Source organism: Vigna umbellata, chromosome 2 (genome assembly GCF_029865625.1).
Source record: "Vigna umbellata cultivar VRB3 chromosome 2, Vumbellata_1.0, whole genome shotgun sequence".
Lineage (NCBI taxonomy): Eukaryota > Viridiplantae > Streptophyta > Magnoliopsida > Fabales > Fabaceae > Vigna > Vigna umbellata.
Window position 1 is genome coordinate 1,407,199 of NC_142166.1, and position 144,179 is coordinate 1,551,377.

The 144,179-nt window shown below is 31.1% G+C and overlaps 7 protein-coding genes and 2 pseudogenes across 11 annotated transcripts; 2 read left to right on the forward strand and 7 right to left on the reverse strand.

Annotated features, from left to right (window-relative positions):
* Positions 1 to 10,709: 10,709 nt before the first annotated feature.
* On the reverse strand, positions 10,710 to 19,786 carry LOC148203143 (uncharacterized; annotated as a pseudogene).
* A 7,504-nt stretch (positions 19,787 to 27,290) lies between these two features.
* On the reverse strand, positions 27,291 to 42,754 carry LOC148203144 (uncharacterized). The gene is made up of 12 exons (XM_088106893.1): positions 39,901 to 42,754; positions 38,323 to 38,577; positions 37,597 to 38,073; positions 37,068 to 37,150; positions 31,821 to 33,874; positions 31,480 to 31,730; positions 30,508 to 30,686; positions 29,628 to 30,303; positions 29,069 to 29,181; positions 28,528 to 28,809; positions 27,825 to 28,128; positions 27,291 to 27,745 (listed from the first exon to the last, which is right to left on the reverse strand). Exons 1-12 carry the CDS (start codon positions 42,752 to 42,754, stop codon positions 27,291 to 27,293), a joined length of 7,983 nt encoding a protein of 2,660 aa, XP_087963019.1.
* Positions 42,755 to 49,718: 6,964 nt separating this feature from the next.
* On the reverse strand, positions 49,719 to 64,753 carry LOC148203145 (uncharacterized). Its single transcript, XM_088106894.1, has 11 exons — positions 62,047 to 64,753; positions 60,751 to 61,329; positions 58,365 to 59,420; positions 57,815 to 57,927; positions 57,301 to 57,555; positions 56,598 to 56,901; positions 56,099 to 56,529; positions 54,671 to 54,766; positions 51,363 to 51,447; positions 50,783 to 51,001; positions 49,719 to 50,257 (listed from the first exon to the last, which is right to left on the reverse strand). Exons 1-11 carry the CDS (start codon positions 64,751 to 64,753, stop codon positions 49,719 to 49,721), a joined length of 6,384 nt encoding a protein of 2,127 aa, XP_087963020.1.
* An 8,024-nt stretch (positions 64,754 to 72,777) lies between these two features.
* LOC148203146 (uncharacterized) lies at positions 72,778 to 80,482 on the reverse strand. The gene is made up of 6 exons (XM_088106895.1): positions 77,803 to 80,482; positions 75,370 to 76,350; positions 74,811 to 74,923; positions 74,016 to 74,297; positions 73,313 to 73,616; positions 72,778 to 73,232 (listed from the first exon to the last, which is right to left on the reverse strand). Exons 1-6 carry the CDS (start codon positions 80,480 to 80,482, stop codon positions 72,778 to 72,780), a joined length of 4,815 nt encoding a protein of 1,604 aa, XP_087963021.1.
* A 10,277-nt stretch (positions 80,483 to 90,759) lies between these two features.
* On the forward strand, positions 90,760 to 91,891 carry LOC148203147 (uncharacterized). Its single transcript, XM_088107980.1, has 2 exons — positions 90,760 to 90,934; positions 91,501 to 91,891. The coding sequence occupies exons 1-2, from the start codon at positions 90,767 to 90,769 to the stop codon at positions 91,669 to 91,671; spliced, it is 339 nt and encodes a 112-aa protein (XP_087964106.1). The 5' UTR covers positions 90,760 to 90,766; the 3' UTR covers positions 91,672 to 91,891.
* Positions 91,892 to 94,008: 2,117 nt separating this feature from the next.
* LOC148203148 (uncharacterized) lies at positions 94,009 to 102,455 on the reverse strand. The gene is made up of 8 exons (XM_088106897.1): positions 99,641 to 102,455; positions 98,301 to 98,894; positions 96,252 to 97,241; positions 95,818 to 95,930; positions 95,279 to 95,560; positions 95,070 to 95,150; positions 94,576 to 94,879; positions 94,009 to 94,496 (listed from the first exon to the last, which is right to left on the reverse strand). Exons 1-8 carry the CDS (start codon positions 102,453 to 102,455, stop codon positions 94,042 to 94,044), a joined length of 5,634 nt encoding a protein of 1,877 aa, XP_087963023.1. The 3' UTR covers positions 94,009 to 94,041.
* Positions 102,456 to 112,131: 9,676 nt separating this feature from the next.
* Positions 112,132 to 115,475, reverse strand: LOC124821906 (uncharacterized). Of its 2 annotated transcripts, none has more exons than XM_088105686.1 (2): positions 115,074 to 115,475; positions 112,132 to 114,560 (listed from the first exon to the last, which is right to left on the reverse strand). In XM_088105686.1, exon 2 carries the CDS (start codon positions 114,461 to 114,463, stop codon positions 112,343 to 112,345), a length of 2,121 nt encoding a protein of 706 aa, XP_087961812.1. In that variant the 5' UTR covers positions 114,464 to 114,560; positions 115,074 to 115,475; the 3' UTR covers positions 112,132 to 112,342. The 2 variants fall into 2 exon arrangements, with proteins under 2 accessions (XP_087961812.1, XP_087961813.1); XM_088105687.1 differs by having other exon boundaries at positions 112,132 to 114,563.
* A 2,628-nt stretch (positions 115,476 to 118,103) lies between these two features.
* On the reverse strand, positions 118,104 to 118,902 carry LOC148203149 (F-box protein SNE pseudogene; annotated as a pseudogene).
* A 12,620-nt stretch (positions 118,903 to 131,522) lies between these two features.
* On the forward strand, positions 131,523 to 143,580 carry LOC148203150 (phytochromobilin:ferredoxin oxidoreductase, chloroplastic-like). 4 transcript variants are annotated; one of them, XM_088105863.1, is made up of 10 exons: positions 131,766 to 131,839; positions 132,631 to 132,693; positions 133,140 to 133,256; positions 135,758 to 135,852; positions 141,185 to 141,278; positions 141,568 to 141,699; positions 141,836 to 141,940; positions 142,341 to 142,391; positions 142,465 to 142,633; positions 143,287 to 143,580. In XM_088105863.1, exons 3-10 carry the CDS (start codon positions 133,155 to 133,157, stop codon positions 143,292 to 143,294), a joined length of 756 nt encoding a protein of 251 aa, XP_087961989.1. In that variant the 5' UTR covers positions 131,766 to 131,839; positions 132,631 to 132,693; positions 133,140 to 133,154; the 3' UTR covers positions 143,295 to 143,580. The 4 variants fall into 4 exon arrangements, with proteins under 4 accessions (XP_087961986.1, XP_087961987.1, XP_087961989.1 ...); XM_088105860.1 differs by lacking the exon at positions 132,631 to 132,693 and having other exon boundaries at positions 131,523 to 131,839; XM_088105862.1 differs by lacking the exon at positions 131,766 to 131,839 and having other exon boundaries at positions 132,631 to 132,769.
* The last annotated feature ends 599 nt before the right edge of the window (positions 143,581 to 144,179 follow it).

Here is a 144,179-nt window from a genome sequence, read left to right on the forward strand (position 1 = left end):
CCATAACATGTTCAGATGCATAAATTCAAATGCAGTATAATAAAATGCAATTATCACAATTATAATTCATAATTCCATATCTACCACAAAAATGAATTCATCAGACATTTCCATTCCAACAAGATATATTGCACAATATTTTAATAGTACAAAATCTGTTCAATAGGATTTAAGTTAAAAACTTGTCGAGTAGACTTCCAGGAAAGAGAGGTGCGTCACAATGGACAACTTAAGTACCAAATCTTTCCTTAGCCAAAGCGTTCCTCAACTAGTTTTTAACAAATTTCTTATTTACAGATTTAAAACAACAACATATAATATTAACACCGAAATTTAATATAGATATCAAAAAAATAGAAATTAAGCAATATTAAGATCCCTGAGAAGATACGAAATTAATATCTCTAAATCTGTAACTCCGATTTCAAATCTGATTGGTCACAATAATTCACTATTTGTTATAAACTACATATTAAAATTTCAGGTTGATCCAACGGTTAACTAGATAGATATTGAGGTTTTACCGAGGTAACTCAAGTGCAGAATTTTAAGTGGTTTTCGGTTATACTCAAAATGCGAAACTAATTTCCCTAATCACAGACATTTAATTACAAATCTGAACGGTCAAAATGACTTAATATGTCTTATGAATTACATACTAAATTTTGGGCTCAATCTAACGGTAGATGAAATATATATGAAATTTGTACCATGATAGCTTAAGAACAACAATACAGTGTTCATCCGATTGTTTCACACTTTCGAAATTTCTTTCTCTAAACATAGACCTTCAATTACAAATCCGATCGGTCAAATTGTATTAATATGTCCTAAGAATCATATATCAAATTTTGAGGTTGATCTAACGGTTAAATAGGTCAAAATCTATATTTTTACCGAGACAACTTAGTAACAGAACTATAGGGTGACTAATTTACTCAAACTTGCAGTATTTATTTCTCCAAGTACAGACTTCTATTTTCAAATCCGAACGGTCAAAGTTTAGTAATAGGTCTTAGGATTCACATACTAAAATTTTAGCTAAATCCAACGGTGAAAACAATTAATAGAAAATTTTCACAACAGTAACTCGAAAATAAGAAATTATAATAATGAAAACTAAATTTATATAAGTGAATAGATAACTACCATTACCAAAATTTTAACATACTCATAACTCATATTCATTATCATAACATGGATAAAAAAATCATAAACAAGAAGGATTAGCTCCCCTACCTCTATTCCAGACTTAATCTCCTGCTCCGAATTTGTTTCCCCGAAACCCTTCAGAACCTCTACTCTTCTTGCAACTAAAAATTTCTCCCTAACTCTTTCTTCTCTATTTCTCAAGCTCTCACTTGATTCCTCTTTTCTTGGTGCAAAATACCCTTCCCTCCCATGGCTATTTATAGTAAAAAAAATTTACTATTCATTAATATTTTAATATTATTTATTATTTTAATATTATTTAAAAATAATATTTCAATCATTTTCTCACCAAATCTGATCCTAATTTCTACCTACTACTTTCTTCCATGCTAAGGAATCTAAATGCTGAAAATTTATTTTTACTATTTACTTTTTACTATTTACTATTCACTTTTTACTATTTACTATTCACTTTTTACTATTCACTATTCATTTTTTACTATTCGATTTTCTTAAAAAAAATACTAAATAAGTTATCAAAAATTTTAACCTCTCCTTCTAAAATTACTATAATTTTATATTCAAAATATATATTTTTCTATCCATTAAAATTATTATTACTAATAAAATGCTAAAATTTACTATTATAAATATTTTTTTTTTTTCATGGGTCTTACAGGAAGTATATCTTCCATTTAGATCAGATTTTATTATTCAATTTTTTTTAGCACTTGCCTTTGTCTTTAATTTTTTTTGTTATTTATTCAAGAGCCGAAGTAATTATCCTTTATGAAATAATTATAATTATGAACATTTTATTGTTCTATTTTATTAATTGTATTTTAATTGGCACTTTGTCACTATTTCATTAATGCAAGTATAGATGCTTTTATATTTTATCATAAACAAAATGACTTAAATATGTATTAATTTCAATCCATTTTTGGTTCCCAAAATTAAAAAGGCAAGAACTTTTAATGTTTATTAAAAAAGGGAAAAAAACCAGTTTTTCTAAAGATAAAATTGTAATGTATAATTTTTATTATGGAAGGCAAAACTGTTGGCAATTTCATGTTTATAATTTATAATTTTCATGTTTATATCTTTTAGTTTTAATATTTAATGTTTTAAATGTTGTATTTCATTGTGATTTATTATTTTCACTGTAAAAAAATTTAATTTTGGTTCATTATTTTATATAATGAATAATTAATTATAATAAAATCATAAAAAAATAAATTATTTTTATTACCGGCGATTTTTAAAAAACCTCTGCAAATGTCAGCGGTTTATAAAAAATATCTGCAACCGACTGTTTTCTAAAATCTCCGAAATTATCAATGGTTTTTGAAAATCTCTGAAATTATCGGTGCTTTTTGAAAACTTTCGTAAGTAACGGCGGTTTACATGAAACCTCCAGAAATTATTTATCGACAGCTGTTTTTCCTGCCGCAGATAAAGTATTTACAAGGGATTAAAACCGCCGATACGCCAAAAAGAAAACGCCTGGTAAAATTCTTAATTTTTGTAGTGAGTCTTTATTTATTACAATATTTTTCATAAATAATAGGATTAAAAAATAAAAGATATTATTTATCAAAATATAAATAACTCAATTATTATTTAAAAATCATTATAAATTAATTTAAACTTAATCACATATTTATAAAGTCATTACTTTCACTTATTATCTTTTTGAAATATCTTTTAAAGTAACTAATTTTAAATAAAAATAATAGTCATAGATCTAATGATATTATTATTGTATTTACACGTTTCTAAATTATCTAATAATAAAAAATGCTTCTAAAATATTGAATATTCAAATAAATGATATTATAAATTTAAATCACGCCCAAAAAAAAATCTTCAAGTTTCCTTTTCTTTAAAATTTAACTTTTACAATATATATATATAATTATAAACATAAGAAAAAAAAGTTAAGGATATGAAAACTTATATAATATTAAAATTTAGATTTAATTATCACACCATACTTAAATCTTAACATAATTTCACCCTAGAGAAGGGATAAATTTGAACAACTAATCCTTGACTGGTGATAAATTATGGAAAATTAAAATTTAAAAAATGAGAAAGCTTTAATCACGTACCTCTTTGTTTAGAATATTGATGCTATATGTAATGTACAATAATGGGTGATTTGGTCAGAAAGAGGCTTCAAAGTCTGCTACAGGAAACAGTATCATTGATTTAAAACATTGAATATATGAAATAAAGAAACTAGGATTTGAGCAAAAATATGAAACCTTATGTCTTTAAAATAGTGTCGCTAAGACTTCTGAATTATATATTTGTATGATTTTATGATCCAAATGTTGAGTACAGTTGCTGCGGTGAAATGAAGAACAATTAGGACATGAACATGAGAAGGATATCATGCAAAAATAACCTTGTATTCGAACAAAAATGTTTCAGATTCTTTGATTGCAAGGAAAGAAAATTAAATTGAAAAAAAAATCAAATTGATGTATTAAAAATGAAACAATTGATTAATGTTGAGTTTAGTGAAGATATTATTAATCAGGGAAGTGTTAATCAAGAGACAAAAGTGATTAAAAAAAATCAGAGATTCTCTATAGACATTATTGCAATCGAGCTTGAACAACAAAAGGAAGAGTTTGGTAATCCCTTGTTTGAAGTTATCTCTAAAGTGTTTGCAATAATTTGTAACAATTTCAAAGTTTAAACTTTGAAAGGGAAAATTAAACCAAAATGGCTTAGTTTATGAATAAAAAGTATAATTAATCTATTTTAAACTTAATGACATATTTATAAAGTCATTACTTTCATTTATAAACTTATAGTTTTTTAATGTATCAATATTTTGTACAAGTATTCTGTTACTTTCTTGCTTGACGAGAAAAATATAGTTTTAGATTTCATTATCCACGTTATTTTTTAAAGAAAATATCTATTCAATTAAAAATAATAAATATATTTTTCAATTTCAAAGTAGTAGTATTTAATATGCTACTAAATAATTTTTAAGTTTAATTATATATAATATCTATTAAATAAAAATATAAAGTTAATGAACTAATGCATTGGTTGAGTTTTTCATCCAGTAGACTATAATAAAAACATAATATTTTCCATTTATTGATTGCATTGTTTAGAATATTGATGGGTGACTTGGTCAGAAAGAGACTTCAAAGTCTGCTACAAGAATATCTGATCTAAAGAAATTTGCAACAAGGATTTTGAGCAAAAATATGAAACCTTACCTCTTAAAAATATTGTCGCTACAGAAGATTCAAGAACTTCTGAATTATATATTTGTGAAGATTGGTGAGTTTATGATCCGAATGTTGAGTACTATATGAGTTGCTATGGTGAAATGAAGAACAATTATAGGACACGGACATGCAAATGAAGAAAAAATGAAGATAGATCGTCTTTTATTCTTTTCCAAAATGTTTCATATTCTTTGAGTGCAAGGAAAGAAAAATCAATTATTGAAGTATTAAAATTGAAACTGTTAAAAAGCAGAGATTCTATGTAGACATTATTGAAGAATGAAAGGAAGAATTTGGCAATCCCTAGTTTGAAGTTATGCCTAAAGTGTTTGCAATAACTTGTGTGATCCTCCATTAATTTCTGAAAATTGTTCAGAATCCACGAATTTTGCAAATGAAAGGCAACTTGGATTCTCAGAAAAGTTCCTTCACTTGTAACCATGGAAGAACAAACGTCACAATAAATGAAAATGTCTAAGTTTATCCAAGCAAGGTATCTTAAAGGCACACAAACCGAAAATAATTTTACGATGTTAAACTAAATGTTTACACATTAATTATGATCTTTATAATTGATTATCCATAGTAAATTTTGATAGCTACAACTCTACATTTATCATGGAAGCAAGATAAACAAGATATAACTTCTCGTAAGGTCTCAAGATTGTTTCTTCACAATGGTTACGTTTAGTTTATTATGTTATAATAAGATACTATATAATAACTTCATGCTGATTATTGCACTTATAAATAATCTCGTACCAAGTACTCTTAATTTATTTTCAGTTTGAAATGATTTATTTGTTAAGACAAAATTGTCTATAAAATTTATATGTTTAAACACTCTTATATATGTTTTGAAATTTATCCAAATAATATTAAACGAAATGAAAATATGAAGATGATATATCTATAATAGAATAAGCAAAAACCTAAGTTTAAGATCAAAATCCACAGTCATCTAGCAACATAGGAAAATCTTAGGAAAATTCTTAGGCATATATGCAACATAAAACAACCTAAGTTAATACATCAAGACGACTAAACAACTCTCAAGTTAAAACATCTATGAGAGTTATGCTAAACGCGTCAAAAAGATGCTCAGTTTCTGCTTTCTTTTTAACTTCCATTGCTAATGTGGTTTTACCACAACCCCCCATCCCGTATAACCCAATCATCTCTCAGTGCTTCTATTAGTTGATCAGAAGCATGTTTTCTACTTTCAAAATTCATACATTCTTCTGTGAGATATGAAAAGTGTTTGAAAAAAGACTAGCAATGCGGTCCAGTGGTACATACTTTTTTCCCTCTTGGATGAACTTTTTAAGGTCTCCAATTTTCTTTGTTAACTTCTTTCCTTAATGGTATCCCGAAATCCAATTTGGACAGTGTTTCGGCTGAGTCCGGGCGGACCCAGTACAAACACACAAACTTACTGTCGAAGACGGACGGGCGGGCGGCGAAGATATATGGACCGAGCGGACACTGCTGAATCCTACGAACCGGAGCTAGTTGCATGGACGGGCGGCACCAAGATGGACGATCGCTGTTCCATGGCGCTTCAAACCGGGCGGACGTCCTCCAATCCGGGCGCTCCCTCTTTGCTCCAAGACGGGCGGACGTCCTCCAATCCGGACGCTCGCTCCACGCTCCAAACCGGGCGGACGTCCTCCTCTCCTGACGCTCCCTCTTTGGACGAACGCTGTTCCTGGATGGGCATCCTCCCTCTCCTAGCGCTGCTCCACACTCCCAGTTGGGGAGGGGCCGGGTACCTGCTAAAGGCACTCCGACGCTCAAGTCAGTATTATGACAGAGCGATTGTAAAGCGTGTATGCATCGTTATTCAAGTTCGTGGCGTTCATACCTGAGACCTTTATTTATAGCGAATTGTAATGGGCTTTTACCTTTTGGGGGCCTGGGGACGGCCCAATAATACCTTAATCTTCGTTAAGGACTTTAATGTGTCATTAGCATTTAACCGTGTACTCAGCAACGTGCGTCGGTTGGGAATGATGGTCGGTCAGGGATGTTATCCTAGGTGGGCGTCCTGCTCTCGGGCGGACGTCCAATCCTTGGGCAGACGTCCAGCCCTTGGGCGGACGCCCAGCTCTTGGGCGGTCGTCCACTCCTTGGGCGGTCGTCCACTCCTTGGGCGGACGCCCAGCTCTTGGGCGGTCGTCCACTCCTTGGGCGGACGCCCAGCTCTTGGGCGGACGTACAATCCTTGGGCGGGCGTCCGGCTCGTGAATACGCCCGGATTATTGGGCGGACACGCCAACTTAGGCGGACGTCCACTTCTTGGGCGGACGTCCAGCTCTTGGGCGGACGTACAATCTTTGGGCGGGCGTCCGGCTCGTGAATGCGTATCAGATTATTGGGCGGACTGGCAGATGACGGACGTCCTTGGACGGACGTCCGGTTCCTAAGGACGCTCGGTCTAGACTGTTTGGCGGACGTCCGGATTATTGGGCGGACACGCCAACTAAGGCGGACGTCCACTTCTTGGGCGGACGTCCTGCTCTTGGGCGGTCGTCCACTCTTTGGGCGGACGTCCAGCTCTTGGACGGACGTTCTACTTTGGGTAGACGTCCTCTATCGGTACATATGGCGCCGTCTATGTGGGCGTCCTTCCGTACGGCATCCGGCACCTCTGGTACAGACAGTATCCAAAACAACAACTATTTTTTCTTCTTGCTTCTTTCAACAACTGATTCACATTTTGTATGTCAATGTTAGAATCTTGTAGCCACTTCTCGACAACTTCACTGGTCTTTCTCGTTTGTTTATGGGTCTGTACAGCAAATTTTTGGACACTTGCTCTTGTGGCAACAAAATTTCCCTCTTCTTTCTCGAGCTCTTCAATGAAATTGTTAAAACAACAAGGATAACGTAATTGATTTAACGCTCCACACACTAAATCTCTTGAAATAGAAGATGCAGAACCATATAGACATTCCATCAATTTCTTCTACTAAATGCAACTTTCTTTATCCTGAACAAGAGAAACGAACATATTATAAAAAATAATTTAGATATAATAGGAAAAAAAAACTTAAAGATCATTATTATGCTTACAACTTTACAATGTCCATAACTGGCTTTTATGGTAAAATCACAATAACAGAGTTATTAGTAGTTATAAGTTCTACATTTTTATACTAAAAATATTAAATTATTGGATACACGATGGAAAGAATACAATTAAAAATAATCTAACTTTTAATCATTATTTTAATTTTACGTACTATATGATTTCTATAATTTTGTTAAATATTTTTTTTAGAAAACATTTTTTTTTAGTTTCGTCATCCCTCTACCCAAAAATATATTGAAACACAACCATATCTAGCCTCTCTAGGAGAATAAGTTCAATCAACTTCTCTGAGAAAATGAATTATCAAAGCAGAAAAAAGGTATATACAAAATGTGACAGTTTTATACAAAATATTTTAAAATAGTTATTACTTTTAAAAATCAATTCACAAATATATTTTAAAAAAAAATCAGTTAATAGTTATATTATAAAAGATAAAATGAGAATAAAAATTGTGTATACAAAAAAATATCCTCGTTATATATATATATATATATATATATATATATATGTGTGTGTGTGTGGGTCTAGATAAGTTAATATATAACAGAAAAATATGGGAATAATAAAAAGTACCTAAATGTTAAGGTAGAAATTACAAATATAATAAAGAAAAGAAAAAGAAATATAATAAAGAAAAAAAATATATATGACAGTTTTATTTAAAATTACTTCTCAAAAATCAGTTAACAAATTATATTATAAGTTAATAATATTTTTTGAATATTTGTATTACATTATATTTTAATTATATATGTAAATTGATTAATTAAATATATAAGAGAAAAATAATGAAAATAATAAAAAGTAACCGTGGATATTACAAATATAATAAAAACATGGAGAACAATATAATAAAGAAAAAAAAAAGAAACATGTGTCAGTTTTATAAAATAGTCGTTATTTCTAAAAGATCAATTAATAATATTATTTTTTTTAAAAATAAATTAATAATTATATTATAAAAGAGTAAAGTGGAAATAAAAATTGTGTACAAGAAGTATCTTTTTCTATATAGGTATAAATATACAAAATTAGGCTAACTATATTTTTTGTATAATAACTTTATTTAATATTTATTTTAATTCACATTATTATCTTTTAATTAAAATATATAAATAGTATAAACTTTACTGCTAATTTTCTAAGATTAAATTAGAATTAAAATTTACTGTCAGTTTTTTAAGATTAAGTTAAAATTAAAATCTATTTATTAATTAAATTGAGTATTTCCTCTCATACTAAGAATTCACTTCATAATTGTGACACAATCCCTTTTAGTTATTAAGGGTAATAATAGATTTGATTATGATATAGCTCACCTGATTTTTTACCGTAGAACATCCACTTCGAAATGCATTCTTATTTTGTATATGCTTCAAAAGAAAATATTATTATCTATTGTTTATTAACTAAATAAATTTATACCCGACACAGTTAAAATAAAAATGACACCAACGTTCTGTCTAATACTAATGATTTCTCTTTTATAAGATCATAGTCCTTGAATAAATTTTATAATATAATATACAACTTTTATTCTAAAGTATAGATTTTAAAAGAATAATAATTGGAAACATGACACTGGACCAAGTCAAGTTTCTTTTATTTTTCCTATAGAGGAATTTTAATTTTCTTATTATTTCTGATATATTCTCTGTTATAACTAAGTTTTATACAAATTATAAAATCACGAATAGAAAATATTAAATAAGAAATAAGACAGTACATATTTGTTTCTTATTTCTGATACATTTTAATTAATGATAAATAATTTCAGAAAATATTTAAAAAAAGTGTTTTAAAAAAAACATTGTCTTCATTTTTCTTTACCGGAAAAATAAATTGAAAATGAAATTACTGATGTTTATATGTTTAAATATATTTAGAATCCATAAAAAAATGATTTGATTTCAATATAAATATTTGTTTCAAAGAAGGAGAAAGAGGATTGTGAAGAACAGAGAATATGTGACCAAAAGAATTGGAAATAGAAAATAAGCAGAAATGGGTAAGCTGACCTCCTCTTCTTTCAAATACTGTCGTTGATAACTGTAGAAGATTCCAGCATTTGATGTTAATTTTTCATTTACACCCACAGCTTCACATTCTGAGTTAGACAGAGATCCTTGAGAATTCCCAGAGCTATGTTTGGAGAAGAAATGTCTTGAAAATTTTGCTTCATCGTTTCCAGGTTCGATGACAGTTGAAAAGATCGTTATAAATATGGTCATTTTCAACTGTCTTTTCCTTTTTTATCTGTTTTGACTCTTAGATGAGTTACTATGTGATTCAAAATAATTACTTATACATTTCTTTATTGATACTATATTTTTAAAATTTATTCAGGCGAATACTAACTTATACATCTCTTTATATATAATATAAATTTACTATACTGTACTTACAATACTATATTACGTTGAGTTTTACTATATTATATTGTTTCATATTGTATTATGTTGTTTTTGTATTATGTTATTATTCAAAGTTATTAATTTTTTTTAAAAATAACTTATACTAATACTCCGTGAAGTTTTCTCCAATTACACTAATAATCTATCTTCTTTTTCAATTCTACACGACCTTCTATTTTTTTTTTTAAATATTACAAGTCTCCTGAGTCTCAAAAGTATTATGCTTATATTCCTAATAAGCAAGACTTTGTAATGAAAAATAAATAAATATTTTTTTTAAAAAAAGTCACCATATATAAATATTTCATAATAACCCATTTTTTTTCTTGAAGAAATAAAAGTATTATGTTTTCATCAGTTTATTAAAAGCATATTTTAACTAAAATAAATAGCATTTGAGTAAATTTTGCAGAGCATAAAACCACTATTTTCTGTCAGTGGAATGATATGTTTATTATTTTACACCTCTTAAATAGCTTTTTCACATGACTGGAATGATATTGACATTACTTATGTCAAATTTTAACGCCATTAAATTTAAATAAATGATACGTTTGTTGATATATTAGTCCTTTTATGAAATTCTCTGCATTAAAATTGTGTAATGGGCGAAATAAAACTCCTAAATATTTTAATGATATATCGTGTTATTAATATGAAATGTTTTAATATTAAACGAAATAACAGTATACCTGACGCTTAGAAGTATGACAGACAAAGCCAAATGTATTTATAAAGAGAAATAGAAAAAACGTAAAATAAAAGTGTTTGAGTAGAACTTGAAAATCACAAAAAGTCGAAACATTTTGTAGGAACATCAAAATAGTCATGCAGACTCACAAGTTCTATCTTCATATTGTGTAGTTCTTGAGTTAAATTGTGTAGTTCTTGAGTTAAATGAGTGTGTCTCTTAAGAAGATCACCAATTCTCGTCTTAGCATGGTCCAACTTAGAATCCCTTCCCACAACACGTTGACGCATTTCATCAACCCACGACTTCTTAAATCCGAGTTGAACAGCTTCATCACATAGTTTAAGGAACTCTTTTTCTTTATCAGGATCAACACTACCAACACTTTCACTTCGAAGAAACAACAACATATCTGTCAATGTTTTCAACATCAAAGCTTGAAAGCGATCGCTAAACTTCTCACAAGCTTTCCAAAGATGTGGATATGCTGATATTGCCTCCACTAACAAAGAAATTTGTGAATCATTGAGATCGGCAAAATGCTTACACTCTTCCAATCTTGTACGAATATCTGTAGAAGCTGTAAAAAGTTTGAGAAGTAGGTGACAAATATATATAAGATGGAGAGGAGACAAGAAAAGAGCTATAACCTGGAGTAACCACAACGTCATTATTGGAAACAATTCCTATTCCCTCTGTTTTATCCAACAAGTTCAACCCTTCTTGGATTTTGATATTTTGATATGGTGCTATTTCTGTCTTGTCTTCATTCATCTCACTATCTTGTTTAACAACCTGGGAATCTTGTATAAGTATATTTGCACCGCTTGACTTGTGAATAGTAACACCACTAACCAAGCTAATGTTATCTCCACCAATTGGCAAGGTTTTAATTGTAGCTCCCTCTGTTGCAGCTCCACCTCTGCTCCTTTCTCTTCCTATTTCCTCAATATTCTATTCATCACCAATGGAAAAGTAACGTTTGTGTATATTTAAAGTTATAACTTTTAAAAACATTTGTTTCATAATGTATATCATGTGTTGGTACCACAATAATTTGACCAATTTTAACGGTTACCATATTTACAAGTAAAAGTATTTTATGCAAAGGAGTTACCATACAAGTTTGAGACGAACTTCTTACCTCTGAAACAGAAGTTGGTATTGCAGGTTTATCCGATGTCGTAGTTTTTCCCAAGTTGTCTGTCTCTATTTCATCAGTACGCTTTTCAACGCCAAAAGTTATGTTGATTGATTAGTAAGTAAAGTTTGGTTGTGGTTGTTTTAATTTCTTCCATCATGTAGTTGAATAATGTATCATTTTCAGAAGATTAAAAGAAAATATGCAAATACCTCATTCATGTTTGGAGATGAAATGTCTGGAAAGTTTTGCTCCATAGCTTCTGGGTCTGATGTCATTTCACTTTTTCTGTCTATTTTTTGGAACTCTTCTATTTCCGACACTGGCGCTTTGGTTTCAATTTTGTTATGTTGACCCACCATTTCAACTTTGCTCTCCAACATAGATTGATTGTTATGATTGACTTGTGAAGAAAATGGTTTAATTTGAGATATAGATGGATCTTCACGGTTCATTTGGAGGGGAGAAGTGTTTTTTGGCGTAGGATCCAAATCCTGCCGAAAACAATTGATCGTAAAAAGTTAGGACTACATTTTGTGATTGATAGCCTCCAGACTAATTTATTTCCTTGAGTTGTTGTAGTATATAAATCAACCATTCATTTTTTGTAAATTTTTTAAAAAAATGAGAATATTTAGTTTGTGTAACGTTACTTTCCTGGGAATATGTTTCACGATTAGATTTTCCATCCACCTCTGCATTTATTGAAGTTGCAGGAGCCACTTCCTTTGAACGATAATCTTTCTCAGTGACATTCTTATCTGATTTTTCATTGATCTAATAAACGATAAAGTATATAGAAAAGGAGCATCTCAATAAGTCATTTCTTTTAGAATAATAATAGCTATAAATGAAAAGACTGTTTTTCAAATAATGAATTGAGTCTCAGTAAAATTTGTCGAATTTTAGTTAAGCAATCAGTGGTATATACTAAAGTTTAATGTCATTATTATTATGTATTGAATTTCACTTGGTTAACTTGAATAGGTTGGCGGGTTCTGACCTGTAAAGAAGGCAACTCAGTAGAATTGTTGCTCCTAGAAACTTCATCTAATTTCTTTATTTCCTCCACCAGTGACCGAATTTGCCAGTCAGGAATTGTAGAATTTTCCAAACCTGTAGTTCAAGCATATAGTTAAGGACTTCGTTTAACAATGAAACAAAGAAAACACAGAAATCAACGCACCCTCAACATTCCATGAATGATCATTATATCGTCACAACTAAAAACAATTAAATGGAAAAGAAAATAACATGCAGACAATTATAAATACAAGTGATTATTTGTACAAATATTTGGTTCAAAATTTGAATGAAACATGTATTTTCTTCCTATTTTATTGTGGAAGAAAGAAACATAAATCATTTGGTTATTAAGGGTAGTTATTTGAAATGTAGTTGTGCTCTAATTCTATAAGGAAATAAAGATGTTGGCTGAAGATTTCAGATTTCACAGCTACATTGAACACATTTAGCGAAATCACCATTAGTCGTTTATATATAAAGCTTCCATCGTAAGATGTAATGTTTGCAACAACATGTCCATTTCATAGTATTTACCTTCCAAACGAAGATTTTGTTGGAGCTCCTGAGGTGGAGTTGTTGAAGTTAAAGAGAGTTTTGGACAATTGCGAATAATGCGATGCTTCAAATTTAAAAATATACTCTCTTGTTGAAAATTTAAAAGATGCATAAATATTATAACTTTCAGTTGTGGAAGTTCAACTTTGGTCTTTCCTGTCTCATCGTATTCGCATGCAATAAACTCTTGTAGTTCAGTGGCTTCCTTTATGATTAGAAGCTTCAAGTTGGAAAGATCATTGGATGCAAATAGAGAGGTGAAACATTTCAACTTATGGCATTGTTGAATAAACAATTATTCTAGTTTGGGGAAGCATGGTTGAATAAACCTTTTATCCTCCAAATCCTCTTCAATTATCTGTCTTAATTCCTCGCATTCACTTACTTTTAGATAATTCAACTCTGGTAGACATCTCAACATAGACTGAGGAAATATTACTTCTAATTTTTCACACCCTATTACTGTTAATGAGTTGAGATGTTGAGATGTTGAATAAACTTCAAATCTTCTAACTTTAAACTGACTTGTTGTCCCATCATCCAATCTCCATTGTTGGCATTGCTCATGCTTAGAGTTTGTTGGGTGGGAAAATGGTTTTGAATATTCACCACGCCTCCAACAAAAGGTGTTGCGAATATATCTTGCAATGAATTACAATCCAAAATAGTTACGCTTTTCAAACTTGAGAACATTGAAAGATGACTTTTAAATTCATGCTCATCTTCAACCATGTTTTCCTTTTTATTTCTTTTGACTCTTGCAGGAGTTACTATATGTTTCAAACCATCACAGTTAGATATTGTCAATACTTCTAATGAAGTCAAGGTCTTAGCTACAGATGTCGTAAACAACGAGTCCAACATTGGACATGAATCTATATTAAGATATGTCAGGCTAGATAGAGAAAACGATCCTGAAAATCAATTATAAATAAAAATGTTATTCAATTAGGACTCTCATTCTTATTTTCAATACATTGATCTCGATGAACTAAAACCACAAACTCAAACATCCAATAATCAATTCACAATTTTATTATCTCACTTCACATTTTCATCATCCTATTACTTTTAATAATTTTATATTCAATTACTTTTTTAATCTCTATATTTACACCAACTTCGTCTTAATTTTAGTTCCTATCTCTAAAATTGTATCATTTTTCATATGTAAAATTGTATCTTTTTTCAGATGTAAAGATACTATTTGTGATTTATTTTATTCGTAAGATTATATACATATTATGTTGTTATATTAGATTATATTATGTCTTATTTCTGGAGTTTAATGGAAAGAATCGATTAAACGATCTTCAAAAGTTAAATTTAGTCATTATATATATGTTATTTCTGGAGTTTAATAGAAAGAATGACTTCAAAAAATTAAACGGTTTCAAAAGTTGAATTTAGTAATTTCTTTTTCATGTTTTATTATATTTGTATTCTGTTTTAACAAAAAGTTTCTCCTCTCCAGAATTTTTTCACTTAATAACTAGAGTAAACTATTTAATGTTAACTATACTTTTTTAATAAATTATACTTATATTTTTATTTTTCAAAATAATAATACATATTTATATTTGTGATATATATTTACATTTATGTGATATATATTATAAAAATGAAATGATCATAAAAAATAATTTTTTATATTTTAAAAGAAAAAGTAAAGAAAAGAAAAAATAATATTAAATGAGTTTAAAAACTTTATACATGTCAAACTATATTTTTTTATATGTAATAATATACGTTTTCTAGATTCTACATAAACCTTTCATTTATTAAGGAAAAAAAAGTTTTTTACACCGCAATTCATATATAACATACATTCTACATATTTATTTTTTAATTACACTTTATATTTTAATAAAACATTAATTTATTTGAGTTTTGAGTGAAAGTGTAAAGAATATGGATGTCAGCATATTAATACTCTTAAGAATATTATATTGTCAGTTTTTTAAAATATTATAATTATATATCTAATAATGAGATTATTGCAATTATGAAAAAATATAAGAAAAAAATATAATTTAAGAATAAGAGGAATAATAATTATTGTGAACGGTTTTTGGAAATAATAATTAGTTGCTTTTTCATTTTTCTTACAGTTAAATAAACTTTTATCCTTTTATTGACTTCAAACTGTTGAATACTAAAACATCCGCGAATCTATAATTTTGTAGTTTTTTGAAAATATACACCTTAATAAAAATATTTTACAATATGATTTTTTCCTAAAAACGAATTAGATATTTATGCATAAGGATTCCATATGGATTTATTTAATTATCTTGAGCATAAATTTAATTGAATTTGAAAAACAAAATAAGATGCTTATAATGTAATATGGGAAACGTACCTGAGCTATTGCTCACAATTTCGTTTGTTTCTTCGCAGTGTGCAGGTGGAAGAACTTCCTCAATTATTTGTTCCAGCGTATAGCAATTTGAAATCTCAAGTGTTTTCAATTGAGTTAAGTCTCTTCTGATATTGGCTGAGAATACATGTTTTAATTCTTTACATGTATCTATCTCCACTTTTTGAAGATTTTGAAAATTTTTGGATTGTATCGAACGCCCATTTGTGAATTGATCTTCACTTTTCTTTAATTTTTCAAAAGACCCATTGACAGGTGTTGCAAATATATCTTGCATCGAGTCACAATTCCAAATAAATATACTTTTCAAATTTGAGAACATTGAAAGATCACTTTCAAATTCATGCTCATCTTCAACCATGTTTTTCTTTCTTTTCACTCTTTCAGAAGTTATTATATGCTTCAAACCATCACAGTTATATATTTCCAATTCTTCCAATGAAGTCAAGGTCTTAGCTACAGATGTTGTAAACAATGAACCCAACATTGAACATGAATATATTTCAAGAAATTCAAGGTTAGACAGAGAAAACGATCCTGAAAAACAATTATAAATAACAAAAATATTAGTTAATTGAAAATTCCTTTCTTATTTTCAATACATTGATCTCCACCAACTAATATCACAAATCCAAACATCAAATAATCAGTTAATAATAACGATGAAACCACTGCACATTTTCACCATCCTTTTTTCTTTTAATAATTTCATATTTAATTACTTTTTTAATCTCTATTTACAATAATTCCATCTTAATTTCCTGTATTCTAATATAGTATATTTTTTAATCTGTAAAGATACCATTTGTATTTTATTTTACTCATCAAGGTAATATATATAAACTGAAAGATATGTTCTTAAATAGATAGATTAAAAGAGAAAATTTTCTAACCAAAGCGATCGATTGAGTAAATAGTTTATAATTTTATATGGAAAATTAATATTTAAAATTCGAATTCAAATATATTTCTCTTTTCTCTTACTACGTCACAAATATCATATATAATGTTTTAACAATTAATTTTCTTATATTTTTCATATACGACAATGTATTCATAATATTAATGGAAGAAAACCCAAAACTTATCCCACAAATTTATGTAAACGACTACATTAAAATATAACTGTAAGGTAAGAAACATACTTATTCGATAAATTTCAAACAAAAATCTTAATTGAATTCTTAAGGAATGGAGCCAGTTTTAATTGGTTAATAGATTCAGGGAATTAATTGATAAAATTAAATTATAAATAGCTATTACCAAAACTTTTATTGAATTTGAAGAAAAGAATAAGATTCTTATGAGATATGTAATATGGAAAAAGTACCTGAGGAGTTACTCTGCACATCTTCTTCTACAATTTCATTTGTTTCTTCGCATTGTGCTGGTGGAAGAATTTCCTCAATTATTTGTTCTAACATATTGCAATTTCCAATTTCAAGTATTTTCAATTGAGTTAGGCCTCCTGTGATATTGGCTGAGAATACATGTTTTAATTCTTTACATCCAAATATCCTCACTTCTTGAAGATTCTGGAAAATTTTAGATTGCATGGAATGCCCAATTGTAAATTCATCTTCATTTTCCTTTGTTTTGTCAATTGTGAAGAGACATGTTAATTGTTTGCAATCTGCTATATATAAATTCTCTAATTTTTCAAAAGACCCATTGGCAGGTAGACAACCATGTCATAAAGTTTTTAGATGTTTCATGTAGAAGATCTCCATATAACGTAACTTGGAGAAAATATTTTCCATCTTACTCAAATGATTGCTAGTGTCAATCAAACACTCTATTTCTTCACAATCACCTATCCTCAGTTCTTTCAACTCATTCATACCTTCTTCAATTTCAAATATATCAGGCATCATATTTTTTGCACCTTCCTTAATATTTGCTACAAATAGCTCTTTTGCTTTTTTGGCCAAACCTTTAATAACCTCATTTGATATGTCAAAATAATTAATTCCTAAAGTTCTCTCATAAGAGAAAAACTCTTGAAATCTATAATAAGTATAAAAAGTATATTCTAATATAATTCCATACCTTTGCAGCTTTTGGGGGACACTAAATGAGTTAGAGAATTTAACACTTTCTTCCTTTCGATCAATCAAGGGGTCTTTATAAATATACAATTCTTCTAGAAATGGGATTCTTTTGATCTCTTCAAAAATATTGCTTTCAATGTCACAACTTTTAAACTCTAACAACTTCAAGTTTGTAAGTGTTGTGAGTGCAACATCAGTTTGCAAGTCAAGGAACGAAGGCAATGAACAAAAATGAAACGAAAGACTTTGCAGTTTCTTCATATCTCTCACAAATGAAATGTCTCTCAAATTCCATTGTTGAAGGATCAGACAATGGAGATTTGTTAATGATTTGAAAGACGTTGTTGACAACTCCAACCTATATTCGTTTTTATTGGTAATAATCAAAACTCTAAGTTTTCCCATTCTTTCAAAAATTCCATCGGATACTTCCAATTTTGTTTTTATAGTTAAGAACTCAAGATTGGAACAATCCATATCATCTGGAAACTTCTCGCACCATAAATATCTTATTGAACCTTCCTCCAAAGTTACATCCTTTTCCAATTCACATTTGATCATCTTATTTTCGTTCTTTGATATCCAATGGGCTACATCACGAACCAAGTCATGCATTTTGACACATTCATCATCCGCCTCCATCATCAAACAAGAACTTACAAGCTTGATTTTGGCTGTAGTCACTTCAGTCCTTGCCTCTTCATATGTTTTAACTTCTCCAGCCACACCTAACCCTATTGCACATCTTATTAAACATTCCACTGGAATCTCATAATCTTCGGGGAATACAGAACACAATAGAAAAAGTGATCTAGCTTCTTCAGTATCTAGATTATCGTAGCTCAACTTTAGACACATATAGGGATCTTGCAAACCCCTACTGATATTGACCGGCTTAGAACTTTTCAATTTATTCAACGCATTACGCCATATCGCCTCTTGTTTTCCCTTCAAGCTACTAGCAACAGCTACAATGGCAACAGGCAATCCTTTACATTCATTTGATATTGATTTTGCCAAATGCTTTATGTTTTCAGGAGTGTCTTTCGACATAAGTGCTTTCTCTTGGAAGAGAGTCCATGCTTCTTCATCACTTAAGATCGGTAGATAAATTTTTTTTTGACAATCCATTGAAATACAAACTTCTTCAGATCGAGTGGTAATGAGAATTTTGCGGCCTTTATGGTATTCAGAGAGGGGAATCCCTATGCGACCAAAATCAAGTTTTTCCCACACATCATCTAGAATCATAAGAATCTTTATTTCCTGGGTTAATCTCGTGCACAAGCGTTGGGCTCTTTCTATTTCTTGGCTTTCTGGAAATGGAAATGTATACTGTAATGAACTTGCAATTTTGTCTTGAATCCTTGAAACTTCTACTGTACTAGACACAGGAACAAAAATAACTGTGTCAAAAAGGTGCTCAGCTTCTGCTATCTTCTTAACTTCCATTGCTAATGTGGTTTTACCACAGCCCCCCATCCCGTATAACCCAATCATTGTAACCCCATCATCTTTCAGTGCTTCCATAAGTTGATCAGAAGCATGTTTTCTACTATCAAAATTCATACATTCTTCTGTGAGAATATCAGAAGTGTTTGAAGGAATTGAGGCAATGCGTTCAAGTTGTATATATTGTTTACCTTCTTGAATGATCTTTTGAAGGTCTGCTTTTTTAATTGCCAACTTTTTTCCTAAACGGTATCGCCAAATCCAATTTGGACAGTATCCAAAAAAACAACTCTTTTTGGCATTTGTCTCTTTAAGCAAACGATTCACATATTCTGAATCAATGTTTGCATTCTTCAACCATTTATCAATAACATCAGTCTTTAAAGTTTGCCTTCGAGCATGTATGACACGATCATCTACACTATTTATCGTTTCGACCAAGTTGTCTTCTTCTTTTTGAAGCTCTTTAGCAAAACTATTAAAGCAAAAGGAGTATTGTAATTGATTAATAGCCCCACACGCCACATCTTTTAAAACTCCAGACAAAAATCCATTCAGAATGTCCATCTATTCACTTTACTGGATTCAACTTAAATAACCTGATAATACAAATATAAGATCAAATAAACATAATGAGTTTTGTACCCAATTAAGAATCAACTTTAGATTAAAGATTAATTTTGTTTTTCAAATTGTCCAAAAGCAATCTTATAGTAAAATTTTAAAAAATTGTAAATGAAAAAACATTTTGTTCTTGTTTATTTCTCTTTTTTTAAAAAAAAAAAATTCCCCTCCTCCACGCAAAAATTCAAATTCAAATGTGAGTATACTTAAATGGCAAACAAATTTTCAGCCATTCTCAAAATTATACGTAAAACTTAGCAATATAATTATCAATATAAGGATCATTTTTTTAAGTTTTGAAGCAATTCGTTGAAGACTATACAATTTAGGTAATGAAATATAACCTAATTCAATAAAATAAGATTCATATGGAATCGCTGAGTTTAAAGGAATCTAATTAGACGTAAAAAATCAGATTTTATATGGAAATTGAGGCTAGCATGATAAACTTCGAGTTGAATATGTTATTGGTTTATAAATATGTGACGGAATGAGTCTTGATTTATTACAATCTTTTTTCCATAAATAATATCTTAAAGATGGGATTAAAAATTAAAATATATTATTTATCAGAATATAAATACATTTTATTTATAATTCAAATACTCAATTATTAATTAAAAATCATTATAAATTAATTCAAATTTAGTCACATATTTATAAAGTCATTACTTTAACTTATTATTTTTTTGAAATATCTTTTAAAGTAACTAACTTTAAATAAAAATAATAATCATAGATCTAATGATATTATTATTGTATTTACACATTTATAAATTATCTAATAATAAAAAAACACTAGGAAAATAATGTATAATGGAGCTTTATTTTCGACGGTTTTTAATAAAACTGCAGTGAATTTAGTCTTTTTCTTTTAAATTATATTTTTGGTGGTTTTGTGCTAAACCGCCCATAATATGTTAAAATATATTCCCCATATCCTAGGTTCCTCTATTTCTTCTTCCTCTCCTGTTTCCTTCTTCACTCTGCATTCACGATTTACCATCTCAAGGCTTCCCTCTATTTCTTCTTCCTCATTTCCCATTTTCCTCTTCACTTTGCCTTCACAATTAATCATTTTCTTCTACACCAGTTGTCCAATTGATATTTTGCTCTCCACCTCGCATTCATCGTTCAAGATTTTCTTCTTCACTCCACTTTTCAACTTATGGATTTGTGCTTCTTCTTCACGATTTGACGGTTTGCAGTTTGAAGCTCGCACCAAAGATATTGTGGAGGCCGATGTTCGGGGATTCAAAGGTTTGCAGCATGCTTTCCTATTTGCTTTCTTCTTCATTTTGCTGTCTTCGCTTACGAGAAAACGAATAGTGGGAAGACTTACACGATGAGAGGCTCGAAAGCTAAACCTGGAGTCATTCCTCTCGCTGCTAAGGATTTGTTTTGAATCATTCAACAAGTAACCACTCCTTACTTTCATTTTTTTGTGTGACAAAACCAGTAACAAGAGTTGAAAAGTGACACAAAGCCATTGAAATTGAATTCTAATTGATATAAACAATGTTTGGATACAGTTCTTTATACAATTCAAGCTAGAAGAGCTTTGGGGCTTCTGTGTTCCGAGCAAACTCTTAAGTTAAATCGGGCAACTTCATAAAAGTTAAGTGCAGAAGTTCAATTCACTTATTTTTTTGTGTCTTGTATAGATATAGATATTTATATAGAAGTTTATTTAAACTAGGCCAAAAAGATAGAACTTTAGACCTTATAGACTCTGCTATTATATTATATTATATTATATGTGTGTTTATATATTAATGAGATAGATATAAAACAGTGACAAAGGCATAATCCCAAAACCCCAAAGGAAGAGAGGGATGATGTAACAAAGTAAGGCCTAATTCAACAATATGTCTATGTTTCCGTTCAATGCACAAGTGTATGAGATTCAGGACAAAATTAAGCAATACAGTTGCACTTCTCATCCTGGCTTCTTTGTTAGCGTTCGTTCTGTGGATGGTTTTCAAGGAGGCGAAGAAGATATCATAATAATTTCAACTGTAAGGTTTAATAAGAGTGTTTTTAATGCAGATATTGCCTTTGGGTAGTAGGAAATGCAGCTACTTTAGTGAGCAGTGACTCTGTATGGAGAAAGCTTGTTCTGGATGCAAACTTTAAGAATCTGATTCACGCTTTAACTCAGTTAAGAAGTTTTGAGAAGAACAAAATGAAAAATTAGAGTTTGATCAATGGTTGTGTAGGGCATCTCAATGACCTGGTTGGTAAATAACTGATAGGGTGTATATCTTCTACTGTTATGGTAATTGTCATGTTCTTAGGTGTATGGACTAGTAATGTCTAAAGTTAGGATAGCCAGAACTGTTTAGCTAGACTATGGTATGCATGCTACTAATCTCTCTTGAATAAGAATCAAAATAAAATAATCTCAGTCTCTAAGAGCTAATTTACAGTAACGTGAACTTTGACAGTTAAAGAAAAAGGCATAATCGTGAAACTAATTTGATCATAATCTCATTTTATTATAATCAAAAACTAAAAGAAAAATAATTTGTACATATTTCCGATGATTTTTACAAACTTGGTTGGTTCTGACAGTTTTCTCAAAACCTCTACAAATATTGACGGTTTTTGAAGAACTCTCACTAATATTGTGATTTTTCCAAACCTCCGGTTTTTGTTAAACCTTCACTAATATCGGAGGTTTCTGCTAAACTCCGTTAATACCAATGGTTTTCTCAAAACCTTTAAAAATTGTGACGATTTTTCAAAAAATTATCAGTAGTTATTTAGCGACTCAACTTTTTCCAGAAGTTTTCCAAACCGTGGATAATGTATCTTCCAAAGGTTAAAACCGTCGAAAACAAAAAAAATAACCCTCAAAAAGATTGTAGATTTTTGTAGTAAATACTTCTAAAATATTTAATTTTCAAATAAATGATATTATGAAATTTAAATTTTGACCACGCCCAACAAAAAATCGTCAAGTTTCCTTTTCTTTAAAATTTAACTTTTACAATGTATATATAATTATAAACATAAGAAAAAAAGTTAAGGATATGTAAACATATATAATATTAAAATTTAGATTTAATTTTCATAACATACTTAAATCTTAACAATAGTTTCACTCTAGAGAAGGCATAAATTTGAGCAAGTAATCACGGGTGAGAAATTATGGAAAATTAAAATTTAAGAAATGAGAAAGCTTGAATCACTTACCTCTTTGTTTAGAATATTGATGCTATATGTAATGTAGAATAATGGGTGATTTGGTTAGAAAGAGGCTTCAAAGTCTGCTACAAGAAACAGTATCATTGATTTAGAACATTGAATATATGAAATAAAGAAACTAGGATTTCAGCAAAAATATGAAACCTTACCTCTTTATAATATTATCGCTAAGACTTCTGAATTATATATTTGTATATGATCCAAATGTTGAGTACAGTTGCTGCGGTGAAATGAAGAACAATTAGGACATGAACGTGTGAAGGATATCATGCAAAGGTAACCTTGTATTCGAACAAAAATGAAGACAGATCATCTTTTATTCTTTTCCAAAATGTTTGAAGAAATAGATAATGAAGGGTAAAATAAGATATGTTCGATAGCAAACCTTTTCATCGTTTTTTACCATGAGATAAATTTATTTATATTATCAAGACTATCACAAATGTCTAAATAATACTTCATAAATCAATAATTATATTTATTCATAGCAAATAATATGTATTTCATAATACTTAACATTACATCTAATGATAACTACTATATCATAAAATTTTGATAATTTGTTTTTATCACATTTCACTTACAAATAATTACACACCACACTACATATATATGCACATAATTAAATATCATAGATAAGATATCATGAAAAAAATATTACTTAAGCAAGAATGACTTGTTTGAGTGAAAATTTAATAAACCAAAAGTCATTAAACTCAATATAACTAAAATAACAAATTATTTAATCTCAAACTTTACTATATCATTTTGACTCATATTCAAACTTGTTTTGAACTAAAAGTATCTCTTAAGCTTCACCAAATTATCAATTCTAATGTGTCATGTGAAACAATTATTCAATGTAAAAATTAAATCCAAAATATTACATATATACAACAAATAAATTAATAAATTGTAAAATAAAACTAATTTCCCTTAAGTTAATTTTTGTAAACTCTAAACAAAGAATGAGGAAAACTATAGAAGTTAGGGTAATGAAATACAACCTAATTTATAAAAATAAGATTTATATGGAATTGCTAAGTTTAATAGAATCCAGTTAGATGTAAAAATTATATTTTATGTGGAAATTGAGCCTTGGACAGCTAAAAAATTGTGAGTTGAATATGTTGTTGGTTTTAATGATGGAACGAGACCTATTTTGATAAATACTATATGTGATGGGATGAGTCTTTATTTATTATAATCCTTTTTTTATAAACAATAATCATAACGATGAGATTAAAAAAATAAAATATATTGTTTTTCAAAATATAAATACAATTTATTTATAATTAATATACTTAATTTTTAATTAAAAAATATTATGGATTATTTTAAACTTAATCACATAAATTTATATTCATTTATTATTTTTAAGTTTAATTATATATAATATCTATTAAATAAAAATATAAAGTTAAGGAAGTAATGTCATCTAATTGACTATGATAAAAACATAATATTTTCCATTTAAGATTTGAATTAATATGAAAGATTAAAACCAAATAGGAAATTAAAAAAAAATATGAGAAAGCTTAATCCGCAACCTCTTTGTTTAGAATATTGATGCTATGTAAGGACAGTAATGGGTGACTTGATCAGAAAGAGACTTCAAAGTCTGCTACAGAAGATTGAATATCTGATCTAAAGAAATTTGCAACAAGAATTTTGAGCAAAAATATGAAACCTTACCTCTTTAAAATATTGTCGATCGATACAGAAGATTTGAATTATATATTTGTCAAGATTGGTGAGTTTATGATCTGAATGTTGAGTACTATATGAGTTGCTATGGTGAAATGAAGGACAATTATAGGACATGGACATGCGAATGAAGAAAACATGAAGATAGATGGTCTTTTATTCTTTTCAAAAATGTTTCAGATTCCTTGAGTGCAAGGAAAGAAAATTAAATTGAAACTGTTAAAAAACAGAAATTCTCTGCAGACATTATTGAAAAATGAAAGGAAGAATTTGGCAATCCCTAGTTTGAAGTTATGCCTAAAGTGTTTGAAGTAACTTGTGTGATTCTTCACTAATTTCTGGAAATTGTTGAGCATCCACGAATTTTGCAAATGAAAGGCAACTTGGATTCTCGTAAAAATTCCTTAACTTGTAACCACTCAGAACAAAGGTGAGAATAACGATGGCAGTTTACAAAGTTTACTGTCAACTTAACAAGGGAATTCAAGAATTGACCTCGTTTAATGTTTCATGAATTAAACTGTTTCTAGTTTCAAGCAAATACATAAAAGATAAAGGGGAAAATATATATGAAACCATGCTTCAAGTGTTTGCTATCTCATTCTTAGAAGAGTTGCAAATAAGACTAAATGTATGTCTAGGAAGAAACATCAAAGCATAAAAGAAAAGTGTTTGCTAATCACAAAAATGTTAGTCAATTAAAAGTTTCATTCTTATTTTCAATAGATTGATCTCGAAACCACAGATCCAAACATCAAATAATCAATTGATAATAATGAAAAACAATCATGCTTAAGAAATGTAATATTGGAAACGTACCTGACCTACTGTTCACAATAGATACTGATGGAATTGAAATGCTTTTAGGAGAAACTTTGACTTGGTTAGATTCAAAATGTCGATGCTCGTCTTCCTCAACAATTTCATTTGTTTCTTCATGGTGTGCTGGTGGAAGAACATCCTCAATTATTTGTTCTATCATATTGCAACTTCTAATCTCAAGCCTTTTCAATTGGATAGGTCTCGTGTAATACTGGCTGAGAATACATGTTTTAATTCGTCATATTTATACAACTTCACTTGTTGAAGATTCTGGAAAATTTTGGATTGCATAGAATGCTCAATCGTGAATTGATCTTCACTTGTTGAACAACTTTATGACATAGTTTAAGGAAGTTCTTTGTCTTAAGAGATGGAGGTCCATCTTTGGTCCTTTGTCTTCCTAGTTCCTCAATATTCTGTGCATCACAAATGAAAAAGAAATGTTCATGTATCTTAAAGTTATAGCGTGGAAAAGTAGTTGTTTCATAATAAACATAATGTGTTGGTACAATAATAGTTTGAGCAAATTTAGTGGTTATCATTGTTTCTCTGGTATGGAAAACCAATATCATTTGTTGATTCTTCGTGTACCATTTTTTATTTGAAATATTGAATAAGCATAACAAGAATTAGTGTTTACACCAGGAAATCTGTTTACAACAATCCTAGTAATTTTTAAATTTAAAAGCAAATGTGTTTTATGCGAGGGAGTTACCATACAAGATTGAGAAGGAGTTCTCACCTCAAACAAAAGTTGGTATTACAAGTTTCTCTTATGTTGGAATTTTTCCAATACTGTTTGCCTACATTTCATTACCACTCTTCACAATGCCAAAAGTTATCTTGATTGATTAGCAAGTTAAGTTTCATTACAGCTATTTCATTTTCTTCATTCTCTGTATTTAGTTTACTAATATATCATCTTTCAAAAGATTAAAATAAAATATATAAATACCTCACTCATGTTTGGAGAAGAAATGACGGGCAAATTTACTTCAATCATTATTCACTTTTTTTGTCTAATTTTTTAAACTCTTCGTATTTCACCTTCAAATCATGCTTGAGTTGATCACTCTTGGACCGACCATTCTTGTCGATCAATATGGTCGATCACCTTAGCCAATCATCTTGACCAATCACATTGGCCGATCACCCTGATTGATTATTCTTGTTGATCTTGATCGCTCTCATCGATCAACTTGATTGAGTAACAGACGGACCGATTGCAGAATAAAAATTAGACTAACACTTAGTCAATGATAATCATAAATCAACCAATGCTAATGCTAATTAAGGTCTAAGGTATGATTGTTTAGACACATGCATTATATAGTATTTAATATTCTCCTGATCGATGACTTTAGCTGCAGGTGCCATCCAAGCAGTTTTGGAGCTAGGGAAGACCATGAAGACCGAATGGAGAAAAAAATGGAAACGATACAAGCAATTGAAAGTACTAAACCGGCCCTACCGAAATAGTTGTTATCATTGAATACTGCAAAACATAATAATGATGAAATCTTGTACAAATATTGATTTATTGTACTTCTTAAATATTCAGAAACATAAACAACTTCTCGTCGCAAATAAAAGTACATTCTGAAACTATAACACTCATTCTTAAAAGAATTGCATATAATGCCAAATCTAATTCAAAGGAGTAACATAAAACAGATAAAACTAAAGGGTTTTGGCTAGAAATCTCAGATCACAGAAAGTCGAAACATTTTGCTTGGGCATCAAGAAAGTCATTAAGACTCCTAAGTTCTTTCTTTATGTTGTCTGGTTCCCAAGTTAAATGATCATGTCTCTTAAGAAGCTCATTGATTCGCACCTTTGCATGGTCCAACTTAGGATCCCTTCCCAAAACACGTTGACGCATTTCATCAACCCAAGACCTCTCAAATCCAAGTTGAACAGCTTCATCACACAGTTTAAGGAACTCTTTTTCTTTATCAGGATTAACACTACCAACACTTTCACTTCGAAGAAACAACAACATATCTGTCAATGTTTTCAACATCAAAGCTTGAAAGCGATCGCTAAACTTCTCACAAGCTTTCCAAAGATGTGGATATGCTGATATTGCCTCCACTAACAAAGAAATTTGTGAATCATTGAGATCGGCAAAATGCTTACACTCTTCCAATCTTGTACGAATATCTGTAGAAGCTGTAAAAAGTTTGAGAAGTAGGTGACAAATATATATAAGATGGAGAGGAGACAAGAAAAGAGCTATAACCTGGAGTAACCACAACGTCATTATTGGAAACAATTCCTACTTCGTCTCTTTTATCCAACAAGTTCACCTCTTCTTGGGGTTTGAAATTTTTATAAGGTGTTATTTCTGTCTTGTCTTCATTCATCTCATTATCTTGTTTAACAACCTGGGAATCTTGTATGAGTATATTTGCACCGCTTGACTTGTGAATAGTAACACCACTAACCAAGCTAATGTTATCTCCACCAATTGGAAAGGTTTTAATTGTAGCTCCCTCTGTTGCAGCTCCACCTCTGCTCCTTTCTCTTCCTATTTCCTCAATATTCTATTCATCACCAATGGAAAAGTAATGTTTGTGTATATTTAAAGTTATAACTTTTAAAAACATTTGTTTCATAATGTATATCATGTGTTGGTACCACAATAATTTGACCAATTTTAACGGTTACCATATTTACAAGTAAAAGTATTTTATGCAAAGGAGTTACCATACAAGTTTGAGACGAACTTCTTACCTCTGAAACAGAAGTTGGTATTGCAGGTTTATCCGATGTCGTAGTTTTTCCCAAGTTGTCTGTCTCTATTTCATCAGTACGCTTTTCAACGCCAAAAGTTATGTTGATTGATTAGTAAGTAAAGTTTGGTTGTCGTTGTTTTAATTTCTTCCATCATGTAGTTGAATAATGTATCATTTTCAGAAGATTAAAAGAAAATATGCAAATACCTCATTCATGTTTGGAGATGAAATGTCTGGAAAGTTTTGCTCCATAGCTTCTGGGTCTGATGTCATTTCACTTTTTCTGTCTATTTTTTGGAACTCTTCTATTTCCGACACTGGCGCTTTGGTTTCGATTTTGTTATGTTGACCCACCATTTCAACTTTGCTCTCCAACATAGATTGATTGTTATCACTGACTTGTGAAGAAAATGGTTTAATTTGAGATATAGATGGATCTTCACGGTTCATTTGGAGGGGAGAAGTGTTTTTTGGCGTAGGATCCATTTCCTGCCGAAAACAATTGATCGTAAAAAGTTAGGACTACTTTTTGTGATTGATAGCCTCCAGACTAATTTATTTCCTTGAGTTGTTGTAGTATATAAATCAACCATTCATTTTTTGTAAATTTTTAAAAAAAATGAGAATATTTAGTTTGTGTAACGTTATTTTAGTTAAGCAATTAGTGGTATATACTAAAGTTTAATGTCATTATTATTACGATATTAAATTTCACTTGGTTAACTTGAATAGGTTGGCGGGTTCTGACCTGTAAAGAAGGCAACTCAGTAGAATTGTTGCTCCTAGAAACTTCATCTAATTTCTTTATTTCCTCCATCAGTGACCAAATTTGCCAGTGAGGAATTGTAGAATTTTCCAAAGCTGTAGTTCAAGCATATAGTTAAGGACTTCGTTTAACAATGAAACAAAGCAAACACAGAAATCAACGCACCCTCAACATTCCATGAATAATCATTATATGGTCACAATTAAAAATAATTAAATGGAAAACAAAATAACGTGTAGAAAACTATAAATACAAGTGATTATTTGTACAAATGTTTGGTTCAAAATTTGAATGAAACATGTAATTTGTTCGTATTTTCTTTAGGTGGAAGAAAGAAACATAAATCATTTGGTTATTAAGGGTAGTTATTTGAAATGTAGTTGTGCTCTAATTCTATAAGCAAATAAAGATGTTGGCTGAAGATTTCAGATTTCACAGCTACATTGAACACATTTAGCGAAATCACCATTAGTCGTTTATATATAAAGCTTCCATCGTAATATGTAATGTTTGCAACAACATGTCCATTCATAGTATTTACCTTCCAAAAGAAGATTTTGTTGGAGCTCCTGAGGAGTAATTGTTGAAGTCAATGAGAGTTTTGGACAATTGCGGATAATGCGATGCTTCACATTTAAAAATATACTCTCTTGTTGAAAATTTAAAAGATGCATAAATATTATAACTTTCAGTTGTGGAAGTTCAACTTTGGTCTTTCCTGTCTCATCGTATTCGCATGCAATAAAGTCTTGTAGTTTAGTGGCTTCCTTTATTATTAGAATCTTCAAGTTGGAAAGATCATTGGATGCAGATACAGAGGTGAAACATTTCATCTTATGGCATTGTTTAATAATCAATGATTCTAGTTTGGGGAAGCATGGTTGAATAAACCTTTTATCCTCCAAATCCTCTTCAATTATCTGTCTTAATTCCTTGCATTCACTTACTTCCAGATAATTTAACTCTGGTAGGGATCTCAACATAGACTGAGGAAATATTACTTCCAATTTTTGACAGTCTTGTATTATTAATGAGTTGAGATGTTGGAGGGTAAATGAGTTATTAGTAGCCACCCAAATATGAGTCAATTCAGGTAGACTTATCAACTTCAAATATTCTAACTTTAAACTGACTTGTTGTCCCACCATCCATTCTCCATTGTTGGCATTTCTCATGCGCAGAGTTTGCTGGGTGAGAAAATGGTTCTTAATATTCAACTCTGTCATTCTTTGAGCAATGACATATGTGAAGAGACATGTTACTTGCTTGCAATCTTCTATACATAGTTTCTTTAATTTTTCGAAAGACCCATTGACAGGTGTTGCAAATATATCTTGCATCGAGTCACAATTCCAAATAAATATACTTTTCAAATTTGAGAACATTGAAAGATCTTTTTCAAATTCATGCTCATCTTCAACCATGTTTTTCTTTCTTTTCACTCTTTCAGGAGTTACTATATGCTTCAAACCATCACAGTTATATATTTTCAATTCTTCCAATGAAGTTAAGGTCTTAGCTACAGATTTCGTAAACAATGACTCCAACATTGGACATGAATCTATCTTAAGATCTGTCAGGCTAGAGAGAGAAAATGATCCTGAAAAAACAATATTATAAATAACAAAAATGTTAGTCAATTAAAAATTTCATTCTTATTTTAAATACATTGATCTCTACAAACTAAAATCACAAATCCAAACATCAAATAATCAGCTAATAATAATAACGATGAAACCACTTCACATTTTCACCATCCTTTTTTCTTTTAATAATTTCATATTTAATTACTGTTTTAATCTCTATTTACAATAATTCCATCTTAATTTCCTATATTTTAATATAGTATATTTTTTAATGTGTAAAGATACCATTTGTATTTTATTTTACTCATCAAGGTAATATATATAAACTGAAAGATATGTTCCAAAATAGATAGATTAAAAGAGAAAATTTTCTAACCAAAGCGATCGATTGAGTAAATAGTTTATAATTTTATATGGAAAATTAATATTTAAAATTCGAATTCAAATATATTTCCCTTTTCTCTTACTACGTCACAAATATCATATATAATGTTTTAACAATTAATTTTCTTATATTTTTCATGTATTCATAATATTAATGGAAGAAAACCCAAAACTTATCCCACAAATTTATCTAAACGACTACATTAAAATATAAGTGTAAGGTAAGAAACATATATACTTATTCGATAAATTTCAAACAAAAATCTTAATTGAATTCTTAAGGAATGGAGCCAGTTTTAATTGGTTAATAGATTCAGGGAATTAATCGATAAAATTAAATTATAAATAGCTATTACCAAAATTTTAATTGAATTTGAAGAAAAGAATAAGATTCTTAAGAGATATGTAATATGGAAAAGGTACCTGAGGAGTTACTCTGCACATCTTCTACAATTTCATTTGTTTCTTCGCAGTGTGCTGGTGGAAGAACTTCCTCAATTATTTGTTCTAGCGTATAGCAATTTGAAATAGTAAGTGTTTTCAACTGAGTTAAACCTCCTGTGATATTGGCTGAGAATACATGTTTTAATTCTTTACATCTAAATATGCTCACTTCTTGAAGATTCTGGAAAATTTTGAATTGCATGGAATGCCCAATTGTAAATTGATCTTCATTTTCTTTTGTTTTGTCATCATCAACTATTATATGCTTCAATTTATTACAATTCATTATGCCTAATATTTTCAACTCTGTCGTTCGTTGAGCAATGACATATGTGAAGAGACATGTTAATTGTTCGCAATCTTTTATAAATAGAAACTCTAATTTTTCAAAAGACCCATTGGCAGGTAGACAACCATACCATAAAGTTTTTAGATTTTTCATGCGGATGATCTCCATATAACGTAACTTGGAGAAAATATTTCCCATCTTACTCAAATAATTGCTAGTGTCAACCAAACACTCTATTTCTTCACAATAACGTATCTTGAGTTCTTCCAACTCATTCATACCTTCTTCAATTTCAAATATATCAGGCATCATATTTTTTGCACCTCCTTTAATATTTCCTACAAATAGTTCTTTTACTTTTTTGGCCAAACCTTTAATAACCTCATTGAATATGTCAAAATAATTAATTCCTAAAGTTCTCTCACAAGAGAAAAACTCTTGAAATCTATAATGAGTATGAAAATTATATTCTAATATAATTCCATACCTTTGCAGCTTTTGGGGGACACTAAATGAGTTAGAGAATTTAACACTTTCTTCCTTTCGATCATTCCAGTAGTCTTTAAAAATATACAATTCTTCTAGAAATGGGATTCTTTTGATCTCTTCAAAAATATTGCTTTCAATGTCACAACTAATAAACTCTAACAACTTCAAGTTTGTAAGTGTTGTGAGTGCAACATCAATTTGCAAGTCAAGGAACGAAGGCAATGAACAACGATGAAACGAAAGACTTTGTAGTTTATTCATATCTCTCACAAATGAAATGTCTCTCAAATTCCATTTTTGAAGGATCAGACAATGGAGATTTGTTAATGATTTGAAAGACGTTGTTGACAACTGCAACCGATCGTCGTTTTTATTGGTAATAATCAAAACTCTAAGTTTTCCCATTCTTTCAAAAATTCCATCAGATACTTCTGATTTTGTTTGTATAGTTAAAAATTCAAGATTGGAACAATCCACATCATCTGGAAATTTCACACACCATAGATATCTTATCGAACCTTGCTCCAAACTTACATCCTTTTCCACTTCACACTTGATCATCTTATTTTCGTTCTTTGCTATCCAATGGGCTACATCACGAACCAAGTCATGCATTTTGACACGTTCATCATCCGCCTGCAACAATAAACAAGAACTTACAAGATTGATTTTGGCTACAGTCACTTCAGTCCTTGCCGCTTCATATGTTTCAACTTCTTCAGCCACACCTAACCCTATTGCACATCTTATTAAACATTCCACTGGAATCTCATAATCTTTGGGGAATACAGAACACAATAGGAAAAGTGATTTAGCTTCTTCAGTATCTAGATTATCGTAGCTCAACTGCAGACACTTATAGGGATCTTGCAAACCCCTACGGATATTGATCGGCTTAGAACTTTTCAATTTATTCAACGCATTACGCCATATCGCCTCTTGTTTTCCCTTCAAGCTACTAGCAACAGCTACAATGGCAACAGGCAATCCTTTACATTCATTTGATATTGATTTTGCCAAATGCTTTATGTTTTCAGGAGTGCCATTCGACATAAGTGCTTTGTTTTGGAAGAGAGTCCACGCTTCTTCATCAGTTAAGATGCGTAGATAAATCTTTTTTTGACAATCCATTAAAGTACAAACATCTTCGGATCTAGTGGTAATGAGAATCTTGCAGCCTTTATGGTATTCAGATGAGGGAATCCCTATGCTACCAAAATCAAGTTTTTCCCACACATCATCTAGAATCATAAGAATCTTTATTTCCTGGGTTAATCTCATGCACAAGCGATGGGATCTTTCCATTTCTTGGCTTTCTGGAAATGTATATTGCAATGAACTTGCAATTTTGTCTTGAATCCTTGAAACTTCTACTATACTAGATACAGAAACAAAAATAACTGTGTCAAAAAGGTTCTGAGCTTCTGCTATCTTCTTAACTTCCATTACTAATGTGGTTTTACCACAGCCCCCCATCCCGTATAACCCAATCATTGTAACCCCATCATCTTTCAGTGCTTCCATAAGTTGATCAGAAGCATATTTTCTACTATCAAAATTCATAGATTTTCCATTCATCTCTGCAGGAGCCACTTCCTTTGAACGATAAAGTATATAGAAAAGGAGCATCTCAATAAGTTAGTTCTTTTAGAATAATAATAGCTATAAATGAAAAGACTGTTTTTCAAATAATGAATTGAGTCTCAGTAAAATTTGTCGAATTTTAGTTAAGCAATTAGTGGTATATACTAAAGTTTAATGTCATTATTATTATTATGATATTGAATTTCACTTGGTATACTTGTGTATAGTAGGAGAAAGACAGTTACATAACTTAACTGTCTAGGCAGTTAAGGGGTTAGGGGGTTGGTTGAGGATACCTTGTATATAAGGGAGATTAGTTGTAAGTGGAGGGGAGTTTTTTGGAGTATTATTGTTTTGCGGGAACTCTTGTAGTTCTTTGGAGAGAGGTTAAGCTCTCGGGTTACGTTGTAACACCATTCTTGTTGATTCTTTTCAATAAAAGAAGGTTGTATAATTCAGAGTACCTGTTCGGTGTTGTGTTTCTGGTGCTATTCATAGGTTCTTGATTAAAAGAACCTATCATTTGGTCCGACCTGTCGGATCGGAGTGGGGGTGAAGGAAATTGCGGTTGATAGAATGAAGGCGCAGATAGGGGAGCTACGACCAGATTATGCAGCAATACGCCAAAATTATGATGCAATACGCCAAGATTTGCAAGAAATAATGAGGATGATGGGGGCGCGGGCTCACAACAACGACGAACAATCAGGTGGAAGTCAGGCTTACGTCAAAGGGAACCAGCGACGGTGCGAGGAGGATATTGGAGGGAGAGTGGGTGGCGATTACGGTGGGACCCAAACCCACAATCACTGTGGCGATCACCAGGAGGTGCAAAATCAATGGCGGAAAAGGGTTGAATTAACCGCTTTCGAAGGGTTGGACCCGTTAAACTGGATCAATAGGGCGGAGAGGGTTTTCGAGCTTCAAGGAGTAGCGGAGGAGGAGAAAGTGCAGTTCGCGGACATAAGAATGGAGGGCAGCGCGGGCTACTGGTTCAGAGCCTGGAAGGAGAAAGCCAAGAACCGTTCCTGGGATGGCTTGAAGGAGGCCCTGGTGATAAGGTTTGGAACCATTGTTGAGCGTTTGGCGGCATCGAAACAGGTGGCGACAGGGGAAGAGTATGTTCAGGGAGGCGAAAAGGTAAGGAAAGGGAGCGGGATAGAAGACGAGTCATCTGAGGGACGAACGAGCGGTCAATGGACACAGTGCGAGGCCGATCGCTATAACACAGGCCGATCGAGGGTTGTCGAGTGGTCTGAGGTCAAGCGCAATATCCCAGGTGAGGTTGCCGAGCGGTCCGAGATAGAAATAGACCTGAAGCAAACGGAGTTGTCCACTCTCTCGGCTGGTGGCCCTATTCAGTCAAAAGCGATGAAGCTGCATGGTTCGATAGATAAAGAGCCGAACGGTATAAATATAGTGGGAAGAGAGCTGAACGGTATAAAGATAGTGGGAATTGAGCCGAACGGTAGAAGAGGACTGTTGGATCCAAATGTGAGAAGACCGGAACCGAACGTGAGGGGACTGCCAGAACAGAATGGAAGAGGACGGGAGGAACTGAACGGTCTTATAGCTACAGTAAAAGGCCGAACGGTTTTACACTCAAAACGGTCTCCTAGTCATCATTGGTTGAACGGCCTTACCATTAGAAGGAAGGATGAAGAGGGAAAGATGGATGTTACCACATCGGGAGGCGATAACAGGGGAAGAATGGTCAGAAACTTACCTTATCCAGAGTTTCTGAAGAGGCGGGAAGAAGGAAGGTGTTTCCGATGCGGTGGACCATTCGCTCCGGGTCATCGATGTGCGGAGAAGAACTTAAGGGTCCTGTTACTAGCGGAGGACGAGGAGGAGGAATGGGAGGAAAATGTTAACCTGGAAGCAAAAACCCTGGAGCTGTCGGCATGTTCGGCGGAGGGGCTGACGCCTTCTAAGACCCTGAAGTTTACCGGATTGATAGGGGAGAGAAGAGTGGTAGTCTTGATCGACAGTGGGGCCAGCCACAATTTCATTAGCCAGAACGTGGTGGAGGAATTGAAGCTGCCGGTGACCGAGACGTCGTCATACACCGTGAGCCTAGGTGATGGCCATCGCCGAACGACGAGTGGGCGTTGCGAGAAAGTGAGGATACGTTTGGGGAACACCACTGTCGAGGAGGATTTTTACGTGTTTGAACTTGGAGGAGTAGATGTCATCTTGGGTATTGCTTGGTTGGCCAAATTGGGAGAGGTCGTGTTGAACTGGAGAGAGATGTCCATGAGATATGTAGTGGGGGGTGATAAAGTGGAGATAAAAGGGGAACCAGCTTTATGCCGCCAGCTGGTGGAACCTAAGGCCTTGATGAAGATGCTGGATGCTGACTCATGGATATTAATATGGGAGATGGAGGTAGTGGAGCAAGGGTCTAGCGGTGAGGTGACAGATGATTTGACCGTGCAGCAGAAAATGGAATTCAGAGCAGTGTGGCAGTTCCATTCACGTGTGTTCCTGGAGAGAAAAGGGCTGCCTTCCCGACGTAGTTTGGAGCACAAAATTCTGCTGAAAGGAGAAAGCTCAATAAATGTTAGGCCATACAGATACCCATATCTCTTGAAGGAGGAAATAGAAAAACAAGGTGTTGGATAGGAGGCAGAGGCAGAGGCAGAGGCAGAGGCAGAGTGGGGAAGAGACAATACCACAGGTGTTGATCGAGGGCAAGAAGGGGGTCGAGAGGGAGCTACTTGGGAAGATGTAGCAACTATTCAGGAACAATACCCTGAATTCAACCTTGGGGACAAGGTTGTTTCGGAGGAGGGTGGTATTGTTAGACCTCTACTTGTGTATAGTAGGAGAAAGACAGTTACATAACTTAACTGTCTAGGCAGTTAAGGGGTTAGGGGGTTGGTTGAGGATACCTTGTATATAAGGGAGATTAGTTGTAAGTGGAGGGGAGTTTTTTGGAGTATTATTGTTTTGCGGGAACTCTTGTAGTTCTTTGGAGAGAGGTTAAGCTCTCGGGTTACGTTGTAACACCATTCTTGTTGATTCTTTTCAATAAAAGAAGGCTGTATAATTCAGAGTACCTGTTCGGTGTTGTGTTTCTGGTGCTATTCATAGGTTCTTGATTAAAAGAACCTATCAGGTATATACTAAAGTTTAATGTCATTATTATTATTATGATATTGAATTTCACTTGGTTAACTTGAATAGGTTGGCGGGTTCTGACCTGTAAAGAAACTTCATCTAATTTCTCTATTTTCTCCACCAGTGACCGAATTTGCCAGTCAGGAATTGTAGAATTTTCCAAAGCTGTAGTTCAAGCATATAGTTAAGGACTTCGTTTAACAATGAAACAAAGCAAACACAGAAATCAACGCACCCTCAACATTCCATGAATAATCATTATATCGTCACAACTAAAAGTAATTAAATGGAAAAGAAAATAACATGCAGACAATTATAAATACAAGTGATTATTTGTACAAATGTTTGGTTCAAAATTTGAATGAAACATGTAATTTGTTCGTATTTTCTTTAGGTGGAAGAAAGAAACATAAATCATTTGGTTATTAAGGGTAGTTATTTGAAATGTAGTTGTGCTCTAATTCTATAAGCAAATAAAGATGTTGGCTGAAGATTTCAGATTTCACAGCTACATTGAACACATTTAGCAAAATCACCATTAGTCGTTTATATATAAAGCTTCCATCGTAATATGTAATGTTTGCAACAACATGTCCATTCATAGTATTTACCTTCCAAAAGATGATTTTGTTCGAGCTCATGAGGTGGAGTTGTTGAAGTCAAAGAGAGTTTTGGACAATTGCGGATAATGCGATGCTTCACATTTAAAAATATACTCTCTTGTTGAAAATTTAAAAGATGCATAAATATTATAACTTTCAGTTGTGGAAGTTCAACTTTGGTCTTTCCTGTCTCATCGTATTCGCATGCAATAAAGTCTTGTAGTTCAGTGGCTTCCTTTATTATTAGAATCTTCAAGTTGGAAAGATCATTGGGGGAAAATACAGAGGTGAAACATTTCAACTTATGGCATTGTTGAATAAACAATGATTCTAGTTTGGGGAAGCATGGTTGAATAAACCTTTTATCCTCCAAATCCTCTTCAATTATCTGTCTTAATTCCTCGCATTCACTTACTTTTAGATAATTCAACTCCGGTAGACATCTCAACATAGACTGAGGAAATATTACTTCTAATTTTTCACACCCTTTTACTGTTAACGAGTTGAGATGCTGGAGAGTAAATGAGTTATTGGTAGTCACCCAAATACGAGTCATTTTAGGTAGACGAATCAACTCCAAATATTCTAACTTTAAACTGACTTGTTGTCCCATCATCCAATCTCCATTGTTAGCATTGCTCATGCTTAGAGTTTGTTGGGTGGGAAAATGGTTTTGAATATTCACCACGCCTCCAATAAAAGGCGTTGCGAATATATCTTGCATCGAGTCACAACCCCAAATAGTTACGCTTTTCAAACTTGAGAACATTGAAAGATGACTTTTAAATTCATGCTCATCTTCAACCATGTTTTTCTTTTTATTTCTTTTGACTCTTGCAGGAGTTACTATATGTTTCAAACCATTACACTTATATATTGTCAATTGTTCCAATGAAGTTAAGGTCTTTGCTACAGATGTCGTAAACAATGACTCCAACATTGGGCATGAAGATATCTCAAGATATGTCAGGCTAGATAGAGAAAACGATCCTGAAAAAAAATTATAAATAACAAAAATGTTATTCAATTAGGACTCTCATTCTTATTTTCAATACATTGATCTCGATGAACTAAAACCACAAACTCAAACATCCAATAATCAACTCATAATGATGAAAAATAATTATCCCATATAATTTTATTATCTCACTTCACATTTTCATCATCTATTACTTTTAATAATTTTATATTTAATTACCTTTTTAATCTCTATATTTACACCAACTTCGTCTTAATTTTAGTTCCTATCTCTAAAATTGTATCATTTTTCATATGTAAAATTGTATCTTTTTTCAGATGTAAAGATACTATTTATGATTTATTTTATTCGTAAGATTATATATATATTATGTTGTTATATTAGATTATATTATGTCTTATTTCTGAAGTTTAATGGAAAGAATCACTTCAAAAAGATTAAACGATCTCAAAAGTTAAATTTAGTCATTATATATATGTTATTTCTGGAGTTTAATAGAAAGAATGACTTCAAAAAATTAAACGGTTTCAAAAGTTGAATTTAGTGATTTCTTTTTCATGTTTTATTATATTTGTATTCTGTTTTAACAAAAAGTTTCTCCTCTCCATGTAGGAATTTTTTCACTTAATAACTAGAGTAAACTATTTAATGTTAACTATACTTTTTTAATAAATTATACTTATATTTTTATTTTTCAAAATAATAATACATATTTATATTTGTGATATATATTTACATTTATGTGATATATATTATAAAAATAAAATGATCATAAAAAATAATTTTTTATATTTTAAAAGAAAAAGTAAAGAAAAGAAAAAATAATATTAAATGAATTTAAAAACTTTATACATGTCAAACTATATTTTTTTATATATAATAATATACGTTTTCTAGATTCTACATAAACCTTTCATTTATTAAGGAAAAAAAGTTTTTTACACCACAATTCATATATAACATACATTCTACATATTTATTTTTTAATTACACTTTATATTTTAATAAAATATTAATTTATTTGAGTTTTGAGTGAGAGTGTAAAGAATATGGATGTCAGCATATTAATACTCTTAAAAATATTATATTGTCAGTTTTTTAAAATATTATAATTATATATCTAATAAGGAGATTATTGCAATTATGAAAAAAAAATATAATTTAAGAATAAGAGGAATAATAATTATTGTGAACGGTTTTTGGAAATAATTTAGTTGCTTTTTCATTTTTCTTACGTGTGGTTTCCATATGGATTTATTTAATTATTTGAGCGTAAATTTTATTGAATTTGCAAAACAACATAAGGTGCTTATAATGTAATATGGGAAAGGTACCTGAGGTATTGTTCACAGTAGATACTGATGGAATTGAAATGCTTGTAGGAGAAACTTTGACTTGGTTAGATTCAAAATGCTGCTCATCTTCCTCAACAATTTCATTTGTTTCTTTATGGTCTGCTGACTCAATTATTTGTTCTAGCATATTACAATATTCAATCTGAAGCCTTTTCAATTGAGACAGGTCTCCTATAATACTGGATGAGAATACATGTTTTAATTCTCCACATGCATATACCTCCACTTCTTGAAGATTTTGGAAAATTTTGGATTGCTCGGAATGTTCAACTGTACTTTTTTTTGTTTTGTCATCATCAGCTACTATATGCTTCAATATGGAACAGTCTTTTATGTGTAATATTTTTAACTCCCTCATACATTGAGCAATGACATATGTCAAGAGACATGTTAATTGTTCGCAATATGTTATAGATAGCTTCTCTAATTTTTCAAAAGACTCATTAGCAGGTAGACAACCATGCCATAAAGTTTTTAGATGTTTCATGTCCATGATCTCCATGTAACGTAACTTGGAGAAAATATTTCCCATCTTACTCAAATGATTGCTAGTGTCAATCAAACACTCTATTTCTTCACACTCACCTATCATCAGTTCTTTCAACTCATTCATACCTTCTTCAATTTCAAATATATCAGGCATCATATTTTTTGCACCTCCTTTAATATTTGCTACATATAGCTCTTTTGCTTTTTTGGCCAAATCTTTAATAACCTCATTTGATATGTCAAAATAATTAATTCCTAAAGTTCTCTCATAAGAGAAAAACTCTTGAAATCTATGAGTATAAAAATTATAATCTAATATAATTCCATACCTTTGCAGCTTTTGGGGGACACTAAATGAGTTAGAGAATTTAACATTTTCTTCCTTTCGATCACTCCAGTAGTCTTTAAAAATATACAATTCTTCTAGAAATGGGATTCTTTTGATCTCTTCAAAAATATTGCTTTCAGTGTCACAACTTTTAAACTCTAACAACTTCAAGTTTGTAAGTGTTCTGAGTGCAACATCAGTTTGCAAGTCAAGGAACGAAGGCAATGAACAAAGATGAAACGAAAGACTTTGCAGTTTATTCATATCTCTCACAAATGAAATGTCTCTCAAATTCCATTTTTGAAGGATCAGACAATGGAGATTTGTTAATGATTTGAAAGACGTTGTTGACAACTGCAACCTATCGTCGTTTTTATTGGTAATAATCAAAACTCTAAGTTTTCCCAGTCTTTCAAAAATTCCATCAGATACTTCTGATTTTGTTTGTATAGTTAAAAATTCAAGATTGGAACAATCCACATCATCTGGAAATTTCACACACCATAGATATCTTATCGAACCTTGCTCCAAACTTACATCCTTTTCCACTTCACACTTGATCATCTTATTTTCGTTCTTTGCTATCCAATGGGCTACATCACAAACAAAGTCATGCATTTTGACACGTTCATCATCCGCCTGCAACAATAAACAAGAACTTACAAGCTTGATTTTGGCTGCAGTCACTTCAGCCCTTGCCGCTTCATATGTTTCAACTTCTCCAGCCACACCTAACCCTATTGCACATCTTATTAAACATTCCACTGGAATCTCATAATCTTTGGGGAATACAGAACACAATAGGAAAAGTGATTTAGCTTCTTCAGTATCTAGATTATCGTAGCTCAACTGTAGACACTTATAGGGATCTTGCAAACCCCTACCGATATTGATCGGCTTAGAACTTTTCAATTTATTCAACGCATTACGCCATATCGCCTCTTGTTTTCCCTTCAAGCTACTAGCAGCAGCTACAATGGCAACAGGCAATCCTTTACATTCATTTGATATTGATTTTGCCAAATGCTTTATGTTTTTAGGAGTGTGTTCAGATATCAGTGCTTTGTTTTGGAAGAGAGTCCACGCTTCTTCATCAGTTAAGATGCGTAGATAAATCTTTTTTTGACAATCCATTAAAGTACAAACATCTTCGGATCTAGTGGTAATGAGAATCTTGCAGCCTTTATGGTATTCAGATGAGAGAATCCCTATGCTACCAAAATCAAGTTTTTCCCACACATCATCTAGAATCATAAGAATTTTTTTCTCCTGCATTAGTCTCATGCACAACCGTTGAGATCTTTCTATTTCTTGGCTTTCTGGAAGTGGAAACTTTAATGAACTTGCAATTTTTTCTTGAATCCTTGAAACTTCTACCGTACTAGACACATGAACAAAAATAATTGTGTCAAAAAGGTGCTCAGCTTCTGCTATCTTCTTAACTTCCATTGCTAATGTGGTTTTACCACAACCCCCCATCCCGTATAACCCAATCATTGTAACCCCATCATCTTTCAGTGCTTCCATAAGTTGATCAGAAGCATGTTTTCTACTATCAAAATTCATAGATTTTTCTGTAAGATCAGAAGTGTTTGAAGGAATTGAGGCAATGCGTTCAAGTTGTATATATTGTTTACCTTCTTGAATGATCTTTTGAAGGTCTGCTTTTTTAATTGCCAACTTTTTTCCTAAACGGTATCGCCAAATCCAATTTGGACAGTATCCAAAAAAACAACTCTTTTTGGCATTTGTCTCTTTAAGCAAAGAATTCACATATTCTAAATCAATGTTTGCATTCTTCAACCATTTATCAATAACATCATCAGTCTTTAAAGTTTGCCTTCGAGCATGTATGACACAATCTTCTACATTCTTTATCGTTTCGACCAAGTTGTCTTCTTCTTTTTGAAGCTCTTTAGCAAAACTATTAAAGCAAAAGGAGTATTGTGATTGATTAATAGCCCCACACGCCACATCTTTTAAAACTCCAGACAAAAATCCATTCAGAATGTCCATCTATTCACTTTACTGGATTCAGCTTAAATAACCTGATAATACAAATATAAGATAAAATAAACATAATGAGTTTTGTACCCAATTAAGAATCAACTTTAGATTAAAGATTAATTTTGTTTTTCAAATTGTCCAAAAGCAATCTTATAGTAAAATTTTAAAAATTTATAAATGAAAAAACATTTTGTTCTTGTTTATCTCTTTTTTTTAAAAAAAAAAAAATTCCCCTCCTCCACGCAAAAATTCAAATTCAAATGTGAGTATACTTAAATGGCAAACAAATTTTCAGCCACTCTATAAGTACAAATTTTTATTAGTAAAACAACAGGCTAATTTCTCAAAAGTATACGTAAAACTTACCGATATAATTATCAATATAAGGATATTTTTTTAAGTTTTGAAGCAATTCGTTGAAGACTATACAAGTTAGGTAATGAAATATAACCTAATTCAATAAAATAAGATTCATATGGAATCGCTGAGTTTAAAGGGATCTAATTAGACGTTAAAAATCAGATTTTATGTGGAAATTGAGGCTAGCATGACTAATAAACTTCGAGTTGAATATGTTGTTGGTTTATAAATATGTGACGGAATGAGTCTTGATTTATTACAATCTTTTTTTCATAAATAATATCTTAAAGATGGGATTAAAAATTAAAATATATTATTTATCAAAATATAAATACATTTTATTTATAATTCAAATACTCAATTATTAATTAAAAATCATTATAAATTAATTCAAACTTAGTCACATATTTATAAAGTCATTACTTTAACTTATTATTTTTTTGAAATATCTTTTAAAGTAACTAACTTTAAATAAAAATAATAATCATAGATCTAATGATATTATTATTGTATTTACACATTTATAAATTATCTAATAATAAAAAAACACTAGGAAAATAATGTATAATAGAGCTTTATTTTCGACGGTTTTTAATAAAACTGCAGTGAATTTAGTCTTTTTCTTTTAAATTATATTTTTGGTGGTTTTGTGCTAAACCGCCCATAATATGTTAAAATATATTCCCCATATCCTAGGTTCCTCTATTTCTTCTTCCTCTCCTGTTTCCTTCTTCACTCTGCATTCACGATTTACCATCTCAAGGCTTCCCTCTATTTCTTCTTCCTCATTTTCCATTTTCCTCTTCACTTTGCCTTCACAATTAATCATTTTCTTCTACACCAGTTGTCCAATTGATATTTTGCTCTCCACCTCGCATTCATCGTTCAAGATTTTCTTCTTCACTCCACTTTTCGACTTATGGATTTGTGCTTCTTCTTCACGATTTGACGGTTTGCAGTTTGAAGCTCGTACCAAAGATATTGTGGAGGCCGAAGTTCGGGGATTCAAAGGTTTGCAGCATGCTTTCCTATTTGCTTTCTTCTTCATTTTGCTGTCTGTAAATTAGTTGGATTGAATAACTTAGGGTTTGTGATGTGATGTTAATCGTAGGTACTGTCTTCGCTTACGAGAAAACGAATAGTGGGAAGACTTACACGATGAGAGGCTCGAAAGCTAAACCTGGAGTCATTCCTCTCGCTGCTAACGATTTGTTTTGAATCATTCAACAAGTAACCACTCCTTACTTTCATTTTTTTGTGTGACAAAACCAGTAACAAGAGTTGAAAAGTGACACAAAACCATTGAAATTGAATTCTAATTGATATAAACAATGTTTGGATACAGTTCTTTATACAATTCAAGCTAGAAGAGCTTTGGGGCTTTTGTGTTCCGAGCAAACTCTTAAGTTAAACCGGGCAACTTCATAAAAGTTAAGTGTAGAAGTTCAATTCACTTATTTTTTTGTGTCTTGTATAGATATAGATATTTATATAGAAGTTTATTTAAACTAGGCCAACAAGATAGAACTTTAGACCTTATAGACTCTGCTATTATATTATATTATATTATATGTGTGTTTATATATTAATGAGATAGATATAAAACAGTGACAAAGGCATAATTCCAAAACCCCAAAGGAAGAGAGGGATGATGTAACAAAGTAAGGCCTAATTCAACAATATGTCTATGTTTCCGTTCAATGACTCCGTTTTGGTGATGATTATGAGGACATATGAGTCTATGAACAATGCCATGATGAGCTAAACATTGCATGAAAGGACGAAACTCACCACCCCAATCAGATTGAACATTTTTAATTTTAGAATTCAACTGCAACTCAACCATTGTTTTAAAAGTTTGAAAAACTGACAATGTTTCATTCTTCAACAAAAGAAACATTTAACAAGCAATAGAAGCACCTCAGTCACCGAACAAAATGCTCACTTAACTCGGTTAAGAATATTTTAGAAAAGTATGCTTTAGTTACTAGATGTTAGGGTAAGAACTCTCGAATTGTGGGTTTTGTAAAAGGCCTTAAGTCACTCGTAATCTTGTAGGTTAACTTATGTTAATCTCTCTTTTGATAATGTAGAATTATCCCTTGCAAACTGGCTAACACTTAAGAGGTTTTTGGTAATGGAAGGAACATGCAACAAATGATTTTAGCGAAACAGAACTCGAGAATAAAACGGTGAGACAATATCCTTTTACAATATTGTAATATGCCAAATTCTGTAAACATTTCAAAAGAGAGTAACATGAGGAAGGGAAGAAAAAAAGAGGATAGATGTAATGTGATGTGACTATTACAGAATATTATCAGAATAAATATTGGAAAGAAATATTAGAGAATATTCATCTTACTTGTATTCTGTTTTTTGGCAGAGTTTATGAGGTCAAAGAAAAAGGTTAGCATTGGAATTATATCTCCATACAATGCACAAGTGTATGAGATTCAGGACAAAATTAAGCAATACAGTTGCACTTCTCATCCTGGCTTCTTTGTTAGCGTTTGTTCTGTGGATGGTTTTCAAGGAGGCGAAGAAGATATCATAATAATTTCAACTGTAAGGTTTAATAAGAATGTTTTTAATGCAGATATTGCCTTTAGGTAGTAGGAAATGCAGCTACTTTAGTGAGCAGTGACTCTGTATGGAGAAAGCTTGTTCTGGATGCAAACTTTAAGAATCTGATTCACGCCTTAACTCAGTTAAGAAGTTTTGAGAAGAACAAAATGAAAAACTAGAGTTTGATCAATGGTTGTGTAGGGCATCTCAATGACCTGGTTGGTAAATAACTGATAGGGTGTATATCTTCTACTATTATGATAATTGTCATGTTCTTAGGTGTATGGACTAGTAATGTCTAAAGTTAGGATAGCAAGAACTGTTTAGCTAGACTATGGTACGCATGCTAGTAGTCTCTCTTGAATAAGAATCAAAATAAAATAATATCAGTCTCTAAGAGCTAATTTACACTAACGTGAACTTTGACGGTTAAAGAAAAAGGCATAATCGTGAAACTAATTTGATCATAATCTCATTTTATTACAATAAAAAACTAAAAGAAAAATAATTTGTACATATTTCCGGTGATTTTTACAAACTTGGTTGGTTCCGACGGTTTTCTCAAAACTCCTGTAAATACTGACGGTTTTTGAAGAACTCTCCCTAATATTGTGATTTTCCCAAATCTCCTGTAAATACTGACGGTTTTTGAAGAACTCTCCCTAATATTGTGATTTTCCCAAATCTCCTGTTAATACTGGCGGTTTCTGTTAAACCTTCGCTAATATCGGAGGTTTCTGCTAAACTCCGTTAATACAGACGGTTTTCTCAAAACTTTTAAAAATTGTGACGGTTTTTCAAAAAACTATCAGTAGTTATTTAGCGACTCAACTTTTTCCAGAAGTTTTCCAAACCGTGAATAATATATCTTTTGAGGGTTAAAACCGTCGAAAACAAAAAAAAATAACCCTCGAAAAAATTGTAGATTTTTGTAGTAAATACTTCTAAAATATTTAATTTTCAAATAAATGATATTATAAAATTTAAATTTTGACCAAGCCAAACAAAAATCGTCAAGTTTCCTTTTCTTTAAAATTTAACTTTTACAATGTATATATAATTATAAACATAAGAAAAAAAGTTAAGGATATGTAAACAAAAATAATATTAAAATTTAGATTTAATTTTCGTAACATACTTAAATCTTAACATAGTTTCACTCTAGAGAAGGCATAAATTTGAGCAAGTAATCACGGGTGAGAAATTATGGAAAATTAAAATTTAAGAAATGAGAAAGCTTTAATCACTTACTTACCTCTTTGTTTAGAATATTGATGCTATATGTAATGTACAATAATGGGTGATTTGGTTAGAAAGAGGCTTCAAAGTCTGCTACAAGAAACAGTATCATTGATTTAGAACATTGAATATATGAAATAAAGAAACTAGGATTTGAGCAAAAATATGAAACCTTACCTCTTTATAATATTATCGCTAAGACTTCTGAATTATATATTTGTATGAGTTTATGATCCAAAGTACCGTATGAGTTGCTGCGGTGAAATGAAGAACAATTAGGACATGAACGTGTGAAGGATATCATGCAAAGGTAACCTTGTATTCGAACAAAAATGAAGACAGATCATCTTTTATTCTTTTCCAAAATGTTTGAAGAAATAGATAATGAAGGGTAAAATAAGATATGTTCGATAGCAAACATTTTCATCGTTTTTTATCATGAGATAAATTTATTTATATTATCAAGACTATCACAAATGTCTAAATAATACTTCATAAATCAATAATTATATTTATTCATAGCAAATAATATGTATTTCATAATACTTAACATTACATATGATGATAACTACTATATCATAAAATTTTGATAATTTGTTTTTATCACATTTCACTTACAAATAATTACACACCACAGTACATATATATGCACATAATTAAATATCATAGATAAGATATCATGAAAAAAATATTACTTAAGCAAGAATGACTTGTTTGAGTGAAAATTTAATAAACCAAAAGTCATTAAACTCAATATAACTAAAATAACAAATGATTTAATCTCAAACTTTACTATATCATCTTTGCTCATATTCAAACTGCTTTTGAACAAAAAGTAGCTCTTAAGCTTCACCAAATTATCAATTCTAATATGTGTCATGTGAAACAATTATTCAATGTAAAAATTAAATCCAAAATATGACATATATACAATAAATAAATTAATAAATTGTAGAATAAAATTAATTTCCCTTAACTCAATTTTTGTAAACTCTAAACAAAGAATGAGGAAAACTATACAAGGTTAAGGTGATGAAATATAACCTAATTTATAAAAATAAGATTTAATTGGAATTGCTAAGTTTAATAGGATCTAGTTAGATGTAAAATTATATTTTATTTTGAAATTGAGCCTTGGACAGCTAACAAATTTTGAGTTGAATATGTTGTTGGTTGTAATGATGGAACGAAATGAATAATGTATGTGATGGAACGAGTCTTTATTTATTACAATCATTTTTCATAAATAATATCTTAACGATGGGATTTAAAAATAAAAATACTGTTTTTCAAAATATAAATACAGTTTTATTTATAATTAATATACTTAATTATTAATTAAAATTTATTAAGGATTATTTTAAACTTAATCACATATTTATAAAGTCATTAATTTTTTTTTGAAATATCTTTTAAAGTAACTAAGTTTTAAAAAAATAAATAGAAAATGATTATTAATATAGATATGATGTTATTATTATTGTATTTAGACATTTATAAATTATCTAATAATAAAAAGTGTTTCTAAAATATTTAATATTAAAAAAGATGATATTATAAAATTAAAATTTTGACCACGCCCAAAAAAACCTCAAGTTGTTGGGTACAAGAAAAAGACTTTCACAAGGTAGAGGTGAAGAACCATAGCCATTTGTTTGAAGGGAGGATGTTGGGTACAAACAAAGTTCCACATAAGATAAAATAAGAGATGGACATGAGTTTATATACACATAAGATACCTTAAGAGACCATTTGGAATGATACCAAAAACAAATTCGTGAGAGCTTGGTTCAGAGTAGACAACATCCCAAAGGAGATCTATATGTATACGTGTGTTGTCCTTCCTACACAAGTTTAACCAAGCCTTGAGCGGTGAGAAAAACAGTGTCATTGATTTGGAATATTGAATATCTGATCTAAAGAAATTTGCAACAAGGATTTTGAGCAAAAATATGAAACCTTACCTCTTTAAAATATTGTCGATCGATACAGAAGATTTGAATTATATATTTGTCAAGAATGGTGAGTTTCTGATCTGAATGTTGAGTACTATATGAGTTGCTAAGGTGAAATGAAGGACAATTATAGGACATGGACATGCAAATGAAGAAAAAATGAAGATAGATGGTCTTTTATTCTTTTAAAAAATGTTTCAGATTCTTTGAGTGCAAGGAAAGAAAATTAAATTGAAACTGTTAAAAAACAGAGATTCTCTGCAGACATTATTGAAAAATGAAAGGAAGAATTTGGCAATCCCTAGTTTGAAGTTATGCCAAAAGTGTTTGAAGTAACTTGTGTGATTCTTCATTAATTTCTGGAAATGAAAGGCAACTTGGATTCTCGTAAAAATTCCTTAACTTGTAACCACTCAGAACAAAGGTGAGAATAACGATGGCAGAATAAAAAATGAAAATTCAGAAACATGGAGTTGGTAATAAGCTTTAGTATGCAAAGATGAAGTTGGCAATAATCTGGAATCACAATTCACAACAATTTCTTACTTTCCTTTTCTCTCTTCTGATTTTCTTACTGAATTACTTCTGCTGTGTATTCATTGAATTTGAATAGATTATTAAATAGTCGTAAATGGCCAATAACACAGTTTACAAAGTTTACTGTCAACTTAACAAGGGAACGCTCCCAAACACAAAGTTTACAGAGTCAAGTCAATTCAAGAATTGACCTCGTTTAATGTTTCATGAATTAAACTGTTTCTAGTTTCAAGCAAATACATAAAAGATAAAGGATATTGGATAACTTTTTATACTCTAAATCCTCTTCAATGATCTGTCTTAATTCCTCGCATTTACTTACTTTTAGACAATTCAACTTCCAATTTTTCACATTCTTCTATTGTTAATGAGTTGAGATGTTGGAGGGTAAATGAGTTGTTGGTAGCCACCCAAATATGACTCATTTCAGGTAGATTTTTCAACCACAAAGATTCCAACTTTAAACTGACTTGTGCTCCCATCATCCAATCTCCATTGTTGGCCTTGCTCATGCATAAAGTTTGTTGGGTGGGAAAATGGTTCTCAATATTCACTATGTCTCCAACAAAAGGTGTTGCGAATATATCTTGCGACGAGTCACATTTCCATATCCTTACAGATTTCAAACTTGAGAACATTGAAAGATCACTTTCAAATTCATTCTCATCTTCAACCATATTTTTGTTTCTTTCGAATCTTGCAGGAGTTACTCTATGCTTCAAACTATGACAATAAGATATGTTCAATTCTTCCAATGAAGTCAAGGTCTTAGTTACAGATGTCGTAAACAATGAGCCTAACATTGGACATCCATGTATCTTAAAAAATGCGAGGCTAGACAGAGAAAATGATGCTGAAAAACAATTATAAATAACAAAAATGTTAGTCAATTAAAAGTTTCATTCTTATTTTCAATAGATCGATCTCGACGGACTAAAACCACAAATCCAAACATCAAATAATCAATTGATAATAATGAAAAATAATCATCCAATACAAATTTATTATGCCCACTTTACATTTTCACCATCCTTTTTCTTTTAATAATTTCAGATTTAATTACTCTTTTAATTTCTATATTTACACAAACTTTATCTTAATTTTAGTTCCTATCTCAAAAATGGTATCTTTTTTTCATCCGTAAAGATACCAATTGTAGTTTTTTTTACTCATTCGCATATCTATAAATTCTCTACTTTTTTAAAATATTCACCTTAGCAAAAATATTTTACAGTATGATTTTTACCTAAAAACGAAGTAGGTATTTCTGCATAACATGTGGGTTTCCATATGGTTTTCTTTAATTCTCTCAGCTAAAATTTTATTGAATTTGCAAAACAAAATAACATGCTTAAGAAATGTAATATTGGAAACGTACCTGACCTACTGTTCACAATAGATCCTGATGGAATTGAAATGCTTTTAGGAGAAACTTTGACTTGGTTAGATTCAAAATGTCGATGCTCGTCTTCCTCAACAATTTCATTTGTTTCTTCATGGTGTGCTGGTGGAAGAACATCCTCAATTATTTGTTCTAGCATATTGCAACTTCTAATCTCAAGCCTTTTCAATTGAGATAGGTCTCCTGTAATACTGGCTGAGAATACATGTTTTAATTCGTCACATTTATACAACTTCACTTGTTGAAGATTCTGGAAAATTTTGGATTGCATAGAATGCTCAATCGTGAATTGATCTTCACTTTTCTTTGTTTTGTCATCATCAACTGTATGCTTCAATATTTCACAATTGTATATGTCTAATATTTTTAACTCAGTCATACATTGAGCAATGACATATGTGAACAGAGATATTAATTGTGGGCAATTTTTTATATATAGCTCCTCCAACTTTTCACTAAACGAGTTAGATAATTTAACACTTTCTTTCTTGTGATATCTCCGACAGTCTTTAAAAATATACAATTCTTCTAGAGATGGGATTCTTTTGATCAGTACCTGTAAGACCCTGGAAAATAGCGTACATTCGCTGGAGTCCGCGTGGCAGTTGGAGAACGAGACACCTCAGCAACGCACGTGGCAACTGCAGGACGAGACACTTCATTAACGGACGCCAGGTGTCACGCTGCATGGAGTCTGGAGTGATGAGCGCAGTACAGACCGCGTGTCACTCGGAGAACGTGGCATTTCATTTACGAACGCCAGGTGTCATGCCGAGGGGAGTCGGGAATCGGTAGTGGAAAGCACGTGTCCGCCAAAGAGAGGACGTTCGTTCGGCGCTGGAAGCAAAACTGAAATTTCTCAGAAAAACTCTCCACTCCCTCTGCACGCAACCCTTTTTCCCAAATTCTGAAGAGAACCTTTCTCTCTTCCTTCTCTCTAGAAACCTCTTCCTCCTCTCTACTGAAAATATACCTTTTTCTTCTCCGTTCATCATTCCGAAACCATAGGAGTACTCCCGACACCGTAAGCTTCAATTTGGACTGGACAGATCCAGATTCTGAACTGGTAAGTTCTCAACCTTAGTTGTTCGTTCTTAGGTTTCATGCAAAACCAAGTTTTGGCTGCATGCAAGGGTATAGTCTTAGTATTTCGATTTTCATGTGTTTAGATTAAGTTGGAATTGTTGAGTGATCGTGTGGATAGAAAGCTGGGAGCGGACGAACCAAAACCTTGCCTATTGAACGTTTCAGTCACGAATCCGGGTAAGGGAAGCTTATTAGATTTAATTCATGTGATTTTCTGTACTGCATGTGCGTTTATGTGATGTTTGAAGTATGATTTATGATAAGTGGAGTTTTGGTGTATGAATATGATATTGGATTGAATGTATGGAAATGATGAAATGTTCTATGGTTGGATTAAACTGAAATGTGAGCTGTATGATGAGATGATGCATGAACATTATAGATTTTTGCTATGATATGCTTAATTAAATGTTTGAAAGTTATACTGGAAAATGAGATTACTAGAAATGAGAAATTGAAAATGAGACTTGTATGATAAAACACGTTCGTTATCGAACGGTCCTTGACCGTTCGGTATTCTCTGTAACTTTTCTGAAAAGCTGAATCCTTTCATTTGGAAAGAATTCGCGTGGAGGACGAACGCCCTCTATTATAACTTTACGTTTGTGCGTTCGGCCAGACGTAAACATCTTGAGTATTGTGTGAGAATTGAGAAGCCTGATAATATCCCTTTGAACACTTAGTCAAATTGTAAGACATAAATTTTAAGTATCTTATCTTATATAAATCCCAAACTTCTTTGATTTTGAATCAGTGAAAAGTCTTGACCTAAAAGCGTACGTCCTTAAGTGGCGCTCGGTCTTATACCGAACGCTCGTCCCAAAGAGTAAGTAATAAGTAGCGCTCGGTCTTATACCGAACGCTCGTCCAAATGAGTATGTGGTAAAAGAACGCTCGGTCCTATACCGAACGTTTGTTCCTTCCTAAATTATCAACGAGCGGTAATAGCGTTCGTCCCAAATTTGAAATAGCGTTCGTCCTTAAAATCTAAATAGCGTTCGTCCAATAATCCTAGTAACGTTCATCCTAGACTTTAGTGACGTTCGTCCAAAAGTTTCATTTTAGCGCTCGGTCATTGACTGGCGGTTGTCTCTTGAATTAAATCGTGTTCGGATTCTTTACCTAAACAATTTGTGATATATCTATCCATTTGATTCGTTCCAGAGTTATTGAATTTAAATTATTCTAAGTAAATTCCAGATCATTCTAGATTCAGTTCATCTAACTGATTCAAGTTCGTGAACAAGCCTTCTTGGTATTGCATTAACGTTCGTCCTCTATTACAAAGAGGGCTGGACGTTCGTTCTTTTATGGAAGTGAAACTAAGAATGAAAATGTGAATAAGATGAAAGATTAAGATGTGCGAACACCATGAGAAATGAAATTGTGATTGTTGGATTTGAACGAGCGTTCCAGGGAGGAACGACTCTTGGTTGGAAATTGAGATTTGTAAGTATGAACGTGGTAAGCTTAGATGGTGGTTCATCCTGATATTCCGTGAGTGCTCGTTCTCAAGTAGAGAGGAGTATGTCATGCGTGGGAATGGCAGGAGGTCTAGTCCATAACTGTAACTTGGACAGAACAGACTACCCTCAGGTGGCTACTGATGAGCATTCCAGTTACCCCACCTGGGTGCACGGACGCCTTAGCTACACAGGATTCATACAGTCCGGATGGTCGGTCTAGTATCAGGATTTTGGATGAAATTTATGTATGAATTGAATGTATATGTTGTGAATGTACTTGCTGAATTTGATAAGTATGAAATATCTGTTTGACTTGAATTAAATTCAATAAGCTTACCCTTGCATTTCCATTGTGTTGTCTGGTTATGTACATCCGTCTTGTCAAATGCAATGATCATCCGTGTGGATGTGAGCAGAGGGAGATGTGTCTCTGGAGCAAACACTGGAAGATGGGATCCCTGCTGAAGAAAATTTATTTGAGGTTGAAGTGGAGGCCGAACAGTAGCGCGTTCGGTTTTTAGTTAGAATATTTAGGATATTGGGCCGCTGTGAGCGAGCGCCCTTTTACTGATTGTAAATATTAGGACGTTCGGTAATTGTTTTGTAAACCGTTCGTCCTCATTCTTTTGTAAACGCTCGCGAATTCATCTGTGTTTATATATATTAGGCCGTTCGGCCACTTTTGAATCTCTGATTCCCTTTTTCTTTAAGACTGTTTTGCTTTATTGATACATGTGATTATTCTAAATATATAGTTTGATGACTGTATAATTTTGGGATGTTACAGTACCAAAATGTTAAGGTAGAAATTACAAATATAATAAAGAAAAAACAAAAGAAATATAATAAAGAAAAAAAAAATATATGACAGTTTTATTTAAAATTACTTCTCAAAAATCAGTTAACAAATTATATTATAAGTTAATAATATTTTTTGAATATTTGTATTACATTATATTTTAATTATATATGTAAATTGATTAATTAGATATATAAGAAAAAAATAATGAAAATAATAAAAAGTAACCGTGGATATTACAAATATAATAAAAAAATGGAGAACAATATAATAAAGAAAAAAAAAGAAACATGTGTCAGTTTTATAAAATAGTCGTTATTTCTAAAAGATCAATTAATAATATTATTTTTAATAAAAATCAATTAATAATTATATTATAAAAGAGTAAAGTGGAAATAAAAATTGTGTACAAGACGTATCTTTTTCTATATTGGTATAAATATACAAAATTAGGCTAACTATATTTTTTGTATAATAACTTTATTTAATATTTATTTTAATTCGTAAGCTGACCTCCTCTTCTTTCAAATACTGTCGTTGATAACTGTAGAAGATTCCAGCAAAAGATGCAACAGAAGATAGGAGAGTTGGTGAGAAAGAAGTTGTGCACTGCAACGAAAGAATGGCAGAAATTGACAAGAACAGAAAATATCAGAAGATATTATGTCTTAACTGAATGCTTTAATCGAACATTGTCCTTTGTCCTCTAAATTTTATCACTGTTAACAGTACCAAAAACCTTCAGAATTTGATGTACATTCTTCATTTACACCCACAGCTTCACATTCTGAGTTAGACAGAGATCCTTGAGAATTCCCAGAGCTATGTTTGGAGAAGAAATGTCTTGAAAATTTTGCTTCATCGTTTCTAGGTTTGATGACAGTTGAAAAGATCGTTATAAATATGGTCATTTTCAACTGTCTTTTCCTTTTTTATCTGTTTTGACTCTTAGATGAGTTACTATGTGATTCAAAATAATTACTTATACATTTCTTTATTGATACTATATTTTTAAAATTTATTCAGGCGAATACTAACTTATACATCTCTTCATATATAATATAAATTTACTATACTATACTTACAATACTATATTACGTTGAGTTTTACTATATTATATTGTTTCATATTGTATTATGTTGTTTTTGTATTATGTTATATTATTCAAAGTTATTAATTTTTTTTAAAAATAACTTATACTAATACTCCGTGAAGTTTTCTCCAATTACACTAATAATCTATCTTCTTTTTCAATTCTACACGACCTTCTATTTTTTTTTAAAATATTACAAGTCTCCTGAGTCTCAAAAGTATTATGCTTATATTCCTAATAAGGAAGACTTTGTAATGAAAAATAAATAAATATATTTTTTTAAAAAAGTCACCATAAATAAATATTTCATAATAACCCATTTTTTTTCTTGAAGAAATAAAAGTATTATGTTTTAATCAGTTTATTAAAAGCATATTTTAACTAAAATAAATAGCAAATGAGTAAATTTTGCAGAGCATAAAACTACTATTTTCTGTCAGTGGAATGATATGTTTATTATTTTATACCTCTTAAATAGCCTTTTCACATGACTGGAATGATATTGACATTACTTATGCCAAATTTTAACGCCATTAAATTTTAATAAATGATACATTTGTTGATATATTAGTCCTTTTATGAAATTCTCTGCATTAAAATTGTGTAATGGGCGAAATAAAACTCCTAAATATTTTAATGATATATCGTGTTATTAATATAAAATGTTTTAATATTAAATGAAATAACAGTATACCTGGTACTCATTCTTAGAAGTATGACAGACAAAGCCAAATGTATTTATAAAGAGAAATAGAAAAAACGTAAAATAAAAGTGTTTGAGTAGAACTTGAAAATCACAAAAAGTCGAAACATTTTGTAGGAACATCAAAATAGTCATGCAGACTCACAAGTTCTATCTTCATATTGTGTAGTTCTTGAGTTAAATTGTGTAGTTCTTGAGTTAAATGAGCGTGTCTCTTAAGAAGATCACCAATTCTCGTCTTAGCATGGTCCAACTTAGAATCCCTTCCCACAACACGTTGACGCATTTCATCAACCCACGACTTCTCAAATCCGAGTTGAACAGCTTCATCACATAGTTTAAGGAACTCTTTTTCTTTATCAGGATTAACACTACCAACACTTTCACTTCGAAGAAACAACAACATATCTGTCAATGTTTTCAACATCAAAGCTTGAAAGCGATCGCTAAACTTCTCACAAGCTTTCCAAAGATGTGGATATGCTGATATTGCCTCCACTAACAAAGAAATTTGTGAATCATTGAGATCGGCAAAATGCTTACACTCTTCCAATCTTGTACGAATATCTGTAGAAGCTGTAAAAAGTTTGAGAAGTAGGTGACAAATATATATAAGATGGAGAGGAGACAAGAAAAGAGCTAACCTGGAGTAACCACAACGTCATTATTGGAAACAATTCCTATTCCCTCTGTTTTATCCAACAAGTTCAACCCTTCTTGGATTTTGATATTTTGATATGGTGCTATTTCTGTCTTGTCTTCATTCATCTCACTATCTTGTTTAACAACCTGGGAATCTTGTATGAGTATATTTGCACCGCTTGACTTGTGAGTAGTAACACCATTAACCACGCTAATGTTATCTCCACCAATTGGCAAGGTTTTAATTGTAGCTCCCTCTGTTGCAGCTCCACCTCTGCTCCTTTCTCTTCCTATTTCCTCAATATTCTATTCATCACCAATGGAAAAGTAATGTTTGTGTATATTTAAAGTTATAACTTTTAAAAACATTTGTTTCATAATGTATATCATGTGTTGGTACCACAATTATTTGACCAATTTTAACGGTTACCATATTTACAAGTAAAAGTATTTTATGCAAAGGAGTTACCATACAAGTTTGAGACGAACTTCTTACCTCTGAAACAGAAGTTGGTATTGCAGGTTTATCCGATGTCGTAGTTTTTCCCAAGTTGTCTGTCTCTATTTCATCAGTACGCTTTTCAACGCCAAAAGTTATGTTGATTGATTAGGAAGTAAAGTTTGGTTGTGGTTGTTTTAATTTCTTCCATCATGTAGTTGAATAATGTATCATTTTCAGAAGATTAAAAGAAAATATGCAAATACCTCATTCATGTTTGGAGATGAAATGTCTGGAAAGTTTTGCTCCATAGCTTCTGGGTCTGATGTCATTTCACTTTTTCTGTCTATTTTTTGGAACTCTTCAATTTTGTTATGTTGACCCACCATTTCAACTTTGCTCTCCAACATAGATTGATTGTTATCATTGACTTGTGAAGAAAATGGTTTAATTTGAGATATAGATGGATCTTCACGATTCATTTGGAGGGGAGAAGTGTTTTTTGGCGTAGGATCCAAATGCTGCCGAAAACAATTGATCGTAAAAAGTTAGGACTACTTTTTGTGATTGATAGCCTCCAGACTAATTTATTTCCTTCAGTTGTTGTAGTATATAAATCAACCATTCATTTTTTGTAAATTTTTTTAAAAAATGAGAATATTTAGTTTGTGTAACGTTATTTTAGTTAAGCAATTAGTGGTATATACTAAAGTTTAATGTCATTATTATTATGATATTGAAGTTCACTTGGTTAACTTGAATAGGTTGGCGGGTTCTGACCTGTAAAGAAGGCAACTCAGTAGAATTGTTGCTCCTAGAAACTTCATCTAATTTCTCTATTTCCTCCACCAGTGACCAAATTTGCCAGTTAGGAATTCTAGAATTGTCCACAGCTGTAGTTCAAGCATATAGTTAAGGACTTCGTTTAACAATGAAACAAAGCAAACACAGAAATCAACGCACCCTCAACATTCCATGAATGATCATTATATCGTCACAACTAAAAATAATTAAATGGAAAAGAAAATAACATGCAGACAATTATAAATACAAAGTGATTATTTGTACAAATGTTTGGTTCAAAATTTGAATGAAACATGTAATTTGTTCGTATTTTCTTTAGGTGGAAGAAAGAAACATAAATCATTTGGTTATTAAGGGTAGTTATTTGAAATGTAGTTGTGCTCTAATTCTATAAGGAAATAAAGATGTTGGCTGAAGATTTCAGATTTCACAGCTACATTGAACACATTTAGCGAAATCACCGTGAGTCGTTTATATATAAAGAACATGTAATGTTTGCAACAACATATCCATGCATATTATTTACCTTCCAAAAAAAGATGTTGTTGGAGCTCCTGAAGAGTGATTGTTGAAGTCAAAGAGAGTTTTGGACAATTGCGGATAAAGCGATGCTTCACATTTGAAAATATAGTCTCTTGGTGAAAATTTGAAAGATGCATAAATATTATAAGTTTCAGTTGTGGAAGTTGAACTTTGGTCTTTCCTGTCTCATCGTATTTGCATGCAATAAACGTGCCTTCCTTTATTATTGGAATCTTCAAGTTGGAAAGATCATTGGATGCAGATACAGAGGTGAAACATTTCATCTTATGGCATTGTTTAATAATCAATGATTCTAGTTTGGGGAAGCATAGTTGTGGAGAAAGGATATTGGACAACCTTTTATCCTCCAAATCCTCTTCAATTATCTGTCTTAATTCCTTGCATTCACCTACTTCCAGATAATTTAACTCTGGTAGGGATCTCAACATAGACTGAGGAAATATTACTTCCAATTTTTCACACTTTTGTATTCTTAATGAGTTGAGATGCTGGAGAGTAAATGAGTTATTGGTAGTCACCCAAATACGAGTCATTTTAGGTAGATCAATCAAGTTCAAATCTTCTAACTTTAAACTGACTTGTTGTCCCATCATCCAATCTCCATTGTTGGCATTGCTCATGCTTAGAGTTTGTTGGGTGGGAAAATGGTTTTGAATATTCACCACGCCTCCAACAAAAGGCGTTGCGAATATATCTTGCAACGAATTACATTTCGAAATACTTACCATTTTCAAACTTGAGAACATTGAAAGATGACTTTCAAATTCATGCTCATCTTCAACCATGTTTTTCTTTCTTTTCACTCTTTCAGAAGTTACTATATGCTTCAAACCATAAGAGTCACATATCCTCAATTCTTTTTCCTTTTTATTTCTTTTGACTCTTGCAGGAGTTACTATATGCTTCAAACCATAACAGTCAGATATCTCCAATTCTTCTAATGAAGTCAAGGTCTTAGCTACAGATGTCGTAAACAACGAGTCCAACATTGGACATGAATTTATCTCAAGATATGTGAGGCTAAACAGAGAAAACGATCCTGAAAATCAATTATAAATAAAAATGTTAATAAATTAAGAATCCATTCTTATTTTCAATACATTGATCTCGATGAACTAAAACCACAAACTCAAACATCCAATAATCAACTCATAATGATAAAAAATAATTATCCCATACAATTTTATTTTGCCTACTTCACATTTTCACCATCTTTTTTTTTTAATAATTTCAGATTTAATTACTTTTTTTAATCTCTATATTTACACAAACTTCATCTTAATTTTAGTTCCCATCTCGAACCTTTTTTCACATGTAAAGATCCTATTTGTGGTTTATTTTATTCGTAAGATTATATATATATATATATATATATATATATATATATATATATGTTATTTCTGGAGTTTAATAGAAAGAATGACTTCAAAAAATTAAACGGTTTCAAAAGTTGAATTTAGTGATTTCTTTTTCATGTTTTATTATATTTGTATTCTGTTTTAACAAAAAGTTTCTCCTCTTCATGTAGGAATTTTTTCACTTAATAACTAGAGTAAACTATTTAATGTTAACTATACTTTTTTAATAAATTATACTTATATTTTTATTTTTCAAAATAATAATAGAGTTACACATATTTATATTTGTGATATGTATTTACATTTATGTGATATATATTATAAAAATAAAATGATCATAAAAAATAATTTTTTATATTTTAAAAGAAAAATTTAAAGTAAAGAAAAGAAAAAATAATATTAAATGAGTTTAAAAACTTTATACATGTCAAACTATATTTTTTTATATATAATATACGTTTTCTAGATTCTACATATTAAGGAAAAAAAAGTTTTTTATATATTTATTAAGGAAAAAAAAGTTTTTTACACCGTAATTCATATATAACATACATTCTACATATTTATTTTTTAATGAGTGAGAGTGTAAAGAATATGGATGTCAGCATATTAATACTCTTAAAAATATTATAATTATATATTTAATAAGGAGTTATTGCAATTATGAAAAAAAATATAATTTAAGAATAAGAGGAATAATAATTATTGTGAACGGTTTTTGGAAATAACTTAGTTGCTTTTTCATTTTTCTTACAGTTAAATAAACTTTTATCCTTTTATTGACTTCAAACTGTTGAATACTAAAACATCCGCGAATCTATAATTTTGTATTTTTTTGAAAATATTCACCTTAATAAAAATATTTTACAATATGATTTTTTCTTAAAAACGAATTAGATATTTATGCATAACGTGTGGTTTCCATATGGATTTATTTAATTATTTGAGCGTAAATTTTATTGAATTTGCAAAACAACATAAGATGCTTATAATGTAATATGGGAAAGGTACCTGAGCTATTGTTCACAGTAGATACTGATGGAATTGAAATGCTTGTAGGAGAAACTTTGACTTGGTTAGATTCAAAATGCTGCTCATCATCTTCCTCAACAATTTCATTTGTTTCTTTATGGTCTGCTGACTCAATTATTTGTTCTATTTTACAAGATTCAATCTGAAGCTTTTTCAATTGAGACAGGTCTCCTATAATATTGGATGAGAATACGTGTTTTAATTCTCCACATGCATATACCTTCACTTCTTGAAGATTTTGGAAAATTTTGGATTTTTCAAAACACCCATTGACAGATGTTGCGAATATATCTTGCAACGAATCACATTCCGAAATACTTACCCTTTTCAAACTTGGGAACATTGAAAGATGACTTTTAAATTCATGCTCATCTTCAACCATGTTTTTCTTTCTTTTCACTCTTTCAGAAGTTACTATATGCTTCAAACCATTACAGTGATATATTTTCAATTCTTCCAATGAAGTTAAGGTCTTAGCCACTGATGTTGTAAACAATGAACCCAACATTGAACATGAAGATATTTCAAGCAATTCAAGGTTAGACAGAGAAAACGATCCTGAAAAACAATTATAAATAACAAAAAATTAGTTAATTAAAAATTTCTTTCTTATTTTCAATACATTGATCTCCACCAACTAATATCACAAATCCAAACATCAAATAATAACGATGAAACCACTGCACATTTTCACCATCCTTTTTTCTTTTAATAATTTCATATTTAATTACTTTTTTAATCTCTATTTACAATAATTCCATCTTAATTTCCTATATTCTAATATAGTATTTTTTAATCTGTAAAGATACCATTTGTATTTTATTTTACTCATCAAGGTAATATATATAAACTGAAAGAGAAAATTTTCTAACCAAAGCGATTGATTGAGTAAATAGTTTATAATTTTATATGGAAAATTAATATTTAAAATTCGAATTCAAATATATTTCCCTTTTCTCTTACTACGTGACAAATATCATATATAATGTTTTAACAATTAATTTTCTTATATTTTTCATATACGACAATGTATTCATAATATTAATGGAAGAAAACCCAAAACTTATCCCACAAATTTATCTAAACGACTACATTAAAATATAACTGTAAGGTAAGAAACATACTTATTCGATAAATTTCAAACATATATAATTGGTTAATAGATTCAGGGAACTAATTGATAAAATTAAATTATAAATAGCTATTACCAAAACTTTTATTGAATTTGAAGAAAAGAATAAGATTCTTATGAGATATGTAATATGGAAAAGGTACCTGAGGAGTTACTCTGCACGTCTTCCTCTACAATTTCATTTGTTTCTTCGCGGTGTGCTGATGGAAGAACTTTCTCAATTATTTGTTCTAACATATTGCAATGTCTAATTTTAAGTATTTTCAATTGAGTTAGGCCTCCTGTGATATTGGCTGAGAATACATGTTTTAATTCTCCACATCCAAATATATTCACTTCTTGAAGATTCTGGAAAATTTTGAGTTGCATTAAATGCCCAATTGTAAATTGATCTTCATTTTTCTTTGTTTTGTCATCATCAACTACTATATGCTTCTCTAATTTTTCAAAAGACCCATTGGCAGGTAAACAACCATGCCATAAAGTTTTTAGATGTTGCATGTCCCTAATCTCCATATAACGTAACTTGGAGAAAATATTTCCCATCTTACTCAAATAATTGCTAGTGTCAACCAAACACTCTATTTCTTCACAATCATATATCTTGAGTTCTTCCAACTCATTCATACCTTCTTCAATTTCAAATATATCAGGCATCATATTTTTTGCACCTCCCTCAATATTTCCTACAAATAACTCTTTTGCTTTTTTGGCCAAACCTTTAATAACCTCATTTGATATGTCAAAATAATTAATTCCTAAAGTTCTCTCACAAGAGATAAACTCTTGAAATCTATAAGTATAAACATTATATTCTAATATAATTCCATACCTTTGCAGCTTTTGGGGGACACTAAATGAGTTAGAGAATTTAACACTTTCTTCCTTTCGATTAATCCAGGGGTCTTTAAAAATATACAATTCTTCTAGAAATGGGATTCTTTTGATCTCTTCAAAAATATTGCTTTCAATGTCACAACTTTTAAACTCTAACAACTTCAACTTTGTAAGTGTTGTGAGTGCAACATCAGTTTGCAAGTCAAGGAACAAAGGCAATGAACAAAAATGAAACGAAAGACTTTGCAGTTTCTTCATATCTCTCACAAATGAAATGTCTCTCAAATTCCATTGTTGAAGGATCAGACAATGGAGATTTGTTAATGATTTGAAAGACGTTGTTGACAACTGCAACCTATCATTGTTTTCATTGGTAATAATCAAAACTCTAAGTTTTCCCATTCTTTCAAAAATTCCATCGGATACTTCCAATTTTGTTTTTATAGTTAAGAACTCAAGATTGGAACAATCCATATCATCTGGAAACTTCTCGCACCATAAATATCTTATTGAACCTTGCTCCAAAGTTACATCCTTTTTCGGTTCACATTGGATGATCTTATTCTCATTCTTTGCTATCCAATGGGCTACATCACGAACCAAGTCATGCATTTTGACACATTCATGATCCGCCTCCAACAATAAACAAGAACTTACAAGCTTAATTTTGGCTGCAGTCACTTCAGTCCTTGCCTCTTCATATGTTTCAACTTCTTCAACCACACCTAACCCTATTGCACATCTTATTAAACATTCCACTGGAATCTCATAATCTTCGGGGAATACAGAACACAATAGGAAAAGTGATCTAGCTTCTTTAGTATCTAGATTATCGTAGCTCAACTTTAGACACATATAGGGATCTCGCAAACCTTTTGCAATATTGATCGGCTTAGAACTTTTCAATTTATTCAACGCATTACGCCATATCGCCTCTTGTTTTCCCTTCAAGCTACTAGCAACAGTTACAATGGCAACAGGCAATCCTTTACATTCTTTTGATATTGATATTGCCAAATGCTTGATGTTTGCAGGAGTGTCTTTCGACATAAGTGCTTTCTCTTGGAAGAGAGTCCATGCTTCTTCATCAGTTAAGATGGGTAGATAAATCTTTTTTTGACAATCCATTGAAATACAAACTTCTTCAGATCGAGTGGTAATGAGAATCTTGGGGCCTTTATGGTATTCAGAGAGGGGAATCCCTATGCGACCAAAATCAAGTTTTTCCCACACATCATCTAGAATCATGAGAATTTTTTTTTCCTTGGTTAATATCGTGCACAAGCGTTGGGCTCTTTCTATTTCTTGGCTTTCTGGAAATGTATTCTGTAATGAACTTGCAATTTTGTCTTGAATCCTTGAAACTTCTACTGTACTAGACACAGGAACAAAAATAACTGTGTCAAAAAGGTGCTCAGCTTCTGCTATCTTCTTAACTTCCATTGCTAATGTGGTTTTACCACAGCCCCCCATCCCGTATAACCCAATCATTGTAACCCCATCATCTTTCAGTGCTTCCATAAGTTGATTAGAAGCATCTTTTCTACTATCAAAATTCATAGATTTTTCTTTGAGAATATCATCAATGTTTGAAGGAATTGAGGCAATGCGTTCAAGTTGTATATATGGTTTACCTTCTTGAATGATCTTTTGAAGGTCTGCTTTTTTAATTGCCAACTTTTTTCCTAAACGGTATCGCCAAATCCAATTTGGACAGTATCCAAAAAAACAACTCTTTTTGGCATTTGTCTCTTTAAGCAAACTATTCACATATTCTGAATCAATGTTTGCATTCTTCAACCATTTATCAATAAAATCAGCAGGCTTTAAAGTTTGCCTTCGAGCATGTATGACACGATCTTCTACATTCTTTATCATTTCGACCAAGTTGTCTTCTTCTTTTTGAAGCTCTTTAGCAAAACTATTAAAGCAAAAGGAGTATTGTAATTGATTAATAGCCCCACACGCCACATCTTTTAAAACTTCAGACAAAAATCCATTCAGAATGTCCATCTATTCACTTTACTGGATTCAGCTTAAATAACCTGATAATACAAATATAAGATCAAATAAACATAATGAGTTTTGTACCCAATTAAGAACCAACTCAATAAGTACAAATTTTTATTAGTAAAAAAGCAGGCTAATTTCACAAAATGATACGTAAAACTTACCAATATAATTATCAATATAAGTATCATTTCATAATTTTAAAGAACAATTTTTTTAAAACAACAAAGTTTAAGTTAAATGAAAAATAAATATTCTAAATTAAAAATAGTTATGACTTTTCTAATTTTGTTTTTATGTTTTGAAGCAATTATTTGAAGACTATACAAGTTAAGGTAATGAAATATAACCTAATTCAATAAAATAAGATTTATATAACCTAAAGGGAAATAATTAGATGTAAAAAGTCAGATTTTATGTGGAAATTGAGGCTAGGATGGCTAACAAACTTTGAGTATGTTGTTGGTTTTAATTATTGAACCAAACCTATCTTGACAAATACTGTATGTGATGGAATGAGTCTTTATTTATTACAATCTTTTTCATAAATAATATTTTAACGATAGGATTAAAAAATAAAATATATTATCTATCAAAATATAAATACAGTTTATTTATAATTCATGTCCTCAATTATTGATTAAAAATTATTACATATTAATTTAAACTTAATGACATATTTATAAGGTCATTACTTTCACTTATTATTTTTTTTGAAATATATTTTAAAGTAACTAATTTTAAATAAAAATAGGAAAATGATTATTAATATAGATCTAATGATATTATTATTGTATTTACACATTTATAAATTATCTAATAATAAAAACTGCTTCTAAAATATTTAAGTTTCAAATAAATGATATTATAAAAAATTTAAATTTTGACCACGACCAAAAAATGTCTTCAAGTTTTCTTTTCTTTAAAATTTAACTTTTACAATATATATATATATATATATATATATATATATATATATATATATATATATATATATATATATATAATTATAAACATAAGAAAAAAAATTTAAGGATATATAAACATATAATTTTAAAATTTAGATTTAATTTTCATAACATACTTAAATCTTAACATAAGTTCACTCTCTAGAGAATGGATACATTTGAGCAACTAATCCTTGACTGGTGATGGAAAATTAAAATTTTAAAAATGAGAAAGCTGTAATCACGTACCTCTTTGTTTAGAATATTGATGCTATGTAATGTAAAATAATGGGTGATTTGGTCAGAAAGAAGCTTCAAAGTCTGCTACAAGAAACAGTATCATTGATTTAGAACATTGAATATATGAACTAAAGAAACTAGGATTTGAGCAAAAATATGAAACCTTACCTCTTTAAAATATTGAAAGAAAATTAAATTGAAAAAAAAATCAAATTAATGTATTAAAAATGAAACAGTTGATAATGTTGAATTTAGTGAAAATTAAGAAACAATAGTGATTAGAAAGAATCAGAGATTCTCTGTAGACATTATTATAATGGAGTTTGAAGAATGAAAGGAAGAGTTTGGTAATCCCTTAAGTTTTATATTAATAAAAAGATAAGTAATTTTCTAGTACCAATACAATACATATATGATATACTTAGTGATTGGATTCTCCACATGAAAATCCATCCTAAAAAGATAGCAAATATTTTCATCGTTTTTTACCATGACATTCATTTATTAATATTATCAAGACTATCACAAATGTCTAAATAATACTTCATAACTCAATAATTATATTTATTGATAACAAATAATATGTATTTCATAATGCTTAACATTACATATTTGATAACTACTATGTCATAACATTTTGATCATTTGTTTTATCACATTTCACTTACAAATAATTACACACCACAATACATATATATGCACATAATTAAATATCATAGATAAGATCTCAGGAAAAAAGTATTACTTAGGCAAGAATGACTTGTTTGAGTGAAAATTTAATAAACCAAAAGTCATTAAACTCAATATAACTAAAATAACAAATTATTTATCTCAAACTTTACTGTATCATCTTTGCTCATATTCAAACTGCTTTTGAACAACAAGTAGCTCTTAAGCTTCACCAAATTATCAATTCTAATATGTGTCATGTGAAACAATTATTCAATGTAAAAATTAAATCCAAAATATTACATATATACAACAAATAAATTAATAAATTGTAAAATAAAACTAATTTCCCTTAAGTTAATTTTTGTAAACTCTAAACAAAGAATGAGGAAAACTATAGAAGTTAGGGTAATGAAATACAACCTAATTTATAAAAATAAGATTTATATGGAATTGCTAAGTTTAATAGAATCTAGTTAGATGTAAAAATTATATTTTATGTGGAAATTGAGCCTTGGACAGCTAAAAAATTGTGAGTTGAATATGTTGTTGGTTTTAATGATGGAACGAGACCTATTTTGATAAATACTATATGTGATGGAACGAGTCTTTATTTATTATAATCCTTTTTTTATAAACAATAATCATAACGATGAGATTAAAAAAATAAAATATATTGTTTTTCAAAATATAAATACAATTTATTTATAATTAATATACTTAATTTTTAATTAAAAAATATTATGGATTATTTTAAACTTAATCACATATATTTATATTCATTTATTATTTTTAAGTTTAATTATATATAATATCTATTAAATAAAAATATAAAGTTAAGGAAGTAATGTCATCTAATTGACTATGATAAAAACATAATATTTTTCATTTAAGATTTGAATTCTCATTATATATTTAAATCTTAAGATAATTTGACTTTACAAAATGGATAAATTTGGGTAACCAAGCCTTGAGCGGTCAGAAATGATCGAAGATTAAAACCAAATAGAAAATTAAAAAAAAAAAATATGAGAAAGCTTAATCAGCAACCTCTTTGTTTAGAATATTGATGCTATGTAATTAAGGACAATAATGGGTGATTGATCAGAAAGAGACTTCAAAGTCTGCTACAGAAGATTGAATATATGATCTAAAGAAATTTGCAACCAGAATTTTGAGCAAAAATATGAAACCTTACCTCTTTAAAATATTGTCGATACAAAATATTTGAATTATATATTTGTCAAGATTGATGAGTTTATGATCCGAATGTTGAGTACTATATGAGTTGCTATGGTGAAATGAAGAACACTTATAGGACATGAACATGGAAATGAAGAAAAAATGAAGATAGATGGTCTTTTATTCTTTTCCAAAATGTTTCAGATTCTTTGAGTGCAAGGAAAGAAAAATCAATTATTGAAGTATTAAAATTGAAACGGTTAAAAAGCAGAGATTCTCTGCAGAGATTATTGAAGAATGAAAGGAAGAATTTGGTAATCCCCTGTTTGAAGTTATGCCTAAAGTGTTTGCAATAATTTGTGTGATTTTTATTGGAATAAATTGAAGTAATTTGACGGTATATAAAAAGATTAAGTGGGTTGGTTATATGAGAAGTATTGGAGGTGCTTTTAAGAAAAAATGTAGATAATCCATTTTATGGCACTCTTGTCGGTATTGCTCTGTTATACTGTTTTAGTTTCAAGAAAATAGATAAAAGATAAAGGAGAAAATATCAGTTTGTGCTTATTTGTATCATGTCAAGAGTAATAATTTCGTTTTAGAAACATTAATTAATAAAAAATCTAAATTTGGCCTTATTTTTTTGTTGTTTCTTCTCCCTATGTTTTTTATGATTCGAAAATTTTGTAGAGCTAATGCACTGATTTGATGATCCGGTAAACTTTTTAACAGTGAAAGAAGGTGTGGGCTAGTTTATGAAAGGATCTTTTGTTTTTGAGATTTTGTGTTTCTGGTATTAAATTATTAATAGGCAGAGTGGACAATCTAACGTCGATCATCACATGAAGCTCTAAATACTACTATAGACCGACTTTTCTAATTATAGATTTTTGTAGTAAATACTTCTAAAATATTTAATTTTCAAATAAATGATATTATAAAATTTAAATTTTGACCACGCCCAACAAAAATCGTCAAGTTTCCTTTTCTTTAAAATTTAACTTTTACAATGTATATATAATTATAAACATAAGAAAAAAAAGTTAAGGATATGTAAACATATATAATATTAAAATTTAGATTTAATTTTCATAACATACTTAAATCTTAACATAGTTTCACTCTAGAGAAGGCATAAATTTGAGCAAGTAATCACGGGTGAGAAATTATGGAAAATTAAAATTTAAGAAATGAGAAAGCTTTAATCACTTACTTACCTCGTTGTTTAGAATATTGATGCTATATGTAATGTACAATAATGGTGATTTGGTCAGAAAGAGGCTTCAAAGTCTGCTACAAGAAACAGTATCATTGATTTAGAACATTGAATATATGAAATAAAGAAACTAGGATTTGAGCAAAAATATGAAACCTTATGTCTTTAAAATATTGTCGCTAAGACTTCTGAATTATATATTTGTATGATTTTATGATCCAAATGTTGAGTACAGTTGCTGCGGTGAAATGAAGAACAATTAGGACATGAACATGAGAAAGATATATATCATGCAAAAATAACCTTGTATTCGAACAAAAATGTTTCAGATTCTTTGATTGCAAGGAAAGAAAATTAAATTGAAAAAAAAAATCAAATTGATGTATTAAAAATGAAACAATTGATTAATGTTGAGTTTAGTGAAGATATTATTAATCAGGGAAGTGTTAATCAAGAGACAAAAGTGATTAAAAAAAATCAGAGATTCTCTATAGACATTATTGCAATCGAGCTTGAACAACAAAAGGAAGAGTTTGGTAATCCCTTGTTTGAAGTTATCTCTAAAGTGTTTGCAATAATTTGTAACCATTTCAAAGTTTAAACTTTGAAAGGGAAAATTAAACCAAAATGGCTCAGTTTATGAATAAAAAGTATAATTAATCTATTTTAAACTTAATCACATATTTATAAAGTCATTACTTTCATTTATAAACTTATAGTTTTTTAATGTATCAATATTTTGTACAAGTATTCTGTTATTTTCTTGCTTGACGAGAAAAATATAGTTTTAGATTTCATTATCCACGTTATTTTTTAAAGAAAATATCTATTCAATTAAAAATAAATAAATATATTTTTCAATTTCAATGTAGTAGTATTTAATATGCTACTAAATAATTTTTAAGTTTAATTATATATAATATCTATTAAATAAAAATATAAAGTTAATGAACTAATGCATTGGTTGAGTTTTTCGTCCAGTAGACTATAATAAAAACATAATATTTTGCATTTATTGATTGCATTGTTTAGAATATTGATGGGTGACTTGGTCAGAAAGAGACTTCAAAGTCTGCTACAAGAATATCTGATCTAAAGAAATTTGCAACAAGGATTTTGAGCAAAAATATGAAACCTTACCTCTTAAAAAGATTCAAGAACTTCTGAATTATATATTTGTCAAGATTGGTGAGTTTATGATCCGAATGTTGAGTACTATATGAGTTGCTATGGTGAAATAAAGAACAATTATAGGACACGGACATGCAAATGAAGAAAAAATGAAGATAGATCGTCTTTTATTCTTTTCCAAAATGTTTCATATTCTTTGAGTGCAAGGAAAGAAAAATCAATTATTGAAGTATTAAAATTGAAACTGTTAAAAAGCAGAGATTCTATGTAGACATTATTGAAGAATGAAAGGAAGAATTTGGCAATCCCTATAGTTTGAAGTTATGCCTAAAGTGTTTGCAATAACTTGTGTGATCCTCCATTAATTTCTGGAAATTGTTCAGCATCCACGAATTTTGCAAATGAAAGGCAACTTGGATTCTCAGAAAAGTTCCTTCACTTGTAACCATGGAAGAACAAAGGTCACAATAAATGAAAATGTCTAAGTTTATCCAAGCAAGGTATCTTAAAGGCACACAAACCGAAAATATTTTTACGGTGTTAAACTAAATGTTTACACATTAATTATGATCTTTATAATTGATTATCGATAATAAATTTTGATAGCTAATACTTTACATTTATCATGGAAGCAAGATAAACAAGATAACTTCTCGTAAGGTTTCAAGATTGTTTCTTCACAATGGTTACGCTTAGTTTATTATGTTATAATAAGATACTATATAATAACTTCATGCTGATTATTGCACTTATAAATAATCTCGTACCAATTATTCTTAATTTATTTTCAGTTTGAAATGATTTATTTGTTAAGACAAAATTGTCTATAAAATTTATATGTTTAAACACTCTTATATATGTTTTGAAGTTTAACCAAATAATATTAAACGAAATGAAAATATGAAGATGATATATCTATAATAGAATAAGCAAAAACCTAAGTTTAAGATCAAAATCCACAATCATCTAGCAACATAGAAAAATCTCGACAACTTCACTGGTCTTTCTCGTTTATGAGTCTGTACCACAAATTTTTGGACACTTGCTCTTGTGGCAACAAAATTTCCCTCTTCTATCTCGAGCTCTTCAATGAAATTGTTAAAACAACAAGAATAACGTAATTGATTTAACGCTCCACACACTAAATCTCTTGAAATAGAAGATGCAGAACCATATAGACATTCCATCAATTTCTTCTACTAAATGCAACTTTCTTTATCCTGAACAAGAGAAACGAACATATTATAAAAAATTATTTAGATATAATAGGAAAAAAAAACTTAAAGATCATTCATTATGCTTACAACTTTACAATGTCCATAACTGGCTTTTATGGTAAAATCACAATAACAGTTAATAGTTATATTATAAAAGATAAAATGAGAATAAAAATTGTGTATACAAAAAAAATATCCTCGTTATATATATATATATATATATATATATATATATATATATATATATATATATATATATGTGGGTGTAGATAAGTTAATATATAACAGAAAAATAAACAGAAAGAATGACAGAAATTGACAAGAACAGAAAATATCAGAAAATATCGAAAGAATGGCAGAAATAGACAAGAACAGAAAATATCAGAAAATATTTTCTGATATACATTCTGAGTTAGACAGAGATCCTTGAGAATTCCCAGAGCTATGTTTGGAGAAGAAATGTCTTGAAAATTTTGCTATGTGATTCAAAATAATTACTATGTGATTCAAAATAATTACTTATACATTTCTTTATTGATACTATATTTTTAAAATTTATTCAGGCGAATACTAACTTATACATTTCTTTATATATAATATAAATTTACTATACTGTACTTACAATACTATATTACGTTGAGTTTTACTATATTATATTGTTTCATATTGTATTATGTTGTTTTTGTATTATGTTATATTATTCAAAGTTATTAATTTTTTTTAAAAATAACTTATACTAATACTCCGTGAAGTTTTCTCCAATTACACTAATAATCTATCTTCTTTTTCAATTCTACACTACCTTCTATTTTTTTTTTTAAATATTACAAGTCTCCTGAGTCTCAAAAGTATTATGCTTATATTCCTAATAAGGAAGACTTTGTAATGAAAAATAAATAAATATTTTTTTTAAAAAAGTCACCATAAATAAATATTTCATAATAACCCATTTTTTTCTTAAAGAAATAAAAGTATTATGTTTTAATCAGTTTATTAAAAGCATATTTTAACTAAAATAAATAGCAAATGAGTAAATTTTGCAGAGCATAAAACTACTATTTTCTGTCAGTGGAATGATGTGTTTATTATTTCATACCTCTTAAATAGCTTTTTCACATGACTGGAATGATATGACATTACTTATGCCAAATTTTAACGCCATTAAATTTAAATAAATGATACATTTGTTGATATATTAGTCCTTTTATGAAATTCTCTGCATTAAAATTGTGTAATGGGCGAAATAAAACTCCTAAATGTTTTAATGATATATCGTGTTATTAATATGAAATGTTTTAATATTAAACGAAATAACAGTATATACCTGACACTCATTCTTAGAAGTATGACAGACAAAGCCAAATGTATTTATAAAGAGAAATAGAAAAAAACATAAAATAAAAGTGTTTGACTGGAACTTGAAAATCACAAAAAGTCGAAACATTTTGTAGGAACATCAAAATAGTCATGGAGACTCACAAGTTCTATCTTCATATTGTTTAGTTCTTTAGTTAAATGAGCGTGTCTCTTAAGAAGATCACCAATTCTCGTCTTAGCATGGTCCAACTTAGAATCCCTTCCCACAACACGTTGACGCATTTCATCAACCCACGACTTCTCAAATCCGAGTTGAACAGCTTCATCACATAGTTTAAGGAACTCTTTTTCTTTATCAGGATTAACACTACCAACACTTTCACTTCGAAGAAACAACAACATATCTGTCAATGTTTTCAACATCAAAGCTTGAAAGCGATCGCTAAACTTCTCACAAGCTTTCCAAAGATGTGGATATTCTGATATTGCCTCCACTAACAAAGAAATTCGTGAATCATTGAGATCGGCAAAATGCTTACACTCTTCCAATCTTGTACGAATATCTGTAGAAGCTGTAAAAAGTTTGAGGAGTAGGTGACATATGAAAAATACAATGAAAAAAAGACAAGAAAAGAGCTATAACCTGGAGTAACCACAACGTCATTATTGGAAACAATTCCTATTCCCTCTGTTTTATCCAACAAGTTCAACCCTTCTTGGATTTTGATATTTTGATATGGTGCTATTTCTGTCTTGTCTTCATTCATCTCACTATCTTGTTTAACAACCTGGGAATCTTGTATAAGTATATTTGCACCGCTTGACTTGTGAATAGTAACACCACTAACCAAGCTAATGTTATCTCCACCAATTGGCAAGGTTTCAATTGTAGCTCCCTCTGTTGCAGCTCCACCTCTGCTCCTTTCTCTTCCTATTTCCTCAATATTCTATTCATCACCAATGGAAAAGTAATGTTTGTGTATATTTAAAGTTATAACTTTTAAAAACATTTGTTTCATAATGTATATCATGTGTTGGTACCACAATAATTTGACCAATTTTAACGGTTACCATATTTACAAGTAAAAGTATTTTATGCAAAGGAGTTACCGTACAAGTTTGAGACGAACTTCTTACCTCTGAAACAGAAGTTGGTATTGCAGGTTTATCCGATGTCGTAGTTTTTCCCAAGTTGTCTGTCTCTATTTCATCAGTACGCTTTTCAACGCCAAAAGTTATGTTGATTGATTAGTAAGTAAAGTTTGGTTGTGGTTGTTTTAATTTCTTCCATCATGTAGTTGAATAATCTATCATTTTCAGAAGATTAAAAGAAAATATGCAAATACCTCATTCATGTTTGGAGATGAAATGTCTGGAAAGTTTTGCTCCATAGCTTCTGGGTCTGATGTCATTTCACTTTTTCTGTCTATTTTTTGGAACTCTTCTATTTCCGACAATAGCGCTTTGGTTTCGATTTTGTTATGTTGACCCACCATTTCAACTTTGCTCTCCAACATAGATTGATTGTTATCATTGACTTGTGAAGAAAATGGTTTAATTTGAGATGTAGATGGATCTTCACGGTTCATTTGGAGGGGAGAAGTGTTTTTTGGCGTAGGATCCCAATCCTGCCGAAAACAATTGATCGTAAAAAGTTAGGACTACTTTTTGTGATTGATAGCCTCCAGACTAATTTATTTCCTTCAGTTGTTGTAGTATATAAATCAACCATTCATTTTTTGAAAATTTTTTTAAAAAATGAGAATATTTAGTTTGTGTAACGTTACTTTCCTGGGAATATGTTTCACGATTAGATTTTCCATCCACCTCTGCATTTATTGAAGTTGCAGGAGCCACTTCCTTTGAACGATAATCTTTCTCAGTGACGTTCTTATCTGATTTTTCATTGATCTAATAAACGATAAAGTATATAGAAAAGGAGCATCTCAATAAGTCAGTTCTTTTAGAATAATAATAGCTATAAATGAAAAGACTGTTTTTCAAATAATGAATTGAGTCTCGGTAAAATTTGTCGAATTTTAGTTAAGCAATTAGTGGTATATACTAAAGTTTAATGTCATTATTATTATTATGATATTGAATTTCACTTGGTTAACTTGAATAGGTTGGCGGGTTCTGACCTGTAAAGAAGGCAACTCAGTAGAATTGTTGCTCCTAGAAACTTCATCTAATTTCTTTATTTCCTCCACCAGTGACCTAATTTTCCAGTCAGGAATTCTAGAATTTTCCAAACCTGTAGTTCAAGCGTATAGTTAAGGACTTCGTTTAACAATGAAACAAAGCAAACACAGAAATCAACGCACCCTCAACATTCCATGAATAATCATTATATCGTCACAACTAAAAATAATTAAATGGAAAAGAAAATAACATGCAGACAATTATAAATACAAGTGATTATTTGTACAAGTGTTTGGTTCAAAATTTGAATGAAACATGTAATTTGTTCGTATTTTCTTTAGGTGGAAGAAAGAAACATAAATCATTTGGTTATTAAGGGTAGTTATTTGAAATGTAGTTGTGCTCTAATTCTATAAGCAAATAAAGATGTTGGCTGAAGATTTCAGATTTCACAGCTACATTGAACACATTTAGCGAAATCACCATTAGTCGTTTATATATAAAGCTTCCATCGTAATATGTAATGTTTGCAACAACATGTCCATTCATAGTATTTACCTTCCAAACGAAGATTTTGTTTGAGGTCCTGAGGAGTAATTGTTGAAGTCAAAGAGAGTTTTGGACAATTGCGGATAATGCGATGCTTCACATTTAAAAATATACTCTCTTGTTGAAAATTTAAAAGATGCATAAATATTATAACTTTCAGTTGTGGAAGTTGAACTTTGGTCTTTCCTGTCTCATCGTATTCGCATGCAATAAACTCTTGTAGTTCAGTGGCTTCCTTTATGATTAGAATCTTCAAGTTGGAAAGATCATTGGGGGAAAATAGAGAGGTGAAACATTTCAAGTAATGGCATTGTTGAATAAACAATGATTCTAGTTTGGGGAAGCATGGTTGAATAAACCTTTTATCCTCCAAATCCTCTTCAATTATCTGTCTTAATTCCTTGCATACACTTACGTCCAGATAATTTAACTCTCGTAGGGATCTCAACATAGACTGAGGAAATATTACTTCTAATTTTTGACACTCTTGTATTATTAATGAGTTGAGATGTTGGAGGGTAAATGAGTTATTAGTAGCCACCCAAATATGACTCATTTCAGGTAGATTTTTCAACTTCAAATCTTCTAACTTTAAACTGACTTGTTGTCCCATCATCCAATCTCCATTGTTGGCATTGCTCATGCTTAGAGTTTGTTGGGTGGGAAAATGATTTTGAATATTCACCACGCCTCCAACAAAAGGCGTTGCGAATATATCTTGCAACGAATTACAATCCACAATAGTTACCCTTTTCAAACTTGAGAACATTGAAAGATGGCTTTTAAATTCATGCTCATATTCAACCATGTTTTCCTTTTTATTTCTTTTCACTCTTTCAGGAGTTACTATATGTTTCAAACCATCACAGTTAAATACTCTCAATTCTTCCAATGAAGTTAAGGTCTTAGCTACAGATGTCGTAAACAATGAGTCCAACATTGGACATGAATGTATCTTAAGATATGTGAGGCTAGACAGAGAAAACGATCCTGAAAATCAATTATAAATAAAAATGTTAATAAATTAAGAATCCATTCTTATTTTCAATACATTGATCTCGATGAACTAAAACCACAAACTCAAACATCCAATAATCAACTCATAATGATGAAATATAATTATATATCCCATACAATTTTATTATCTCACTTCACATTTTCATCATCCTATTACTTTTAATAATTTTATATTTAATTACCTTTTTAATCTCTATATTTACACCAACTTCGTCTTAATTTTAGTTCCTATCTCTAAAATTGTATCATTTTTCATATGTAAAATTGTATCTTTTTTCAGATGTAAAGATACTATTTGTGGTTTATTTTATTCGTAAGATTATATATATATTATGTTGTTATATTAGATTATATTATGTCTTATTTCTGGAGTTTAATGGAAAGAATCACTTCAAAAAGATTAAACGATCTAAAAAGTTAAATTTAGTCATTTTTTTTCATGTTATATTATATTTTTTTTTCTGTTTTAACAAAAAGTTTCTCCTCTCCATGTAGGAATCTTTTTCACTTAATAATGAGAGTACAATATTTAATGTTAACTATAATTTTTTTAATAAATTATACTGACACTTTTATTTTTCAAAATAATAATAGGATGTCACGTATTTAAATTTATGTGATATATATATATATATATATATATATATATATATATATATATATATATATATATATATTTATGTGCATTGTAAAAATAAAATGATCATAAAAAATAAATTTTTATATTTTTTTCAAAAAAATATGTAAAAAAAAAGAAACAATATTAAATGAATGTAAAAACTTTATACGTGTCAAACCATATTTTTTTATATATAATAATATACTTTTTCTAGATTCTACATAAATCTTTCATTTATTAAGGAAAAAGTTTTTTACACCACAATTCATATATAACATACATTCTACATATTTATTTTTTTAATTACACTTTATATTATAATAAAATATTAATTTATTTGAGTTTGAGTGAGAGTGTCGGCATATTAATACTCTTAAAAATATTACAGTCAGATTTTAAAAATATTATAATTATATATCTAATAAGAGGATTATTGCAATTATGAAAAAATATATAAGAATATAAATATAATTTAAGAAAGTTTAAGAATGAGAGAAATAATAATTATTGGAAATAACTTAGTTGCTTCAATATTTTTCTTACCGTTAAATAAACTTTTATCCTTTTATTGACTTCAAACTGTTGAATACTAAAACATCGGCGAATCTATAATTTTTGTACTTTTAAAAATATTCACCTTAATAAAAATATTTTACAATATGATTTTTTTTCCTAAAAACAAAATAGGTATTTATGCATAACGTGTGTTTTTCCATATGGTTTTATTTAATTATATAAGCATAAATTTTATTGAATTTGCAAAACAAAATAACATGCTTATAATGTAATATAGGAAAAGTACGTACCTGAGCTATTGTTCACAATTTCATTTGTTTCTCTATGGTGTGCTGGTGGAAGAACATCCTCAATTATTTGTTCTAGCATATCGCAATATGTAATTTCAAGCACTTTGAATTGAGTTAGGCCTCCTTTAATACTTGATGAGAATACATGTTTTAATTCTCCACATCTAAATATTCTCACTTCTTGAAGATTCTGGAAAATTTTGAGTTGCATTAAATGCCCAATTTTAAATTGATCTTCATTTTTCTTTGTTTTGTCATCATCAACTGCTATATCAAAAGACCCATTGGCAGGTAGACAACGACGCCATAAAGTTTTTAGATGTTTTATGTTTATGATCTCCATATAACGTAACTTGGAGAAAATATTTCCCATCTTACTCAAATAATTGCTAGTGTCAACCAAACACTCTATTTCTTCACAATCACGTATCTTGAGTTCTTCCAACTCATTCATACCTTCTTCAATTTCAAATATATCAGGCATCATATTTTTTGCACCTTCCTTAATATTTCCTACAAATAGCTCTTTTGCTTTTTTGGCCAAACCTTTAATAACCTCATTTGATATGTCAAAATAATTAATTCCTAAAGTTCTCTCACAAGAGAAAAACTCTTGAAATCTATAATGAGTATAAAAATTATATTCTAATATAATTCCATACCTTTGCAGCTTTTGGGGGACACTAAATGAGTTAGAGAATTTAACACTTTCTTCCTTTCGATCATTCCAGTAGTCTTTAAAAATATACAATTCTTCTAGAAATGGGATTCTTTTGATGTCTTCAAAAATATTGCTTTCAATGTCACAACTTTTAAACTCTAACAACTTCAAGTTTGTAAGTGTTGTGAGTGCAACATCAGTTTGCAAGTCAAGGAACAAAGGCAATGAACAACGATGAAACGAAAGACTTTGCAGTTTCTTCATATCTCTCACAAATGAAATGTCTCTCAAATTCCATTTTTGAAGGATCAGACAATGGAGATTTGTTAATGATTTGAAAGACGTTGTTGACAACTGCAACCTATCGTCGTTTTTATTGGTAATAATCAAAACTCTAAGTTTTCCCATTCTTTCAAAAATTCCATCAGATACTTCTGATTTTGTTTGTATAGTTAAAAATTCAAGATTGGAACAATCCACATCATCTGGAAATTTCACACACCATAGATATCTTATCGAACCTTGCTCCAAACTTACATCCTTTTCCACTTCACACTTGATGATCTTATTTTCATTCTTTGCTATCCAATGGGCTACATCACGAACCAAGTCATGCATTTTGACACATTCATCATTCGCCTCCATCATCAAACAAGAACATACAAGCTTGATTTTGGCTGCAGTCACTTCAGTCCTTGCCTCTTCATATGTGTCAACTTCTCCAGCCACACCTAACCCTATTGCACATCTTATTAAACATTCCACTGAAATCTCATAATCTTCGGGAAATACAGAACACAATAGGAAAAGTGATTTAGCTTCATCAGTATCTAGATTATCGTAGCTCAACTGTAGACACTTATAGGGATCTTGCAAATGCCTACTGATCTTGATCGGCTTAGAACTTCTCAATTTATTCAACGCAACACGCCATATCACCTCTTGTTTTCCCTTCAAGCTACTAGCAACAGCTACAATGGCAACAGGCAATCCTTTACATTCTTTTGATATTGATATTGCCAGATGCTTTATGTTTTCAGGAGTGTCTTTCGACATAAGTGCTTTCTCTTGGAAGAGAGTCCATGCTTCTTCATCAGTTAAGATGCGTAGATAAATATTTTTTTGACAATCCATTAAAATACGAAAATCATTGGATCTAGTGGTAATGAGAATCTTGCGGCCTTTATGGTATTCAGAGAGGGGAATCCCTATGCGACCAAAATCAAGTTTTTCCCACACATCATCTAGAATCATAAGAATTTTTTTTTCCTCGGTTAATCTCCTGCACAAGCGTTGGGCTCTCTCCATTTCTTGATCTTCTGTAAATTTATAATGCAATGAACTTGCAATTTTGCCTTGAATCCTTGAAATTTCTACTGTACTAGACACAGGAACAAAAATAACAGTGTCAAAAATATGCTCAGCTTCTGCTATCTTCTTAACTTCCATTGCTAATGTGGTTTTACCACAACCCCCCATCCCGTACAATCCAATCATCGCAACCCCATCATCTTTCAGTGCTTCCATTAGTTTATCAAAAGCAGATTTTCTACTGTCAAAATTAATACTTTTTTCTGTGAGAATATCAGAAGTGTTTGAAGGAATTGAGGCAATGCGTTCAAGTTGTATATATTGTTTACCTTCTTGAATGATCTTTTGAAGGTCTGCTTTTTTAATTGCCAACTTTTTTCCTAAACGGTATCGCCAAATCCAATTTGGAAAATATTCAAAAAAGCAACTCTTTTTTGCATTTGTCTCTCTCAGCAAACCATTCACATATTCTAAATTAATGTTTGCATTCTCCAACCATTTATCAATAACTCCAGCAGTCTCTAAAGTTTGCCTTCGAGCATGTATGACACGATCATCTACATCCTTTATCGTTTGGATCAAGTTGTCTTCTTCTTTATCAAGCTCTTTAACAAAACTATTAAAGCAAAGGGAGTATTGTAATTGATTAATAGCCCCACATGCCACGTCTTTTAAAACATCAGACAAAAATCCATTCAGAATGTCCATCAATTCACTCTACTGGATTCAACTTAAATAACCTAATAGTACAGATATAAGATAAATAAACATAATTAGTTTTGTACCCAATTAAGAACCAACTCAATAAGTACAAATTTTTATTAGTAAAAAAAGAGGCCAATTTCACAAAATGATACGTAAAACTTACCAATATAATTATCAATATAAGCATCATTTCATAATTTTAAAGAACAATTTTTTTTAAAACAACAAAGTTTAAGTTAAATGAAAAATAAATATTTTAATATAAAAATAGTTATGACTTTTCTAATTTTGTTTTTTATGTTTTGAAGCAATTCTTTGAAGACTAAGTTAAGGTAATGAAATATAACCTAATTCAATAAAATAAGATTTATATAACCTAAAGGGATATAATTAGATGTAAAAAGTCAGATTTTATGTGGAAATTGAGGCTAGGATGGCTAACAAACTTTGAGTTGAATATGTTGTTGGTTTTAATTATTGAACCAAACCTGTCTTGACAAATACTGTATGTGATGGAATGAGTCTTTATTTATTACAATCTTTTTCATAAATAATATCTTAACGATAGGATTAAAAAATAAAATATATTATTTATCAAAATATAAATACATTTTATTTATAAATCAAATACTCAATTATTAATTAAAAATCATTATAAATTAATTCAAACTTAATCACATATTTATAAAGTCATTATTTATAATTCATATCCTCAATTGTTGATTAAAAATTATTATATATTAATTTAAACTTAATGACATATTTATAAGGTCATTACTTTCACTTATTACTTTTTTGAAATATCTTTTAAAGTAACTAATTTAAAATAAAAATAGGAAAATGATTATTAATATAGATCTAATGATATTATTATTGTATTTACACGTTTATAAATTATCTAATAATAAAAACTCCTTCTAAAATATTTAAGTTTCAAATAAATGATATTATAAAAAATTTAAATTTTGACCACGACCAAAAAATATCTTCAAGTTTTCTTTTCTTTAAAATTTAACTTTTACAATATATATATATATATATATATATATATATATATATATATATATATATATATATATAAACATAAGAAAAAAAAAGTTAAGGATATGTAAACATATAATTTTAAAATTTAGATTTAATTTTCATAACATACTTAAATCTTAACATAAGTTCACTCTAGAGAATGGATACATTTGAGCAACTAATCCTTGACTGGTGATGGAAAATTAAAATTTTAAAAATGAGAAAGCTGTAATCACGTACCTCTTTGTTTAGAATATTGATGCTATATGTAATGTAAAATAATGGATGATAGAAGCTTCAAAGTCTGCTACAAGAAACAGTATCATTGATTTAGAACATTGAATATATGAACTAAAGAAACTAGGATTTGAGCAAAAATATGAAACCTTACCTCTTTAAAATATTGAAAGAAAATTAAATTGAAAAAAAAAATCAAATTAATGTATTAAAAATGAAACAGTTGATAATGTTGAATTTAGTGAAAATTAAGAAACAAGAAATAGATAATGAAGGGTAAAATAAGATATGTTCGATAGCAAAATTTTCATCGTTTTTTACCATGAGATAAATTTATTTATATTATCAAGACTATCACAAATGTCTAAATAATACTTCATAAATCAATAATTATATTTATTCATAGCAAATAATATGTATTTCATAATACTTAACATTACATATAATGATAACTACTATATCATAAAATTTTGATAATTTGTTTTTATCACATTTCACTTACAAATAATTACACACCACAGTACATATATATGCACATAATTAAATATCATAGATAAGATCTCATGAAAAAAGTATTACTTAGGCAAGAATGACTTGTTTGAGTGAAAATTTAATAAACCAAAAGTCATTAAACTCAATATAACTAAAATAACAACATATTTAATCTCAAACTTACTATATCATTTTGACTCATATTCAAACTTGTTTTGAACTAAAAGTATCTCTTAAGCTTCACCAAATTATGAATTCTTATGTGTCATGTGAAACAATTATTCAATGTAAAAATTAAATCCAAAATATTACATATATACACCAAATAAATTAATAAATTGTAAAATAAAACTAATTTCCCTTATTTTAAGTTTTGTAAACTCTAAACAAAGAATGAGGAAAACTATAGAAGTTAGGGTAATGAAATACAACCTAATTTATAAAAATAAGATTTATATGGAATTCTAAGTTTAATAGAATCTAGTTAGATGTAAAAATTATATTTTATGTGGAAATTGAGCCTTGGACAGCTAAAAAATTGTGAGTTGAATATGTTGTTGGTTTTAATGATGGAACGAGACCTATTTTGATAAATACTATATGTGATGGGATGAGTCTTTATTTATTATAATCCTTTTTTTATAAACAATAATCATAACGACGAGATTAAAAAAATAAAATATATTGTTTTTCAAAATATAAATACAATTTATTTATAATTAATATACTTAATTTTTAATTAAAAAATATTATGGATTATTTTAAACTTAATCACATATATTTATATTCATTTATTATTTTTAAGTTTAATTATATATAATATCTATTAAATAAAAATATAAAGTTAAGGAAGTAATGTCATCTAATTGACTATGATAAAAACATAATATTTTCCATTTAAGATTTGAATTCTCATTATATATTTAAATCTTAAGATAATTTGACTTTACAAAATGGATAAATTTGGGTAACCAAACCTTGAGCGGTGAGAAATGATGGAAGATTAAAACCAAATAGGAAATTAAAAAAAAAATGAGAAAACTTAATCACCAACCTCTTTGTTTAGAATATTGATGGGTGACTTGGTCAGAAAGAGACTTCAAAGTCTGCTACAAGAATATCTGATCTAAAGAAATTTGCAACAAGGATTTTGAGTAAAATTATGAAACCTTACCTCTTAAAAATATTGTCGCTACAGAAGATTCAAGAACTTCTGAATTATATATTTGTCAATATTGGTGAGTTTATGATCCGAATGTTGAGTACTATATGAGTTGCTATGGTGAAATGAAGAAGAATTATAGGACACGGACATGCAAATGAAGAAAAAATGAAGATAGATGGTCTTTTATTCTTTTCCAAAATGTTTCATATTCTTTGAGTGCAAGGAAAGAAAATTCAATTATTGAAGTATTAAAATTGAAACTGTTAAAAAGCAGAGATTCTATGTAGACATTATTGAAGAATGAAAGGAAGAATTTGGCAATCCCTAGTTTGAAGTTATGCCTAAAGTGTTTGCAATAACTTGTGTGATCCTCCATTAATTTCTGGAAATTGTTGAGCATCCACGAATTTTGCAAATGAAAGGCAACTTGGATTCTCAGAAAAGTTCCTTCACTTGTAACCATGGAAGAACAAAGGTCACAATAAATGAAAATGTCTAAGTTTATCCAAGCAAGGTATCTTAAAGGCACACAAACCGAAAATAATTTTACGATGTTAAACTAAATGTTTACACATTAATTATGATCTTTATAATTGATTATCCATAGTAAATTTTGATAGCTACTACTCTACATTTATCATGGAAGCAAGATAAACAAAATATAACTTCTCGTAAGGTCTCAAGATTGTTTCTTCACAATTGTTACGTTTAGTTTATTATGTTATAATAAGATACTATATAATAACTTCATGCTGATTATTGCACTTATAAATAATCTCGTACCAAGTACTCTTAATTTATTTTCAGTTTGAAATGATTTATTTGTTAAGACAAAATTGTCTATAAAATTTATATGTTTAAACACTCTTATATATGTTTTGAAATTTATCCAAATAATATTAAACGAAATGAAAATATGAAGATGATATATCTATAATAGAATAAGCAAAAACCTAAGTTTAAGATCAAAATCCACAGTCATCTAGCAACATAGGAAAATCTTAGGAAAATTCTTAGGCATATATGCAACATAAAACAACCTAAGTTAACACATCAAGATGACTAAACAACTCTCAAGTTAAAACATCTATGAGAGTTATGCTAAACGCGTCAAAAAGATGCTCAGTTTCTGCTTTCTTTTTAACTTCCATTGCTAATGTGGTTTTACCACAACCCCCATCCCGTATAACCCAATCATCTCTCAGTGCTTCTATTAGTTGATCAGAAGCATGTTTTCTACTTTCAAAATTCATACATTCTTCTGTGAGATATGAAAAGTGTTTGAAAAAAGACTAGCAATGCGGTCCAGTGGTACATACTTTTTTCCCTCTTGGATGAACTTTTTAAGGTCTCCAATTTTCTTTGTTAACTTCTTTCCTTAATGGTATCCCGAAATCCAATTTGGACAGTATCCAAAACAACAACTATTTTTTCTTCTTGCTTCTTTCAACAACTGATTCACATTTTGTATGTCAATGTTAGAATCTTGTAGCCACTTCTCGACAACTTCACTGGTCTTTCTCGTTTGTTTATGGGTCTGTACAGCAAATTTTTGGACACTTGCTCTTGTGGCAACAAAATTTCCCTCTTCTTTCTCGAGCTCTTCAATGAAATTGTTAAAACAACAAGGATAACGTAATTGATTTAACGCTCCACACACTAAATCTCTTGAAATAGAAGATGCAGAACCATATAGACATTCCATCAATTTCTTCTACTAAATGCAACTTTCTTTATCCTGAACAAGAGAAACGAACATATTATAAAAAAAATATTTAGATATAATAGGAAAAAAAAACTTAAAGATCATTCATTATGCTTACAACTTTACAATGTCCATAACTGGCTTTTATGGTAAAATCACAATAACAGAGTTATTAGTAGTTATAAGTTCTACATTTTTATACTAAAAATATTAAATTATTGGATACACAATGGTAAGAATACAATTAAAAATAATCTAACTTTTAATCATTATTTTAATTTTACGTACTATATGATTTCTATAATTTTGTTAAATATTTTTTTTAGAAAACATTTATAAATTATCTAATAATAAAAACTGCTTCTAAAATATTTAAGTTTCAAATAAATGATATTATAAAAAATTTAAATTTTGACCACGACCAAAAAATATCTTCAAGTTTTCCTTTCTTTAAAATTTAACTTTTACAATATATATATATATATATATATATATATATATATATATATATATATATATATATAAACATAAGAAAAAAAAAGTTAAGGATATGTAAACATATAATTTTAAAATTTAGATTTAATTTTCATAACATACTTAAATCTTAACATAAGTTCACTCTAGAGAATGGATACATTTGAGCAACTAATCCTTGACTGGTGATGGAAAATTAAAATTTTAAAAATGAGAAAGCTGTAATCACGTACCTCTTTGTTTAGAATATTGATGCTATGTAATGTAAAATAATGGGTGATTTGGTCAGAAAGAAGCTTCAAAGTCTGCTACAAGAAACAGTATCATTGATTTAGAACATTGAATATATGAACTAAAGAAACTAGGATTTGAGTAAAAATATGAAACCTTACCTCTTTAAAATATTGAAAGAAAATTAAATTGAAAAAAAAAATCAAATTAATGTATTAAAAATGAAACAGTTGATAATGTTGAATTTAGTGAAAATTAAGAAACAATAGTGATTAGAAAGAATCAGAGATTCTCTGTAGACATTATTATAATGGAGTTTTTTCTAGTACCAATACAATACATATATGATATACTTAGTGATTGGATTCTCCACATGAAAATCCATCCTAAAAAGATAGCAAATATTTTCATCGTTTTTTACCATGACATTCATTTATTAATATTATCAAGACTATCACAAATGTCTAAATAATACTTCATAACTCAATAATTATATTTATTGATAACAAATAATATGTATTTCATAATGCTTAACATTACATATTTGAAAACTACTATATCATAGAATTTTTATAATTTGTTTTATCACATTTCACTTACAAATAATTACACACCACAATACATATATATGCACATAATTAAATATCATAGATAAGATATGATGAAAAAAGTATTACTTAAGCAAGAATGACTTGTTTGAGTGAAAATTTAATAAACCAAAAGTCATTAAACTCAATATAACTAAAATAACAACATATTTAATCTCAAACTTTACTATATCATTTTGACTCATATTCAAACTTGTTTTGAACTAAAAGTATCTCTTAAGCTTCACCAAATTATCAATTCTAATGTGTCATGTGAAACAATTATTCAATGTAAAAATTAAATCCAAAATATTACATATATACAACAAATAAATTAATAAATTGTAAAATAAAACTAATTTCCCTTAAGTTAATTTTTGTAAACTCTAAACAAAGAATGAGGAAAACTATAGAAGTTAGGGTAATGAAATACAACCTAATTTATAAAAATAAGATTTATATGGAATTGCTAAGTTTAATAGAATCCAGTTAGATGTAAAAATTATATTTTATGTGGAAATTGAGCCTTGGACAGCTAAAAAATTGTGAGTTGAATATGTTGTTGGTTTCAATGATGGAACGAGACCTATTTTGATAAATACTATATGTGATGGAATGAGTCTTTATTTATTATAATCCTTTTTTATAAACAATAATCATAACGATGAGATTAAAAAAATAAAATATATTGTTTTTCAAAATATAAATACAATTTATTTATAATTAATACACTTAATTTTTAATTAAAAAATATTATGGATTATTTTAAACTTAATCACATATATTTATATTCATTTATTATTTTAAGTTTAATTATATATAATATCTATTAAATAAAAATATAAAGTTAAGGAACTAATGTCATCTAATTGACTATGATAAAAACATAATATTTTCCATTTAAGATTTGAATTGTCATTATATATTTAAATCTTAAGATAATTTGACTTTAGAAAATGGATAAATTTGGGTAACCAAGCCTTGAGCGGTGAGAAATGATGGAAGATTAAAACCAAATAGGAAATTAAAAAAAAAAACATGAGAAAGCTTAATCAGCAACCTCTTTGTTTAGAATATTGATGCTATGTAAGGAAAATAATGGGTGACTGATCAGAAAGAGACTTCAAAGTCTGCTATAAGAAACAGTGTCATTGATTTGGAATATTGAATATCTGATCTAAAGAAATTTGCAACAAGGATTTTGAGCAAAAATATGAAACCTTACCTCTTTAAAATATTGTCGATCGATACAGAAGATTTGAATTATATATTTGTCAAGATTGCTGAGTTTATGATCTGAATGTTGAGTACTACATGAGTTGCTATGGTGAAATGAAGGACAATTATGGGACATGGACATGCAAATGAAGAAAAAATGAAGATAGATGGTCTTTTATTCTTTTAAAAAATGTTTCAGATTCTTTGAGTGCAAGGAAAGAAAATTAAATTGAAACTGTTAAAAAACAGAGATTCTCTGCAGACATTATTGAAAAATGAAAGGAAGAATTTGGCAATCCCTAGTTTGAAGTTATGCCTAAAGTGTTTGAAGTAACTTGTGTGATTCTTCATTAATTTCTGGAAATGAAAGGCAACTTGGATTCTCGTAAAAATTCCTTAACTTGTAACCACTCAGAACAAAGGTGAGAATAACGATGGCAGAATAAAAAATGAAAATTCAGAAACATGGAGTTGGTAATATCATTGGATGGCAGAATAAACTCTTGTAGTTCAGTGGCTTCCATTATGATTATAATCTTCAAGTTGGAAATATCATTGGATGAAAATACAGAAGTGAAATATTTCAACTGATGGCATTGTTTAATAACCAATGATTATAGTTTGGAAAATGGTTGTGGAGAAAGGATATTGGATAACTTTTTATCCTCTAAATCCTCTTCAATGATCTGTCTTAATTCCTCGCATTTACTTACTTTTAGACAATTCAACTCTGGTAGGGATCTCAACATAGACTGAGAAAATATTACTTCCAATTTTTCACATTCTTCTATTGTTAATGAGTTGAGATGTTGGAGGGTAAATGAGTTGTTGGTAACCACCCAAATAGGACTCATTTCAGGTAGATTTTTCAACCACAAAGATTCTAACTTTAAACTGACTTGTGCTCCCATCATCCAATCTCCATTGTTGGCATTGCTCATGCATAGAGTTTGTTGGGTGGGAAAATGGTTATGAATATTCACTATGTCTCCAACAAAAGGTGTTGCGAATATATCTTGCAACGAGTCACATTTTCAGATCCTTACAGATTTCAAACTTCATTCTCATCTTCAACCATATTTTTGTTTCTTTCGACTCTTGCAGGAGTTACTATATGCTTCAAACTATGACAATAAGATATGCTCAGTTCTTCCAATGAAAATGCGAGGCTAGACAGAGAAAAATGATGCTGAAAAACAATTATAAATAACAAAAATGTTAGTCAATTAAAAGTTTCATTCTTATTTTCAATAGATTGATCTCGACGGACTAAAACCACAAATCCAAACATAAAATAATCAATTGATAATAATGAAAAATAATCATCCAATACAAATTTATTATGCCCACTTTACATTTTCACCATCCTTTTTCTTTTAATAATTTCAGATTTAATTACTCTTTTAATTTCTATATTTACACAAACTTTATCTTAATTTTAGTTCCTATCTCAAAAATGGTATCTTTTTTTCATCCGTAAAGATAACAATTGTAGTTTTTTTTTACTCATTCGCATATCTATAAATTCTGTACTTTTTTAAAATATTCACCTTAACAAAAATATTTTAAAGTACGATTTTTACCTAAAAACGAAGTGGGTATTTCTGCATAACATGTGGGTTTCCATATGGTTTTCTTTAATTCTCTCAGCTAAAATTTTATTGAATTTGCAAAACAAAATAACATGCTTAAGAAATGTAATATTGGAAACGTACCTGACCTACTGTTCACAAGAGATACTGATGGAATTGAAATGCTTTTAGGAGAAACTTTGACTTGGTTAGATTCAAAATGTCGATGCTCGTCTTCCTCGACAATTTCATTTGTTTCTTCATGGTGTGCTGGTGGAAGAACATCCTCAATTATTTGTTCTAGCATATTGCAACTTCTAATCTCAAGCCTTTTCAATTGAGACAGGTCTCCTGTAATACTGACTGAGAATACATGTTTTAATTCGTCACATTTATACAACTTCACTTCTTGAAGATTCTGGAAAATTTTGAATTGCATAGAATGCTCAATTGTGAATTGATCTTCACTTTTCTTTGTTTTGTCATCATCGACTATATGCTTCAATATTTCACAATTGTATATGTCTAATATTTTTAACTCAGTCATACATTGAGCAATGACATATGTGAACAGAGATATTAATTGTGGGCAATTTTTTATATATAGCTCCTCCAAATTTTCAAAAGACCCATTGGCAGGTAGACAACCATGTCATAAAACTTTTAGATGTTTCATGTGGTTGATCACCATATAACGTAACGTGGAAAAGAGATTTCCCACCTTACTCAAATGATTGTTAGTGTCAACCAAACACACTATTTCTTCACAATGACCTATCTTGAGTTCTTTCAACTCATTCATACCTTCTTCAATTTGAAATATATCAGGCATCATATTTTTTGCACCTCCCTCAATATTTGCTACAAATAGCTCTTTTGCTTTTTTGGCCAAACCTTTAATAACCTCATTTGATATGTCAAAATAGTTAATTACTAAAGTTTTCTCATAAGAGCAAAACTCTTGAAATCTATAATTATTACAAAAAGAAGAGTATCCTAATACAATTCCATACCTTTGTAGCGTTTGGAGAACACTAAACGAGTTAGAGAATTTAACACTTTCTTCCTTGTGATATCTCCGACAGTCTTTAAAAATATACAATTCTTCTAGAGATGGGATTCTTTTGATCTCTTCAAAATTCTTGCTTTCCATGAAACAACTTCTAAACTCTAACAATTTCAAGTTTGTCGCAACATCAGTTTGCCAGTCAAGGAATGAAGACCATGAACAACTATGAAACGAAAGACTATGAAGTTTCTTCATATCTATCACAAATGAAATGTCTCTCAATTCCAAGTATTGAAGGACTAGACAACGAAGATTTGTTAATGTTTTGAAAGACGTTGTTGACAACTGCAACCTATAGTCGTTTTTATTGATAATAATCAAAACTCTAAGTTTTCCCGTTCTTTCAAAAATTCCATCGGATACTTCCAATTTTGTTTGTATAGTTAAAAACTCAAGATTGGAACAATCCATATCATCTGGAAATTTCACACACCATAGATATCTTATTGAACCTTGCTCCAAACTTACATCCTTTTCCACTTCACACTTGACGAATAGAGAAACTGAAGAAGGCAATGTTTGGGACGGCGATTAGATTTTTGGCGAAGAAGCCGAAGCCAAAGATGGGACCCGTGGCAGTTAAAACGCCGCCGGAGCAGAGGCAAACGATCACCAGAACCCTATTCGATATCATCAAGGAGCATGGTCCCATCACCGTTGCTAACACCTGGGAACGCGTCAAGGTACCTTGGTTTCTCTTTCACCTTCCTCAAGTTCATTTTTATTATCCTATTAGACATGACTTTTTGAATACTGAATTTCACTTTTGTGTGATTTAAGCTAGTTGTTGTATGTTATTTCGACAAGTAACATTTGATCGAAGAACTAAAATCTTACCATTACAATGTTTGGGATTCGATGGACACAATTGCAATTGCAATTGCAATATTTAGATACTCCGTTGACACCATTAGAACATGAAAGAGGTTGCACATTTGCGATAACTTGAGATTTGATAATCTTTTGGTTCTAAAATTGTGCAATTGCAACAACTCAGGACCAGAAGTATAATTAAGTTTTTTTGTTAAGTTTTCCGAGATACAGTATAATGTTTTTCAAACATTTAATGACTAGTGTAATGTACAAATAATGGATGGAAGATGTTTTTCGAATAATTAAGATTGTGCAAGAATAGACAAAAGAAGATATTTTCGTGCTATGCGTCGAAACTTTTGGAGATGTTACTGTAATTTACTTTCTTGATATAAACTTGATTGAAAGAAAATAATGTTGAGATGTTGGATTTTAGGAAGTTGGATTGAAAGATTTGACAAGCAAGAATCACATGAAAATCATGCTGAGATGGATGAGAGAGAGGCAGAAGGTTCGTCTCGTTTGCAACCACGTTGGGGCTCATAAACAGTTTCTCTATACCACTTGGTTTACCAAGCCAATCACATCTCCTAAGAACCCCTCTTGAAACTTTATTATCAGTTTGTTGCTTATTTGTATCATGTCAAGAGTAATAATTTCTTGTCATATCCAGAAAATGAATGATAAGGTAAACTTTATGATTCGAAATTTTGTAGAGCTAATGCACTGATTTGATGATCCGGTAAACTTTTTAATAGTGAAAGAAGGTGTGGGCTAGTTTATGAAAGGATCTGTGATTAAAGGTAACTTTTTTCTTTCGTTTTTGAGATTTTGTGTTTCTGGCATTAAATTATTAATAGGCAGAGTGGACAATCTAACGTCGATCATGACATGAAGCTCTAAATATTACTATAGACCGACTTTTCCAACAACAGCAAACTCAGTTTGGAACCACTTTTCACGTTCCTTATCTTCACTTATTTGTGATGACTCATTGCAATAGTCTATCTTCAAGCCTTACAGTTTAGGCATGTTTTCTGAGTCTAAAGATGAGATTTCTCTTAAAAATGATCTTAAACTGGAAAAATATTTTGGTTTAATGATAATTAATTTAACAAAATATACATTTTTTTTGGTAAAACGAAGTTAAGTTATTTAAAGAATTGACCTGGTTTAATGCTTCATAAATTAAAAGAAAGAATTGAACTGTATCTAGTTTCAAGCAAATAGATAAAATATGAGGGGGAATATATATCAAACCATACTTGAAAAAGTTTAAAAAACGACATAATGTTGACGTTAAATGCGACATAATAAGCTTAAACATCTTGCTTTGCCCTCCAAAAAACATTGCATTCTTAGAAAAATAAAAAATAAGACCAAATGTATGTTTATGGAGTAACAAAAATTACATATAAAACCAAAGTGTTTGGTTACAACTTCCAAATCACAAAAAGTCAACACATTTTGTTTGGGCATTAACAAAGTCATTAAGACTTCAAAGTTCATTTTTTATATTGCTTAGTTCCTGAGTTAAATGATCATATCTCTTAAGACGCATTTCATCATGACCTCTCAAATCCAAGTTGAACAACTTTATCACATAGTTTAAGGAAGTTCTTTGTCTTAAGAGATGGAGGTCCATCTTTGGTCCTTTGTCTTCCTAGTTCCTCAATATTCTGTGCATCACAAATGAAAAAGAAATGTTCATGTATCTTAAAGTTATAGCGTGGAAAAGTAGTTGTTTCATAATAAACATAATGTGTTGGTACAATAATAATTTGAGCAAATTTAGTGGTTATCATTGTTTCTGTGGTATGGAAAACCAATATCATTTGTTGATTCTTCGTGTACCATTTTTTATTTGAAATATTGAATAAGCATAACAAGAATTAGTTTTTACATCAGGAAATCTGTTTACAACAATCCTAGTAATTTTTAAATTTAAAAGCAAATGTGTTTTATGCGAGGGAGTTACCATACAAGATTGAGAAGGAGTTCTCACCTCAAACAAAAGTTGGTATTACAAGTTTCTCTTATGATGGAATTTTTCCAATACTGTTTGCCTACATTTCATTACCACTCTTCACAATGCCAAAAGTGATCTTGATTGATTAGCAAGTTAAGTTTCATTACACGTATTTCATTTTCTTCCTTCTCTGTATTTAGTTTACTAATATATCATCTTTCAAAAGATTAAAATAAAATATATAAATACCTCACTCATGTTTGGAGAAGAAATGACGGGCAAATTTACTTCAATCATTTCACTTTTTTTGTCTATTTTTTGAAACTCTTGTGTTTTAACTTCAAATCATGCTTGAGTTGAGACCATTCTTGTCGATCAATATGGTCGATCACTTTAGCCAATCATCTTGACCAATCACATTGGCCGATCACCCTGATTGATTATTCTTGTTGATCTTGATCACTCTCATCGATCAACTTGATTGAGTGGCAGACGAACCGATTGCAGAATAAAGATTAGACTAACACTTAGTCAATGATAATCACGAATCAACCAATACTAATGCTAATTAAGGTCTAAGGTATGATTGTTTAGACACATGTATTATATAGCATTTAATATTCTCCCGATCGATCAGTTAGTGACTTTAGCATTATAATACCTTCTGGAGGTACCATCCAAGCAGTTTTGGAGCTAGGGAAGACCTTGAAGACCGAATGGAGAAAAAAATGGAAACGATACAAGCAATTGAAAGTACTAAACCGGCCCTATCGAAATAGTTGTTATAATTGAATACTGCAAAACATAATAATGATGAAATCTTGTACAAATATTGATTTATTGTACTTCTTAAATATTCAGAAACATAAACAACTTCTCGTAGCAAATAAAAGTACATTCTGAAACTATAACACTCATTCTTAAAAGAATTGCATATAATGCCAAATCTAATTGAAAGGAGTAACATAAAACAGATAAAACTAAAGTGTTTTGGCTAGAAATCTCAAATCACAGAAAGTCGAAACATTTTGCTTGGGCATCAAGAAAGTCATTAAGACTCCTAAGTTCTTTCTTTATGTTGTCTAGTTCCCAAGTTAAATGATCATGTCTCTTAAGAAGCTCATTGATTCGCACCTTTGCATGGTCCAACTTAGGATCCCTTCCCAAAACACGTTGACGCATTTCATCAACCCAAGACCTCTCAAATCCAAGTTGAACAGCTTCATCACACAGTTTAAGGAACTCCTTTTCTCTCTCACGATTAATACTACCAACACTTTCACTTCGAAGGAACAACAACATATCTGCCAATGTTTTCAACATCCAAGCTCGAAAGCGATCAGTGAACTTCTCACAAGCATTCCAAAGATGAGGGTATGCTTCTATCGCCTCCACTAGCAAACAAATTTGTGAATCATTGAGATCAACAAAGTGCTTATACTTTTCCAATCTTGTACGAGTATCTGTAGAAGTTGTAAAAAGTTTGAGGAGTAGGTGACATATATATATAAGATGGAGAGGAGACAAGAAAAGAGCTATAACCTGGAGTAACCACAACGTCATTATTGGAAACAATTCCTACTTCCTCTCTTTTATCCAACAAGTTCACCCCTTCTTGGGGTTTGATATTTTTATAAGGTGTTATTTCTGTCTTGTCTTCATTCATCTCATTATCTTGTTTAACAACCTGGGAATCTTGTATGAGTATATTTGCACCGCTTGACTTGCGAATAGTAACACCACTAACCAAGCTAATGTTATCTCCACCAATTGGCAAGGTTTTAATTGTAGCTCCCTCTGTTGCAGCTCCACCTATGCTCCTTTCTCTTCCTATTTCCTCAATATTCTATTCATCACCAATGGAAAAGTAATGTTTGTGTATATTTAAAGTTATAACTTTTAAAAACATTTGTTACATAATGTATATCATGTGTTGGTACCACAATAATTTGACCAATTTTAACGGTTACCATATTTACAAGTAAAAGTATTTTATGCAAAGGAGTTACCATACAAGTTTGAGACGAACTTCTTACCTCTGAAACAGAAGTTGGTATTGCAGGTTTATCCGATGTCGTAGTTTTTCCCAAGTTGTATGTCTCTATTTCATCAGTACGCTTTTCAACGCCAAAAGTTATGTTGATTGATTAGTAAGTAAAGTTTGGTTGTGGTTGTTTTAATTTCTTCCATCATGTAGTTGAATAATGTATCATTTTCAGAAGATTAAAAGAAAATATGCAAATACCTCATTCATGTTTGGAGATGAAATGTCTGGAAAGTTTTGCTCCATAGCTTCTGGGTCTGATGTCATTTCACTTTTTCTGTCTATTTTTTGGAACTCTTCTATTTCCGACACTAGCGCTTTGGTTTCGATTTTGTTATGTTGACCCACCATTTCAACTTTGCTCTCCAACATAGATTGATTGTTATGATTGACTTGTGAAGAAAATGGTTTAATTTGAGATATAGATGGATCTTCACGGTTCATTTGGAGGGGAGAAGTGTTTTTTGGCGTAGGATCCCAATCCTGCCGAAAACAATTGATCGTAAAAAGTTAGGACTACTTTTTGTGATTGATAGCCTCCAGACTAATTTATTTCCTTGAGTTGTTGTAGTATATAAATCAACCATTCATTTTTTGTAAATTTTTTTTAAAAATGAGAATATTTAGTGTGTAACGTTATTTTAGTTAAGCAATTAGTGGTATATACTAAAGTTTAATGTCGTTATTATTATGATATTGAATTTCACTTGGTTAACTTGAATAGGTTGGCGGGTTCTGACTTGTAAAGAAGGCAACTCAGTATAATTGTTGCTCCTAGAAACTTCATCTAATTTCTCTATTTCCTCCACCAGTGACAAAATTTGCCCGTCAGGAACTCTAGAATTTTCCCAAGCTGTAGTTCAAGCGTATAGTTAAGGACTTCGTTTAACAATGAAACAAAGCAAACACAGAAATCAACGCACCCTCAACATTCCATGAATAATCATTATATTGTCACAATTAAAAATAATTAAATGGAAAAGAAAATAACGTCTAGACAACTATAAATACTAGTTATGGTCAATTCTATAAACAAATAAAAAGGTTAGCTGAAAATTTCAAATTTCACAACTACGTTTAAATACATTTGGTGAAATCACCGTGACTTTTATATATAAAGTTTCCATTGTTAACATGTAATGTTTGCAACAACATATCCATGCATATTATTTACCTTCCAAAAGAAGATTTTGTTGGAGCTCCCGAAGAGTGATTGTTGAAGTCAAAGAGAGTTTTGGACAATTGCGGATAATGCGATGCTTCACATTTGAAAATATAGTCTCTTGGTGAAAATTTGAAAGATGCATAAATATTATAACTTTCAGTTGTGGAAGTTCAACTTTGGTTTTTCCTGTCTCACCGTATTCGCATTCATCACATGCAATAAACTCTTGTAGTTCACTGCCTCCTATTATGATTAGATTCTTCAAGTTGGAAAGATCATTGGATGCAAATAGAGAGGTGAAACATTTCAACTTATGGCATTCTTCAATAAACAATGATTCTAGTTTGGGGAAGCATGGTTGAATAAACCTTTTATCCTCCAAATCCTCTTCAATTATCTGTCTTAATTCCTCGCATTCACTTACTTTTAGATAATTCAACTCTGGTAGACATCTCAACATAGACTGAGGAAATATTACTTCTAATTTTTCACACCCTATTACTGTTAATGAGTTGAGATGTTGGAGGGTAAATGAGTTGTTGGTAGCCACCCAAATATGACTCATTTCAGGTAGATTTTTCAACCACAAATCTTCTAACTTTAAATTGACTTGTTGTCCCATCATCCAATCTCCATTGTTGGCATTGCTCATGCTTAGAGTTTGTTGGGTGGGAAAATGGTTTTGAATATTCACCACGCCTCCAACAAAAGGCGTTGCGAATATATCTTGCATCGAGTCACAATCTCTAATAGTTACCCTTTTCAAATTTGAGAACATTGAAAGATCACTTTCAAATTCATGCTCATCTTCAACCATGTTTTCCTTTTTATTTCTTTTGACTCTTGCAGGAGTTACTATATGTTTCAAACCATCACAGTTAGATATTGTCAAATCTTCCAATGAAGTTAAGGTCTTTGCTACAGATGTCGTAAACAATGACTCCAACATTGGACATGAATCTATCTTAAGATATGTCAGGCTAGACAGAGAAAACGATCCTGAAAATCAATTATAAATAAAAATGTTAATAAATTAAGAATCCATTCTTATTTTCAATACATTGATCTCGATGAACTAAAACCACAAACTCAAACATCCAATAATCAACTCATAATGATGAAAAATAATTATCCCATACAATTTTATTGTCTCACTTCACATTTTCATCATCCTATTACTTTTAATAATTTTATATTTAATTACTTTTTTAATCTCTATATTTACACCAACTTCGTCTTAATTTTAGTTTCTATCTCTAAAATTGTATATTTTTCATATGTAAAATTGTATATTTTTTCAGATGTAAAGATACTATTTGTGATTTATTTTATTCGTAAGATTATATATATATATATATATATATATATATATATATATATATATATTGTTGTTATATTAGATTATATTATGTCTTATTTCTGGAGTTTAATGGAAAGAATCACTTCAAAAAGATTAAACGATCTCAAAAGTTAAATTTAGTCATTATATATATGTTATTTCTGGAATTTAATAGAAAGAATGACTTCAAAAAATTAAACGGTTTCAAAAGTTGAATTTAGTGATTTCTTTTTCATGTTTTATTATATTTGTATTCTGTTTTAACAAAAAGTTTCTCCTCTCCATGTAGGAATTTTTTCACTTAATAACTAGAGTAAACTATTTCATGTTAACTATACATTTTTAATAAATTATACTTATATTTTTATTTTTCAAAATAATAATAGAGTGACACATTTATATTTGTGATATATATTTACATGTCAAACTATATTTTTTTATATATAATAACATACGTTTTCTAGATTCTACATAAACCTTTCATTTATTAAGGAAAAAAAACTTTTTTACACCACAATTCATATATAACATACATTCTACATATTTATTTTTTAATTACACTTTATATTTTAATAAAATATTAATTTCCTAAAAACGAATTAGATATTTATGCATAAGGTGTGGGTTTCCATATGGATTTATTTAATTATCTTGAGCATAAATTTAATTGAATTTGAAAAACAAAATAAGATGCTTATAATGTAATATGGGAAACGTACCTGAGCTATTGCTCACAATTTCGTTTGTTTCTTCGCAGTGTGCAGGTGGAAGAACTTCCTCAATTATTTGTTCTAGCATATAGCAATTTGAAATCTTAAGTGTTTTCAATTGAGTTAAGCCTCTTCTGATATTGGCTGAGAATACATGTTTTAATTCTTTACATGTATCTATCTCCACTTGTTGAAGATTTTGAAAATTTTTGGATTGTATCGAATGCCCATTTGTGAATTGATCTTCACTTTTCTTTAATTTTTCGAAAGACCCATTGACAAGTGTTGCAAATATATCTTCCATCGAGTCACAATTCCAAATAAATATATTTTTTAAATTTGAGAACATTGAAATATCACTTTCAAATTCATGCTCATCTTCAACCATGTTTTTCTTTGTTTTCACTCTTTCAGAAGTTACTATATGCTTCAAACCATCACAGTCATATATTTTCAATTCTTCCAATGAAGTCAAGGTCTTAGCTACAGATGTAGTAAACAATGAACCCAACATTGAACATGAAGATATTTCAAGAAATTCGAGGTTAGACAGAGAAAACGATCCTGAAAAACAATTATAAATAACAAAAATATTAGTTTTTCCTTTCTTATTTTCAATACATTGATCTCCACCAACTAATATCACAAATCCAAACATCAAATAATTACCTAATAATAACGATAAAACCACTGCACATTTTCACCATCCTTTTTTCTTTTAATAATTTCGTATTTAATTACTTTTTTAATCTCTATTTACAATAATTCCATCTTAATTTCCTATATTCTAATATAGTATATTTTTTAATCTGTAAAGATACCATTTGTATTTTATTTTACTCATCATGGTAATATATATAAACTGAAAGATATGTTCTTAAATAGATAGATTAAAAGAGAAAATTTTGTAACCAAAGCGATCGATTGAGTAAATAGTTTATAATTTTATATGGAAAATTAATATTTAAAATTCGAATTCAAATATATTTCCCTTTTCTCTTACTACGTGACAAATATCATATATAATGTTTTAACAATTAATTTTCTTATATTTTTCATATACGACAATGTATTCATAATATTAATGGAAGACAACCCAAAACTTATCCCACAAATTTATCTAAACAACTACATTAAAATATAAATGTGAGGTAAGAAACATACTTACTCGATAAATTTCAAACAAAAATCTAAATTGAATTCTTAAGGAATGGAGCCAGTTTTAATTGGTTAATAGATTCAGGGAATTAATTGATAAAATTAAATTATAAATAGCTATTACCAAAACTTTTATTGAATTTGAAGAAAAGAATAAGATTCTTATGAGATATGTAATATGGAAAAGGTACCTGAGGAGTTACTCTGCACATCTTCTTCTACAATTTCATTTGTTTCTTCGCAGTGTGCTGGTGGAAGAACTTCCTCAATTATTTGTTCTAACATATCGCAATTTCTAATAGTAAGTGTTTTCAATTGAGTTAAACCTCCTGTGATATTGACTGAGAATACATGTTTTAATTCTTTACATCTTAATAGCATCACTTCTTGAAGATTCTGGAAAATTTTGAATTGCATGGAATGCCCAATTGTAAATTGATCTTCATTTTTCTTTGTTTTGTCATCATCAACTACTATATGCTTCAATTTATAACAATCCGTTATGTGTAATATTTTCAACTCTGTCATTCGTTGAGCAATGACATATGTGAAGAGACATGTTAATTGTTTGCAATATGTTATAGATAGCTTCTCTAATTTTTCAAAAGACTCATTGGCAGGTAGACAACCATGCCATAAAGTTTTTAGATGTTTCATGTCCATGATCTCCATATAACGTAACTTGGAGAAAATATTCCCCATCTTACTCAAATGATTGCTAGTGTCAATCAAACACTCTATTTCTTCACACTCACCTATCATCAGTTCTTTCAACTCATTCATACCTTCTTCAATTTCAAATATATCAGGCATCATATTTTTTGCACCTCCTTTAATATTTGCTACATATAGCTCTTTTGCTTTTTTGGCCAAATCTTTAATAACCTCATTTGATATGTCAAAATAATTAATTCCTAAAGTTCTCTCATAAGAGAAAAACTCTTGAAATCTATGAGTATAAAAATTATATTCTAATATAATTCCATACCTTTGCAGCTTTTGGGGGACACTAAATGAGTTAGAGAATTTAACACTTTCTTCCTTTCGACCACTCCGGTAGTCTTTAAAAATATACAATTCTTCTAGAAATGGGATTCTTTTGATCTCTTCAAAAATATTGCTTTCAATGTCACAACTAATAAACTCTAACAACTTCAAGTTTGTAAGTGTTGTGAGTGCAACATCAATTTGCAAGTCAAGGAACGAAGGCAATGAACAAAGATGAAACGAAAGACTTTGCAGTTTCTTCATATCTCTCACAAATGAAATGTCTCTCAAATTCCATTTTTGAAGGATCAGACAATGGAGATTTGTTAATGATTTGAAAAACATTGTTGACAACTGCAACCTATCGTCGTTTTTATTGGTAATAATCAAAACTCTAGGTTTTCCCAGTCTTTCAAAAATTCCATCAGATACTTCTGATTTTGTTTGTATAGTTAAAAATTCAAGATTTGAACAATCCACATCATCTGGAAATTTCACACACCATAGATATCTTATCGAACCTTGCTCCAAACTTACATCCTTTTCCACTTCACACTTGATGATCTTATTTTCATTCTTTGCTATCCAATGGGCTACATCACGAACCAAGTCATGCATTTTGACAAATTCATGATCTACCTCCATCATCAAACAAGAACTTACAAGCTTGATTTTGGCTGCAGTCACTTCAGTCCTTGCCTCTTCATATGTCTCAACTTCTCCAGCCACACCTAACCCTATTGCACATCTTATTAAACATTCCACTGGAATCTCATAATCTTCCGGGAATACAGAAAACAATAGGAAAAGTGATCTAGCTTCTTCAGTATCTAGATTATCGTAGCTCAACTTTAGACACATATAGGGATCTTGCAAACCCCTACTGATATTGATCGGCTTAGAACTTCTCAATTTATTCAACGCAGCACGCCATATCACCTCTTGTTTTCCCTTCAAGCTACTAGCAACAGCTACAATGGCAACAGGCAATCCTTTACATTCTTTTGATATTGATATTGCCAAATGCTTGATGTTTGCAGGAGTGTCTTTCGACATAAGTGCTTTCTCTTGGAAGAGAGTCCATGCTTCTTCATCAGTTAAGATGGGTAGATAAATCTTTTTTTGACAATCCATTGAAATACAAACTTCTTCAGATCGAGTGGTAATGAGAATCTTGCGGCCTTTATGGTATTCAGAGAGGGGAATCCCTATGCGACCAAAATCAAGTTTTTCCCACACATCATCTAGAATCATAAGAATTTTTTTTTCCTCGGTTAATCTCGTGCACAAGCGTTGGGCTCTTTCTATTTCTTGGCTTTCTGGAAATGTATACTGTAATGAACTTGCAAGTTTGTCTTGAATCCTTGAAACTTCTACTGTACTAGACACAGGAACAAAAATAACTGTGTCAAAAAGGTGCTCAGCTTCTGCTATCTTCTTAACTTCCATTGCTAATGTGGTTTTACCACAGCCCCCCATCCCGTATAACCCAATCATTGTAACCCCATCATCTTTCAGTGCTTCCATAAGTTGATCAGAAGCATATTTTCTACTATCAAAATTCATAGATTTTTCTGTGAGAATATCAGAAGTGTTTGAAGGAATTGAGGCAATGCGTTCAAGTTGTATATATTGTTTACCTTCTTGAATGATCTTTTGAAGGTCTGCTTTTTTAATTGCCAACTTCTTTCCTAAACGGTATCGCCAAATCCAATTTGGACAGTATCCAAAAAAACAACTCTTTTTGGCATTTGTCTCTTTCAACAAACTATTCACATATTCTGAATTAATGTTTGCATTCTCCAACCATTTATCAATAACTCCAGCAGTCTCTGAGGTTTGTTTTCGAGCACGTATGACACGATCATCTACATCCTTTATCGTTTGGATCAAGTTGTCTTCTTCTTTATCAAGCTCTTTAACAAAACTATTAAAGCGAAGGGAGTATTGTAATTGATTAATAGCCCCACATGCCACGTCTTTTAAAACATCAGACAAAAATCCATTCAGAATGTCCATAAGTTCACTCTACTGGATTCAACTTAAATAACCTGATAGTACAGATATAAGATAAATAAACATAATTAGTTTTGTACCCAATTAAGAACCAACTCAATAAGTACAAATTTTTATTAGTAAAAAAACAGGCTAATTTCACAAAATGATACGTAAAACTAACCAATATAAGCATCATTTCATAATTTTAAAGAACAATTTTTTTAAAACAACAAAGTTTAAGTTAAATGAAAAATAAATATTCTAATTTAAAAATAGTTATAACTTTTCAAATTTTGTTTTTTATGTTTTGAAGCAATTCTTTGAAGACTATACAAGTTAAGGTAATGAAATATAACCTAATTCAATAAAATAAGATTTATATAACCTAAAGGGAAATAATTAGATGTAAAAAGTCAGATTTTATGTGGAAATTGAGGCTAGGATGGCTAACAAACTTTGAGTTGAATATGTTGTTGGTTTTAATTATTGAACCAAACCTATATCTTGACAAATACTGTATGTGAGGGAATGAGTCTTTATTTATTACAATCTTTTTCATAAATAATATCTTAACGATAGGATTAAAAAATAAAATATATTATTTATCAAAATATAAATACAGTTTATTCATATCCTCAATTATTGATTAAAAATTATTACATATTAATTTAAACTTAATGACATATTTATAAGGTCATTACTTTCACTTATTATTTTTTTGAAATATCTTTTAAAGTAACTAATTTTAAATAAAAATAGGAAAATGATTATTAATATAGATCTAATGATATTATTATTGTATTTACACATTTATAAATTATCTAATAATAAAAACTGCTTCTAAAATATTTAAGTTTCAAATAAATGATATTATAAAAAATTTAAATTTTGACCACGACCAAAAAATATCTTCAAGTTTTCCTTTCTTTAAAATTTAACTTTTACAATATATATATATATATATATATATATATATATATATATATATATATATATATATAAACATAAGAAAAAAAAAGTTAAGGATATGTAAACATATAATTTTAAAATTTAGATTTAATTTTCATAACATACTTAAATCTTAACATAAGTTCACTCTAGAGAATGGATACATTTGAGCAACTAATCCTTGACTGGTGATGGAAAATTAAAATTTTAAAAATGAGAAAGCTGTAATCACGTACCTCTTTGTTTAGAATATTGATGCTATGTAATGTAAAATAATGGGTGATTTGGTCAGAAAGAAGCTTCAAAGTCTGCTACAAGAAACAGTATCATTGATTTAGAACATTGAATATATGAACTAAAGAAACTAGGATTTGAGTAAAAATATGAAACCTTACCTCTTTAAAATATTGAAAGAAAATTAAATTGAAAAAAAAAATCAAATTAATGTATTAAAAATGAAACAGTTGATAATGTTGAATTTAGTGAAAATTAAGAAACAAGAAATAGATAATGAAGGGTAAAATAAGATATGTTCGATAGCAAAATTTTCATCGTTTTTTACCATGAGATAAATTTATTTATATTATCAAGACTATCACAAATGTCTAAATAATACTTCATAAATCAATAATTATATTTATTCATAGCAAATAATATGTATTTCATAATACTTAACATTACATATAATGATAACTACTATATCATAAAATTTTGATAATTTGTTTTTATCACATTTCACTTACAAATAATTACACACCACAGTACATATATATGCACATAATTAAATATCATAGATAAGATCTCATGAAAAAAGTATTACTTAGGCAAGAATGACTTGTTTGAGTGAAAATTTAATAAACCAAAAGTCATTAAACTCAATATAACTAAAATAACAACATATTTAATCTCAAACTTTACTATATCATTTTGACTCATATTCAAACTTGTTTTGAACTAAAAGTATCTCTTAAGCTTCACCAAATTATGAATTCTTATGTGTCATGTGAAACAATTATTCAATGTAAAAATTAAATCCAAAATATTACATATATACACCAAATAAATTAATAAATTGTAAAATAAAACTAATTTCCCTTATTTTAAGTTTTGTAAACTCTAAACAAAGAATGAGGAAAACTATAGAAGTTAGGGTAATGAAATACAACCTAATTTATAAAAATAAGATTTATATGGAATTGCTAAGTTTAATAGAATCTAGTTAGATGTAAAAATTATATTTTATGTGGAAATTGAGCCTTGGACAGCTAAAAAATTGTGAGTTGAATATGTTGTTGGTTTTAATGATGGAACGAGACCTATTTTGATAAATACTATATGTGATGGGATGAGTCTTTATTTATTATAATCCTTTTTTTATAAACAATAATCATAACGATGAGATTAAAAAAATAAAATATATTGTTTTTCAAAATATAAATACAATTTATTTATAATTAATATACTTAATTTTTAATTAAAAAATATTATGGATTATTTTAAACTTAATCACATATATTTATATTCATTTATTATTTTTAAGTTTAATTATATATAATATCTATTAAATAAAAATATAAAGTTAAGGAAGTAATGTCATCTAATTGACTATGATAAAAACATAATATTTTCCATTTAAGATTTGAATTCTCATTATATATTTAAATATTAAGATAATTTGACTTTACAAAATGGATAAATTTGGGTAACCAAGCCTCGAGCGGTGAGAAATGATGGAAGATTAAAACCAAATAGGAAATTAAAAAAAAAATATGAGAAAGCTTAATCAGCAACCTCTTTGTTTAGAATATTGATGCTATGTAATTAAGGACAATAATGGGTGACTGATCAGAAGGAGACTTCAAAGTCTGCTACAGAAGATTGAATATATGATCTAAAGAAATTTGCAACAAGAATTTTGAGCAAAAATATGAAATCTTACCTCTTTAAAATATTGTTGCTACAGAAGATTCAAGAACTTAAATTATTGAAGTATTGAAATTGAAACGGTTAAAAAGCAGAGATTCTCTGCAGACATTATTGAAGAATGAAAGGAAGAATTTGGTAATCCCCTGTTTGAAGTTATGCTTAAAGTGTGAGACCCTAAATAATTAGCTGTAATAAATCTCTGTCACATCAAATTAATTTACGTCACATCAATGCTTATTTCCTTTGGAAACTCACTCCCTAATGGGATACGTCACGCTTCTGTGCACTGGAAAACCGTACCACATCATTTCTCTGAAAACATTAAAAACTCACTTTGCACCACATGCACATACGCCACCTGTCGCGGGAGAAACTTCCAGTTCAGAACTTAGTGTGCAGGTGTCAGCTTGGGACACGTTCGTTCGAACGAACTTGAGTTTAACAAAACTGGATTTTTGAAAAATCTCTCTCACCTACACGCACTCATCTTCTACCTCTGAACTCAACCCTTCATTTTCTCCACCTTCTCTCTAAAACTTCCAACTTCTCTCTACTGTAATTCTCACGTCTCTTCTCCGATCAACTTGCAGCACCGTAGGAACGTTCAACCAACTACAAGCTACCAACTGGACCGAACCGTTTCAAAGACTGAAACTGGTAAGTCTCCTTCAGAAGCTTGTTCTTAGGTTTCTGGAAAAACTAGGGTTGTAGTTGCATGCAAGTAGGTAGTCTAAGTATTCTGTTTCTGTGGTTAGATTTGTTTTGGAAGAGTCAAGAACATAAGCGTAGTTGGACGAAGCCACTTTTGCATCTAGGACAAGTTTGGTTGTCAATCCGGGTAAGGGAAGCTTATATGTTTAATTTATACCTGTATGTTGTATGATCTGAGTTGCCTGTATGAAAAGTATGATGTTTGAGTTGTTATGAACGTTCACTGATATCAGATATGCTTTCTGGTTTGTTTGAACTGCATGTTGGGTTGATACGTATGAATGATGGATGAAGATTGTAATATATGAGTTATTAATGTGCTAATGTTGAACGTGAATTTACTGGAATGAATGTTATAAAGTTTATAAATTTGAGAATCATATGAAGTATAAAGTATAAGTTAAAATGTTAAATCTGGAAATTTGTTGAGGTTGAGAAATCTGATACTTAAATCATTCCCTTTGATAAATGACGCTCGTCACTGTACGGTCTTAGACCGTTCGGTTTTACTTAAAATAACTTAGAATGGAATTCTTTCATTTGGAAAGAACTCTGCTCGAGAACGAGCGTCCCCATTTGAATGTCTGAGCGTTCGGTTCAGCTCAGCGGTATATAATACTTTAAACTTTAAAAATACGTAACGCTCGGTCTTATACCGAAGCGTTCGTCCTAAATAGCGCTCGGTCTTATACCGAAGCGTTCGTCCTAAATAACGCTCGGTCTCTTACCGAAGCGTTCGTCCTAAAAGAGCGCTCGGTCTTGTATCGAACGTTCGTCACGATTTACTTTAGGTCATCTACCCAGTGTTCGCCTTGATGAAGCGTGCGGTCTTAGATTGAACGCTCGTCCTTATCTTTGAATCTTTAACGAATGTAAATAGCGTTCGTCCAAATAAATAGTAAATGTATATTGGCGCGTTCGGTCATTTACTGGCAGTCGATCCCTTTTAAATAAAAGGTTCCCAATGTAGCTAAGTATTCATATTGATGTCTCTTAGCCAAGTTGAGTCAACCTGACCTCTTGGTACTTAAAAATATTCTGAAAATGATTTCATTATTTTGGAGTCTTTCTGATTGTTAAATGGATTCTTCTAAATCTGACTATTAACGTTCGTCCTCTTCCTTCAGAAAGTTGAACGTTCGTCTTTTTAAGAGAGTGGAACATAGAATGAAAATGTTATAAATATGAAATGATAAGACGTTTGAACACTATATTAAATGGTTATACGATTATGGAATTTGAACGAGCATTCCAAGGAGGAACGTCTCAAATATGTTAATATTAAGTTTGGTAAAGTATGACTGTGGATAAGTTAAGACTCGTTGTCCATCCTGATGTTCCGTGAGTACTATCTTCATGTAGAGCAAGTATGTCATGCGTGGGAACGGCAGGAGGTCCTTAGTCCATAAGTTAACATGGGCGACGTAAGAACGTACTGACCTCGAGTGGCAGCTGTTTGGTGTATCCCAGTTACTACACCACTCGGGTGCAAGGACGCTTGTAACTACACAGATTCATACAGTCCGGACGGTCTGTCTTATATATATATATATATATATATATATATATATATATATATATATATATATATCTTTGTTGTTCTATGTTAAGTTACATGTTGTATGTGTGAATGGAAATGTTAAATGTATGTGTTAATTGTATGAATTAAATATTATAAGCTTACCCTTTCGTTTTCCTTGTGTTGTCATACTGTCTTTGTACGTTCGTCCTGTCTTGCAATGATCATCCGTGTGGATGTGAGCAGAAGGCGAGGCTACCCTGGAGGATGTGATCGAAGAAGAAAACTTGGTTGAAGTTGCAGTAAAGGCGGAGCAGTAGTACGCTCGTCCTTATGTTATAGTTTAAGACGATCGTTTTTGGGATGGACATTCGGTCATATCTTTTTGTAAAACCGTTCGTCCTTATCTACTGTATTCTTGTACTTTAACCGTTCGTTCTAGTTACCTCTGTATACGCTTTAAGCGCGTTATTTTTGTACTGAAGCCGTTCGGCTCTGGAATTTTTTTTTCAGTATATAAAGACTGCTTGGTTTTACTGTTAATTGTAATTAATTCTGATTTATGGTAATTACTGTATTTTGGGATGTTACATAAAGTGTTTGCAATAATTTGTGTGATTTTTATTGGAATAAATTGAAGTAATTTGACGGTATATAAAAAGATTAAGTGGGTTGGTTATATGAGAAGTATTGGATATGCTTTTAAGAAAAAAATGTAGATAATCCATTTTATGGCATTCTTGTCGGTATTGCTCTGTTATACTGTTTTAGTTTCAAGAAAATAGATAAAAGATAAAGGGGAAAATATCAGTTTGTGCTTATTTGTATCATGTCAAGAGTAATAATTTCGTTTTAGAAACATTAATTAATAAAAAATCTAAATTTGGCCTTATTTTTTTGTTGTTTCTTCTTCCTATGTTTTTTATGATTCGAAAATTTTGTAGAGCTAATGCACTGATTTGATGATCCGGTAAACTTTTTAATAGTGAAAGAAGGTGTGGGCTACTTTATGAAAGGATCTTTTGTTTTTGAGATTTTGTGTTTCTGGTATTAAATTATTAATAGGCAGAGTGGACAATCTAACGTCGATCATGACACGAAGCTCTAAATACTACTATAGACCGACTTTTCCAATTATAGATTTTTGTAGTAAATACTTCTAAAATATTTAATTTTCAAATAAATGATATTATAAAATTTAAATTTTGACCACGCCCAACAAAAATCGTCAAGTTTCCTTTTCTTTAAAATTTAACTTTTACAATGTATATATAATTATAAACATAAGAAAAAAAGTTAAGGATATGTAAACATATATAATATTAAAATTTAGATTTAATTTTCATAACATACTTAAATCTTAACATAGTTTCACTCTAGAGAAGGCATAAATTTGAGCAAGTAATCACGGGTGAGAAATTATGGAAAATTAAAATTTAAGAAATGAGAAATCTTTAATCACTTACCTCTTTGTTTAGAATATTGATGCTATATGTAATGTACAATAATGGGTGATTTGGTTAGAAAGAGGCTTCAAAGTCTGCTACAAGAAACAGTATCATTGATTTAGAACATTGAATATATGAAATAAAGAAACTAGGATTTCAGCAAAAATATGAAACCTTACCTCTTTAAAATATTATCGATCGATACAGAAGATTTGAATTATATATTTGTCAAGATTGGTGAGTTTATGATCTGAATGTTGAGTACTATATGAGTTGCTATGGTGAAATGAAGAACAATTATAGGACACGGACATGCAAATGAAGAAAAAATGAAGATAGATCGTCTTTTATTCTTTTCCAAAATGTTTCATATTCTTTGAGTGCAAGGAAAGAAAAATCAATTATTGAAGTATTAAAATTGAAACTGTTAAAAAGAAGAGATTCTATGTAGACATTATTGAAGAATGAAAGGAAGAATTTGGCAATCCCTAGTTTGAAGTTATGCCTAAAGTGTTTGCAATAACTTATGTGATCCTCCATTAATTTCTGGAAATTGTTGAGCATCCACGAATTTTGCAAATGAAAGGCAACTTGGATTCTCAGAAAAGTTCCTTCACTTGTAACCATGGAAGAACAAAGGTCACAATAAATGAAAATGTCTAAGTTTATCCAAGCAAGGTATCTTAAAGGCACACAAACCAAAAATATTTTTACGGTGTTAAACTAAATGTTCACACATTAATTATGATCTTTATAATTGATTATCGATAATAAATTTTGATAGCTGCTACTTTACATTTATCATGGAAGCAAGATAAACAAGATAACTTCTCGTAAGGTCTCAAGATTGTTTCTTCACAATGGTTACGCTTAGTTTATTATGTTATAATAAGATACTATATAATAACTTCATGCTGATTATTGCACTTATAAATAATCTCGTACCAAGTACTCTTAACTTATTTTCAGTTTGAAATAATTTATTTGTTAAGACAAAATTGTCTATAAAATTTATATGTTTAAACACTCTTATATATGTTTTGAAATTTAACCAAATAATATTAAACATAATGAAAATATGAAGATGATATATCTACAATAGAATAAGCAAAAACAATAAGCAAAAACATAAGTGTTAAGATCAAAATCCACAATCATCTAGCAACATAGGAAAACCTTAGGAAAATTCTTAGGCATATATGCAACATAGAACAACCTAAGTTAAAACATTTATGAGAGTTATGCTAAACGCGTAAACTATACTGTATCAAAAAGTAATGAGTTAAACTCTCAAAGGATAAAAGTGTTAAAGTATCGAGACAATGTTTTGGTAAAATTCTTGAAGTGCCTTAAGAAAAAATCCAAAAACATGTAGAAACCAAAACGTGCTAAACCAATGGTTGCTTCACACGACAAAACAGAGGAAGACACAAGATTGAAGACAACAACTTTGTCTAGTGGATATCTTTCGAAGAGTCATTTAAATAGAAGATGATTCGAAGTAAGAATCAAGAGCATAGCTTCCAACAAAAATATCATCGTACAAAGAGAAGGAAAAGTGTTTAGAGGAAAGTATAGAGAAACTCGAGCTCAAAGAGAATATGTAAGAAAAGAAAAAGCAAAAAAAAGTCAAGAAATACTCTCAAGCGTCATTGTAATATTAGCTTATAATTTGTAAGTAGAGAGAAAAGATAAAAGAGAAAAACACTCATAGAGATTGCAGACTGAATTGTATTGAAGATATACTTTTCCAATCTTGTGCGAATATCGGTAGAAGCTGTAAAAAGTTTGAGAACACACACAAGATGGAAAGGAGACAAGAAAAGAGAAATAACCTGGAGTGACCAAAACGTCATTATTGGAAACAAGTCCTACTCCCTCTGTTTTATCCAACAAGTTCACCCCTTCTTGGATTTTGATATTTTTATATGGTGCTATTTCTGTTTTGTCTTCATTCATCTCATTATCTTGTTTAACAACCTGGGAATCTTGTATAAGTATATTTGCACCGCTTGAGTTGTGAATTGTAACATCGCTAACCAAGCTAATGTTATCTCCACCAATTGACAAGGTTTTAATTGTAGCTCCAAGTCCACCAATGCTCCTTTCTCTTCCTATTTCCTCAATATTCTATTCATCACCAGTGGAAAAGTAATGTTTGTGTATATTTGAACTTATAACTTTAAAAAAAAATTGTTTCATAATATACATCATGTATTGGTACCACAATAATTTGACAAATTTTAGTGGTTACCATGTTTACAAGTAAGTATTTTATGCGAAGGAGTTAGAATACAAGTTTGAGATGAACTTCTTACCTTTGAAACAGAAGTTGGTATTGCAAAGAATCATGGGAATCCTACCTGACAATTTTAAAAATAAAAATAAAATATATAAAATTTAAACTCAATATACATAATATAATTAATAAGAATAATATAAAAAAATTCCAAAAATATCTCCATACGAGACTTCCTAAATATATTGACATGTATAAATCGGTATTATTCTTATGTGTAAAACATCTATTCATCAGGTTGTTACGTGTACAATACATGACTCTGAATGATAACTCCTAAATATAGAACGTATCCCATGTTTCCATAAGTGAACACAACGATACACCTGGATTTATGTTGAGGCACACTAATTGGAAGGTACACTTCCGTGTTAATTTTACAGGCACAAGATATATATCATACTCCTGTAACTCAGTCAAATGAATACCTTCCACGTCTTCATATTTTTGGCTCACATTACCAAAGACAATAAGGTGATGAATAGTTTTAAAATGCAGACTAGATAGTGTCAGGCCAAGTCAACGAGAGGTTGACAAACTGGAAGGCTTCTTATAACATGAATCATTAAAAGAGAAGTTTCAAATGCAATAAGTATAGCCCCACCATAAACGTAGAGTAGCTTGGTAAGGTTGTCAACGTCTAAACAAATAGTTTCTGTAGTCACTGGTATAACTTCTCGGTTGCTACAATACAACAATGCCTTTGATTATTTTCTTTTTCTCTCTTTGAAGTTTGGGGGATTTAAAATTGGTTTTCAGCCTTCAATTGAATGAATTCTTTACTAACCAGTAAAAACTGATCAGAATAGAGTTACAAACAAGCAATCTGTCCTGGTCTCTCACGAGTTACAGCGAAGAAACTTTACCGAACAAGCAATCACTAAATCTGAAAGTGTACTAGACAAATGTTACAAAATAAAATTTCAGCTTCTAAAACATCCGTGGTTAATGTCTCATTGGTCTCTAACCAAGTGTGACTTAGTGTACAGTTAAATCTAAAATACTGTGGGAAGAATGCTAAAGCACAACCCAAATAATTGTTTCACTATTGCATAACCTACAAGGCGTTTGGTTCTTCTGTAGCAGCAGCATGAAGAAGCTCATCTGGAGTTGCAGCCGGATCCAGGTCCCAACACCTTTCTGGCAAATTCTCGGCTTCCCCCTTCAGCAACCAAGAAGGTACTTGATGAGAAAACCGCAACATCTCTCTTTTGGGTATCCATTTTATGGCACTCTTGTCGGTGTTACTCTGATATACTGTTTTAAATCCAGCCAACTTAACAAGGGGACTAACACAAACACCAAGATCCTCAGAGTAATCATCCAGCACTTCAACCATTTCATACTGATGCCTCACTTCATCTGGAGTAGATCTGTTCCAGTCTGGTGACCAATTTCGATACACAGCCCAAATATCTCCACTTCTGGGATATATGCGGACACAACCCCCTCGACCAGCCTTCTCCTGACTTAGAACATGAGAAAATATGTTAACCTGATCAACAACATCTGAATTAAAGGCCCTGAAATTTCCACAAGATTTGGTAAAACCTGAATCCAGCCAGTTTACTGGGCCAAACTCACTATCAGTTTTGGAACTGAGGTAACTGATGTGAATCTTGAATGGATTGACAGTCACGACCTCACGGATCATACAATACAACCGTGGCATTCCATCTTCTTCATCGTACAGGGCCCATATTTGCTTTGGCCTGAAGCATTCCTCTGACCTATCTTTATCAAAGTCGTGAAAGTCAGAATCTGGGACAGTAATTGAGATTGGACCAGCTTTCCCATTCTCTAGCTGTAGACCAGAAACATTCAGGGCTGTTTTTCTACATGTCTCTCTTTTTACTGGACCAACTTGAGCTTGAGATTTTTCTCTCTCTTTCAGAGCTGCAGCTTCTACTTCGGATGACAGCTTCATCTCCTCCAGTTTCTTCCTGATTACTGTCCTGGCTTTCTCAATCAATAATTTTCTTGCATCAAATGCCGGTGCCATGGAACAATGTTTGGTTTGAACTTCAACTGCACAGGAAGGTTTCTGGCCGTGTCCAGTGCTATCATTTCCGTTAGACACTATTGCCTCTAGAGCACATTTTGAACCCTTTTCTTCGTAGCCATTTCTGAAAGTGCCTCCCACAACAACTTTCTGTTTCTTGTCAGGTCTACTTAGTTTATCTTCCTGTGGTTCACTATAGGAGAATGGTACATCTGAATTTGTATTCACCATGATCTCTGCTACATGATGCCTCTTATCAGCTCCTGTTTTGAGTTTTGGTCTTCCCCTCTTCACATTTCCATTTGCCCGATTGACAGAATCAGCAGGTAAGGTAGTTGACCCGTTTTGATTAACAACTCCAGCAGATCCCCACTGAAATGAAACATTTGGAACGTACTCATATCCATGTCCAGAATGATATCCTGCAACCCCATTCCCATTGAAATAGGGGGCAGTGGTTGGAACATATGAGACACCATCAAATGAATGACTTGCATACCCATTTCCTGGCACATATGACCAAGGACAATATGGAAATGAACCATTTGCCGGGGCCGCCCCAGTTTCGACAGCCACGAAAGTGCCACGGCAGTTCTTACAAGACAGTCTTTTATTCACGTACTTGCGCAGATACTCGTACTGAACCTTACAAGAGGTGCAGATTGTCCAAAAGGTGTCAAGCCCACCGCGAGGGGTTGACAAATTGGAACATTTGTTATAACCTGCAGCCCCTGTAGCATGGGCAGGAGACAGATTCATCTGGTTAGTCCCACCCAACTGCGCATTTCTCTTGAGATCATAAGAACTGCGCATAGCACTATCTGATAGCCAAGTCCAAGCCTCGGAAACAAGCTTAAATGCCTCGTCAGCTCCCACACACTTGTTCTTATCAGGGTGAAGCAACACCGCCAACTTCTTGTATTGTTTCTTCACAGCCTCCTTATCTGCAAAAGGTTTTAATCCAAGAATCGAATAGTAATCTAGCTCACCATTATGTTTGACCTCAGAGGCGATGTAAACTTCAAATGTGGCCACCATTTGAGATATACCCTCCAATCCTGGACAAAGTGTTCTAGCCTTTACAGCATAGTTTTTTGCACCTGCAAAGTCCCTCACAGCAAATCGCTTTTCAGCAATCTCTACCGCTTTAAGTGCTTCCTCCTTGTTCGCTTCCATGTAGGAACAAAACTCACTTCACAACTGAACTCTTGAAACAGAAACTAAGACCCGCCCAACATCTTTTCCAATATCACATATAACCTCGTTTCCATGCCTGCTAACAGTTTTGGAACAAAAAGAATAAGTAAGTATTTTTAATTTTAAAACTAAAATCACTTCCATCTAAGATCCAAATAACACCAACTCAAACATTTTAGTAAAATAAACAAACATAAACACCAACATTAATATAGAACTGACAAGAGAAACCAAGCACAGCCCATCCAGTACGCCCAAATTTTGGAGTAAGAGAAACAGATCGTGACATTTAATGAATTGAAACACAATTTTCAATTTTCCATATACAATTCATAAACGACTAAACTTCCTAAACTTTCAATTTCAAAATCAATAACATTAATCAAACGGGAGAGAGGGAGAGATGACCCATCTTTCAATCAGCACCCAATTCAACTAAATTTGACAAAACCTACAACTTTCGAAGAGATCGAAAACCTAAACCAAAAACCCCCCAAAATCATTACTCATAATTTATTTAAAACCAAAACCCCAGATGCAAAAAAAAAACACAATAATTTAAATAATAATAACAACAAAAAAAACTAACTCAGATTGGAGCGGTAATGGGGTGTTGAAGAAGAGCCAGATCGCCACGTGTAGTTTGAAATTAGAGCAAAATTGAGTGTGAATCTCGCTTGCTGCGCTAAAAACAGGAAAACACAGAACCCGATTTGTATGGACACAGTGGTGTGTGGTAAATGGTAAAGGTGAAGCCTTTGCCACAGAAACAAAAATCGGGAAGAAAGGGCTCGGGTGGCTCTCGGATCCGAAGTGGGTCCGATTCGGCGCAAGGTGGCGGCGATGAATAGGAGCTTCCGACAATCGCCGATCAGAAAGAGAAAGTTGCAAATAAAATAGGAATTATTATAAATAAAATGATGATAATTTTCTGAGCAAGTAAACGCTGTTATTACTGAGGTGGTTGGAACAACCTAACGTGCACCGTAGGTGCGTAATCACTAATGACTGCATGACATATTTATTACTTTATTTTCCCCTTTTTTAGAAAAATCTAATAGTATTATTTTCCTTTATTTCACATTTTTTATATGTTTTATTGCAGCCTAAATTATTAAAAAATTTATATATTTTGCGCAAGTTAGAAGTTAGAGAGTGTGTTCTATAGTTGGTGCGAGGTTGGATGATGATTTGGAGAATTACCAGTGACGGGCATAGGACATCTCGTGAATGCTCCTCATTGGTCATTTTATTTTTTAAAATTACCATTTTTTTCATCAAATAAAATGAAAAATTAATAGAAAATATTATAGAAAAATGATTTAAAACAACCCACCAGCCTGGTGACGCGTGATTTAAGTAATTTATATATATATATATATATATATATATATATATATATATATATATATATATATATATATATATATATATATATATATATATATTATATTAAATTCAAACTTGATTACCACTATGGTAGACTTTAACTACACAATTTAATTCATTAACACTAAATACGTAATTATGCTGTGATAAGTTAATGTATCTATTTTTATCTTTCTTTCTTTTTGTTTTTGGATAGAACATTTTGAGGCATTGTATTTCAGTTGGATTTACGAGCTTGAACTTGAGTTTTGTATGTTTTAGGTTGAGTTGTTCTGACATTGATTTAACGTTGTCGATGTGAAATAAGTTGGACTTAAAAAGAGATGGATTTGGGCTAACGTGGAAGGCCCAATGACATTGGTCGCCGAAAGTTAGAAGGAAATTAATGTAAGCATGGACCAAAAATAACATTAATGAAATGATGTTGAGTACAGAATCAATGGGACAACAGTTGAATCTTGAAAAATCTGGTTGTGCCAAAAATTGAAGTGGTTGGATTGGATGCACACTTTGAGTCAATGATCACAGTCACATGTTTGTTTGTCCACTGTGTTGATTTTGCTTGCTCTGTCTCAATCAATGTAAGAAGGACACTTTGTTTTTCTTTTTCGTATTCTTCAACACTACTCACTCACTGTCACACTGTAAAAAATTATCTTATACTCTGCTCTCAACTCAGCCAATTTTTTATTCACATTCAGTAAATCATTTTTCACCTTCAATAAATCTTATACTTTATTTTAAAATTGTCCTTATTATATTTACAATTTTGTTCCTGTTTCACTTGATTGATAGATTATAAATGTTAATGATAAAACGTATAATTTCATCAAATAAACCAAGAGAACATTCGAAAATAGTATTCCAGAGTGAGGGAAATCTGAATGGAAGAATTAATGGTGATAAGAGTATGTGTTGTATTTAATTAATTATATGGTTATTTCGTATTTATATCTGTTTTTCTTTAACATCTAATATGATATCGCGTTGTTTTTTCCATGATTTATCCGTCAAACATTAAACTTTTATGTCGGATTCCGTACCAGTTTGAGAATAATAAAAAAACATGACAGCTGTTTAAGCTCTGATTTGAAAATGGTGACTAGAAATACCACTTTGTTCTAAATGGATTAATCCAATGAAAAAAGAGATTAGTTAGTTTTCAAATAAAATTCTGATTACTTGTTTTTTTGGATAAAATATGTGTTTATGCTTTGTCAATTGTAATCTTATACTTTGCGTTTGATGTACATCTTATTTTAAAAGAGTTAAATTCGTACAAGTTTTTTAATTGAATCTTAACTTTAAAGTAATTCATTTCTTTTTGAGGAATTATTGGACATTTAGATAGTTTACTTTAATTTGACTTAGACTTATTTAATAAATAACCCGAAAACATATTTTTTTAACTAAAAAGAGAGTAGGATTTACGCTATTTAAAAAAAAGATTGACTTAAAAAGTAAATTTATATATAAGTAAATAAGAATTATACAATATTAATGTGTTGATTATGATGTACCTTTTCTACGAAAATGTCTCGAAACTATACTCTTAGTAACTCATAATTACATTCCTTAACCCACTTTAGTGCGTTTATATGTTTGTTTATATATATCAAAAAGAGTTACTATATAACAAGCTTTTAAACATTATACTTCAAAATTATGTTAAACTCTTATAAAATTCATACTAACACTTTAAATAGTCTAATGTTATAGTGAACAAATCATGCTCTATGAAAACCCAAACGAACTATATTCATACCTTTATAATAGTTTTATATATTTCAAATGTCATCATAGATTGTGAAACTCATTAGTTATTAATTAATATCTTGGGAACAAATTCTCACAACAATACACCAGAGTGGGACAAAATGAAAACAAGAAGAAACAAATGTGTAATGAAAGAGAGATTAAAAAAAGTGAAAAGCTTATAGTTTTTGTAAAATCTTGTACAAAAATAACATTATTCCTTTGTTTGTGGAAAAGGCATTTTATTGTGTAAAAGTCAATTATTTCTGGGCTTTGTGGCGTACCATAATCACTTCTAAAACGGGCTTAAGCTACCTAATGCCGCGGTGTAATCAAACATTAAATTGAACTTTAATGTAGTTCCGACATTAAAAGGTTTTTTCCACCGAAAATAATTAATTATAATAATAATAATAATAATATGAATTAAGGAAGCAAGAAGGTTGTAATGAAAATAAATGGAGTGAGTTTGAAATGAAGAAGCTGCATATGAATAAATAAAAGATATGAAAGGAGGAATAATCCACGCTTATTACAAGCATTTTTTTTTTATTGATATGTCCTAATTCAACTATGATATGAGGAAATTAAGAGATAGAATAAACAAAGAAATTAGTGATATTTTTTAATTTGGTGTATAATAATACCGAAGGCGCAAAAATGAGATGAGATCAGACGTTGATGGTGTTGCAGAGGAACATGAGGGACGATGCGGATGCGTCGCTGGCGATCCTTCCACTTCCGAGCCTCTCGTAGCTGTCAATGCAGAAGAGCGAGAGCGAGAGCTGCACCTCATGCCGAGTCCACACTCGCTTCCTAACTCGCTCCGACTCTCCGAGTCGACTCAGCACCGGTCGCACGCACACCATGTAGAGACGCTTGTAGCCGCCCAAGGCCACCACCACCGCGCGCACCGACGCCGTGGAGACGTGGCGGAAGCAGAGATGCTCCCAGAGAGAGTCGTCGTTGCGCGTGAGGCTGCACCACAGACGACACACGCACGCCGCCACACCCAGCGAGGGTCCGTCGAGTCGTTTCAGGATTTCCCGAAGAATGTCTATGTTGTCGTTTATGAAGAACTTAGGCCGTTTCTCTCGCTCTCCCCGGTGCTGCTCCTGCACCATTCTTCCCAGCACCATTCACACACAAAATCAATTAATGGCACACAAGCACAGCGAGAAGAGAAGAGAAAAAGAAATAGATAGATAGAGAAAGAGAAAGCGAGAAAGCGAGAAAGCGAGAAAGAGAAAGAGAGAAAGAGAGAGATTTATCTAGCTAGCTAGTGGAAGAGGAAGTGGTGGGTTTAAGAAGAAAGTGTGGCATGTGAAAGGTGAAGCAATGTTGGTGTGGGACACAAACGTTGGATTTCTTCGAATAATACTAGACTCGTAAATTTTGCAAATAAAAACGATGTAGCGAGACATCAGTCATGGAAAAAAAAAGTGTTAATAAATGGCAATAAGCAAAATGATAAAATAAAAGTATGTGGGGGAATAGGTGGGGTTTTGGATGTGAAAAGAGAGATGTATTTTGACTTTGGGGAAGTAATGAATGAATAAACGTGAAGTTGTGAAGGGTGAGACCGTTTTCATTTGTTACTACGTTGGAGAGTCGTTTGTTGCTGTGGTTGTGGTTGGAGTTGTTGTGTGCATGTAGAGAGAGAGAAGAGGTTGTGTTGTTGTGAGTATCGAGGAGAGAGAAGGGGCCAAAAGAAAGGTCCAAAGCAGAGAACTGGAACCGATGCGGTGCTTTTTTCCTGTTGTTGGTTTTCTATATAGGTTTCGGGGTGAGCAGATTTGGTGTTTGTTGTTTTTGTTGTTGTTTGCATTCTCTCTAAATACCTTGTATCGCTTGAGAACCGTTGCGGATCAGAGAGATAGAGTGTAGAAAAAGAGTTCTCTCTCCCTTTGAATTTTTCGTATGCTTCCTGCTGCCGTTGCTTGAATAGTCACACACTCTACGCAGACGTTTTCTGGTTTTTTCTGGACCAGACTTTGGACCATTTTTCATTTTTCTCTAAACTTTTTATGACATGTTCAAGTCAAGTACTCGAGTCTGAATTTTAGACTTCCCACCACTCTATGGGGCCATCCCTGTTTCGTCACCAATCTATGATCTATTTCTTCACCCTACAACTCTAGATATGGGGTACCTATGCACTACATCCCTTCTATAACTTCCTTGCCTCTATCTTACTATTATTCACTGTCTTTCATTTCATGCTACAAATAATGAGTGTCTCCGTATACATATACAATGACTGATAAGCTGTTTTTGTTAACAAAACCATAGGCTCTAACTTCTCTCTTTTATCAAGTTAAATTTAATTTAATTTTAAAAAAAATCAATTTAAAAGATAAAATTTGTATTTATTAATATAGTTTAAATTGGTTTTATCTTCTATCGATGTTAAATTTTTAATAATTTTGAGTTCGAAAAATCATATAAATGTTGTATCAAATTGTTGGGGTTAAAGATGAAAGGTTGTTATTATACGGTAACTTCGTACAATCTTTCTTATATTACTTGGTGCGGTAGGAAAGTGTTGAATTACAGTTTTCTTCTTCTTCATGAGTTGAAAATGTGGCAAAAAGTAATACACAAATGTAATTATTTGTTACTATTATTAGCATATACACGACTGCAAAATGGGACAAGACACTGCAATGCATGTGTATGATACCAGTATGCATTAACAGCTGGCAAGTGCGCTGATAAGGTTGAAAACTTTACATTTTAAACTATACAAAACTAAGTACAACATCAAGCCAGAGTTGACTCTCCTTGCCTATTATCGTATAGATAGCATCAGATCTCTGTATATATATTTTTGAAACATAATTTCCCTTTCCAACGCTCCAAGTAAAACTTTGGATTCCATCAGTTTTCAAGATTTGGTTAAATTATCTTTTTCATTTTGACTTATGCCCCGAACTTATTCGACCAAATGTTTCATTCACTTAGTTTAACTATAAAATAAAACCGATAGACTAATGTAGTTTTTAAAGTATAATAATCTTTGTCTATCACCTTTTCCTAATATTTCGTTCGTAACGATGTTAAGTTTCATATTAAATAAATATATAAAATTAAAAGGTTAAAATTCATTAACTCATTATGTTGAGATTTTGAGTTAAAAGTTACATCAATTTCTTAAGAAGTTAGACTCCAGTCTGATTGATAGTGTATCGGTGAACATCAACCTCGATATAGACTATCAGACATGATATAAAAATTGATACCATGATTTCCATTTCTTTATTAAATTATTGTGACCTAAGAATCATTAATTATATTTTGATTAATCAATGTAGACCGGAAGAAACTGAGAAAGATGCTGTGTTGAGTTGAAGACAAGAAGATGAAGGAGTTTGATTTTCCCCTTGCAATCAAGTTGGCATGCATATGAAGAGTGACAGTGCATTTGGGGAAGCAGAAGTAGAAAAAAGTTTTGGTGATGAAAGGAAAGAGGGTGAACGATGCTTCACCAAATTTGAAAGGAAGCAGTGACTAAAGTTATTTCCTTGGGAGACACAGGAATAGAAAAGAGAGGGTACAGGAAATAGGAGGAAAAAATGATGTGAATTTGAATAGCAACAAAGAAAAAGGTGAGAGGGGTTTTTGTTTGAGATGATGGTGTGAGGCAATGAGTATTGAAATGTCTGATGGGGTTGGATTTTCTCCCACAAAGGCAAAGCACCAAGTCCTTTGAGACAGAAAGCATAAAATATAATATCATCTTGTTAGGAGGCGTGAAATTGACATTTGATTTATTAATTAGGGTTTGTGTAGAGAGAAAGTGGTTCCCACCACACTGCAATTTAGAGAGAGTGTGTCATAAGAGGTTGTTTTTATTGAATTGGACTTGTTCGTTGGACACACTCGAGGGAGGCACTGTTCCCTATTCTTGCTCTTAGCAACTCGATAACTGCAAAACTACAACAAGGAGATGGCTTTAAACTTTGCAACCAACAAATTTTTCACCATTTTTTTTTCACCTCTCTTCTTTCTCCCCCCAACAACTATCCTTTGTACTTTCTTCTTGTAAACTTGTGCCCACATACTCATTAGTCAACTAGCTACTTAAGTTATACTATGTATCTATACGTCAACATGTATATATACCCAATCATCTGTCATAATCTCTTTATGCACAATTTCATTTTTCCACTTATATCCACTGTTTTTTGATCCTCAAAGTTATTGTTGTTGTAGATCTTGTAACATACTAACTAAAAAATAGTTTAAACAGCTGAATTATTCAATATCCAATCATGGAATAACTTTCATGGTGGTAAAGAGAAATCATGAGATGCTTATCAAAAAGTATAAAGAAAAGGGTCAAAATTGTATAGTCGCGTCATTTTTTAATCCGGCCGATCTTGTTTGTTTGGTTAGAGAAAACAAAAACAGAGGTGGTGCTGTCATGGTGAAGTGCAGCTCATCTCATTAAATTTAAGTATCATTCCTATATAATTTAACGAATTATACATGGAGGGATAGTTTTTATATTGTTAAGTAATTGAAGGATTATATATTTTTGTGTTTGCATTATAAATTTTGATACAATATTGTTTTCGGACTTTAAAAATAAATATACATTGTCTTTCTAATTTAACAGTTTTAAATTTTTTAACTTATCAAATAAAGTTTTAAATCGACACTTAAGTCGTTTATATCATTTAACAACTTAAATGACAACCTGAAATATTATTTTACATTTAAAAGAGATTTAACATTGGTTTAAATAACTATTTTAGATTAAAATGTATTAAAGTTTGAGACAAACAAATTTTAATTTTACGTTTAAATTTAAAAACTAAAAATATATTTAATTCTTAATTAAAAAACATCTTATATACACTAAGAACACATCATAATTAGATTGAGAACCTCTCAACAAGGATCAAAAGCAAATACACAAAACAATTTTGACTATATCTTAATGTCCAAATAAGATGTTTGAATATTGACACATACTAAAGGATTAAACAGCTAAACATAATTAGCTTACTAATAAAACCAATTAAAGGTGATTAAACTTCAATTAGACTCAAGTAAAAGTAAAAATTCACTGTACATACTACTAATAAAACCATTTAAATGTGATTCAGCTTTCATTAGATCAAAGTAAAGGTAAATCCACTGCAGATAATATAAATATGCAACTCAAGTAAAGTATGTGAGATTTTTATAAATAACATTTATTACAATGTAACTTTAGTGCTGAAATGTCTTTTACTTATATCTTACCAATAACCTAGAAAACTCAGAACATCCACGGTCGCTAATATTTAAAGAAAAACGTAGAGAGCGAAAATTAAGAAACATACTCGAGTTTGCAGTAAGATTTTTTATTTTTTTCCATCAAGCAAGATAGATTATTTTTATGGTTAAATATGTTTTTGTTCCCTTAACTTTCAGCAAAAATTGAAATTGGTTCCTCTTCAAAACTTTGGACTAATTTAGTCCCTAAACTTTAGAAATGTGTGAATTTAGTCTTTTTAATCAAATTTTGTTAACTTTATTTGATGTTTCAAACGCATTTCTCAGTGAACATTGAAGCAAAAATGTGTCAAACAGTGTAAACAACTCAAATGCTATCATGAAACGTACTTGAAACATCAAATAAACCTAACAAAATTTAATTAAAATAACTAAATTCACACATTTCTAGAGTTTGGGGATTAAATTAGGTCAAAGTTTTAAAAAAAGACTAATTCTAATTTTCGCTAAAAATTAAGGGAGCAAAAACATATTTAACCCTTATTTTTACTAATGCAACTTTTAGAAGAAAAAAAAAATAGTAAGTCGTTCCTCTTTTTTACTCTAATTCTTACTAAATGCCAAGAGCATTTATGAGTGTCCAGAATTACCAGAAATTATTATATCATAGAATGTCAAAAACACTCGTTTAGTAACTTCAGAAAGAAAGTACACAAACCTGGTAAAAGACAAAAAAGCAAAGATCGCCACTGGATATCATGCCCAATTCGCTCAAGAAAAAGTACATCCAATTGGGTGTACTAGTCTCATATTTTTTTCTCTCTGTCTAAAAGAAAAGGTGTTGTGGTGATTAATTAATGGCGCATGAACAGTAACATCATCGTATGTTACATAATTAATTAAAGTGTTTTGACAGAACAATGATTTGTGATCTCCAAATTAGCACAAGTATGTTGTGATAAAAGCTTTAAACAACATCCACAAAAGAAACAAACAAGGAAGTAAAAGGTAAACAGAAAGATAGAGAGGGAAAGCAAACAATGCAATGACAGCCAGGGAGAGGGAGGTTCTAAATCAACGCTATCTGCTAACTACTCTCTTAGCTACAAGTGGGTAACTGTGGAATCTCATGTTTATTTTCAAAGTTTAGCTAATATGGCTTGTGTTTTTCTTCTTGTGTCTTTTCTTCAACCCTAATTTATTGCTCATTATTCCTTATATCAAGGAGATCAGAGCAAGAAACTTCCTCAATCTTCACACTAAATTCCTATAACTTCACAAATCTCACATTACATGTCTTTCTGACAAGGCATCTTCAAAACAGTGATGTTAGGCATAAAAACAAATGACTATGTGGTTCACAGCATGCCAACAACTAATAACAAGCACAGGGGAAGAAGTTACTATTGCTGGATCCAAAATTAAACTTTGTTAACCATAAAGTAATAACAGAGTTCCACAGTTAAACTTAGCATTTCCAAGCTCTATAAAAGCTACTCGTTCTGCATTGCATCTGCTCATTGCACACTGTGCAGGTTTTGTGGCAGTTTTAACTTTAAGCATCAATGTTGAAGGTGGTGGAAAGTGCTCAAATAACTTGTTGTGTGAATAAAATCTGCACCATCAGAAGGTGCAGTGCCATGACATTACTTGCTGAATAAAAATTGTGTAGGTAAGGGTTGATGCTAGGAGCTAGGTTAGCCCAACTATACATAGGAAAATACATTTTTTAAAGTATTTTGATATAATACATGTGTCATTCTTTTATTAATTTTATCATTTTTTTCACTAATTCATTATAATGATACATGTATTATATCAAAATATTGTCAAAAAAAAAATCTGAATTAGGATATCATTGTCTATGCATTTATGCGTGTTTCCGTTTCAGTATATGACTCTTTAAAAAGACTGTGTTTCAAAATGCATCTTATGAAAAAAATTATTAAAAAGTATATATTTAGTAAAATATTATTTTTTATGTTTGTATTAATCTTTTAACTACAAACTCGTTTATCAATATTTAATAATTTGGAAATAAAACGACTAATTGAGTTAATGTAGCCTGTAAAAAAAATTATTTAAGGTAATATTTAAGTTTTCTTTTTTTGGAAAACAACGACCATTATAGAAAGGCTTTAATATACTCTATGGTTCATAAGTGTATATGGAAAACATTTTGGCTCTTGAATTAATTATCGTACACTTGAATGAAAATTTATTTTCTCTTTAGACAAACTTATTTTAGATTTTATGCTATCTTTCTTGTTATTTTTTATTTTAATCTTTTATAAATATCACTTCAAATTCTGGCCTTTAGGTTATACTATTATATATAATAATTAGTAGTAGTAGTAATATACGAAAAAATCTTGCAATGGTGAGATTTACTTAAGAGTGAGTGAGTTGTACTCATTGGAATCCATCAAACAACTTAATATAACTACATTTTTATTTTGTTATTAGTTGAAACGAGTAATAAGTTCATACATTAAAAAAAATTCAACTGTCTAATAAATATATAACAAAATTACTAGTCATTTAATAATTTTATATTTAATTGCATAAATATTGTTTAAAATTAAATATAGAAGGAGTATAGTTTAATTGATATAATTTGAATTTATTTATATTCTTACTCTTTTATCTTTGTAATGTTTTTTTTTATAATTGATTACATGTAGAACTGTGAACTTAATTTATAACTCATCAATCTCAGCTTTCAAATAAATCCTTTTAATTGGTTGAAAAAAGTTTAAATTCTTAAAATTATTATGTAAATTTATTTATGATTAATGTTTAAGTAAATTTAAATTTAGAATTTAAGTAATTTTGAGTTACTGTAACATTAAAATAATAGTTCATTACAAAAACTAAAAAATAAAGCATAACCACTATTTGAATTTTTTTTTTCAAAATATAATTGATTTACTTATAAATTTATTAAAAAATTACGTTTATTTCCCTAAACTAAACTGTAGTTTTCTATTTTATATATATAAGCTTATATCATTAGTATGATATGTGATCATCTATTAACTTTTTTATGATATTTACATAATATTGATTTCTTTAATTGTAAACTTAACTTACATAATAACTAAAAATATTAATCAACAAATTTGAAAAATAATTAATATTTATAGTTAAAATAGGATTTGAATTTAAGACATTTAATTTCCATAATATTTATTTCATTTTTTAGAATTGGTCTTATGGGTTAACCCTGTCAATATATGAATATTTTGGTCTTATTTTGATTTACACACAAACATTATTTAGTTTTGAGAAAATGTCTATACGTATGTTGATATCTATTTTAAATAAAGTGGTAATTATCAAATCTACAAAATCATTGTACAACTTGAAACTTTGCGATATATAAGTAAATGAAGGAAAATTAGACCTCAACTAAAATCATGTTTAATTTATAATATAAAAATAAAATAAATTTTAACTTGTAGAGATTAATTAAATTTAAAATCATCTTTTAATAAAATATCAAAGTTTATTCTAAATTAATTTCATATATGAGCTCATCCGTTAAATATAAACATCTAATCTCATATAAACGTTTATTATATAAAGGATTTCACGTCAGTTAAAAATAGTAAATAAATTCAGTAATAAAATAGTTTTAATCTCACTTTCAAATTTCGTTGTCAAATTCTTACCACAGACAAATGAAAACTCTCAATTGATAACTCACTAATAATTAATAATTATTATAGTTTTTTTTTATCCAGATTTTGAACATACGATACTTTAGTGAGGTAGGGAAATCTAATAGTTTAAAGTTTTCGGTGTTGCTCTCTTCACCACCATCACTTCTTCCTCTACCTCTCCAACTTTATGAAAAAAAAAAAAATTACAAAAATAACTTTTTTTACTTTTAATTCTGTTTATTTACTTTAAACACTAGTAAAAAATCGGGTTTTTACAGCGCACATTATGCCACGGTTCAACGAAAACCGCAGCATAATGGTGCGCGGTGGCAGTTTTGTAAATAAAACGAACCTATATGCCGCGGTTCTACTGGGAACCGCGGCATATACCCCAGTCAACCATTGCCTTTGACGCCACGTATGAATAAAAAATTAAATAACAGAGTATATGCCGCGGTTCTCTGCACAACCGCGGCATATACCCTGCCAATTTATTGCAGGTGCTGACTGGGTCAGAGAATTCGAAAAGTTACAGGGGGTATATGCCGCGGTTCTCTGGGGAACCGCGGCATATACCCCTGTAACGTCTCAACTTCTCTGCCAGTCAGAGAATTTCAGAAGTTACAGGGGGTATATGCCGCGGTTCCCCAGAGAACCGCGGCATATACCCCCTGTAACTTTTCGAATTCTGTGAAAGGCAGTTGGGGAGACAGTTGTGTTGAACACGTTTCAGGGGTATATGCCGCGGTTCCCCAGAGAACCGCGGCATATTCTCCTATATGAAATTAATTTAATGTTTATTTGAAATATTTCGAGGTTTATGCCGCGGTTGCCCGCTGAACCGCGGCATATAGTTTGAAAATAATTTCAAAAATGCCATTTCTGATAATTTTTTAAATTAGTATATGCCGCGGTTGGGGGTTAAACCGCGGCATATAACCCTTTTATACCGCGGTTAAGTAGTGAACCGCGGTAGATTCCCCCGTTCAGAGTTAAAAAACAAAACTTGGAACAGTGCATCGTCTTCCTCGCGCGTTCTCTCTGTTTTCGCGTTTCTTCTTCCTCCGAACCACCCTTCATCTCAGATTTTGCGTTTTTAACCGTTTAAACTCAAAATTGTTCGGTCATTATTCGTTTTTGACGATAAAAACGAGTTTTAGCCGTTCAAAATCGTGATTTCCTGGCGTTTTTCACCCTCTCCGCCGCCGTTGTGTTGCGTTTTTCACCCTCTCCGCCGCCGTTCCTCTTCCAGGTATTTATGTCCATTTGCATTTTTAACGTGATTTCTTCATTAATTTTTGCATAATGCTATAGTTTTGGTAATGTATGAAGTTTCTATAGTTTTGGTATAATTTTTGCTTTAATTTTGATAGTGCATGAAATTGTTATAGTTTTGGTAATGTATGATATGGTTTTTGCTATAGTTTTGGTAATGTGTGTTGTAGTTCTTGTATTATTTATAAACCTTAAAATATTATTTATGTAATATTTAGGAATATGGATCGAAATTGGATTAATTTACCACGTATTAGTGCTGAGTACGAGAGAGGTGTAGAGGAATTTATACAATTTGCGCAACGTAATGAGGGGAGAACTGATGATGGAGTGAAGTTTAGATGTCCTTGTGTGAACTGTTTGAATGGGAGAAAGTTGAACGCAACTCAAATTAGAGAACATCTTATATGTGATGGTTTTCTAAGATGCTATACAACATGGATCTGGCACGGCGAAGAAATGGATTTTCCCACTGACTCTCAAAGTGTAAATGTTACTGATTCCACCATGGAAGAAGATCGACCGGATGAAGACAAATTGGAGGACATGATCCGCGATGTTGGAGCAGAAAATTTTGCCAAAGCTCATGTGTATGAGACGATGTCGACTGATGCAGAAACACCTTTGTATGTCGGTTCAACTAAGTTCACACGTTTGTCAGCGGTGTTAAGGCTCATGAATTTGAAGGCGAGCAATGGATGGACTGATAAGAGTTTTACAGAACTGTTGACGTTGTTGAATGAAATGTTGCCAGATGGAAATACACTACCCACTCGTAATTATGATGCGAAGAAAATTCTTTGTCCAATGGGTATGGAGTATAAAAGGATACATGCTTGTCCCAATGACTGCATTTTGTATAGGAAAGAGTTTGAATTTTTGACAGAGTGTCCAAAATGTGGCTTATCACGATACAAGTCAAAAAACAATAGTGAAGATAATGGTCAGATAGAAAAAAATGGATCTGCTTTGAAAGTAGTTTGGTACCTTCCAATAGTGCCCAGACTTAAGCGTTTGTTTGCGAATCCCAAAGATGCTAAAAATCTTAGATGGCATGCAGATGAGAGAAAAATTGACGGGCTGCTTCGTCATCCAGCTGATTCAAAGCAATGGAAAAATATTGATCGACAATTCCCCGAATTTGGTAAAGAGTGTAGAAATCTTAGGCTTGGTTTAGCCACTGATGGAATGAACCCATTTGGTAATCTGAGTACCAATCACAGTTGTTGGCCAGTTATATTGATAATTTACAACTTATCTCCTGCATTGTGCATGAAGAGGAAGTACATGATGTTATCTATGATGATATCTGGTCCAAAGCAGCCTGGAAATGACATAGATGTTTAAACTCAAATCTTATCTTTCTACCCATTTTTATTTTTCACTCAGTCTCACCTTCCAATTCTTTTTCTCTCTCTTTCCAGATTCTCACCAACTTTATTATATCCGTTTGTTTTAGTTACAAAAATATTAATATAATAAAATTATATATTCATATAATTAAACTAATAAATATTTTTTTTATATAATTATAAAATTGTTAAAGAATACAAAAATTATATATAAAAAATATATATTATACAAAAACATTAAAACGAAAAACTAATTATATATAACTGCAAAATAAAAAAAAATATAAATATAAACTAATAACAATAAAGATCTTCAAAAATACATTATTAAAATACATCAAAAATATATTAAAAAATAATACATCAAAACATATAAATTACATTATTAAAATATCTCCAAAATTAATATAAAAAAATAAACTAATAAAAATAAACTTAAAAATAAACATGTAACTTTAAATGGATGTTGACATCCATTGATGGATGCTCACATCCGTTTAAAGATTATATGTTTATTTTTTTTAGGATTTATTACGCATCTTCACAACGAATCCTTCAAGCACCACCACACCACCGCCACACACCGATCTTGGCACGACTGATCAATTGCTTCCATCACCACTTGCAATCTCTCACTAAGCACACCAGCTAATGAAAGCCCACCACACTGTGAGACCACAATTCTATCACAATTAAAGAATGAAAGGAAGAAGTAGAACGTGAAAAAGAAAAAGAGGAAAAAGAGTACAATGAAACAATGAGGGGACGAACGATAGAGAGAAAGAAGAGTTGTCGTTCCATACATGTAGAAGATTGGAGTAGGTAGAGGTTAAAAAATATTAATCCTAAAATTTTACTAAAGGTAAAATATGGATGAGAAAATAAAGAGAGAGATAAAACAGAAATGAAGTGGTGGAGGGAGTAAGGGGTGGTGGTGGAGGGAGCAACACCCTAAAGTTTTTGGCGTGTAACATTATAACACAATAACATTCAACTAAAAAAAATTATTTCAAACTCAAGTCACTAAAAGAGTTTTAATCTATATGATTAAATAAGAAAAAACTATATTAAAGTAAGTATTCCCTTGACAATACCAGTTATATTTGTAGGATTAATATAGTTGAGGATAGACTTGTCAATTTGGCCCCTTAACATGGTTTTATCATAACTTACATTAAGACTAAAAAAAGGAAAATGACACTTGAACAACCATTTTTGACAACATTTAGACACGTGCACACGTGTCAAAATCTGAGTGGTCCAGTTGGAAAAATTAAATGAAAATGGACCACTCAGATTTTGACACGTGTGCGCGTGTCTAAATGTTGTCAAAAATGGTTGTTCAAGTATCATTTTCCCTAAAAAAATCCACAGAACTAAAAAGCTCTTCATAGAAAAAATTTACAAGACCAAAATATCTACAAATACATTGTGAACTAGGGTCAACCCATGAATTTTATTTTTTTGAAAACAATGTTCATTTTAAATACAAAACAAATGTAATTAATCCTAATTTGTTGCAAATTTAAGTGTTATAATTTCTAAAAATGATTAAATTACATTTGATAGGCCAAAATTGTTGTCAAAAACATTTATACAACTTTTCTAAGAATAAAAAAGTAACAGTATTTTTATAAAATACATAATTCATTGCCCCATAAAACAATTTAACAATTAACTTTCTGAAATTATATTTTAATGAATTTGAGTTTTGAGTAATTAAATCATGAATTTGTGAAAAATAGACAAATTTAAAAATTAAACTAGACATAAATTTATTTAATGGGACTAGGCATATTTTAACCTTAACCCTATCCCACTTAAGAGAGAGTTCTGATGATGTTGTGACTGTTTTTGGACTATTTTTTTGTCCCCACTTAAAAAATTTTTAAAAATAAGATTTTTTCAAGAATAAATTAGGACCGACCCATTTCATAGACCATGAGTTAAATTGATAATTCTAACGTGGATTGTATTGTAATATCATTTAAATAATATTTATGATAATTACGGTAAATAAAAATCATAATATCAAACTCAGTTATGATTATCTTTAATATATGAATATTTTTTAAACGGATATATTTTGACAAATATATTTTGGATTGTTCCAAAATAAATAAAAAATAATAAAATTTATTGGATCAAGCTATTTAATATATTTATAGGATGAAATAGATACATAATTTTTTGTTATTAGGTAAATGAAATTGTACTGTATCTAAGAGAAGAGACAGAGGGAGAGACATGAGTGTAATGGACTTTGGAGGCATTATTATTTGGGCCATACGAGGAGGCCCACAGGCTGTAAACAAGTGTGGACCGTGGGCCCACAGGATGTGGGTTGCTAAAACTATAATGGAAGTTGCTGAGCAGCACGTGTGGCTCAGTTGGAGTTGCACACTGTCACGGTAGATTGAGGATGCAGAAGTAGTGAACTAAAGAGTTGAGTGATTGAGTGCAAAAGAAGCTTAATTTGAATGGAATTTAGCATTGGTTGTTCACCATCTTCAACCTTTTCCCTGCCACGATCGCTTCTTCCTCCATTAAAAACCGTAACCACTTTCACACGTGACTGGGGGAGAAGGAGAAGTACTTGCATACAAAGTTTTTCGGTATCTTATCACAAGTTTGTTGAGTTTGCTTTGGATGAAACCAGACGCCACACTCACTTGAACCCTTCACCTTTGCAGGTTTCTTTTTTCTTTATTTTTTTTTTCGTGTGTGGAGATGGTGTTGAAATTAGAATGGTTTGTTAGGGTTAGTGTGGATTTTGTAGTCTGTAGTGTTTATTAAACTTTTAGTTGAGGTGGAAATAGATAGGTTTTTCTAATGGTCCAGTTGCAGTAAACTTGAAACCGAATTTAGGAACGGTTTGTTAGATGTGTTGGAGTGGATAAAACATTGCATATGGATTCACTTTAACAGGACTGTGAGTTGAAGCAAAGAAATGACATTTTGGTTCAATGAAATGTGTGTAATCAAGGAGCACTGAACATTCCATTCTGTTTTGAACATATACGAAATGCTGCCTTAGTGATGCATTTGTACATAACATAACCAATATAAGGGTGAAGAAGACAAAGAATTTTAGTGAAGTGCTCTATTAAAACAAGTTCTGTCGGTTGTGGCTCAAAATGCTGTTACCATACATTGGATGGCATTGTGCAGCTGAAATGGGGTTAATGAGCATGCTTCAGGATGTGGTGATTTGTAATTTTAGCCCATCTTTTATTTTATATGAATTCTTGTTTGATTATCCCCCCTCTTATTTTCTAATCTCTAGGATATTTTTTGGGATCATTCATGCTTGATTAGGTTTTTATTAGGTTGTCGTGTGAACTCTTCATTGCCTTCCCAATGGTTATGATGCTGAAAACTGCTTAATAGAATAGGAGAACGTTAACTTTAACAGTAAAAATTGAAACCTTTAAAACTGCTCGACTTCAATAAATTTACTGTATTAAATTTCTTTTTATTGCAGAACTCAGTACACAATTCCATGTTTGACAGTGATAGATTGCAAGTGCTGCAGATTTCTTAATTGGTAACTGATAAACCCAACAATACATGAACGTGTTTGCCAACATCTACAACAAGTTTCAAACACACTCATTGATTTTGTAAGCACTGTACATAAATAAAGTAAACAATCACTATGATTTGGTCAAACCATTTAATTTTGAAGGAAAATTTAAATGAAAAGGAGTTTTTGAGGATGTGGTCCATTGTTCCAATCATCAACTTTGCACTTCTGATAATTAAATAATGAAGAAGTCATTAACTCTTGTTTTTTTGTTCTTTTGTTATTTAATTTTCCATTTCATATTATATTTTTCTTTTGGTATTAAATTTAGATTAACCGAACTGTAAAATTTTCCAAAATCCCAGTTGTGGCTTTTGTCCCTTGTTCTGCATTCCTCTGCTTTGTTCTCCACCATTATTTGTGTCCACAGATCTTCACCGTACATTTTGTGTATGTTTTTTTGCTAGGAAAAGTTCAGTTCCATGAATTCTAAGGATGGTAAAGGAATGCTTAGCATGCTATCATTTGAAGCTACCAAAATTAGGCTTTTACGAAGTTTGATCATTGAGACAGAAACAATGCAGGTGTTTTTTCAATCCCTGTCGAATGTCAATTTATTATGTTTGTTAGCTTAACTAAATTCTGTTAGTAACAGTTTGTTGTCCTTACTACAATTAGCATATCTACTATAGTTAGTTTACTAGGATAATTAGTTCATCTTTGTATAGTTATAAAAAGCTGAAGCTTACTATAGTAAAATCAAATTTGTAGTCCCTCATTCATAGTGAAATCAGTTTCCCTCCCTTTGTTAAGCATGAAACAATCCATGCCTCTAACCCTAGTTTTCTTCTCCTTGTCCAACAATGGTGACAACTAACTTTTCTCACTCAATCTCTGAAAAGCTTGACTCAAATAATTATCTTCTTTGGTGTCAAAAAATCAATTTCTCCTCTTGTGGCTCCAATCTTCCATGTCTAGAGAAATGCTCACTCATGTTTTCTGGTGCAAGTCATTGTTTTAGCTTTGGAACAAGGTTCATGCATACTTCCACTTGCATACCAACATGAAAGCTCTCTCCAGAACAGAAGCAGAGTATTGCAATATGGCATACACCACAACTGAAATTGTTTTGGTTCAAACTTTATGATCTTAACTTGGAATTCCACACACTTTGTGATAACATGAGCTCTATAGCCTTAGCCCACAATTCTCTTCAGTCATGCACCAAGCATGTTACGTACCTGAGTTTGGGCTGTAACCAGTAGGCTCACTCACACACTCGCACAGATAAGGAACACTGGAAATTTATTGAATATACCGCTGTTATTGAATAGAAAATACTGCACCAAAGATAACAACCAATAACTAGGAGCAGGATCTCCGTCAGTTACCTGAGAGCATAACCTCTCCTACAAATCTCACACATAAAAACATATCTTTAACCCTAGACTCTAACTTTATTTATACTAATCACTCTCTCCTGAAAAGGTAAAGAATCATAGTAATTATGCCTATTTATTAAGATTATCGGGTAAGAATATCTTCACCCTTATTTACTATATTTAATTTATATTTAATAATATCCTGAGATACGCCCTTAAATTCTAATAAATTTCCCGTCCATCCTAACTGCTGTGTCAGTTAGGATGCTCCTGACTGCTCCCCACGTTTGGTCCTCTTTCCCTCTTCCTTCTACCACTCGGTTAAGTCTCTCTCCCCCTTCTATCATCTGGACCGCTCGTTCCCTGTCATTAATCGTTCGGCCATCGTGCTCCTCGTTCCTTGTCACTAACCGTTCGGCCATCGTGCTCCCTCTTCCTTCTACCGCTCGGTTAAGTCTCTCTCCCCCTTCTATCATATGGACTGCTCGTTCCCTGTCGTTAATCGTTTGGCCCATATCCTCTACCGTTTGGTTTCCCTCTTTTTCTCTCCTATATCTCTTTTTTTCGTATACTCGCCAGCCCCTAACAAAACATATGGAAACAAATAGTTTCTTTGCTCGAGAAAAGGTTGTTACCTAGCAAAATCTAGATCATTCATATCAAGTTGTTGATGTTCTAACCAAAATCTTCTCTCCTAATCGATTCCTGACTCTGGTTAAAGCTCAAAGTTCTAGATTCTCGTTCTCACCACCCTTCCTGAGTTTGCGTGGGTGTAGTGGGGTATATATTCAGTACTATATTGTATCTCTTTCATTGCTAAGATCTATGTAACATACTCTCAGTTTGTTATAGTTTGTTATCTTAACTCAACTCCATCAGTTACAGTTTGTTATCCCTACTACAATTAGCTCTTTTATTATAGTTAGTTGGTTTACTAGCCTAATTAGCTCATCTCTGTAGCTATACATAAGCTTAGCTTACTACAGTAAATTCAATTTTGTAATCCCTCATTCATAATGAAATCAGTTTCTCCCTGCACTATGTTATTCTAATACAAATTGATGTATGGTTGGTTTCTACTACTGTCCTAAAAAAATATGCCTTTGTAGTACCTGGTAATTTATTTTAGCCATAACAATTTCAAAATTTGATCTTTTATGAACTTATTTCTGCCAGTCTCGATTCTTGAAATACCATAGTTTCCACAAAACTGACAATCCCTTGTCCGTTATTTGAATTTAAAATGTCTGTGACGTAACTAATCATTTCAGAACTTGCCGATGTCACTTCACAATATATCCTCTTTACTAATCAGACTTCAAAGTTAATGTCTGTTCTTGTTTTTTTGAATTTCTTGCTAGATGAATTACTATAGTAACAATCCCATTCCTAATCGTGTTGCTGTTATTTTAAAGTAGTAATTTCTTCATTGGGAAAACAGAGGTGGGCATTTATTTTCTGAATTGTGTTATTATATATCTCTGGATCCTCCTCATTTGACTTCAATGTGTTGGATTTCATCCTAGTCCAAACTTTTTTCCATCTTCATGTGAACTTGAACTTCAGCCTAGTGCAAACCTGTTTTCAATGATACAAGAAAAAAGAAAGACATATGAATTGCTGAAGTGTTCTGTATTTTTTCCTGTCTGGAAATTGTTTTACAATATGCTCACTGCCTCTCTTTTTTTCTTGAACTCATGCAGGTTTTTGATTTTACTGTCTTTCCTGAAGCAGAATATGATGTCCCCATATTTTGTGCCAACTTTTTCACCTCTGCTAAAACAAACATTGTCGTATTGTGAGTTAGCATCTTCTTCCACTGTTGTATTCCACTTATATAAAGGATGTTCTCCATTTTACTTTTAGTTGTGGAAAAGTCCACAATGTCGACCGTGTTTCAACTTTTTAACTTACTCATAAGCTGCATTTCAGCTTATGGAAATTTATGCATTGTAATGCATAATTTTTTCATCAAAGAAGAGTTTAGAACTAATAATGAAAACCTATCTTTGTCTGCTTTGCATTGTGAAATTGTGTTGAGAATCATTCAGTTTTTTAATGCATAAAATAGCCTCTTATCCATATGGTACATAACAGAGAACTTTTATATCATCATTTGGGTGTGGTTAATGCATATGTTTTACTGTTTACTAATACTCACCAAACTAGGTTTTAATGCATATGTTTTGACTGTACGACGAAAGGCCACCCCAAAGAACGCGGACAATAGTAAAACCTGCCGGTTCCACATGAACCATGGGCATGACACGGAAGAGTGCAACATGGTGAAAGACGAGTTAGAACGGCTCATTCGTGCAGGTTATCTCCAGAATTACATCAAGGAGAGAGTTTCCATTAGAGCAGCAACCCCTCGCCGAAGAGACCCTCCTAGGCGAAGTCCCCAGCGATCACCTCCTAGAGATGATCGACACCGCAGGCGGTCGCGCAGTCCACCTCGACGCATAGAGAGAGAACGCTCAGTTCGAGGCCGTATCGACACCATATCTGGTGGTTTCGCTGGGGGGGCGTGTCAGCTTCGGCGAGAAAGCGACATTTGAGACAGTTGAAGTCGGTTCATATGGTCGAGCGCCAATCTCGGTCAATCCCCGACATTACGTTCACTAACGCAGACTTCCATGCACCCGACCCTGATCATGATGATCCTATGGTCATCACAGCTAATATAGCTCGTTATGATGTCAGCAAGGTCCTCGTCGATCAAGGAAGTTCGGTCAATATTCTGTATTGGTCCACTTTTCAGAAAATGGACCTATCTGAAGATCTCATCGCCCCGTTCAATGAGCAAATTGTTGGATTCTCAGGGGAAAGAGTGGACACCAGGGGATATCTTGACCTGCGAACTCGGCTCGGAACAAGTCGAGAAGCACCTGAGCTTCGAGTTCGATTTCTGTTGGTCGAGGCATTGTATGACGTGTTTGCCTCGACCAACAGAAATCGAACTCGAAGCTCAGGTGCTTCTCGACTTGTTCCGAGCCGAGTTCGCAGGTCAAGGTATCCCCTGGTGTCCACTCTTTCCCCTGAGAATCCAACAATTTGCTCATTGAACGGGGCGATGAGATCTTCAGATAGGTCCATTTTCTGAAAAGTGGACCAATACAGAATATTGACCGAACTTCCTTGATCGACGAGGACCTTGCTGACATCATAACGAGCTATATTAGCTGTGATGACCATAGGATCATCATGATCAGGGTCGGGTGCATGGAAGTCTGCGTTAGTGAACGTAATGTCGGGGATTGACCGAGATTGGCGCTCGACCATATGAACCGACTTCAACTGTCTCAAATGTCGCTTTCTCGCCGAAGCTGACACGCCCCCCCAGCGAAACCACCAGATATGGTGTCGATACGGCCTCGAACTGAGCGTTCTCTCTCTATGCGTCGAGGTGGACTGCGCGACCGCCTGCGGTGTCGATCATCTCTAGGAGGTGATCGCTGGGGACTTCGCCTAGGAGGGTCTCTTCGGCGAGGGGTTGCTGCTCTAGTGGAAACTCTCCTTGATGTAATTCTGGAGATAACCTGCACGAATGAGCCGTTCTAACTCGTCTTTCACCATGTTGCACTCTTCCGTGTCATGCCCATGGTTCATGTGGAACCGGCAGGTTTTACTATTGTCCGCGTTCTTTGGGGTGGCCTTTCGTCGTACAGTCAAAAGTTCGGCGTGTAAGGCCTCTTCGAGCACTCTCGCCCTTGGTGCATTAAGGGTTGTGTAGTGATCGTACTTAGACGTCCACCCTGACTCCTTCCGGGGTGCTCGGTCTGGCCTGTAGTCGTTGGTGGGTCTTTTCGTTGGCTTCCTTGTCTCCTGGGTGGAGACATCCTGTTGGTGTTTCTTTCTGGAGTTACGGTGATCCTCAATACGGATGAATTTTGCCATAGTGGATTGCAATTCTTCCATGGATGCTGGAGGGTCAGCATATAATTGTTCCGAGACCTGCCCCGGCCTTAAGCAAGACGACAAATTGCTGATGATGAAAGTGGGAGTAATATCTGGCACTCGCCGGGCCGTCTCGATGTACCGCTGCATAAAAGCTTTTAGGGTCTCATCCTTCTCCTGTTTGGTATGGACAAGCTCAGTAGCAGTCATCGTCGGTTTTTTATTGGCTGCGTACTGCTTTCGGAATAAGGATTCGATGGTGGCGAAACAATCCACGGAATTCCGAGGAAGTTTATGGAACCATTCCAGAGCTTCACCCTTGAGAGATAAAGGAAAAGCTCTGCATGTCACCGGATTGCTGTCAGTATAGAATGCCATAGCATCTATAAAATTACGTAGATGGTCATCAGGATCTTCAGAACCATTGTAACGTTCCAGGGTTGGGGGAGGCTTGTCTGGCATGTTCGCCTGCATGATGGCCTCTGTGAATGGAAGTAGGTTAGTGAGGCGCATAGGAGTAGGCCCCCTCCTTCCTCCGCCGGCACGATCGGAGGCTCCCCCATGATGGCTTCCGTCGTTATCCTCCTGTATGTTCGAGGCAGATAACTCTGGTGGTGGAATCTGTGCTCTCAGCGCCGCCATCTCCTCTGCATGTTTACGCTGAATCTCCTGCATGGTTTGTGCTTGTGCCTCAATCTGCTCTTGCAGTTGCCTGATCAAATCGTGTGTGTTAGAGTCTTCCATTGCTCCGGTGGTCGTTGTTGGGATAGTAAATCTCGGCCCCACGGTGGGCGCCAAAATGTTTCAGTAGGGGCGTGGAGACCAAGATACGAACCTAACAACCTTACTCTGTTCCTTCTCTATGCTGCTTTCACTATGTTGTATTTTTCTCTCTCTTCTCTGATCCTCTGAATAAGGTGGGCTGGGTACCTGCAAAGGCACTCCGACGCTCAAGTCAACGGGGGTGTTGTTAGAATAAGAAAATCTTTCTTAATTTTCTCTTAGGGGAAAAACGTACCTTTTTTCTGGTGTGCTTTGTATATTTAAATCAGCATAATAAACCGTTTACCTGAAAATCCGGTTGGTTACTGAAGTTGACTGTTTAGAAGTTGTAACCGTCATATCGTGTGCTGATACTAAGTCAATTACTTCCGTGATATACGGCCGTGATTCACGGCGCTGTGTAGCCAAGATGTGTAACTGCTTATCTGTAACCGCTAGATCACGATGTCGCATACTGTATGTCGATCATCATTCGTGTCGACCTAAGTGGACGACGTGTTGCACGTATGCCTCATGTCACGACATTGCCTATTCGGTTGTCGAGCCTCAACTGGTCGATAACGCCACATGGTCGTATGTTATTACGGTCGGTTATCTAGTAGTCGACCACGCTATGTGGTCGACTGTCATTACGGGCATGAAAATGTCCTGCAGTGGTTTAATTGTCGTCGGGTTATTGGTCGACAGTTGGAGGATTAGGTATCCTATAGTACAAAATGTTTCGGTGTACATTTTCCTGTGTGTCTTTGTTGCTCCTGGCCGTCTGGGATGCTTGCATTTCTTCAATTGTTGTTCTTCATACTTGTCAAAGGAGGGGGAGGTACCTGCATAGATACTCCGACGCTCAAGTCAGATGTGAGTTATGGAGCTGAAGCTCTCAAGAGAATGATTATGATACTGCTCTGAAATATTATTCAGGATCTTTAGAGCATAAAGAGAACGTACCTGGACTTTGGTCCTGTCACTGTATTTATAAGCAAAATAAAAATAACCACCTTACCTAAAAATGTGGTTAGTGGCTTTGATGAATATCTTAACTGTCTAAAATATCTAAGATATTTATGTTATTACATAAATATCCTTACTACATAACACATGTTTTACTGTTTACTAATACTCACCAAACTAGGTTTATCAAGTATCAAGTAATCTCAGGAATAGGTATTTGATTGAACTTGTTAAAAGAAAATGCCATATTTCATTAAGTGTTAACTTTCTTCGATAATTTGAAGAGGATGCTTCATTCCTTTTTATAACAGGTTCATGCATCTTTTATGGTAGATTTCTAATTATTCACATCTGAATGTTACTTTAAGCCAGAAAATTGTAGTTGTTTTACTCTAGCCCTTTGGTTTTGCCACTTTTTTTCTATGAATCTTGAATAAGATGAAGTTTAGTCCTGTTAGAATAATTACATCTATGTATCATCATTAAGCCTAAGTGGGTGTAGTGTGTTAGACAATCTATTAGCTATACCCATAGTACCTAGTTCGGCACTTAGGTGTCTATTGCAGTTCCTTAATCTTTCATGTATTCTTGAATAAGTTTTTCATTATAAATAGAAGATTATGAGAGAGGTCTCTTGAGCCCTTCAAAATATATTTCTCTGTTTTTAATCTTAAGTAATCCTAACCAGCTGCACAGTGAAGGTCACAGATCTTTTCTTGCAGAGTTACAGTGCTTGTTTTATAATTGTTATTCTCTTTAGAATGAGGGCTTGTAAGTAAAGAACCCTGAAACCTTAGTTCAATAAATCTGGCTATATCTGTCACAAGATGTCATGTCATATTCTATGTAGAGGATCGTGTATTCGATTCACTATTTGAAATTAATTTATATTAGATGTACCAAAATCATCCTTGTTTTATGCATATTGGCCTTTGCTTTCATTTCTTCTGTATTGTAGTTTTATAATCGAAAGTTATAGAGGCTTTTGGATAATTGGTAGTGACTCGCAGTGATCCATCTTATAAAGAACTACTATTTGGTGCAGCCAGTGTAATAAATGAGAAATTTGTCATATTGGTCAGTAAATACAAAAGGATTTTGTGTGTGAGCTGCACATCTACTAGAATTTACCACCTACTCAACTGTAGAAGAATTCTATAGTGCCCATCCATTTAGATAATGTACTATTTTCCTTCTAAGGTTGCATTTTCCTTCCTCAATGTAGGTGTCTCTAGTCATATTGCCAGTGCTTGTGCTTTACATAATGACAAAGACAATGCTTTACCTAGGAACAAAGCATAAAGCAAATGTGTGAAAAATCATTGTGACAGTCTGTGTAGTGCTTGGTTCTCCTCAATATTCTTTACACGTTAACTGTCTTAGAAATATAGTATCTGTTCACCTATATGACGCTGGTACTTTGATAAAGATTTCCAACTGTACTATTAATAGGTACAAACATTCTATAATGCAGGGCACTAACCTTGAATTAACTATGTCAGGGACCTTAACCCCTTGCATGATATCATCAATCAGCATGAGTACAAGGATAAGTACTTTAAAAGCTTAATTCCTCTTGGCCTTAAATATACACAGGTAAATGCAAATATTTAGGGCAAATTATTAGAGTTATTGGTAGAAGTATTTTCAGTTTTGAAACAGTTAATCACTCAACATAACAATGTGCAGAATTTTTTAATAAGAACTACTTATTGATCTGATTTGCCACATGAGTGATGCATTGTTTTAAAACTATATATACTCTTACTACAAATTCTCTGTTTTTGACTTTTCCTTTTCTTTCATCGATACATCTATGTTCTGTAAATTATAGAATTCTTTCTTAAAGGAGCTAGCGTGTTGACTTAACACAGACTTCATGCAGCTTTTTCCATGGGGAGGGAAGCTCACAAGTGAGTCTATAAAATTTTTTTCACCAATTGTCATCTGGACAAAGTTTACCTCAAACCCGCAAAAATACGATATTCTGTATTCTGCATTTAGGGATTATTACAAGGTAATAACCCTAGCGCCATATTAAACTTTATCATTGACCATTTCAATTTTGCAAAATATAATATATTTAATATAGTTGGCCTTGTACAAGTGTAATTTTTTTTATGTTGATGACTGGGACCCTGGGACCCTGACAGGTATGGTTGGAATTGATATGCAAATCAGTTAAAGAGACAGATGAATCTCAGGTTGTACTCAATCTCGAAGCACAACACAGATATTTGACATGGAGAGTTGAAAAGGTAGTTCACATTTTCTAATATTTTTGGACAGCCAATCATAAATATGATTAGTGATCTATCCACAATGACACATATTTCTCCTAGGTATAGTTGGTTTTGGGGTTTGCTAATTCACCAAGGTTTTACACTCATTTAGCCTCAGTTAATTTAGATGATGATAATACTGAAGAGGATTATGCTTGTGATATGTTCAAGAGAGCTAGCTACCTTGTTGTTTATTGAGCAATGTTGAAATTTGTTTCTACTTTCAAATTTTGGCAAATAAGTTTGAAATGTAGTTTGAAGTTTGAATTATCAACAATGGACAGTCAATCCAATGGGGTCTTAAATTTAGAATAAATATTCTATTTCAAATTTAAATTTACAATGGACCTGATTCCTGGACATATTTTGGAAGTAGGATCCAGGACAAGGTGTGTTGAAGAAGTTGATTGGGGATACACTTGCCAAGGTAGGTCAAATCCTTGGTGGTTTAATTTCTTACAATTTAGTACTACAGATGCTTACTTCTGGTTTTATCCTAGGATTTGTTGAGAAAATTTCTCTTTAATGGAGTTGATGAACTAGGAAGCAAAACATTCTATGATTATTTTCCACACTACTGCACTCAAGAGGGGATGTTAAATAAAAAAGGCAATATTGTTGGGAAGTCCTTCGAAAATCGCCCATGGAATGCTAGAGGAGAATTTATTGGTAATTGATTTTTGAATTGGGTTTTATTTATCTAATTTTTGTTTCCTTCGCAGCTGTGTTTCATGTCTTTTGCTAGCCTGAGCCTCTCTTATCATCATGGTTCTGTGATCAATTGGATTGTTTCCCTTAACTGTGTCTTTTATGTCCTGGTACAAAGATTGGTTCTGCATATTTATGTGGCATTTTGCATGTATATGTACGTTACTGGTCACTTGAAAGTACAATTTGACAGTGAGATTTTAGGTGCAAGAGAAATTAATTGAAGAAATCATTTGAGCTTAATTTCCATTATTACGATCAAGCATGAGATGATTTCAACAGTGAAATAGGCTTCGTTTAGTGGGCTAGCAAATAGTGCACAAGATAGCACTCACAAGAAATATTACATTAAGATCAAACAACCTTCTTCTTAATTAACATAGTAACTAGGGTGTTTAATTTTTTATTTATTTATTATGCAAGATAATTTTTATAATATTTACAGGAAAAACTTGTTAGAATAAGTTTTTTTAACTTATTTCAGTAATTCAGTTAATTTTATGAATAAAATGTTATTTGATTGGATTGAAATAACTATTCAGTGAAATTGTTATCTTGGTTTATAGTAGTTTTTAAGAATCCATGTGTTTTTATTGACTGTTGGAATATTTTAGGTGAATGATTGTCAGCATGTAAAAGGCAACACTTTTTAGACATTACTTTAAATTTTGAATCGTTCAGCAAGCATTGAAGAGACTGCAATTGTTGTAGAGAATTATGCCATTAGATGTTTGTAATATAAGTGTTACTGTACTGTGTTATGTCCACTAATTTTTGTATGGCAAAAACATTCTTTAACAAATCTCAGGCTCCTATGGTTGTACTTGTGTTATTGTAACATTTATATTGTAAGATTGCAATCAGCTGCGTACAATTAGCTTTAGATCAATCAAGTTTTCTAAATTAAATTTGTATATTACCATTTAATTTATATTAATTTGTATAACACAAAAAATTATTTGATCAACTATTGTGGTTAAATAAAAAAGTTTTTTTAAATCAATTGGACTATTTATTTGACATGCTAGATAAATTGGATTTCTATGTAGAGGTACTTTTTAACTGTGACTTATTAAACTAATTTGCATTTGTAGATGTTTTCATCTCATCATATATGTCGGTTAAAGAGTAATTTATAAATCATCATTTTAATTCCTAATTGATTTATTCATACACCTTACATGTACAAAAGTTATATAATTGTAAAGATCTTATCCATTTTTCCTTTTTTATTTCTTAACTATATCTTTACCAAAACTTTCGCTTTTTATTACAAATTCTAATTCAAGTATATAACAAACAGAAGAAATCAATATTAAAGTAAAATAAATGAATAAAGCATGTTCCAATGTAAGATAAAAAGTAATCTCCTAATTCCTATCCTTTTTATTATAAACAAATGGTTATTGACAGTATGAAATTATATAAATATTTTTTATTTTATGTTTGAAATTATGTAAATATTTTTTATTTTATATTATGTCTATATACTTCCATTATAATTTAT

Excerpts from the sequence above, each read along its gene's own strand:
- LOC148203146 (XM_088106895.1), bottom strand. The coding sequence starts at position 80,482 with ATGGACATTCTGAATGGATTTTTGTCTGATGTTTTAAAAGACGTGGCA. Across the intron at positions 76,351-77,802 it reads AATTGTGAACAATAGCTCAG|GATCGTTTTCTCTGTCTAGC; the intron begins GTACGTACTTTT and ends ATTGATTTTCAG. Across the intron at positions 73,617-74,015 it reads CATCTCCAAACATGAATGAG|AATATTGAGGAAATAGGAAG; the intron begins GTATTTGCATAT and ends GGTGATGAATAG.
- LOC148203148 (XM_088106897.1), bottom strand. The coding sequence starts at position 102,455 with ATGGACATTCTGAATGGATTTTTGTCTGATGTTTTAAAAGACGTGGCA. Across the intron at positions 95,151-95,278 it reads CATCTCCAAACATGAATGAG|CGTACTGATGAAATAGAGAC; the intron begins GTATTTGCATAT and ends GGCGTTGAAAAG. Across the intron at positions 94,880-95,069 it reads TACCAACTTCTGTTTCAGAG|AATATTGAGGAAATAGGAAG; the intron begins GTAAGAAGTTCG and ends GGTGATGAATAG.
- LOC148203145 (XM_088106894.1), bottom strand. The coding sequence starts at position 64,753 with ATGGACATTCTGAATGGATTTTTGTCTGAAGTTTTAAAAGATGTGGCG. Across the intron at positions 59,421-60,750 it reads TACTGTGAACAATAGCTCAG|GATCGTTTTCTCTGTTTAGC; the intron begins GTACCTTTCCCA and ends ATTGATTTTCAG. Across the intron at positions 57,556-57,814 it reads CTGAGTTGCCTTCTTTACAG|CATTTGGATCCTACGCCAAA; the intron begins GTCAGAACCCGC and ends TGTTTTCGGCAG.
- LOC148203147 (XM_088107980.1), top strand. The coding sequence starts at position 90,767 with ATGTTTGGGACGGCGATTAGATTTTTGGCGAAGAAGCCGAAGCCAAAG. Across the intron at positions 90,935-91,500 it reads ACACCTGGGAACGCGTCAAG|GAAGTTGGATTGAAAGATTT; the intron begins GTACCTTGGTTT and ends GTTGGATTTTAG.
- LOC124821906 (XM_088105686.1), bottom strand. The coding sequence starts at position 114,463 with ATGGAAGCGAACAAGGAGGAAGCACTTAAAGCGGTAGAGATTGCTGAA.
- LOC148203150 (XM_088105860.1), top strand. The coding sequence starts at position 131,627 with ATGGAATTTAGCATTGGTTGTTCACCATCTTCAACCTTTTCCCTGCCA. Across the intron at positions 141,700-141,835 it reads CATTTAGGGATTATTACAAG|GTATGGTTGGAATTGATATG; the intron begins GTAATAACCCTA and ends GGACCCTGACAG. Across the intron at positions 141,941-142,340 it reads TGACATGGAGAGTTGAAAAG|GATCCAGGACAAGGTGTGTT; the intron begins GTAGTTCACATT and ends TTTTGGAAGTAG.
- LOC148203144 (XM_088106893.1), bottom strand. The coding sequence starts at position 42,754 with ATGGACATTCTGAATGGATTTTTGTCTGGAGTTTTAAAAGATGTGGCG. Across the intron at positions 38,074-38,322 it reads GAAAAGCGTAACTATTTGGG|GGTGTGAAAAATTAGAAGTA; the intron begins GTTGTGACTCGA and ends TAACAGTAAAAG. Across the intron at positions 30,687-31,479 it reads TGTGCAGAGTAACTCCTCAG|GATCATTTTCTCTCTCTAGC; the intron begins GTACCTTTTCCA and ends TTGTTTTTTCAG.